We start from the raw sequence: 114631 nt of genomic DNA, 5'->3' as shown, positions 1-114631 counted from the left end.
GTTTGACACGACACGTCGTGCCCAGACAAAACTAAATGGCCAACACCCATGGCGTTTGTTTTGAATACTAAAATTATTAGGGTTTGTTCATAAAATGAGTTTTACCTTTGATAGATAGGGTTAAATTATAAAAAAAATTATAATATTATTTAGTAATACGACGGGTCGTATTGGATTGAATTTTTTTTAACCAATCCAAAATTTTGGGTTAATCGGGTTGGTGACCCGAACAATTCGAGTAAAGTTTACCATCCAGTCCAACCATCTATATTTGAGTTCGGTTCGGTTGTCTGGTCGAGTTATCCATAATACATGTTATGGTAAATATCAAACATTTACTCGTCACAACGTCGATTACAAATGTTAAATCTTCTCAATCTTTTTAAAATTAGGCAGGATTGAGTTGGACTGTAACCCTATTTTTGAGTTGGTTGGGTTGACGTGACAAAAAAAATGTCAACCCGCAAACTGAACAAAGTTACAACCGAATTTTTGAAAACCGAAATTTTTTAGCTCAGTTAAATTTTTGGAAAACCGAAATTTTGGGTCGTTAATATTTTTTTGGTCATATTAACTCAACTAACTCGAAAATAAGGTTACAACCCAACCCTATTTTTAAGATTATAAAATATTTGACGTTTGTAATAAATATTAACGACGCACGGTGATTTGTGAATATTTGATATTTGAGATTTATGAGATTTTAATTATTAAATGCAACCGTAGATAAATATGTTTTTTTTTAAATAATTAAAAAAACATCCCGACACCCAACGAATCTAAAAATTGAGGCTTAAAGCTGAATTGTAAACCCTGTTTCAGTAGAAAAAAAAATGATATTTTTTAATATTAAATTTAATTTTAAAAAAAAGGGATAAATTTTTATTTGATGGAATTATTTTAAAAATCAAAATTTGATTAATGACGTCATCCCGACACCCAACGAATCTAAAAATTGAGGCTTAAAGCTGAATTGTAAACCCTGTTTCAGTAGAAAAAAAAATGATATTTTTTAATATTAAATTTAATTTTAAAAAAAAGGGATAAATTTTTATTTGATGGAATTATTTTAAAAATCAAAATTTGATTAATGACGTCATCCCGACACCCAACGAATCTAAAAATTGAGGCTTAAAGCTGAATTGTAAACCCTGTTTCAGTAGAAAAAAAAATGATATTTTTTAATATTAAATTTAATTTTAAAAAAAAGGGATAAATTTTTATTTGATGGAATTATTTTAAAAATCAAAATTTGATTAATGACGTAGAGAAATGATGAAGGAGAATTTTGTAATTATCCATTTTATCAATAATACATGCCACGTGGATTGCTTTATTTATCCTGTTAAAATATAAAGTAGAAAGAGAAGGAATCCTAAATTTAGAAATATTCAACTTATTAATACTTTGGGTAAAAATTAAATATTAACACAATTTTGGAAAATAAACTAACTTTTCACTAATAATTCCTTACAGAATGTTTTTATTTCATCCCTTATTTGAAAAAAATAATAATAATAATTAATATTTTACTCAAAATTAATTTATATAAATACATATAATATAATATTTTTACTGCTGCTTCCACTAATATTAACTCAACGTTAAATTTCAATAAAATGCAGTTGTGCGCAAAAATAAGTTCTTCCAACACCTACCCCTTGAACAAAGTATGTCTCCCCTTAATCGAGGCTCGACTTCTTTTTCTTTTGGAATCCTTTGATACCATGTTAGATGAACACGACTCTCCACAATGATATGATATTGTCCACTTTGAGCATAAACTCTCATCGCTTTGCTTTGAGCTTCCTCGAAGGCCTCACACCAATACAGATAGTATTGTTTGATTATAAATCCATGATTATTCTCTAAATTAGCAGATGTGGGACTTTCATTCAACAATAATATTCACCGTGTCAAATAATTTCTTAAATTTAAATAATATTGAATTCAAAAACATTAAAAAATTTAACTTAGTTTTTATTTTAATATTTAGAAATTTATTAAATAAAAAATCTAAAACTTTTCACTATTTTATATTTTGAGACTAAAAAAAAGAAAAAAAAATGTTTAGAATTATTAAATAATAATAATAATAATAATAATAATAATAATAATAAATTGCAGTTAGGTCCCTAATAAAGTATTAATTACATATAGCCGCTTCCCTTCTCTCCTCCCCTATCCCCATCATCACCTTCTTCGTCTCTCTCTCTCTCTGTACAGTACACGTTCACTTCTCTCTCCTCCTTTCTCTCTCTTCTTTTTCTGCAACTGTTTCGCTAATGGACCTTCTCCACCGCCCACACGGTCACCGCCGGCCTCTGTAACTGAAACTCCGCCCTCAAACTTCCATAATTTTGAACTCAGCGCCGGCCGGATTGAATGGCCGTCGAATACGAATGCTGCACCCCTAATTTCTTCATCCATATACTCATCATCGTCCTCTTGGTCATCTTTGCCGGCTTAATGTCTGGCCTTACCCTCGGCCTCATGTCCATGAGCCTCGTCGATCTCGAAGTACTTGCTAGGTCCGGTACCCCTAAGGATCGCAAGCACGCTGGTAACTTCCTTTTTCTTTTACTCTTTGATTGTTCTTTGCTCTGCTTTGATTGTTGTTCGATTCTTTTCTCCATTTATTGTGTGGGGCTGATTGCTGTACCTTTTTCAATTTGCTTTTGTTTACTCTCTTTTTCTTGGCGACTACTTTAGAGTTACTAATTCTTATGTTGATCTTGTTATTCCCCTTTCCCCTCTTTTTAATTGAGTATGTTGTGTTGTTTAACTTGAATCCATTTGAGATTTCCCCTGTTTTACTTAGTCGACCTTCGGATTCTTCGCCGATGGAATCATTTGAATCTGTTTTGGGTTATTGTAACGGCTAGCAAATATTGTTATCTTTGGACTTTTTCTTTCCGGCTCCCCTTCAAGGGTGTTTCGAACCGATGTGGAAGACACTCGTTTCCTTCTCCAATGGATGTGTGACCCTAAATCCACCCCTTCCAGGTCCAGGGTTTGCACATCGCCCAATGTCGAGTTCTGATATACTTGCCCAAGCCCACCGTTAGCCAATATTGTCCTCCTTGGGTTTCCCCCCTCTCGGGCTTCTCCTCAAAGTTTTTAAAACGCGAATGCCAGGGAGAGTTTCGATTTTCAAGTGCTAGCTTGAAGCAGCGGAGAGTTGCCATGAGGAACCTGATAGTTTTATTGTTCTGTTCTGTGTCTTCATTTCTATCTCCATTACTGGCTTGGGTCAAAGAAAGGGTTAGTATGACATCTTTTCAATGTGCTTTCTATAAGTTCCCTGTCCTATTGGTATAAATCGACAAAATGTAACAGTGTCAAACTGTAGCTGGTAAGTTACGTACTGGTTTGGGATGTTCATGACTTTTTAAGATCTTAGACCCTAACGTGCAAGGGACTTTCTTCTTTTTGTTTCAGAAAGTCTTTGTATTGTTCTATCTGGCTAAGGTTATTGGTATATTGAGTTTTGTTTTGTTCTTTCCCTTGACAATAATACTTTACAAATGAGGGTAATGGTGGGGGGATTCGAACCTCCAATCTTTAAGGAACGGTACTAAATGAGGGAACAATTAAAATTTTCTTTCACATTTGAGACGTGAATTAATTTACCACTAAAATGACCAATCCTCCAAGTTACTGTAGGATTGTGTTACCATAAAAAGGACATTGACATTTAAGTGTGTGAACTTATGATAAGAGATCTCAGCCTATGATCTTTAGAAATGGTTTGTTTCTTCAACTTATATTGACCAAATCTTATTTGAGCAATATAGTTGTCGTTGACGAGCTTCAAAAGTCTATACAAAAACAATGCTGGTTGCCCATTCAAGAGCTCAATCTATATGTGAGATCCCACGTTAGTTGGAGAGGGGAACGAAGCATTCCTTATAAGGGTGTGGAAACCTCTCCCTAACATACGCGTTTTAAAATCGTGAGGCTGATGGTGATACGTAACGGGCTAAAGCGGACGATATCTGCTAGCGGTGGGCTTGGACTGTTACAATATAAAGCATCAGTTACCATTCTAAATGTTGATGGTTCAGAGAAACGTGCCTTTTACTTTTCTGTACTTCTGAATTCTGATGACCCTCTTATCTCTTTGTAATGCTTTTGTCTTTAAACTTCAATGTAAGTCTGTGGTATTGTGATTAAAACATCTCCTTACTAATTCAATTGGTTTTGTACAGCAAAGATATTGCCAGTAGTAAAAAACCAGCATTTATTGCTCTGCACCTTACTGATATGCAATGCGGCAGCCATGGAGGTACATTTTATTGAGATATAGTGGATAAGTATGAAGATGATTGACCAGAAACAGTAAATTCAGGGGAAAAATTGTTCAATATTTGATATAATTGTTCGTGCAGGCACTTCCTATATTCCTTGACAGTCTGGTTACAGCTTGGGGTGCTATCCTAATCTCGGTGACCTTGATTCTTCTATTTGGCGAGGTTAGAGCAATTATCTGGGAAATGGTTTTTTCTTTTCCAAGTTCCGATTTGTTCATCTTTTATATCGATAATTATTTGTAAGCTCACTCGAGGATTGGCCTGTGATTATGGATTTCAATGGTGTCGTTGATTCGTACTGTAGACAATAACCAGAGTTCACATGTTTCAGCTGGTACCAAATTTAAGGGGTAAATTTTATGATTAGCAATCTATTTACTTGATGTACAGATTATACCACAATCCGTTTGCTCTCGGTATGGTTTGGCGATTGGATCAACGGTTGCTCCTTTTGTCCGTGTTCTTGTCTGGATTTGCTTCCCTGTTGCATATCCAATCAGTAAGGTAGACATTTGAGGACTTGGGTTACATAAATTTACTACATTATTGTTCAAAATGGTTCCTTAGTTATGTTAAATGTGATTTCCAGCTACTAGACGTTCTACTGGGTCATGGGCGTGTGGCTCTTTTCCGAAGAGCTGAGCTGAAAACACTCGTCGATTTGCACGGTAATGAGGTATATACAAGGGTTTAACGCCTATCTAAATTTGTTTTTTGTTTAATTGTTTCTTTTGAAGCTTATGTGTACTTCTTTGCTTCTCTTTTCTGCTCTAATGTCTGAAGTTACCCTGTAATAGGCTGGAAAGGGTGGAGAATTGACACACGATGAAACCACTATTATTGCTGGAGCACTTGAACTGAGTGAGAAGACAGCTAGTGATGCCATGACTCCTATATCTGAAACTTTTGCTATTGATATTAATGCAAAGCTCGATAGGTAATATGCATGTTGAAAATAAGACAACAAATAACTCATCTTCCTAATAATAGGGTACTTCTAATTTGTAGTTTCTGAAGTACTTGTTATATTGCGCAGGACTTTGATGAATCAAATTCTGGAGAAAGGGCATAGCAGGGTGCCAGTCTATTATGAAGAAGAAACCAACATTATTGGTCTTATCCTGGTAAACTTGTTAATCATCTCACCATCAAATTATGATCTCAATATATCCCATGACCTTAATTCTAGTACTTATGAAAATACCCAAGCCCACCGCTAGTAGATATTGTCTTTTTTAGGTTTCTCCTCAAGGTTTTTAAAACGCTTATGCTAGGAGAGGTTTTTAAAACGCTTATGCTAGGAGAGGTTTTCACACCCTTATAAATAATACTTCGTTCTACTCCCCAACCGATGTGAGATCTCACAATCCATCCCCATTCGGGGCCTAGCATCCTCGCTGGCACTCGTTCCCTTCTCCAATCGATATGGGACCCCCCAATCAACCCCCTTCGAGGCTCAACGTCCTTGTTGGCACAATGCCTCTTGTCCACTCCCTTCGGGGCTCAACCTCCTTGCTGCACATCGCTCGGTGTCTGGCTTTGATACCATTTGTCCTCTTTGGACTTTCCCTCAAGATTTTTAAAACTCGTCTGCTAGGGAGAGGTTTACACGCCCAAGAATGATTTGTTCTCCTTCCTAACTAAGGTGGGATCTCACAACTTATGAGTAATTAGTATCCGATTCAAGGATCAAAAGTGAAAATTCTGGAATAATATTTTGTTTTTATGTTCGGTCAAAATACATCAGTAGAACAGTATAATTTACTTTCGTATATACAGTGACAACTTCAAGCTTTTGTCGAACAAATTTGTGATTGGTTTCGGCCTCTGCAAAACTTATGTAGATTTTATGAATATCCATTTTACCTATTCACTTTGATGCTAAGCTGGAGGCTTTACTCCCATTTTTATCTACCAACAAGCACACTCTTTGGCAAATTTCAATTAACATCCCAACCATATCGTATCCTTTAGTCTCCACCTTTTCCCTAATGCAGCTATCCTCCCTAGCAAAAGGTCATTTTCCCTTTCTTTTAATACTTTTGTTTTCATGTATTAGGTTAAAAATTTGCTTACAATCCACCCAGACGATGAAGTTCCAGTAAAGAGTGTGACCATTCGAAGGATTCCTCGGTAAGTCAGTGGCAGAAAAAACATTCTTGTTTCAGATTCAACCATTCAAATTCTAGTGTCACTCTGATCTTAGATAATTCTGTTACAGGGTTCCTGAAACTATGCCATTATATGACATTTTGAATGAGTTCCAGAAAGGTCATAGCCACATGGCCATTGTTGTTAAACAGTGCAACAAAATGAACGGGAAAGCCAATGACAAACCGGGCGACGGTACGTGCCTCTGTGTTCGTTATTCACGGATTAGGCTGTTCGGGTTTCAGAATCTGGTTTTGATGGTATTATATTAATTGAAATGCTATCTCAAATAGATTCCCAGAGAGATGTTAAAATTGATGTGGATGGTGAAAAGCCCCCACAAGAAAATTTTTTGAAGAACAAGAGACCACTTCAGAAGTGGAAAAGCTTTCCCACCACAAATAATTCATTCAGGAGTGGCTCTAGAAGCAAGAAATGGACAAAGGATATGTACTCTGATATCCTGCAGATAGATGGAAGCCCTCTTCCTAAGCTCGCCGAGGAAGAAGAAGCTGTCGGTGTCATAACGATGGAAGATGTCATCGAAGAACTTTTGCAGGTATTAACTGCTCATTTTGCACGTAAAGTAATCGTTTGTTAGTTTTCGACATGGGACGGTTTTTTCATATTGACATTTATTTTCACAGGAGGAGATCTTCGACGAGACTGATCATCATTATGAGGACTCTTGATAGTGGTTAATCGAGGAATAGTTCGTTATTTTATGCACACATAGGTAATCATGAAAATATTTGTTAAATTTGTTGATGTTCTTAATAGATTTCGGAACCCATAAAACTCGAATCGAAGCTTTTGAGGGTTAAGAAGTAGAGAAGTTTGTGTTGCAGTAGTACCACCAGAGAATGAGTTTGTTAGATGCTTAAGAGCTGAAAGATAGTCTCAAAGTAGGAAGAAGGGGAAACACAAATTTTCAGATTGTATAGCCAACTTTGAAGGATTTTTGTTGGATGTGCTACTCAACTATGGTTAAGTTCCCATTTGTGCTCGGTTTAACTTCGTTCTAATCTAGCTCCTTTACTTATACAAGTTTTATCATAGTAGCATTGGTTAAATATCTTCGAAGGAGAATGTTAACCTAATCGAAACTTAACCAGTTAAGACATATTCTCTCGGCTAATAGGTTCGAATCTACTTCCTTCGCTTTTTGTTGAAGTAGCAAAAATTGTTTTGGGAGAGTTAAACGTATCATTGAAAAGTTAAAATCTTATATCATGGGACAAAATTTAAATAGGGATCAGTATGGTAAATTCGTAACTTATAATCGACGTTAAGATGTTGTGCATAGCGTCTCAACACTACCACAAGACTCCTCAACGTCGAGCGATGATTCTGATGTTATTCCAGAGGGTTTCTTAGTAAATTGTTGTGACGAGGGACAAATTTTTGGCCTGTTTTGAGGGTTACTTTCTTTGTGTAAACCAAGCAACCATTATTGTCGTGCGCTTAGAAGTAGCCATAGTTGTGATTTCTTGAAGGTGATTTGGAGTGTGAAATGAGGATATTTGTAATCTCCACATTATAATAGAACTTGCAGTTGCAGAAGACAGGACATTTGAAACAAAAAAACAGTTTTTAATTGGGGCATTCGATTATAATAGAACCTACAGTTGTAGTAGACGAGACATTCGAAACAAAAACACACTGGCTTCTAACTGGGACATTCGATTATAATAGAACCTATAGTTGCAAAAGATGGGACGTTCAAGACAAAAACACATTGCCCTCTACCCGGGACATTCGATTATAATAGAACCTATAGTTGTAGGAGACAGGACATACGATTGTAATAGAGCCTACAATTGCAGAAGACAAGACATTTGAAACAAAAACACACTGGCTTCTAACCTTTACATTCGATTATAATAACCTACAATTGCAGAAGACGGAACTCGAAACAAAAACACACCGGCTTCTAATCGGGACATTCAATTATGATAGAACCTATAGTGGCAGAAGACGGGACATTCGAAACAAGAACACACGGGCTTCTAACTTTATTTCCCTCAAATATGTACCATAGCAGTAGGGGTAACAGCTTGTTAAAGAATTCTCTAAACAAAAACTAAGTTTGAAGGAAATTTTGTTCCCAAACAGAGACAGAACGAGAGAAGAGTGGACAAAAAAAATCATATAGTTTTAAGTTTTAAGGGATAAATTCTACATTTCATTTCATTTTCCTATCAGTAGCGTTTCCCCATTCAATTCTTTGTGCTTTGAGAAACATACTACTAAGTACCATAATCGTATGTTGAGTTACCTTTTCCTTTGCTTTCACTGCATAGGAGGGGCTCTGTAGTATGCAGGCATTGTTGCAGGAAAGAACATTTGTCTCACTCCTTCAGCCTTGATTATGGGAAAAATTATGCCTGCTGCTCCCTGTGGTGTTGAAAGTCGAGATATAATCGACAAACGAGTTAGAAAATGCTCATGGAGAATGTAAGTTGATATGCAGATGACGAGAAATGTGTACCGTAATCAATCGAACTCCGATCCATATACGCTTAGGCGAAGGGAATGGGATTAGCAACCGAGTGACACCGTATATGGCCACGGCAAAGAAGTGACAGAACAGGCTTAATGGGCGCGGGTTGAGACCAGAGAGAAGAGACACTGGTCCAGAGGAAAATACACCTCCTAGACTCAAATAATCGAAACAAGCTTCGCGCATTTCCTTCCTGGCCGGGTCGGGCGATGCACAAAAGACCTGGTATAAGGCACCTGCCAATGTGTTTATTGTAGATGCCACTGGCTGGAAAGGATGAATAAGAGGGGCATCATTAGTGTAAGAAAGCTCGAGTGTATATTGAGGTAACTCTATTAGAATGTCGACGATACCTTTCGCAATGTGTAGAAGGATTCGAGATAGTTGCACAAGGCATCGGCATCGTTCAAATTTGAAAGGGGTCGAAGAAGGTCTCGTAGCACGACGATATCGGCGAGAGCAACGGTCATACCTCCACCGGTTAAAGGATGTCGCATGTTGAATGCATCACCCAAGAGAAGTGCTCCTGGTGTGGGATGTGGGGCTGCTGGCATGCTTCTGTTTGTTGTGCTTTTTATGTTCCCCTTATCAACTGAAGCTATGAAGGCGGTCTGCAACTCGGGCGGTAGCTGGAATACAAAGTTCTTGTAATCAACAAGCAAGCCAAAAGAGCAATTCTTGCAATTCTAGGTGCTAAAAAGAAAAACAAAATCTGGGCGTAACCACCCAAGCCCGCCGCTCGATTGCCCTCTTTGGGTTTTCCCTCAAAGTTTTTAAAACGCGTCTTCTAGGGAGAGGTTTGCACACCCTTATAAACAATGTTTCGTTCTCCTTCCCAACTAAACTGATGTGGGATCTTACAATCCACCCCTTTTAGGGCCCAGCATCCTTGCTGGCACTCGTTCCATTCTCCAATCGATGTGGGACCCCCCAATCCACCTCCCTTAAGGACCCAGTGTCCTTGCTGGCACACCGCCTCGTGTCTACCCCCTTCAGGGCTCAGCCTCTCCTTGCTGACACATCGCCCGGCGTCTGTCTCTGATACCATTTGTATCAACCCAAGCCCACCGCTAGCAAATATTGTCCTCTTTGGGCTTTTCCTTTCGGGCTTCCTCTCAAGGTTTCTAAAACGCATCTTCTAGGGAGAGGGTTGNTTTGGGCTTTTCCTTTCGGGCTTCCTCTCAAGGTTTCTAAAACGCATCTTCTTGGGAGAGGGTTGCACACCCTTATAAAGAATGCTTCGTTCTCCTCCCCAACTGATGTGGGATCTCACAATCCACCCCCTTCAGAGCCCAAAGTCCTCGCTAGCACTCGTTCCCTTCTCCAATCGATGTGAGACCCCTCAATCCACCCCCCTTCAGGGCCCAGCGTCCTTACTAGCACACCGCCTCGTGTCCACCCCCTTTTGGGCTTAGCCTCCTTGCTAACACATCGCCTGATGTCTGACTATGATACCATTTGTAATAGCCCAAGCCCACCGCTAGCAAATATTGCCCTCTTTAGGCTTTCCCTTGAGGTTTCTAAAACGCATCTTCTTGGGAGAGGTTTGCACATTCTTATAAAGAATGTTTCGTTCTCCTCCCCAACCGATGCGGGATCTCACAAAATCAAATAGAACTAGGTTGAGAAACTAGCAAGAGAAATCAATGTGTAAAGGTACCTGAGGAGCCACAGCGGTTTTCAAGTAGTGTGCCATGTCGCCGTTAGCCACAGAAGGCACTTTTTGGCCGGGGATATCGACTAAGCAGCGTATCTCCGTGCTGCTAATCCGGTATAACAAGATAGGCGATGGGTCAGCAAGCACAACATGTCCATGATTTTCAAGGGGCAGCTTACAGTTCTCCAGGACCAAACCAACAAAGCATGAGGGAATATCAATCTACAGAAAGGGTCATAACAACGTTTTCAGTGAACATCAACAACAATGGGGAACTTGTTTACTTCACCGATACATTCCAAACTAATTACCTGAGGTTTGCAGAGGTTGCGACGCAAATTCGAAAAGCCGCCATCACAAACAATGGTGAGGGGAGCATAAGATGTCAACTCTTGTCCATTCTTGGTTTTATATTGCACACCTTTTACAGTCCCATCTTCTTCAACTATGGAAGTTACAGTCCCTTGTTCCAGTTTTACACTGAGACAATATCAAAATAAAAACAGATTGATGAACCAAACTGTGCATATATTATAGGTGGCAAAATGAAAACAAGGAGCAAAATTGATAAGGATAATAGTGTTCCAAATGTTTCAACTGGACTTATTACACGATCCAAAGCTAAGAAGATTCAACAAGCATTCATTCTTCATCTATAAAATTAGATAGACTCGGTTCAACCATTATTTCATGTGTTACAAGCTGATTCGATTGAGGAAGGATCATTTGAAGCTTCGAAAGTAAATATTTGCACGGTTGAACTAGCGGATGAAATTGCTATAAATTGCACTTAATTGATAAGTTGTTAGAGAACTTAATCTATTATTTTTAATTTCATAATTTCTTGTAGTGGGCTAAAAGGTGGAAAGTCACTAAAGTGACTTCGTGGAGATTTAGAGGGAGTGAGAGTAAATTATGTCTACTAACTTCCTTATCGGCATTTGAAAAGTTGAAAGTTTCTTTTGTGGAGAGACTATAAATACCCACAAATTATTGATGAATGAAATTTAGCTCTCAAATGGAGACTCCCTCTACAAATTTGAGCATCATCTTTACCATTTCTAAGTGTCAAGCAATTCTTGTTTGTGAGATTGCATTTGAGTCATTCAATGGCTCATGCAATCTATCACCAGAATTGTTTGAAACTTAGAACAAAGTTTTCGATTGTGGAGTGACTCAATTTAGAATCAAGTTCTAAATCTTGATCGAGGTAATCTAATTCTAGCCTTATCTCTTGGAGGATCCGAATTTTTTGTATAAGGAAATGTTAATTTCTTCAATTCAAGGGTTCTTGCTTCAACAAAAGCTTGATCAATCCTTTCTTAAGAGCCCCGGCAGTTCAAAATATCAAGAACCAAAAACAGAACAGATTTATGAACCAAATTATGTCAGAAACCAGAATCTTAACACCCTGGAAACAAGATATGGGGCTATATAGCAAGAAGAACGTTAAAGAAAAGGGGTGATTGAGTAGGTTACTTGGAAAGAGCAGCAGCCTTTTGCCTCAACCTCTGAATGAATCGGCCATTGTGGAAGCTTCTCCCAGAAATATTGGAATCAAATTTGTCCAAAGGATAAGCCAATCTGGTGTGGTTTCCGTCTTTGAAGAGCGCATAACCAAACACCTGCTGAGCATCGATCCCCTTCAGACTGTCTGTGGCCACACACACACAATACAACTAATTATAAGAACGAGAAAATGAGAAATGTGCTTAAATCGGGAAATTAGGGTTACCTTCAAGCCCTAACTCGATGAGCTTCAAATAGCCGCCGGGTTGAAGCAATTCTCCGACGATTCTCTCCGGCTCCGACAAGTCTCTTTCAATTACATGCACTTTTCGTCCATCCTGCAACGAACCGATGCCATCTGAATTAGTATGATCCTCCCCTTTTCTTAAATTTATTTTTATCAATTCATTAACAACCCTAACCCTATGTGAGTAAGATTAAAAATGCTTCCAAATGTCATACATGGTAGGTATGATGTCAGCTCTTCACTACCCCTTAACTATACGGCTTAAGGAGCTAGCTGACACACCGTTTAAGTAATATTAAAAATACCTAAAAAACTTACGACATAGGAGGTATGGTGTTAACTCTCCACTACTCCTAGGTTGTGTGGCCTAAGCGAGCTAGCCTATGAAAGTCTATTCGAGTAATATTAAAAATGCCTCAAAATTTACGACATAAGAGGCATAGTGTCAACTCTCCACTATCTCTAGACTGTGTGGCCTAAGCGAGCTAGCCTGTGATACATGTGTGTCATCGAAGGCGAGCATTCCAAGACGAATGTCTCGGGCGACTTTCTTTGAAATGGGTTTTTCCAGGACAATACCGAGATGACATGGGTGTGCAAGTATTGCGCCTCAGCCCATATGTAGGAGATTGAATTAGATCCAAGCTCAAATCTTATCATTAAATAAAATACGGAACAAAATATAAAAAATATATATATAGCAATTACTACGGAATTATGTTAAGTTTAGCACACAAGTCTTCGAATGTGTGCATGTGTGTATGTATGTATATATATAGGTGTTTAGGTATATATATACTCATGTGGTAATTTATTTTATAAGTGTTTAGTCGTCAACCCGAGTATAATTCAATATATAATTAATAAATAATCATATTCAAAATTACTGATTCATTTTATTAAACTAAAAAAAAATATTATTATTATTTCTTAAACCAAACTAAATTGTTTGAATGAGCAATTAAACTATATAATTTAGAAAACATACAAAAATAAATAAATAATAAATAATAATCAAACCTACCAACCCCCTCCTTCCAATCACCAACATAACTTCTAATTATTTTAATAAATCAAAGAAAAAGTCAATTTCTAAATTCATTAAATAATTAATTTATTTAATTAAACTTGCCAATTACTCCCTATATAATAACCCATACATAAATATGATAATAATTAATATACTAAAAAATACAGCTAAATATATATTATTTTTCAAATTTTATTTATTTAAAAAAGACACACCGCTTCCCATTTTCCTGTCTGAATAGCCAAAATATATACGCAATGAATAATAATATTATACCAATAAAACATAATATTGAAAATTTTATTTTATTAATAAAATTTGCAAATAAATGTATTTTTATTTTTTAATTGATGTGATGTTTCATTATTTTAAATATTATAAATACCAGAAATTGGTTGTTAGCTGGCTAGTAGTGGAACTTATTAATTATTATTATTATTATTATTATTTGTAAAATAATAATTATTTAGTTTTTAATTAAAATTCTCAATACATTCTTCCAAAAATTAAAAATAAAAAAGAATTTCATTAGATTCAACGGATCATAATTTCGTCCTTTAAATTTTATTAAATTAAATTTTCTTTTAATTTTTTAAGTTGAAAATCATAAATTCTCATATTATCTAATTAAAAAAATATAAAAAATTGTGGAAACCTTATAAGTTAAGTATTTTGTTTTATTCTTAAATCCAAAGTAAAATAGTTTACAATTAAAAAAATTAAATAAAAAACTGAATATTATATATATATATATATATATATATATATATATATAAATTCGAGAATAAAATTTAATTGTTATCCAAATTTTCATTCATCTATATTATATATCTAATATTAATCAACGAATTTTTTTTTTTTTTTTAAAAAGATAAACGGTTTATTTATTAATTTAAATATTTTTTTATGTATTTTTTATATTAAAGTCTTTCGAAAAAATTGAACTAACATTCATCGATATGTCAAATATTTCCGTTTAAATTATTTGATTAAACCAATATTATTTTTTGTTTTATTTAAATTTTTAAAAAACAAAAAATATATATTTAAAATTGAGAAAATACAAAATCATGATTAAAAANAAAATCAAGACAAAAACAAAAGCCTGGAAAATATAAATTTAATTCAAAAGAAAAAGAAAAAGCCAGCACAGCATAAGAGTCTAAAATAAACAGCTAAATTCAGATTCAATTAAAATTAAAAAAATCCACAAAAACAAATTATTCGAAATTCAAAATCTCCGAAGGGGGAAAAATTAGAGAGAGATTCAGATGAACTGACCTTGGCGAGAGTATAAGCAAGGGCGGCGCCGGCAACTCCAGCGCCGACGATGATAACGTCAAAATCATCGGAGGATTCGGCGCGACGGACGTCATTTCCCGACGGAATCTTTGAATCGATTACGGCGGTGGTGTTGTTGTCGCCGTCGTGTTTGATTCCGTCTCTGAAAGAGAAGAAGAAAAAGAGAGGAAGGATGGAGGCCAATAGAAGGCCGAGAAGAGCCGCGGATAGGAACTCCATTGTTGCAGAGAAGGAGAGAGAAACGAAGGAAAGAAGAGAGAGAAAGGGCGGAAGAGAACGAACATGTGAGAGAGAAAAAGGGGATTTAGGGATTTATAGAGGAAAGGCCTTTGCCTTTGGCAACATTTTTGTGATCCCTTGCGTGAAATATACAAATTATTATTTTTTTTTTTTTTTTTTTTAAGTTTTAATTATTTGATTAATTTAAAATTGTAATTATTTGACGAGACTCCAACCATACTTCGGTCATGATTTCTCGAGAAAAATATTAAAAACAAAGTAAATAGTTTCGGGTCTTCTGATTGAGACTCGTGACTTTATTTTTTAACTCGTTATAGTTAAAATCACTTTAAGTTTTGTTTGGCTATTTCGTGTATGAAGTCGTTTTCACTTGTATTGTCTCGTAATACAACCCGATTTAAATTCTAAGGAAAATTCAAATTAAAATCAGAGAAATCAGCAATATTAGCCACAACGCTCACACAGAGCTAGTAACATTGAATAGTCTTGACCTATGACTATTCAACACTCGAGGTTTAAGAATCTTAGTTATGCTCTCGATTGATCATTTCACCTAGTGTAAATCATATCATGATAATGTGAGGAGTGACGTTTATGCCTGCTGATATCATGTGGGCTCTTGTCATTATATTAGATATTAATTTCAACCATTTTATATATATAACAGTCCAAGTCTCGAAATTATCACTTAAGAAAATTATTATAACAGTCCAAGTCTACCTCTAGCAAATATTGTCCATTTTGACTCGTTACATATTGTCGTTCAAGCCCACTGTTAGTAGATATTGTCCGCTTTTTGTCATGTTATGTATTGTCGCCAGCCTCACAGTTTTAAAACACATCTACTACAGAGAGGTTCCACTCCAGCTGATGTGGGATCTCCATAGTCCACCCCCTTGTGGCCCAATGTCCTCAATGGCACACCACTTAATGTCAAACTCTAATACCATTTGTAACAGCCTAAGCTCACCGCTAGCAGACATTATCCACTTTGGCAAACCTCACAATTTTAAAACGTGTCTAGTAAAGAATGCTTCGTTCCCCTCGAACCAAGGTGGGAACTGACCGAAGGTGTTTGAAAAAGTAAAAATGAAGGGTGTTGGAATAAAGCTTTGATAACAAACATGAATATTGACTTTGAGGATTTGATTTGTGTTTAGGCTATTTTGGCTTGGTCAACAAATGTTATGTTTTAAGTTTATTTTATTTTATCGTAAATTCAGAAATCTTGAGAGTCGTAGGTGGCACCAGATTTGATGCATTACAATAATTAAATTCTATTTTTTTTTTTATGTTTATTTTATATATTCAAGTTGGCAATATTGAGTTTCTTCAAGCTTATGGCACCCAATAATTATTTTTTTTTTCTCTCCTTCAATTTTAGTTAAATTAATAAAAATACTCAAAATTTTTAATAATATTCTTACATTTAAGAAAAAANATTTTATATATTCAAGTTGGCAATATTGAGTTTCTTCAAGCTTATGGCACCCAATAATTATTTTTTTTTTCTCTCCTTCAATTTTAGTTAAATTAATAAAAATACTCAAAATTTTTAATAATATTCTTACATTTAAGAAAAAAAAAATTAAAAATATTCTTAAACTTAAAAAAAAAAAAAAAAAATAAATAAAAGATAAAAGTCCCACATCGGTTAATTTAGGGAATGATCATCGGTTTATAATCAAGGAATACTCTCTTCATTAGTATGAGGTCTTTTGAGAGTAAAATGCTTATACTCAAAGTGAACAATATTATACCATTTTGGAGAGTCGTGTTTGTCTAACTGGTTAGTTTTTGGTATTATTTTTTTGGATTTTTTTTTTAAATTTAAAGTTGTTATTAAAATTTTTGAAAGTTTATAAATATTTTAGGTATTTTTGAAATAAAATACTAACGGATCCAAAATTAATTATAAATATATTTTTTGCATTTTTTAATTTAAAGTTGTTATTAAAAATTTATAAATATTTTGAGTATTTTTAAAATAAAATACTATTCGATCCGAAATTAATTATAAATATATTTTTTTGGATTTTTTTTTTTTAAATTTAAAGTTGTTATTAAAAATTTTGAAAGTTTATAAATATCTTTTTCAACCACTGTTAAAATATTTTTATTAATTTAACCTATAATATTTTAATGGGAGTTTTTAATTTGATGTTAATTCTATAAACTATTTTTAATACATAACAATTAACTAATAGTACTATATTATATTTAAAAATAGAGCGTTTTTAATCTTATTTTAGTTCGAAATTTAATCAATTTATTAAATTAATATTCAAAAATATACTTAATAGATGAGACACTAATTATCTCGTTAAAATACATTTTGTTTATTATACAACTAAAAAATTCATTCAAGTATTATTATAATTATTTTTTTAAAAAATGATTTGAACGAGGTGTTTATTATTTAATTTTTTTTCATACTTATAAAAATGAATTATTAATTAAGTTCATGTTGTTTTCAATGCCTAAAGCAATAAACTATAATACTTAGATATGAAGTTATTTTAGAAAAATAATATTAATCAAATTTAATTTAATTTTGACTATCTTATTATGGTTTGAATTTAATTAATTTGCATGTGAAGGGTGTGGCTACCACATAATAATTAAATAATATGATTAATTTTTTAACAAATTACATAAAATAAATGATTTTTATCACATACTTAGTTGAAATTCAGATTTTATATTATTTTAGTTTTTGTTGTCCCGATTATTTATTTAAATTTTTATTATTAATAAAAGAAAAATATTAGTCCGTAAAATATTTATTTATTTCTTCTCCAAAATTTAATTAAGATTTTTGTAATTTAATGTCAAAAAAAAATTCTAAAATAGTTAAAAAAAAAAATTATTTGTTAGAGTGGTCGGAGATAAATAATAAAAAAAATAATTATGATATTAAATAATATATATATATATATAGTAAAAATGTGTTTAGTAAAATTAATAATAAATTCAAGTTGGTTTGGTTGAATCCAATATAATTTTAAGTGAATTCATTAACTAACTTGTTTTTGTGGAAATTCAAGTCAGTAGGATTATTTTGAGAAATATGCGAAAGTCAGTAGTGGACCGTTTGCTATTGAGACAACCAGCTCCATCGGCTCTGAAAAGAAGGTGGTCAACGGTCCTAGAGTGATGGTTTACAGGTCAAGGCCAAGAGAACTCTTAAGGGTTTTGGATCGAGGCAGTCCTTTTGGAGCGGATGTTTCATTTATTTGAACCCAATCCAACTTAAATAGTACATGTTCGGTTAGATTGGTCAAATTTTTCGAGTATCTGCATAAATGTAATTTTGACTTTGGTTTTTTTTTTTTTTTTTGTATTGAATAAATATTTGTAGTATTTTATTATAATAAAAAATAAATGAGAAGAAAAGACTTCTACTTTGTTATATTGTAATTAGTTACCTACCTTGATGTGACATTATAAAATTAATTTTCATATTTTTACGTCATTAATTTTGATTGCATTCATGTTGAATATTTTACAAGATAAATATTTATTTATTTTAATAAAAAAATCATTTTAGTTATTTTGAATTTTTTTTTTATTTGTTAATTAAATAAATAAATATTTTTTAAGTATCTAAAACTATGTTGAAGAACGTTATATTATATTTTTTTAATTAAATATTTTTAGATTTATTATAATATTTTATAATCTTTAATAGAAATTATATTAAAAAATAAAAAATTCTTTGAAAGGAATATTTTTTAAATAAATATATAAACACATGGAAAAAGACTTTCACACCTCATTTCTAAAAAAAAAATAATAATAATAATCGAGGAATTTTGGAGAAAATTGAATTAGGAGGCGACATGAGCGGAACATGAGGAAAGGCTTCCCGTCCCACACTGACATCTCTATAAACTGTCATAACTTTGCTTGTGAAAGCATTCAAAAGACTTATCGTGAATCTCTTCGTCTGCCAATCGGAATCGATGCAAGACTTTCTTTAGGTTCATATCAATTTTCCGTTAGAACGAATTGCCAGCTCGAGCTTCCACTCTCAACCATGAGAACTTGCTTTTCATCAGAAGGACTGGACTACTCACATAAGATCGCCTCGAGACATCTAAAAGAGGTACGGACTCCTACTATCTTAGATATGATGCAGTTGAAAAGCGTAAACCTACGCTCCTATTTACAAAAGATTACTTCTCAAACAAATCATTAACGAAAGACTAACGAAAGCGGAATCAACCTCCCACCTAAAAAAAACCAGCACGAAAACTAACATATACTGCCACCAAGTTCACCGCTCTGAAGCAAGGAAGGACAAAAACTAAAACTTCGATATCCTAAAGTGTAATATGAGTGAGTTGCTCTTACTCGAGACTTAGTCCAATAACTACGTCAAAAGTATAATAAATTAGCCACCGAAAAACTTATTTCATTTATTAGATTTATCAACGACCAAGGTAAAATAAAATTTAAAAAATAATTATAGACAAAAATTTAATCATATTAATTTATTTATTTTTATAAATAATATTATTTGTGATATCATCAAAACGTGTATAGTTATCTTATTTAATTAAATGCCATTAATTTGAGACGTTCCACCTAACCCTAAAATTAATTAAAATTTAAATAATAATAAAAAATAAAAATTTATTAAATAAATAAAAAAGTGCGAATTGCGTGGTAAGCAAAATTATTCCATTTATTCGCTCCCACGGTTTTGTGTTGAGGGGCTGCCAACAGTCAAATCCAGCTACCATTTCCTTAATAATATATATATATATATATATATATATTTTTTTTTTTGTTCGTTTCGATTAAGGATGTTCGTGGAAAAGACGGAGATTCTCAGTGAAGCCGAGGATCGATTGTCAAGTTCAAATATAGTCTCGGTTAATTTATGTACACTTAACCGTCACATGTCTATCAGCTTCTTCCTTCGTTCATCTGCGAACCACAACCTACTGATAGAGGTTTCATTGTAGTACTAGCTATAACGATATTTAAACGACGGTCATTTAATCACTAATAAAATCTCGAACTCCAAGATATTTCGAATAATGGGCAAAAATATTTCATTCACTATTTCCATTTCTGAAACCGAAACAAAAACAAAAACAGTTCATCGATAATTGATGGTTCCTTTCTTCTTCACGTTGCCTNTACCTTGATGTGACATTATAAAATTAATTTTCATATTTTTACGTCATTAATTTTGATTGCATTCATGTTGAATATTTTACAAGATAAATATTTATTTATTTTAATAAAAAAATCATTTTAGTTATTTTGAATTTTTTTTTTATTTGTTAATTAAATAAATAAATATTTTTTAAGTATCTAAAACTATGTTGAAGAACGTTATATTATATTTTTTTAATTAAATATTTTTAGATTTATTATAATATTTTATAATCTTTAATAGAAATTATATTAAAAAATAAAAAATTCTTTGAAAGGAATATTTTTTAAATAAATATATAAACACATGGAAAAAGACTTTCACACCTCATTTCTAAAAAAAAAATAATAATAATAATCGAGGAATTTTGGAGAAAATTGAATTAGGAGGCGACATGAGCGGAACATGAGGAAAGGCTTCCCGTCCCACACTGACATCTCTATAAACTGTCATAACTTTGCTTGTGAAAGCATTCAAAAGACTTATCGTGAATCTCTTCGTCTGCCAATCGGAATCGATGCAAGACTTTCTTTAGGTTCATATCAATTTTCCGTTAGAACGAATTGCCAGCTCGAGCTTCCACTCTCAACCATGAGAACTTGCTTTTCATCAGAAGGACTGGACTACTCACATAAGATCGCCTCGAGACATCTAAAAGAGGTACGGACTCCTACTATCTTAGATATGATGCAGTTGAAAAGCGTAAACCTACGCTCCTATTTACAAAAGATTACTTCTCAAACAAATCATTAACGAAAGACTAACGAAAGCGGAATCAACCTCCCACCTAAAAAAAACCAGCACGAAAACTAACATATACTGCCACCAAGTTCACCGCTCTGAAGCAAGGAAGGACAAAAACTAAAACTTCGATATCCTAAAGTGTAATATGAGTGAGTTGCTCTTACTCGAGACTTAGTCCAATAACTACGTCAAAAGTATAATAAATTAGCCACCGAAAAACTTATTTCATTTATTAGATTTATCAACGACCAAGGTAAAATAAAATTTAAAAAATAATTATAGACAAAAATTTAATCATATTAATTTATTTATTTTTATAAATAATATTATTTGTGATATCATCAAAACGTGTATAGTTATCTTATTTAATTAAATGCCATTAATTTGAGACGTTCCACCTAACCCTAAAATTAATTAAAATTTAAATAATAATAAAAAATAAAAATTTATTAAATAAATAAAAAAGTGCGAATTGCGTGGTAAGCAAAATTATTCCATTTATTCGCTCCCACGGTTTTGTGTTGAGGGGCTGCCAACAGTCAAATCCAGCTACCATTTCCTTAATAATATATATATATATATATATATATATTCGTTGTCCCGAATCTCTACCCTAATAAAAATACAGATTTCCTGTCTTACTCGAGACCGGTCCTTTTAGATAAAGGTGACACTTTAATAACAGAACATGAACATGTCACTTGGCTCCTTTCTTCTTCACGTTGTGTCTTACTCGAGACCGGTCCTTTTAAATAAAGGTGACACTTTAATAACCGAACATGAACATGTCACTTGGCTCCTTTCTTCTTCACGTTGTCCCGAATCTCTACCCTAATAAAAATACAGATTTCCCGTCTTACTAGAGACTGGTCCTTTTAGNAAAAAATAAAAAATTCTTTGAAAGGAATATTTTTTAAATAAATATATAAACACATGGAAAAAGACTTTCACACCTCATTTCTAAAAAAAAAATAATAATAATAATCGAGGAATTTTGGAGAAAATTGAATTAGGAGGCGACATGAGCGGAACATGAGGAAAGGCTTCCCGTCCCACACTGACATCTCTATAAACTGTCATAACTTTGCTTGTGAAAGCATTCAAAAGACTTATCGTGAATCTCTTCGTCTGCCAATCGGAATCGATGCAAGACTTTCTTTAGGTTCATATCAATTTTCCGTTAGAACGAATTGCCAGCTCGAGCTTCCACTCTCAACCATGAGAACTTGCTTTTCATCAGAAGGACTGGACTACTCACATAAGATCGCCTCGAGACATCTAAAAGAGGTACGGACTCCTACTATCTTAGATATGATGCAGTTGAAAAGCGTAAACCTACGCTCCTATTTACAAAAGATTACTTCTCAAACAAATCATTAACGAAAGACTAACGAAAGCGGAATCAACCTCCCACCTAAAAAAAACCAGCACGAAAACTAACATATACTGCCACCAAGTTCACCGCTCTGAAGCAAGGAAGGACAAAAACTAAAACTTCGATATCCTAAAGTGTAATATGAGTGAGTTGCTCTTACTCGAGACTTAGTCCAATAACTACGTCAAAAGTATAATAAATTAGCCACCGAAAAACTTATTTCATTTATTAGATTTATCAACGACCAAGGTAAAATAAAATTTAAAAAATAATTATAGACAAAAATTTAATCATATTAATTTATTTATTTTTATAAATAATATTATTTGTGATATCATCAAAACGTGTATAGTTATCTTATTTAATTAAATGCCATTAATTTGAGACGTTCCACCTAACCCTAAAATTAATTAAAATTTAAATAATAATAAAAAATAAAAATTTATTAAATAAATAAAAAAGTGCGAATTGCGTGGTAAGCAAAATTATTCCATTTATTCGCTCCCACGGTTTTGTGTTGAGGGGCTGCCAACAGTCAAATCCAGCTACCATTTCCTTAATAATATATATATATATATATATATATATTTTTTTTTTTGTTCGTTTCGATTAAGGATGTTCGTGGAAAAGACGGAGATTCTCAGTGAAGCCGAGGATCGATTGTCAAGTTCAAATATAGTCTCGGTTAATTTATGTACACTTAACCGTCACATGTCTATCAGCTTCTTCCTTCGTTCATCTGCGAACCACAACCTACTGATAGAGGTTTCATTGTAGTACTAGCTATAACGATATTTAAACGACGGTCATTTAATCACTAATAAAATCTCGAACTCCAAGATATTTCGAATAATGGGCAAAAATATTTCATTCACTATTTCCATTTCTGAAACCGAAACAAAAACAAAAACAGTTCATCGATAATTGATGGTTCCTTTCTTCTTCACGTTGCCTCGAATCTCTACCCTAATAAAAATACAGATTTCCCGTCTTACTCGAGACCGGTCCTTTTAAATAAAGGTGACACTTTAATAACCGAACATGAACATGTCACTTGGCTCCTTTCTTCTTCACGTTGTCCCGAATCTCTACCCTAATAAAAATACAGATTTTCCGTCTTACTCGAGACCGGTCCTTTTAAATAAAGGTGACACTTTAATAACCGAACATGAACATGTCACTTGGCTCCTTTCTTCTTCACGTTGTCCCGAATCTCTACCCTAATAAAAATACAGATTTTCCGTCTTACTCGAGACCGGTCCTTTTAAATAAAGGTGACACTTTAATAACCGAACATGAACATGTCACTTGGCTCCTTTCTTCTTCACGTTGTCCCGAATCTCTACCCTAATAAAAATACAGATTTTCCGTCTTACTCGAGACCGGTCCTTTTAAATAAAGGTGACACTTTAATAACCGAACATGAACATGTCACTTGGCTCCTTTCTTCTTCACGTTGTCCCGAATCTCTACCCTAATAAAAATACAGATTTTCCGTCTTACTCGAGACCGGTCCTTTTAAATAAAGGTGACACTTTAATAACCGAACATGAACATGTCACTTGGCTCCTTTCTTCTTCACGTTGTCCCGAATCTCTACCCTAATAAAAATACAGATTTTCCGTCTTACTCGAGACCGGTCCTTTTAAATAAAGGTGACACTTTAATAACCGAACATGAACATGTCACTTGGCTCCTTTCTTCTTCACGTTGTCCCGAATCTCTACCCTAATAAAAATACAGATTTTCCGTCTTACTCGAGACCGGTCCTTTTAAATAAAGGTGACACTTTAATAACCGAACATGAACATGTCACTTGGCTCCTTTCTTCTTCGCGTTGTCCCGAATCTCTACCCTAATAAAAATACAGATTTCCCGTCTTACTCGAGACCGGTCCTTTTAAATAAAGGTGACACTTTAATAACCGAACATGAACATGTCACTTGGCTCCTTTCTTCTTCGCGTTGTCCCCAATCTCTACCCTAATAAAAATACAGATTTCCCGTCTTACTCGAGACTGGTCCTTTTAAATAAAGGTGACACTTTAATAACCGAACATGAACATGTCACTTGGCTCCTTTCTTCTTCGCGTTGTCCCGAATCTCTACCCTAATAAAAATACAGATTTCCCGTCTTACTCGAGACTGGTCCTTTTAGATAAAGGTGACACTTTAATAACCGAACATGGACATGTCACTTAGGTTCGTAACGTCTATTGACAACCCTATCGGATTTATGATGAAACAAAGTCTTGTCTAAGTTGTTGGGGGCAAATTTGGCATTAAATCCTCTTTGATTATTGTGCTTTAAAGATATATTATTCTTTTAGAAAAATTATTTTATATTAAAAAAAATGGACCACTACTAAATATTATTATATGAATTATAAGAATTTAATTAAATTATTATAAAATATGTAAAAGTTTGAGATTTCATTAATAAAACATGGATCACATAACTTTTATTAAATTATATTCTTTAATATATTAAAATATTGTATACGACTCTAATTTATTATAGCTTCATAGCCTCGAGCTCTGGTATGCCATAGCCACGAACCATACAAGAATAGCACGTTTGTCTCTTCAAAATTCCCGAAATCTCCCGATCATGCCCTATTCTGCGGTGGGGCATGGATTTTCCAGCGACGATGGTGCAACTTTCTTACTGTGATTACCTCCACGAAAGCTCGATATTCAGAAAGTTTCCAACGACATCTTTCGATGGTTTCTAACCCAACTCGTACGATCTTCGTATGGATTATGAACTTATTTGGATTGGGTTGGATTTAAATAAATGAAATATTATGGATTGGGTTCGTTCACGGTCTCCCCTAAAATTAGATTGTGTTAAATAGAATGGATTCAAATTTATTATTAATATTAAAATAAAATTTAATTATTTGAAAATAATTTTTTAAAATATAGGTTTATAGTGAGTTACACATTTTAATTAAATATTTAAAAATAGATAAATAAATAATGAGAAAATTGGGTCATTACTTGACCGGCATAGGTTCAAATGTTATAACTACCGGTTCAGAAAGGTGCCGAGCCCAAATATTTGGGCCGAGTCGTGAGACGGTTTTTTTTTTTTTGTCTGAAAAAATACATTGGTCCGGGTCCATTGGATTCGGGTTCGGACCAAAAAGGTATACAAAATCCCGAAAATGCCCCCTTCCATCAGCCCTGTCCTGTCCGAATCCGAGACCTTTCTCCAACGGCTACATCTAGAAACGCGCCGATTTAAAACGTACTCCTCTGTTTCGTTGCCATCTCTACATCTTCATTTCTCTCCGATCGTTAAACTCTCTCTCTCTCTCTCTCTCTCTCTCTCTCTCTCTCAGTTACTGTGACCACCATGGAGGAGACTCAAGCTGTGCTGTCCACCAGTGACGATTCAGGCGAAGATTTCTACGAGATGATTGAAGCGCCTAAGTTCGTTGACTTCACCGTTCCTGATCCCTACATTCCCGATGATCACTACTGGTTCTGCTCACGAGTCGGTTTGTTTCTTCTCATTTTTCTTTCTTTTTTCTCTTCTTCTGTTGCTTAGGGTTTGATGTTTTTTATTCTTCAGTCTGTTGGAATTGTACTATTGGACGATCGCTGACCTGAACTTTATTTTGGTTATCTTTTGAATTCCGTTACTGTTTTCTGGTTTTTTTTTCTCCGATTTTGTGTGAGTTTCCGGATTTTTCCTTGGGAACTAGGTCTGCTGCAAAAGGAGGAAAAGAAGAAGAGTTGCTGTGTTTGAATTTTGTTGAACTATTTTGAATTGGAGTAGCTGAGAGATGAAGTTCTTTAAATCATCTTGGATTGTTGTTCATTCTGATAATTATTTTATTTCCATATATAATGTCTATTCTTATCCATTCAAAGTCAAGATTGTATTTCTTTCATTTCTTACACGAACAGAATAATTTTCTTCGTTTTGCACTTTCGAATTTTATTTTTCGTTAAAATTGTAGGGTGTGAAGAGAAGCATCCAGAAGAAATGGACTCTGATGTCGTTTACAAAAACTTTGTTATGCGGGTATGTTGTTGATTGAGTTCCTCTGCAAGCGGGTTCTTTACTTTCTTATTTGTTTTTCATGTAAGAAAGTGTTCAATCAAACAGGTAATGGCAGCGAGGAGTCCGAATGTACGGCTTCAGAGAGGTCGAAGGTTAGGATCAAAATTTCTCTTCTTCTTACATTTTTCTTACCTTTCTTCTGCACATGAATGATAAGATTTAGCATCATTTTGTGTAACTACTAGGAACCTGAAATGCCCACTTACAGCCCCTCCAAAGTCTTCGAGGCCTAGAGCGGCAAGGCTAGCTCTGATATCTTCCATTTCCAAAAGGATTGTGGACGCTAGAGTGAAATCTAGACCGCCTACTACCAAGCCTAATACGACACAAGCTCATGCCAAGGCAATGACTACTCCAAGGAACAGGAAGCTTAACTCCAATACCAATTCTTTTCGGAGTGTTAAAAATTCCAAGACAACATCAGCTGAAGAGCCAAAGACTACAACGGTAGCTAAGGCTTTGGTCTTTCAATCTCCAAAGAGAGATAGGAAAAAGAAAAGTTCAAAAGAAATGAATACCCCTGTGAAAACTTTGTGTGCAGCAATGAAGAAACTTGAGATTACCAGTGGAAAGAAGAATGTATTAGGAGATGGACAGTCATTGCCCCAGGATGTTGTGAGGAAGAAGTTCAGAGGACGCGAGGTAAAGAGCCGGGTTCTTGATTCATTGGGAACTCACGGTTGCAAACGCCAGGATGCCAAATCTGCAAGAGTTTTGAAGAGAAGCAAAGAAAAGAACCTAAAGCCGCCTCTTCCTGATCGTGTTGCCAAAGAAATTGTTGATGATGATGATGCCAGTAACATGGATATTGATGAGAAATCAAGGCATGTTTCAATACAAGGGTGCTCTATGTCAACTTCTGCTAAGAGTAATGAAGGAAGTCAAGATGAACTTTCAAGATCTGAAGATTCAGATGGCTTTTACGAAGACTCTAATGAAACTTCAATATCGAATTTCGAAGAGAGAATTTCGGAACAAAGTGACCTTGAGGTTGTTCTATGTGAAGTGGAGGATGATAAGAACCAAGAATACCATCATGAAGAGACAGTCAAAACAGGTGCATTGGAGATGAATATTTCAGAACTTCTGGAGTGTGATGATAAAGAAAATGTAGCTGAAATGAATGAAGGTGATCGGGATGAAACGGTTTTGCAAATTGCAGAGATTCTAAACGAGAATACAGATAAAGTGTCCAAAAAATCTATAGATGATGATCCAGATGAGAAAATTTCAGAAGCAAATGATCTCAAATCAATTCTGTGCAAAGTGGAGCATGAGAGGAATCAAGAATGCAATCATATAGAGCATGAAAGTGAAACCACCACAGATGAAAATGTCGCACCCAATGATAACAGGTAATAAACAGCTCTAATTTTGCATATAAGTTGAATATGTTCTTCTGATTATTGATTCGTTTAAATGAAAATCTTGCAGGGAAAACAGTTCTAACGGCCGGTCTGAAAGAGTGGCATTTGGCAATCATGAGAAATTTAAAAATACAGCAAAGGTCTCTGCTTTTACCTGGTCCTGTTACTATGGTGTTTTTACTCCATTCATTTCGGTCTCTGCTTGCTGTAATGATAGATAAAAACGGTGCAGGTGGTCAAGGGAGTATCAAAGAACACTGTGAAAGAGAAATCTACCCCTGCCGTAGTTGGTTCTCATGGGCTGAAACCCAGCAGACCAAAGTCCACGAATCCCAAGCCATTCAGGCTCAGAACTGATGTATGTGATCCCTCTCATCTACCGTTATTAGATTATCTTACGTGAGATCCCATGTTGGTTGGAGAGGAGAACGAAACATTCCTTATATAAGGGTGTGGAAACCTCTCCCTAGCAGACTCGTTTTAAAAACCTTGAGGGGAAGCCCGAAAGAGGACAATATCTGTTAGCGGTGGGGGCTGTTACAAATGGTATCAGTGCCAGATTCCTGGCGGTGTACCAGCGAGGATGCTGATTTCGTTAGGTGCTTTAGGAAAGAGGGGTGCTAAGGGAAAGCCCAAAAAAGAGTGTGAAAACCTTGGTTGGAGAGGAGAACAAAGTATTCCTTATAAGGGTGTGGAAACCTCCCCCTAGCAGCAGACGGGTTTTAAAACCTGAGGGGGAAGCGGAAAGGGAAGCCCAAAAAAGACAATATCGGTTAGCAGTGGACTTAGACTATTACATCTTTATCTCTTCAAAATGTTAATCTGATTTCGTTAGGTGCTTTAGGAAAGAGTGGTGCTAAGGGAAGCAAACTTGGGGAAGAAGCCTAATTGTCCCTTGAAAGACATCACTACATCTCGTAGGTTCCATGGGGACGACAAGTTGCAGAGAAAAAATAAATACACGAACCAAGTGAGTTTTCTTCAATCAGAAGTTTTTCAGATCCCTCCTCCTCCGTGGATAGAGAGAAATATAATTACTTTTTCTTTTTGTTAGAATTCTGAATGTGAAAATAATGTTGAAGAAGAATATGAACAAAGGATATTAGAGAGCAAATTCCCAGATGATCCACGAGTAAGTTGATATTCAAGAGAGAATTAGTTTAGTTGTTTTTTCGAAGATCTGCCAATCTAAAGGCATTTAACATCTGTGATGCTTTCAGGGAGGAACAATACCAGATTCCTGCAACTACAAAATTGTAGATTCTGAACACAAGTTATGTACAATGGATTCACAAAGTTGTGTGGCTTTAAAACGCGAGAAACAGAGCCGTTGTCGTCAGCTCGAACCAGGCAAAGAGAGAGCAACCAAGAAAACAGAGGAGAATTTGAAAAGGACTAAATTAGAAAAGATACAGCCAAGAGTTAGGAAGCCTAGAAGGTAGGTAAAATTTTAAATTTTGAACCCTCATAACATGTGATGTTCTGACACAAGGAACTCTTCTCTTAAGGGTTGTATCAACTAAAGGAGAAATAACTTCTCTGGTACCATCTCGCCAACACAGTGCAAGGAAGGAAACCCCTCTAAAGATATTGAGTCACAAAGATGCTAAAAAACCATTAGACGCAATATCTCGAACAAGAAGGCCTTCTCCAAAGGAGCCAAATCTTCATAACAGTCATTTACCAACGAGAGTTGCTCAGGAAAATTGGCGTAGGTGATCATGATCAATTATTTTTCGGTCTGTTCAACTAAATCATTGAATTGTATGTATGCAACTTACATTTAGATCATACATAGTTGTGTCTCTAAGCATGAGTGTGTGAGAGTTGTGTGAATTTGAAGCATAGCATGCCATTTATGTACCCTACCCATGTTTAAATATATATTATAATCAATCAATTATTGTGCATAAAATGAATTTTTGAGTACTTTTATTTTGTTCTATGACCTTACTTTGAACTGGATCTGTTATATAGGTTGTACAACTAAGTCCTTGTGTTCTAGAGTTATATAGGTTGTACAACTATGTCCTTGTGTTCTAGAGAATACTCTTACTTTGTGTTAGTATCGCACAACAACCCACACTCGATCTCTCGATCTATATAAACACAAAAAATAGGAGAGAGAAAATGCAATGAGAAATATTGGCTAGAGGTTTATAGTGATGAACACACAGAATAGGAGAGAGAAAATGCAAGGAGAAATATTAGCTAAAAGTTTATATTGTGATGGCTTTTGTACACCAAGAATAGGAGAGAGAAAATGTGAGGAATATTGGCTGAAGGTTTTAATGATGAACACAAGAGAGAGAGAAAATGCAAGGAGAAATATTAGATGACTTTTGTATACCACTAAAGGATAAACGGAATATAGTACATCTTCAAGTATATATATATGGTTTAAAATATAACCACTTACTATATATAAATATCTAGTTTATATATCTCTGTAGCTTTTTACTATAAATAGTCGAGACAGACTCTGTACAGCTTTTTACTATAAATAGTCGAATAGCACTTTGTTCTCATCTTTCTGTCAAGTTTGGATAAGTAGAGCATACCGTTTAAAAAGAAGGTAGAACTTCTTTGTAGCTAAAGTAGGTATAGTGTTTAGCAGGAAAAAAGGTGGTGGCTAATCTGTAATTCTTCATAGCCAATAAATAGTAATTAATACTTTTGTTGTGCAATGATTGCTTTCTACAAACTTTATGATTATTCAACTGGAATTTAATTGATTGACATGTTTGTTACAGATGCTTCCTACTAATGAAGCAAAAAGGCAGGAAAACAGGAAAAAGGAGAGGGCAAAACCTTTTTTTCCCCGCCAACAGGGATCTAACCTCTAGTTGCTAGCTTCTTGAGAAAGGCTTGAAATCCTATTAGGACTAAACACGAGTTTTGGGTTTACTTTGCACATTCTTTCTTGACAACAATGTCAATAAAGTTACAAGGTTCAGCTTCTTCAAGCATATGAACTACCATTCTCATGGAGGGCCTTGTAGACGGAGTCTTAGCCGTGCAGCGAAGTGCGATTCGTAACACTTTGATTGCATCTTCCACTTGAACCTCTGAGATGCTAGGATCTACCATATCTTTCAGATTGCCTTTTAGGTCTCTCATTCTGCTGTGTGCCCATTGTACAATGTCTTTGTTCTCCCCAAACTCTGGCTCATTGGGCTTCCTTCCTGTTACTAGTTCCATTAGGACCACTCCGAAGCTGTAAACGTCGCTCTTCTCGTTTATCTTGCACGTGTATGCATATTCTGTGACATCAAAGTAAAGTCAGAGGTAATTAAATTCGCCTTTTTCTCTTTTAAGTATTTTTGTTTTTCTTTGTGAATTCAATTTGACTAACCTGGGGCTATGTAGCCGAGTGTTCCTGCTATGACATGAGAAGAATCTCCACCCCCACAGGCATCTTGCAGAATCTTGGCTAACCCGAAATCTGCTATCCTAGGTTTCCAATCACTGTCTAATAAAATATTGCTCGACTTCACATCACGGTGAATCACGGGTCGGTCGCACCCATGATGCAAATATTCGAGTCCTCTTGCTGCTCCAACTGCAACCTCGTACCTTATCTGCCATCCCATCTCAATCTTTCGGCTAGTATGCAGCTGATCCCATAAACTTCCATTCGGTAAGTACTCATAAACCAACAGGTTACTATCCTCGCTCGAAATGCTACAGTATAATTTCACTACATTGACATGTCTCACTGAACTCAATGTAGCTACTTCTGCGTCATATTCAGATGACCTGATCTTCCTTTTGGTTAAGATGGTTGCACTGGTTTGACAATTTGTTTGGTCGATGGAGCTCGACTGCCATATATGTTTCACGGCGAGCTCTTTTCCATTACTTAATACAACTTTGTACACATTTCCAGATCCTCCTCTGCCTATCAAGTTGTGAGAATTGATTGAATCAATGATTTCCTTTTCCGTGAAGCAAACTATGTGGAATGGCTTCATATCCCACGATCGGGATTTCAGTAAATGCTTAGCATTGTTACGTTTCGATTTAACAAACAACAAGCACAAGAAGGACATGAGCAGCAACACTAGAATTCCAGCAATGGTACATGACAGCAACGACCTGATGTGGCTGGATGATCTAGAGGTTGATGAACATGAACTCAAGTGTCTAATAGACTCACTGCACAAGCCTGGATTTCTCATGAAACTTTCTTCAAAGGCTTGGATTGCTAGTGATTCAGGTACTTGGCCACTTAACCTGTTATTAGACAGGTCGAAACTGCTTAGCTTCAGCTGCGAAAAACTAGTTGGAATTTCGCCTGAAAGTTCGTTGTTCGACAGATTCAAGGAGTTTAGAATTGGCAGATATCCAAGATTCTCTGGAATATGCCCGGAGAACGAATTCATAGACAGATCTATGGTAGAAAGAGAACTGCAAGAGCCTAATGAGCTAGGTATGTTGTCAGAAAACTTGTTGTTGTTCAAAGAAAGGCTGTCTAAGACCTTCAACTTGCCAAGTGATTCTGGTATTGGACCAACAAATTGGTTCAAATCGATCTGGATCGAGACTAAGGACGATACTTCGCCAAGCTCGGCTGGTAGTTTTCCAGAAAACCGGTTGTTCGATAAGAATAACTGGGCAAGAGCTTTTGCTTTACCGATATCGGAAGTCACCAGACCGTCGAACTGATTCATTGAAAGATCAACGATGCTAAGATTCGGCAGACTCCAAATCCCAGCAGGAACGACACCCGAAAGAGAGTTATTGTTTACACGAAAACGCTGCAAAGATTTACAGTTCATGTAGCTTTCTGGGATTCCACCACTGAAATTGTTTTGCAGCATCAGGAGATCAGTCATACTGCCCTGCTTGCACATGTCTGGAGGTATAGGTCCAGATAAGAAATTCTCTGAAACATCAATGAAAAGGAAGGCTGCCCAAGATCCAATTCTTTGAGGCAGGCTACCAGTGAGCTTGTTCTGGTAAAGAGATAGTTCAACAAGCTCCTTGAAGTCCCCGAACTCCTCCGGAATCGTACCGGAAAATCGATTTTGAAAGAGCTGCAAGGACTCCAGATTGGTCAAGAACCTCAACTCCATAAGATCACCTTCAAGATTATTAGTAGAGGCATCAAATTTCCTCAGTCCAGTGAGGTTACCGAACCCAGTCGGAAGCTTCCCGGTTAAGGAATTCTCGTGTAACTCCAGCTGCCATAGACTCTTGAGATTCACAATCTGAGAAGGAATTTCACCTGTAAGTTCATTTTGTGAGAGCTCAAGATTCTCAAGCAGAGAGAGGTTCCCAATCCCAGGTGGGATTTCTCCATGAATGCTGCAGTTAGAGAGGTAAAGCCAATAAAGCTTGTTAAGCTCAATAATCTCTGATGGGAATGAAGTTGTTGGGTTAAATGAATTATCTCCAAGGCTCAAGAACTCCAAATCAGTAAGATTCAGAAGAGATTTCCAAGGAAAATCTCCAGAAAAACCACTGTTATTCAAATTCAAAAACCTTAATCTCTCCAAAGAAGACAAATCAGGCACTTCACCAGTAAAGAAATTCTGTCCCAAATCCAAATACTTCAACATGGAACAGTTCCTCAAGGCATTACTGACTGTCCCATACAAAAAATTACCCCCAAAAGAGAGCTTCTCAAGAGACTGCAAAGAACAAATGGAATGAAAAGGAAGAATCCCAGATAAGTTATGAGCAGAGAGATTGATTTCCACAACAAAGCCATTGGAATCACAGACAATGCCATGGAAGCTGCTGCAAACATCTTTCCCTCTCACCCAAGAACTAAGAACCATGGAGGTTGAGTTGTTGTGGAGGGCGGACTTGAGGTCCAAAAGTGGCTGAAGTTCATCGCCATGGGAGAGAGAAAGTGAACAGAGGAGGAGGAGAAGGAGGAGGAGGAAGTGGCGGAGACCCACCAGAGAAGGGGGGCGGCCGGAGTGTTTGCCGGCGGGAAGTGGTGGAGGGTTGAGTGAATTAGACATGGGAGAGTAAGAGGAAGGCGGAAAATGGGAGAGAGAAGAAATTGAAGAGAAAAGGCCGTGGAAAATTGAGGATCATGTTCACAGAAAGGAAGCCGGTGGAGAAAGAGAATTGGGAGACGCAAACTGTGAAGAAGCTTCCTTGAACGTATTGGGAACAATTTTGTTGAAGGGAACACAAAAACAGAGAGTGGATTTGAGGTACGTTTTCCCATATCATTCTTCCAAAATTCAATATAAAATTTATTAGAATATAGTCAAGATTCAAGCACTTTATTAAATTAGTTTGTACATTACTGACCCATTTGAGTATATATTACCAAAATACTTGGTAATATCACCAATGATGATAAGTTAAATTATAAAAACATATATAAATATTTGACTCATGCAAAGATGTTAATGCTCATATGTAGTCTAACTTATGGGCGATTCTAAAATTTAGAGAATTGACATTGAAATTGATGTCATGGTTCATATAGGTTGACTTGGATACAAAGAATAAAATCGAACTTTCTTCAGGATAAATTGGTGACACTAACCGAAGTTAATCAGGTGAGTGACGTTATTGTCGACATGATTATATTTGATGTTGACAAGTACTCCGTAGTTATGAACATGTCATATATATTGATATATGTGAATTGTTTATGGATCAATATGCTTATGACATAATATTTATATGTTAATAGGTGAATTATATGATAAAACGGTGTGCGAACTGACGGGTGAGTTCATGCTCACACGTATGGGATGTGTGTAGAGTATATGACACATCCAAGTTACCTGTTAAGATAGTACCGTAGGAAAATAGACTGTTATGATAGGTCCCCTCATTGCATTCGCATGTTCTTGCATTTAACCCCAATAGTCAGGTCACTTACGGAGTATTTCTTTAAATACTCAAGCCACGTGTTACTTCTATTTCAGGTTAAGACAAGACATTCATGTACGGCTAACAACGACATCACAACTTAAGACCATTACTTCGAGTCAATACATTAAATATCTATTTGTAATCCTGTAAGACAAAATCCTTGAAATGATTAAACCCTACGAGTTAATATTAACAAATACAACAAAAGTTTTAGGGACAGGTGGACCCATTGTAATCCCTGACTTTTAGCATTTGCAGATAGAAATGTCAATTTAATAGGGAGAAAGCGATTGAGAGATTTTTCTCTAAAATCGAGTTGGGTCATTGGGGGCAAAGATTGTATTCCACGTCTCACTTTAAATATATTTTTAAGAGTTATTAACTATATTCTAATATTGAAATTTGAATTATTAAAAACTACGTTAGTGTAACATTATATTATATATTTTTTCTAATGAAACGTTATTGAATTTATTAAATTTTTTAAATATTTTTTTAATATAACTTCTCTATAAATAACTTGATCGTATGAAAATAAAGGAAAAAATTTAGCGCTGATCCCGGGATAGGGAAGGCTCCTTCTTTCTCGCCCAATGTCTTTATAAGCGATAGAACTCTAAAAGTTCGGGATATTAACGTAAAATTTATAATATATATTTTTTAAAAAAAAAATTTGAGGAATATTATAGCTCCAAATTATTAAAATGGGTAACACTGACAAGCAAAGACTATTGGTATGAATAAAAGAAAATGTGAGAAGACTATTGGTATGAATAAAAGAAAATGTGAGAAGGGATGTGGCTTCTCAAGTGGTACTTGGAATTCAATCACTCGCCTCTTTTCGACTCATAAAATGGAATTTTATAGCCACCTTTCTTGACATTTTTTTTGATATTTTATTAATTAAAATATCGTTCTATTTTAATTTTAGTCCCTCAAAATTATTTATTATCGAGTGATATGTAAATCACTGCAACAGTAAGATTCATATTACTTTGTTGATCGAATATCTCAAGACAAGAACACTTGTTTGAGATTCGAATCACTTCACAATCAAGATCGATTATATCAAGCTTGAATGATTCTAGTTGTAACCTAAACTACGTAGAATGTAAAAATTTTAGTCGTTTGGGACAGGAAAGGACAAATGTTCATTTTACTACATTTTCTATGTCTAGTTACGAATGCAACATACATGGCTTTAAATAATGTCAAAATGAAACTTTTGACCTTACGTCAGAGAAATGTAATAACTCTAAATTATAATCAACCAAAAATTTATAACAATGAAGTTTCATTCTTCTTCAAGGTGGCATGAATTGAAATATCTTTTGATAATTTCAACAGCATTTTCTTCACATCTTCATTGAAGTATTTTGTATGATTGATGTCTATTGCTTCATATCATCGAGATTGGTTAAATAATAATACTTTTCAATTAAGAAAATACATTATATGAATATGTTTTCAAAATTTACAAAGGAGATGCTAAATATTTTTTTGCAAAATTTAGGGATAAATAACGATTGGGTTAGATTGGATTGGAATGGGAAAAATCGTTTTGACCAACTCGAGATTTTAGGTTTGTTGAGTTGATAACTTGAATAACTCGAATAGAGTTCACGAATCACGACCTGACCCGATCCAACCCTATATGTTTCAGGTTTGGTTGAGCTGCTGAGTTTTTTTTTTTTAAAATTATTTTTAAAAATTCTACTTGAGTTGGATTGTAACCTTATATATATGTAATTTTTTTTTAATCTTATTCGTTCCGACAGGAATTTTGATAGAAATTCGAGATCACTAAGTTATATTCATGTTGGCAGAGATTTCATTAATTAACTTTAAAATAAACTATTGTGTTGAATGATTCATCCGCTATATATATGTATAATATAAATGTAAGATCTCATGTCAGGGGACGAAACATTTCTTATCAGAGTGTGGAAACTTTCCCTAGCAAATGTGTTTTAAAACCATGAGACTGATAGCAATACGTAACCGATCAAAACAGACAATATCTACTAGCAACGAGCTTAAGTTATTAGAATAAAAATGGACAGTATAAAAATTGATAATTGATACCGCTTAGATTTAATTATGTAAAGATTAAAAATTTTAATCACAGTAACCTTCTAAAGTATCAAAATCTAAGGAACTTTCATCTGTTCGCTTTAAACACATCTATAGATTAAAAATTTTCTCGTTAGGAATATATATTTTTAAAAAAATTATAAATTAGGGTAAAATTTAAGCAATAAAATTTATAATTTATTCCTAAATAGATTTTAAAAAAAAAAACGAAAAGGCAAATTTCAAAATTAAAATTATTAATAAATAATCTAAATAAATAAATAAAAGGTCAAATATTTTTGGACAAAGGTGGGCCATGGCCCAACAACCTCTTTGACTTAATTCAAACTATATTGACTTTTTTGCTTTTTCATTAAATTTTGTGACTCTTTATTTTTAAAATATTTTAGTAATAATATACCAATTAATTATTTTCCTTCAAAATCATGAATTTATGAAAAAGAAATAAATAAATAACTTATTTTAAAATTAATTTATCAAATAAAATTAATTTTTTTCGACCGCACCTATTCATAACATGAAATGCATTGCACACAAATTATCGCTAAATTTTTTATTTCGAATAATTATGACTAAAAATCATCTCATTGTACAGAAATAATAAATAAATAAACATGAGTGTTTCTTATTTTATAAATTTAAAAAAAAAAAAAACTAGCAATAAAAGTATTTCTTAATTTAAAAATATTATTGAAATTTTTTAAAATTAAAAAATATTTTTAAAATAAAATACCACGTTTAAAATTAAAATTTTTAAAACAAAAATTGATTATTATTATTATTATTATTATTTGGGATTCGGCACCGACAATCCAAGTGTCAGTGAGAGTGTTAAGGTTTGTTTTTTCTTAAAGAACAAGATTCTGTTTACATCAGTCAACTTCATGCTCTGATTTTAGTCAAAGGTGTCAGAAAAAAAAAAAAAGTAATTATTTCATCAATTCACATTTTTATAATACAATTCATCTATTTTTCATACCCCATGATGTTTGTTTATTCGAGTCGGGTTTCGAGGCGTATAAAAATTAAAATTATCGATGACACGTGGTTTTGATCGAGCGTTCTACTCGTTATTTACCTGAATGAACTTGTAGGACAGAATCTCGTACCTGTATAGTGTTTTGCTCGTACCAAGTTGAAGTTGGAGTCATGTTGACCTGGACACAATAGGACTGTGTACCTTATTTACTCAAATCATCTCTGACACGTGTTGGATCGATATGAAAACCCTAGAAAAGTGAGTCCTAATTAGTATAAAGTTAGCTCAAATAACTTTGAAAATGAGTCGTACATGTATAGTGTTTTGCCCAATACGCTCTGATGTTTAAGTTTGTACCAAGTCGAAGTCATGTCGATCTGGATATAATAGAACTGTGTACCTTACTCAAATCTTCTCTGACACGTGTTGGATCAATATGAAAACCCTAGAGGAGTGAATCGTAATTAGTATAAGATTAGCTCAAATAACTTTGAAAATGAGCGTTATGAAGAGATCTAACTTTCAACCTAAGCAATCATCTTTTATGATATAGTCGTGTATAAATTGAGTTATATGGTTGATAAAGTTGGTGGTATGGTCATAGTTTCAACAATTATTAGAGTTGGATAGTTGCTATAACTAGATGAGACCTAACCATCCTTGTCTTTATTGGATCATTCCTAATTAGTATAAGGTTAGCTCAAATAGGACAATGTGGTGGATGTCCTCGCCACGTCAGCTAAATGGTGTTGATTGATCCGAGGGGCTGAGTTATCTTGAAATGTAAGATCTCACATCGGTGTGATGGTATGTCAAACATGTTCATGCTCTTCGTTTCTTAAGAATGAAGACTACCCCTACAGACCAACACGAGTTCTTCTAAAATGTTTTGTCTTCACTCACATGCATCAGTCCCAAGAAATGCATAGGTCACCCAAACATGGAATTACTCTAAATAAAGCACGTTTATAAAGTTCCTATGATTGAGCTACCGAAAAAGAAAGTACACCTTGTTGATATAGGTAGTAGCTTTCATTCATTTCCTTTAAATCTTTCTTAGTCATCATATTCTTAGGATCGCTCGAATTCGAACGTGATTTCAGTTCATTCACGTATCCCTTCTTGACTTGGGTGTCACAACTTGGATTGAATTATGAATTTATTTAGGTTGGCTTCCGTTCCGTTCACATAATAATTACCAAGTGAATTTATATAGGTTGCATTGTTTCATGAATATAATAATTACCAAATGATCTCAAATTATTAGTATTCCTTGTTAAAAAGTGTTTTTTAAAAATAGATTTTCTAGAAAAAAATTTCAAATGATTTTGTATTTTTTTAATTGAAATCTGAAACAAAAATTATAAATAAATAAAATAGAGAAATAAAAATTGGCGTCGCCCGGACTCGAACCGGAGACCTTCAGTGTGTTAGACTGACGTGATAACCAACTACACCACGACACCGTTGGTGAAAATTGCATTTCTTTTAAGTTTAAAAATAAAATTACATATGAATAAAATAAATTAAAATGGCGTCGCCCGNGATAACCAACTACACCACGACACCAATTTGTTGAAAATCTTATATTTTATTTTAATTAACTATTAAATATAAATTTGAAACAAAATTTATATTAAATTTTAAAAAATGGCGTCGCCCGGACTCGAACCGGAGACCTTCAGTGTGTTAGACTAACGTGATAACCAACTACACCACGACACCGTTGGTGAAAATTGCATTTCTTTTAAGTTTAAAAATAAAATTACATATGAATAAAATAAATTAAAATGGCGTCGCCCGGACTTGAACCGGAGACCTTCAGTGTGTTAGACTGACGTGATAACCAACTACACCACGACACCGTTTTAGTAGTCGCATATTTAGTATTGCAAAAAGATAATATTTATTTTATAACAAAATATTCCCAACTAATTGTAAGAAAATATTAATGAAAATAGTTTAAATTAGTGACTGAAATTCATTCTATAAAATTAATTTATTTGTTAGCAAATCTTATGTTCTGAGTTACTTGAAATAAGTTTGTAAGATATTTAAAAAGACAAATGTTCGTGGATGAATAAAGATGACGTGAACGTCTTAGATACTAAGAAACATACCAACGCTCTTTATATATTAAAAAAAAAAAAAAATCTTACATATGACTGTATAATTGTGAAGCAATCTCAATGTCATATTCAAACTTATTGAAAATAATAATAAATCAAATATAAATAAATATTTGACGTCGAATGGAACTTTATTTTAATTGTATTTAATAGAATCGTAAATTTTTAATCAAAAAGTCTCATAGTAGTAGGAAAATTAAGGTGATTTTGTTTCAAAAATATTTTTAAATTTTTAAAAGTTTTTTAAAAAATACTTAGAAACTTTCGGAAAAAAAATTAAAATTCAGAAATATTTTTATTGTTGGTATATAGACGAAACGCTAGTCTTGCATTTAAAAAATATTCATGACTTTCACATAGATTATTTTGTTTTTCGATTTTCTCGTTCTCCTATGCTTGAACCTATGACTCGCTAATTCCTTATTTCTTATAATAATAAAGATATTTAAAAGAAAATGGTAAAAATTTTAGAGATTAAATAAAAAGACGCATACTTTCCATTCATATATGNAATTTTTTTTTTTTTTTTTTTTTTTAATAATGAGAGTATTAAGTTAATTTTAAAAATTTATGAGTATTTTATATCGGACCTATCTCCCCGCTAGTAAATATGTGATCTTGTTTAATATTCCAATCATGAACAATTTTGAACTTTNTTTTTTTTTTTTTTTTTTTTTTTTTTTTTTTTTTTTTTTTTTTTTTTTTTTTTTTTTGTAGAAATATCTAATTGAGATATTTTACAGAATTTATCTGTTTAAAGGTTTAAACCCAAAAATTATAAATGAAAAAAAAAAGATAACTAAACAGGTTGTCGCCCGGATTCGAAACGAAGCCGAGTATATCGGCTTGTGTGGTTACCAACGAAACGACATCGTTTGAATGTCAAACTATGGAAAAACAAAATGGCGTCGCCCGGATTCGAACCGGAGACCTTCAGTGTGTTAGACTGACGTGATAACCAACTACACCACGACACCAATTTGTTGAAAATCTTATATTTTATTTTAATTAACTATTAAATATAAATTTGAAACAAAATTTATATTAAATTTTAAAAAATGGCGTCGCCCGGACTCGAACCGGAGACCTTCAGTGTGTTAGACTAACGTGATAACCAACTACACCACGACACCGCTTTGATGTTTTTATATTTATCAAAATATCTATTTAAAAAGTATGTAATTTTTATTTCTCAAAATATTTCCAAATAATTTTAATAAGATATTAATGAAATACATCAACTCAAGATAATTGAATTTTTTTTTATTACATTAGGGTATAATTCAATATTTTAAAGGTTAAAACGTCAAAATGATAACGACCTATCGATTCTACCATAATTGCTAGTAAGTAGTTAAATGTTATTCAAAGTTCTCTACGACAACTAATCACCCTCAAGTGTGAGTGTCACAACATGTGCTTCTCCATACAGTGATGATGTTCGAGCTTTAGATCAATTGTGTCTTTACACCCGTACCACCTCCTATTATCTAATATACTTCTGTGTCTATTTGATCCCTCCACTTACCATTTCAAGATGACCTACTAAATGAAGTGCAACATCCCACCTCAATCGAAGAGAGGAACAAAACATTCTTTATAAGAGTATGAAAACCTCTCCCTAGAAGACATGTTAAAAACTGTGAGGCTGACGGTCATACCTAACGGGCTAAAGTGGACAATATTTACTAATAGTGGGCTTGAATTATTACATGGACGAAGGACGATAGAGAGAAAGGGAAGGAAGACAAACTCTCGTGCATCATTAGAAGGAGACAATGCATAGAGCAATAAGACCTAGAACTTCATAACAAAGTTCGATGGATTTGTCCCTTAATAAAAGTACAAGTTTGTTCTTTATTTCGTTCTTTCCCGTGGTTTCTAGGATTAAAATTCTTCTTATACCATCGCTCGTAGGACAGATTCACAAAGGACCGGTGAATCCCTTCGATCGTTCAGAGACTAAATTTGTAACAAAAAAGCGAAGTTTTTAACTATTTCATCACTTCCAAACAAACCAAAGTCACTGACTTAAACAAAGGCCTGTTCTGACCACCAAACTTAAAAAACCAATGGGAAAAAACCCTCCAAACAAGCTGTGAGATGAACACTTCTAATGAACACAGGTAGGTGACTGACAGAACATGATTTCTCATGCAAAAACCAAACACAAAACAAAAAACCAACCTCAAATGTGAATCTCCCAACTGGTCTCCTTCAAGGTTATTGGTCCAAATTTGATGCAACGTCACAGCCCTGTAAGCATAACACCTTAAGAAAGAAACAGCCGGTTCGTTCTCATTCGAACGAGCGCAAAGTCGACTGCAACTTTTTCACGAGGTCCTTTAACGTCAAACAGAACTCGTTATCCATCTGCAAAAAGGTGAACCGTTTCAAGAAACAGCCCCGTGCTTGCACGTAGACAGATCAAAATATCGATATCAAGATATCGACATAGTTGGTCGGGGTAGTTTTTTACCTGAGCGATAATGGTTATGTCGAGAGCAAGACTCCCAAATGACATTACACTGCTGTTCACTATTGTAAGGTGCAACTTTTCAATTTCAGCAACTGTGGACGTTTTTGTCGCATAATCTTGCTTCGATCTCGGGAAGTGGGTCGTCGTCCTCGTTTGATGTGTTGATGAATACCACGGATTCGATGTCTTTCCTGCGGGTTTGTTCCTCCAGTATCTTCACTCTCTCTTGGAGCTGTTTCAGGTACTTAATGGCATCTCCAAGAACTGAAGCCTTGTCCATCTATCAGCAGCAAAGGAAAAAACCGAGTTCAAAAGTTTCTTTTCATTTAACGGATCAACTTTCGATGCAAAAAACTCGAAAACTAAAAGAACAGTAACGGAAAGAAATAAGAATCGTTACCTTCTTTAGATCGGGAACTATAGCAGACAAAGCGATAAACCGCTGGTTAAGCTTCTCTCGACGTTTCCGCTCTGCAAGAATATGATCTTGAGCCTGTGGGATTCTACTGTTTGTAGAGGTACTTTTCGTTCCATGGCTCGTGTGGCGTAATGTGTCCTGAGAAACCAACATATCAGAAGGGAGGTTGCTAATACTCCGAGGACACACGACCTCCTCTTTTGGCCTCGTGAAGTCCATTTGGTTCGTGTAGTTGGAAGCCGAAACAGACGCGGTCGGATACGAAACGACTGGTGAGTTTGACGAATGATTATTCGTTTGATACGAACTCCATCCATCACTCTTGAGCTGTTTCACATACCCGAGTATGGCGTTGTGAGAACGGTTTAAAGAAGCCTTCTGATCGATGTTTGACTGAGCATAAGAATGCTGCAAATCCTCCCCAAAAGCTGCTGCTAATGGGACGCCAAGCTCATCTATTGAGCTCTTCTGCCACTGATTGACAAAGCCATTGTCCTCCATTCCCTAAAATGGATATAGACTTCATCAATGTCTCATTTCCTTTCCTAATCAAACGTTTTCAAGAACAACACTATCGAAAAATTCGAGTTGGTTTAAGGTATGCACGTCCTTAACACGTCCCTAATTAGTACAAGATTCGAACATAGGAACAAGACATAACCAGATTCGAACATAGGACATAGGAACAAGACAACAAGATTCGAAGATAGGAACCAGACATAACCAGATTCGACCATAGGACATAGGAACAAGACATAACCAGATTCGAACATAGGAATTCTTACTCAAGCCTCCAAAGGACATAGGAACAAGACATAATCAGATTCGAACATAGGAATTCTTACTCAAGCCTCCAAGCCCACCGCTATCAGATATAATCCTCTTTGGGCTTTTCATTTCGGGCTTCCCCTTGAGGTCTTTAAAACACGCCTGCTAGGGAGAAGTTTCCACACCCTTAGAGAATGTTTTGTTCTCCTCCCCAACCGATGTGGGATCTCACAATCCACCCCCCTTAGGGACTCAACGTCCTTGCTGGCACATCGCTCGGTGTTTGGTTCTGATACCATTTGTAATATCTCAAGCCCACCGCTTACAAATATTGTCCTCTATGGGCTTCCCCTCAAGGTTTTTAAAACGCGTCTGTTAGGGAGATGTTTCCACACTCTTATCAAAAATGTTTTGTTCTCCTTCCGATGTGGGATCTCACAATCCACTCCCCTTGGAGACTCAACGTCCTCGCTGGCTCTAATAGCATTTGTAATAGCCCAAGCCCACCGTTTACAGATATTGTCCTCTTTGGACTTCCCCTCAAGGTCTTTAAAACGCGTGTGTTAGGGAGATGTTTCCACGTCCTTGTAAGGAATACTTTGTTCCTCTCTCCAACCAATGTGAGATCTCACAATCCACCCTCCTTCGGGGCCCAGCGTCCTCACTAGCACATTGCTCGGTGTTTGGCTCTGATACCATTTGTAACAGCCCAAGCCCACCATTAACCGATATTGTCCTCTTTGGACTTTCCCCTTCAGGGTTCTTCTCAAAGTCTTTAAAACTCATTTGCTAGGGAGATATTTCCACACCCTCGTAAGAAATGCTCTATTTTTCTCTCCAACCGATGTGGGATCTCACAATCCACCCCCTAGGGGCCAGCGTCCTCACTGGCACATCACTCGGTGCCTGACTATGATACCATTCGTACCAGCTCAAGCCCACCGCTAGCAAATATTGTCCTCTTTGCCCTTTTCCTTTCGAGCTTCCTCTCAAAGTCTTTAAAACACGTCTCGTAGGGAGATAACACCCTTATAATGAATGTTTTGTTCCCCGCTCCAACAGACTTGCAATCTCACATATTCTTAAACAGATTTTACATAACCACACACAAACAAGTTCCAAAGTAGCATTCAGTTCATCAAATCCTCTTACCATCTCAGAAAAAACCACCATAGATGATCTCTCCATTCAACAAGCTCCTTCTTCTCCAAAACTAAGCTTCTCTGAACTGCAAAAACAAGCACAAACAGGGTCAATTCACGAACCCTAATTTTCTCCACAACCCATCAAAAGCAATAACAAAAGAACAGTCCCACAACAATGGAGAATCAACAAGAACCCATTTTCAGAAAAAGGGGAAAGAACCTTAATAATGTCGAAAACCTTGAATCCGTCGAAACCCAGAAAGGAAATCGACATGGAGAGCCTTTTTCAACCTTTATTGTTAAAAAAAACGGGAGAACAAGTAATGGGTCACTCTTGGATGACAAAATGATAGCTGATTTGCGATTCTTTTTGTTGTTTTGTGGACTTTGTGAGCTCAACTTCACCGACTAGCTTTTGAAATTTTGGTTAATGTGTTGATGATTCATTAAAATAAGTTCCCAATTCTTTTGAGAATATAATATTGCTGCAATTATGGGTAAGGATTCACACTTCAAAGATTAATAAACAAGTTATGGATGTAGCTATGGCAACCTTCTCGTCTAAGTTTGACATGTCACCGGATCGGGGTTGACTATCTCAATCTTCATCTTCCCAAAACAGGGTCGGGATGAAGAATATTATAACAGCCTAAGCTTAGAGCTAACAAATATTGTCTCCGCTTTCACCCATTACGTATCGTCGTCAGCTTCTCGATTTTAAAACGCATCTGCTACCGAGGGATTTAATTGTTTGTTTAAGCCTGTTTAGCCAATGGACAAGACTCTCCTCTTTCTTTCTCCCAAAATTTCTACCGGGTTCGAGGCAAATCTCCGCCAAGTTAAATAGTTATCTTTAATCTAAGTTAGTTAACTTTATCATATCTCGATTAATTAGAATATTATAATCAATTATATACGCATAAATATACCTATAAATTTAATTCACGTTCGAATTTATATTCAAACCACAATACTTTTGTTGATACATTCATATTTCATCGATATTTATATATTAACTTATATAACTAATGTTAATTCTATTTAAAGAATGGCGTTGAATTTTTCTTGAATTATTATTTATTAAAATATTGATGAAAATGTTGACACGATGAATATTAAGGATATTTAATTGATTAAGCGTGTGGCACATAAATGATTTATTTATTTATTTCCAATATATTTCTATTAATTCCTCTTTCATTATATTTATCTTAAAGATTTGGACTTAATAGAATCAATATATTATTTATATAAACAAAGTTGAATTAAATTATTAAAGATTTAAAATAATTTTTTTTTTAATTTAATAAAAATATCGACGTTGATGGATATTTGGGGAATTTTTTTAAAAAGTAATGATTAAAATCATTACTTTTTAGTTATGTCATGACGTTCTTTCCACGCCAATTCAAGTTTAGGCAAGTTATGTCTAGTCCTCCCCTGAGGAATTTATATTCTTCTTGTTTCGAAGAAACCTTAGTGATTCCTTCTCTAGGCACTAACCTCAACCGATCTCCGATCGCTCAACTCCGACTCCTGAATGATGGCTTAAGGAAGTGAATAATTACAATTATCTAGTGGTTCATAGCTAGAGTTTTGGGAGACTTTACCTCTAACTGATCTGAATTGACGTTTAGTCAATCAAGTCGAGTCTCATCTGTGATAGTTTCTCGTGATAATATATAAGTGATTACCACTATACTTGTCATGATATTAAATGATAGTCGATTGGAGAGGGAGATGAGATGGGAGTGACGAGACTTATACAGATTTAGTTCAACCAATTGAGTATAAGAAAAACCTATGAACCAAATGCGAACCAAAAGCGAACTAAAAGCGAGATCGCTGGCAAATTGAAACCCTAATAATGATCAAACTAAACCTAAAACCATGGGGAATTCTATTGGATTGGCACTTCAAATCTACAAATGGGACAATAATGGCTATTCTTCAACCAATCTTCAATGCAATTCCCATGAAACACATGTAAACAAGGCATTTGTAAAGTAAATCTTCCATTCTTCTTCTTCTTGTTCTTCAATTCATCCAAACAGATCACACAAATTCCATCCACTTCATCTTCCCTCTTCAATCTCCTCAACATCTTCGCAACCGCGCCGCCGCAAGCCGGCACCATTCCGCAGCCGTCTCCACCGCTACCGACGCCGATTTCATACCTAGCCACAATGTGCCATATCGTCAAATTCACCGTCATCGGAAACACTCTGTCCGAGCTTCTCGAATTCGCTTCGTCCCTAATTTCAATCCAACGCTCAATTAGGGCATCGGCTACCGGTTCCGCGTCGATTTCTGGTTTGAAGTTCTGGAAACTGCAAGAGAGGCTGTGGAACAGAGAATCGTCGTCTCGATTGAAGATTTCGGCGCGGAATTGATTGTCGCAGAGTGGAATTTTTAGGGTTTCTCGCTGCTGGATTAGTCGTCGTTCGCCGTTCTCCGATACCTCGAAGTGGCTGCGACGGCGACGTAGGGTGAAGATTAGGCCGATGTGTTCGATTCGCGACGGATGTTTTGGAATTCGTGACGGCGTCGGAAGATCTGTAAGTACTTCCACCACCAGGCTTTCGTATCGAGAGATTTGATGTTCCATTGAAGAGATCTGGAAAGCTTCTGCGCGGAATTTGAATCAAAACTTTGTGAAATAAATATATAAATCTATGGGTTTCCAAATTCCGTTGTTTCTTTTATTTCCTTTTCTTAATTTATTTTTAAAATATTTTATTCATCCTCCTCCTTTTAAATCTTCTATATAATATATATATATATATATATATATATATATAATATTTTTTCTATTTTTTTTCTCAATCAAAAAAATATTTTTAAATTTTCTATATATATATAAAATATTTTTTCTTTTTTTTTGCTCAATCAAAAAAATATNTGAATTTAAAAAATATGAAAACAGTTTATTGATTATAATAAATTTTTATATTTCAATGAGTACTTTTTATTATTATTATTAATTTCAATTTTAATTAATTTTTTAACTAGATTTTTATGGGCTAGTGTTATGTCAAGTCAAATTACCATGTTTAGCGAAATTAGTATAAGTTGTCAACATTTTAATAAAGACGTTGACATAATTAGAATTAAAAATTAAGTAAGTTTCGAATTTAATTTATAAATAATATATTTTTACCATTTTTGAATTTTTTAAATATATATATATATATATATATATATATATATATATATATATATATATATATATATATTTATTTATAGTTACTATTAATAATTTTTTAGAATAATATAAAAAGTTTAGAAGATAATCTATAAATACATGATAAATAGTTTTCATCTAGGTAAGATTTTTAATTTTTTTTTTTATAAAAATAAAGAATATTAATTCTCATTTTTTTTTTAAAAAATATAATACAAAATATTTTCGAATTTTTTTAAAAAGTTGGAGGGTATTTTTGAAATGATTCAAAAATATTTTTTAAATAAAATATTAGTGATTTTTTAAGTTGGATGATGAGAGTTACACGTCTGCTCGTTTAGTGAATAATCATAGATTTATAATTAAGGAATATTCTCTCCATTGGTGTGAGGTTTCTGGAGAAACCCAAAACAAAGCCATGAGAATTTATACTCAAAATGGACATTATCATACCATTTTGGAGAGTCGTGTTCGTTAACATGGTATTAGTTGTGCTAATAGATCCTCAAATATCGAACAAATGAGTCGTTTGAGGGGTGAGGGGAGGTGTTGGATGATGAAAGTCCCACATCGACTAATTTAAGGAATGGTTATGGCAAAGCCATGAGATTTTATGTTCAAAGTGGACAATATCATACCATTGCGTGGAGTCGTGTTCTCAAACATTAAATAATGCCGTTTGAAAAATATAAAAAAAAAAAAAGAATAAAATTAAAATTCGATTTAGTAAATGTCTAAAATGCCCTTTTGAAAACGAATTTGTTTAATTGTCCTAGCGGCTACAGCAGTGCCTCATCTGCGACCCGATCCCTCAACTTGGCGTTTATCTTCCAAAATCGGAATCCCCTTTGTCACTTCCTTTCCTGGGAAGATCGTACTCTGTTCCCAATTCTGAGAGCTTCATCGGAATCAATGGCGGCTTCTTATCCCAAGCTCCAGCTTCGGAAGCTGGGAAACACCGGCCTCAAAACCAGCAGTGTCGGCTTTGGTGCCTCGCCTCTCGGCAGCGTCTTCGGCCCTGTTTCTGAGGAGGATGCCGTCGCCTCCGTTCGTGAAGCCTTTCGTCTTGGCATCAACTTCTTCGACACCTCTCCGTATGGAATTCGTAACTGTTGTTTTCCTATTCACTTAGTGAGAGAGGCTTTCTTATGAAATTGACGAGTTTCTACATCAAACAATAGAGATAGAGTTTTGAGAATTTGTTCAATGCTTGGTCTTGCATGTTCATTTATTTGGACTTGACTTTGTGCCTGCTTGATTTTCGTCGAAATTTGTTGGCTCGATTTGGCTCTAGCAAGTTTTGTGTTGCTTTTTTGTTGAGATTTGTTTAGGTAAATGTAAGTTGTAACAAAGATTTGAAATATTGCTACGTGTATCCAGGTTTGATGTCCGATTTGATGTTATTGAAAGTTTAGATATGGAAGAGCCAATGGCTTTCGGAAAATATAAATCATTCCATTTTTTATATGTTTAGTTCATCGGTAAGGATATGTAAGGGCTAGTTTGGTTATCTTCTATATGATTTCTGGCTCTAGCACTGAATTTGGGTTTGCCTCTTCGACGACATGCGTGAAGGTACTATGGAGGGACCTTATCAGAAAAGATGCTTGGTAAGGGACTAAAAGCTCTAGATGTTCCAAGGAGTGAATATATAGTGTCAACAAAGTGTGGGAGATATGCTGAGGGTTTTGATTTCAGTGCTGAGAGGGTAACAAGGAGCATTGATGAGAGTTTGGCTAGGCTACAACTAGATTATGTCGATATACTGCATTGCCATGATATCGAATTTGGATCTCTTGATCAGGTTTGTTACTTTTCTTAAGAACTCATTGACCATTGAATTTTAGTTATTAACATGGTCATGTGACCTTGCATGTACAGGATTTGTTTTATAGGTTGTACAACTTTGTCCTTGAGTTCTAAAAAGCTATGAACATGGTTATTGGCATTATAATATCAAGTAAAAAGTGGATCTTCAGCCGCTAAAATTTATTTCAGGTTGTGAACGAAACGATTCCTGCACTTCAAAAGCTGAGGGAAGCTGGGAAGATTCGTTTCATTGGTATTACGGGACTTCCATTGGAAATTTTTACGTATGTGCTTGATCGAGTGCCACCTGGCTCCATTGATGTGATTCTTTCATATTGTCACTACAGTATTAACGATTCAACATTGTTAGATTTGCTACCTTACTTAAAGAGTAAGGAGATTGGAATAATCAGTGCGTCTCCTCTAGCAATGGGACTTCTAACTGATTATGGTCCCCCAGAATGGCACCCAGCTTCACCAGAATTGAAGGTACAGTTTCTCACCCCCCCCTTTCTTTCATTAGCTCCATAGTTGAATTGTGAAACTTAAAAGCTTATGCAGGGAAAGCACTTTCAGTTGACTGATGTCACGCAAAGGAAACACATTTGTTTGGGGGAGTACATTTCTCGTTCTTTACTCTTATGGCGTTTAGGTCCCATCGTGGAAACTTTATCTCTTGAAATGAAAATAATTTCTAGGTGTTGATTATAGTATGCAGTAATGACTAGTTCATTCAACCATACAAACTAACCCAAAACCATTTGTCCTAGTGCTGTGATTTTATCTTTTATTTTTTCGAACTGTGTTTTGTTTGAGCTTTGGCTTTACATTGGATTCTGATATTGTTCTCTAATTTAAATGGCTTCAGTCTGCATGCCAAGCTGCAGCTGCTCTTTGTAAAAAGAAAGGAAAACATATTTCAAAGTTAGCCCTCCAATACAGTCTGTCAAACAAAGATATTTCAACGGTTCTGGTTGGCATGAACTCTGTCAGACAGGTATCTTTCAATAATCACATTTATAGTATTCTTTGTCGATATTTCTTTCAATATCTTTCGAGTCCAATCTCCTTTTTCGAAGATCATGGCATGCCCCTATGCCATGGTGTATATACTCATTCTGTATCAATTAGTTGGTAATTTCCTGGTCCATGCTTGTACATGCCTACTTCGATGTTGAAAAAACTTGCCTCGACACCAGTGAGGAGGAAGTCCTTGTTTTCCGACATTGTTTATCTTTCATGGATAAAAAAAGTCAACCAGATTACTTTTTTATTCAACGAAAATATACCGATACAAGCAGACCACACAAGGTGGAGGGATAGGCAAAAAGATAACTTTTGTATGGAAGGAATTGGGACAGCAGAGAGCAAGTTAAATGAACTTCTTTTTGATGGATGGATAGTTCCTAAAAGATCATGAGGCTTTTTGAATTGACTTTGGATTTATGATCCTTTTTGGTTGGATATAAAATTTAATTAGAAAGAATAGTTTAAGAGGGATCGTCCCGCACCAAGACGTCAAAGGAGATTTTATGATGACAGTCCGTATCCTCTCTTATTGGCTTTGATCAAGATTATAGCAGAATTGCATAAATGGTTAGCAAGAGAGGACCAAGGAGAAAAAATGTTGGAGTTTCATGTTGCTAGTTTGAATACTAATAGTACGAGAAGCTAGTTTTTCGAAGTATAATTTTCATCCTATATTGCTACCTAGAATGTTAAAATCCTATGACCAATTGTTGAGGATTAATTGAGGATTATTGGGAGTGAGTCCCATGTTGGTTAATGTAGTGGAGGATCATGGGTTTATAAGTGAGGAATATTATCTCCATTGGTATGAGGCCTTTTGGGGAAGCCCAAAGCAAAGCCATGAGAGCTTATGCTCAAAGTGGACAATATCATACCATTGTGGAGAGTCGTGATTCCTAACATGGTATCAGAGCCATACCCTAAACTTAGCTATGACAATAGAATCCTCAAATATCGAACAAAGATTGTGAGTCTCGAAAGTGAAGTAAAAAAATGATTGAAGTGTCAAACAAAAGGTGTACTTTGTTCGAGGGCTCCAGAGAAAAGGAGTCGAGCCTCGATTAAGGGGAGGCTGTTCGAGAGCTCCATAAGCCTCAGAGAGGCTTATAGTGTACTTTGTTCGAGGGGAGGATTGTTGAGGATTATTGGGAGTGAGTCCCACATTGGTTAATTTAGTGGAGGATCATAGGTTTATAGGTTTATAAGTGAGGAATATTATCTCCATTGGTACGAGGCCTTTTGGGGAAGCCCAAAGCAAATCCACGAGAGCTTATACTCAAAGTGGATAATATCATACCATTGTGGAGAGTCGTGAATATTTATTCTCATACAATGTTAGTGTCCAAACGAGCTCCTGATTGGGCTCGTTGGATTTAAGCCCTAAAAATCAATCTCAATGAGCTGACATATAGTGTTTGTTCATAGTTTCTTCGTGACCATGCAAACTTCTTCAAAGATTGCATCATAGAATCTTAACCAAGTTGTAAAAATTTTGAAACAGGTGGAGGAAAACGTAGCTGCAGCTGAAGAACTTGCCACATTTGGGAGGGATGAGGAAACTCTATCTGAGGTTGAAGCTATCCTTCACCCTGTCAAGAATCAGACATGGCCAAGTGGAATCCAACAGAGCTGACTGCTGGTATGTCTAATTTCTTTTTAATGCTGAATGTTGAATAAAAATGAAAGAACATGCGAACAACTATCATGTATAACATGTTATGGATGTAAGGCTATCGATGCTCCAACTTTTAAATGTTCTATCAACATGTTCTTATGAATGTATATCAACTGCTATCTTTAACCTGATTCCCATTCTCTTCTGTAGCATTTTTGATAAGACTGTAGTCGTTTTACGACTGGGATGCAGTTGTCCTTTGATCCTATCTCTCCCGAATTGGAGTTTTGTTTTATGTTTTAACTGAATAAATGATTTATGAACTAATTCTCGGCCTCGCTATCATGTTATCACGTGATATGAAATCAAACCATGGGAAGATTCTGATATCAAATGATATGGAAATCACTACAAGGGAAGTAAGTTGTTAATCGAATATTTCAAGACAAGAACACTTGTTTGAGATTTGAATCAATCCACAAGCAAGATCGATCATGTTTAGCTTGAATGATTCTTGTTGATCAAATATTTCAAGGCAAGAACACTTGTTTGAGTTTTGAATTACTCCACAAGCAAGATTTGATTATGTTCAGCTTGAATAATTCTACATCAAATTATTAAAAGCATTCCAAGAAAGCACAATTGCGTAATGGTACTCTAATTTTATGATTATTAAAAACATTCCAAGAGAGCACAATTGCGTAATCAAATTATGAAAGGTACTCTAATTTTATAGATCATAATTATGCACTCTAATTTTATGATCTATGTAAAATGATCATGAAATGATCATGATCTATGTAAATGTAACTGCAGTTAATTCTAAATTTCTAAATTTCTAAATTGTAATTCATCTAAAAGAAACTTCATTCTTTTGTATCATTTTCAGTCCGGACAAAAAGTGTTTATTCGTGGAAACTGTTGAATTTGTTTTGATCTAACGAGAGTCTGAAAGTTAGTCGAGTTTGACTAAATCACTGCAAAATTAGTGTCAATTTCTCTATCCATCTCTAATTTTATTTCATTTTCCCTTCGATAATTTGAGGTAATTTTGAGGTAACGAGCTTATGAGGTTCCTCCATCAAACGATAAAAATGGAATTCTAACTTTTAACTTTTAAAAGTCTAGAAACTAAATACCTCCGACTTAAATTTGTAACTTAATTTAAAAAAAAAAAAAAACATACGTAGCAGGAAAAATGGATGAGAAATAGTTTGAGTTGAGATGGTCACAAATGGCATATGAAAGACATTTAATGCAACTGCAACAACCCAATTCATAGATCTTCAGTAATATCTTGTCCATGAAATTATCATTTCCTATGAACAAAGAGCTTTGAAGTTTCAAGCTCAGCAAGTGATAGTTTGTGTAATGACTTCTATGGCAGATCTCTAAGCAGCTATAGGGTCAAAACAAAGGTATTTGAGTATACAAAAACAAACAGTATGAACCTGTGGCATGCACAAAAATGGAAGGTTGGACTTGTTGCTTGTAACAATGGAGGCTGTGTGGCCGAGTCTCGAGTCCTGCAACACCGACACAACCAAGAAGATGGCTACTGAAATTAGTCTATACGCGATACAATCTTCGATGTACCAAGTTAAAACTGAAACTAATACTATACACACGGAATGCATGAGTCTAGTGGTTTTAACTTCAAAACTTCGTAAGTATTAGTGGATCGATCAGGTCTTGCATGCATGAAACAAAAGGAAGTTGTGAAAGTTAAGAACGAGAACGACCCCATTCGATAACTATTTGACTTTTTCTTCTTAAAAATTATACTGATTTTCTTTCCATTTTCTTAATGTAATACCAAAAAAAACAAAAATAAGTTTTTTAAAGCTAGAAAACTACTTTTAGCTTTAAAAACTTGACTTGGTTTTTCTAAGACATGGTTAAAAGTAGAAATAAAACAAAAACATTTATTCGTCAAAGTAGTATGCATAACCTAGACAAGGTGGCTAAGTGTCACGGTTGTGCCCCAAGTCGTCGAAGACGATGACTAGTAAGTGGGGGAGAATGTCACAACCTAACCGTGGCTATGCCCCAAGTAAGTCATCGAAGACGATGACTAGTTTAAGTGGGGGAGAATGTCACAACCTAACAGTGGTTCTGCCCCAAGTAAGTCACCGAGGATGATGACTAGTTTAAGTGAAGGAGAATGTCACAACCTAACAGTGGTTTTGTCCCAAGTAAGTCATCGAGGATGATGACTAGTTTAAGTGGGGGAGAATGTCACAACCTAACAGCGGTTGAGCCCCAAGTAAGTCATCGAGGACGATGACTAGTTTAAGTGGGGGAGAATGTCACAACCTATCAGCAGTTGTGCCCCAAGTAAGTCATCGAGGACGATGACTAGTTCAAGTGAGGGAGAATGTCACAAACTAACTATCTCAAAAGAAGACGGTAAGTTGTGACCCTCACATTACGACAAGAGAAACAGCGACCCTCACATGCTTACTGTTTTCACTAAAATGAGACATTCAGTAACAGCTACTAGGTCGAGTGTAAAAAGGAAAGCACGAAAGCTCAAAAGATTAAAATCAAAACAATGGGTCAAAAAGATGAGAAATGCAGGTCTAGAAACGTACTCTGATAACTCATTCATCTGTTAGTGTTGCTGTTGTTTCTCCAAAAAGAGAGCCGAGGAAATTGTGAAATTAGAGACTCCACAACTCTTGCAGGGCCTGTTTTATGTGTTGATTCTTTTCCATCAACTTGAAGATCAGCATCCTTCCAAAACTTTATCACATGAAGACTCTCTTCTTCAGTTGATCTCTGCACAACGATTCTACTAGCATAGCCCTTTTCTCTCATTTGAAGGCATATCTGAGAAGGATTATTGGCTGTAAGGGTAACCATGTACAACCAGCCTTTGTCAGACAGAAGAACATCTGCAACTGGCAATATCCTATCAATGACACTGCGGCCGTTCTCCCCTCCCGCCCAAGCCGAGGCGATTCCATCACGACCCACTTCGTCCTCTGGCGTCGGAACATAGGGCGGATTCACAACCAATACATCAACCGATCCAGCCAGTCGCTTCTCCAAACCAGATGCAATGTCAGTGGATACCAACTCTGCATGAACCCCATGTGCTTCAAGAGTCTCCTGGGTGACTCTAATGGCATGAGGGTTGATGTCTGTAGCAATATAGTGAGCCCCAGAAGCTTCCTTTCCCAGCATAAGAGCAAGAGATGTTATAACATAGCCACTACCACAGCCAACTTCTAAGCACAATGTTGGATGATGATTTAACAAGTTAACTCTCTCAGCTAAAAGTGCATCAACCAAAGCAAACGAATCATCACAGGGTTCATAAACCTCACGATGAGAACTCACTAGGTGGATTTGTGCAGTTCTGAAAGAGGACATGTGCTGGACCTGTCATGGAAATATGAATAATAAGAGATGAGCGATTGTCAAAATATATGTGTGTGTTCATAAGAAACAATTGTATCCAAAAGAAAAGGCCACCAAAAAAAGTGAGTGGCAGGAAGTGAAACCAAATCCAAGCAAGGGAGATAGCTGAGTGCACTCTCTCAATAACAAGGAAAGTAGCTAAGAGTGAGTACGTGTGGTGGAAACCCAAAACAAGATGAACAAAAAAAAAAAGCCCTCTCCATATCATTCTCTGCATGGAATCGATGTAATAATGGAGAAGGATGGGGGAGGGGAATCAATGATCAAGAGGAATCCCACTGCTTAATTGGAAATGTTGTGCCGTAATGCCACAACCTTCAATGCTCTAATACCACTTGTTATGCTGTAACGCCACAACCTTCAATACTCTGATACCACTTGTTGTGTCGTAATGCCACAACCTTCGATGCTTTGATACCAATTATTGTACTCTAAATGCCACAACCAAAATGTTATGGTACCCAATTGTTGTCGCGGAAGCGGAAGCAAGATCGATCGTACTCACACACCCACAAACAGAAATTAAACAAAAAGACACAAAGATTTACGTGATTCGAAGAGAAAAACTTCTCCTACACCTACGAATGGTAGTCAAACTAGTATATCTCTAAGAGTAGGGTGGGGGAATGAACAATCTTTTATATAAGAACCATTACAATTTTTTATTGAGAAAACCGATCACAACTTCCGAATGTACGAATCTCAATAGTTCTTTCCTCAGATGGTTCCCGGACAATCTCCGAGCAATTGCCGGAAATTTATGGTATACTAACGTGTTCCTACAGGTCAATATCAGAACCGTCACTTCAATCAGCAACTGAACACCGATTTCTCATTTTCATAAGAACACAAGAAAAAGACAGATAAAATAAGTCGAGAAGTAAAATGGAAGCAAAATCGATTCAATTTTCTCGGAAACCATCCAGAAAATCGAACTACTCGATTTGGATTCCAGCAAATGAGCAAAAAGCAACAAACAGATAAATTTTATACAAACACATTTCAAACAAATTAGTGGAGTTCAGCGAGCGATTAAGCACAAAATCAATCAGACTGGAAAAAGTGCAATTGAAATCAAAAGAAAGATAGAGAATAGATACAATACCAGGAAAGGAGAACGGAGGTGCGAGGAAACGTGAAACAAACTGGAAGGCTGAAGAGAGGGATTAATGGTGGCGGACAGAAAGTGAACAGTGGGATTGAGGAAGATTGAATGCTGGGCCCTCAACGAGAAGTTGCAGAAGAATGCAGTGAGTCATACGGCGGAGGTAAAAGAGGAGCGGTGAGGCAGTGAAGTTGCAGTACCGACGAGTGGACGCGGCGGCGGGAAAAAGGGTGCCGGCGGGGAGTTGGTGGAGATCGGAAGAAGAAGGAAAATGTGTGCGCGGCTGGGGAAACGGAGGGGAAAGCAAAATGGGTTTAGGTTTTTACAATTATTTTATTTAACGTTAAATTACAATTTTATTACTTAAAAAAAGAATATTGAAACAAATTTTAAAAATTATGCATTTTTTTTATTTCGCGTCCCATAAATTAAAAAAAAAATCATTTTTTAAAATTTAATTGATTTCTTAAACACCAATCAAATTCATTAATTCAATTTATAATTTAAACCTTAGAATATTGTATTTTTTAAATCTATAAATAAATAAATAAATTAGAGTTCTCGGGATTCAAGCGTTATAAACTTTAAATAATGAGTAATTATAAAGGTAAGCTTTTTAATATAATTTTACTAAAAATGACGTGCGAAGGCTAAATTATTTATAATACACATGGACTATGATATTAGTTTTAATTATGTCACAATGACTTAGAGACGTTCTATGTATTAATCAACTGAATAGTGCTCAAATTGGTAGTTTTGCATCTACCCTTTACCTTAAAATTTGATTCAAATATATCGACACAATTATTTTATCGTCAAAACAACGTAATTGCTAAGTTGCAACGAAATAGTGATGAACACGACTTTTGAGAAAAAGAATAAAAGGATTGGAACCTGTAGATACACAAGTTATTAGGCCGGTATAACAAATATCTGATTCTCTCCCAACGAACTTGATTTTGTAGGTAACATATTATACCTTTAGTGTAGAAAATATATTTTTTTAATAAGAGAATCTTATCGATGATTGAAATTTACAAAAGGAATGTAATATTCAAGATGTTTACAAAAGACATACGATATAACTTAGTAAACAACATTGTCGAAGAGTTTTTGCATCGACCCAAGCCCACCGCTTGCAAATATTGTCCTCCTCGTACTTTTCATTTGGAGCTTTCCCTCATAATTTTTAAAACGTGTCTACTCGGAAGAGATTTTCACACCCTTATAAAGAATGTTTCGTTCTCCCCAACCGACGTGGGATCTCATAATTTTACGTAAAACGGGAAAAGGGAGGGAGAACTCTCAAGCCAAGCTAAAGAAAGTAACATAAAAAGCTTCAAAATCAGCACATAGAACAGGAGAGCTTACACCGAAATAGAGAAACAAGCAGCTAAGATCTTCAATCCTCAGGTGTGAAAATTAGAGTTTCCAAGTTACATCAGAACTATACCAAATGAATTTTACAGTCAGTTGTAGCATTCACTGTTTGGTAATGCAACTAATAACATTATCTATCTGTGACCTTTCATTTCTATCCTATTTCCTGGCTTACAATATCGGTTAGACAGCACGGACACTCTAATTCGTTCGTAGGTTAAGAATCATAAAGACGACAACAGTACGATATCGGGCAACGACGTTGACCAATACTCAGCTCTAAAGGGTTTTGAGATGCCAAGAGTCCAGGAATATGACTAATTTACATAAACCTGTGCAATCGCAATCAATCTAACTGGCAGCACGCTGTAGTGGAGGCCAAGCGATCTCGTCGTCTATATAGCCATGAATGAGGAAATCAGAGCAATTCTTTCGACATCCATGGTTATATGGATTCCGAAATTTCCCATCTGGACCACGAAGATATCCATAGCGAATGGCATTTGACACTTCGTTAGTGGTGATATTTCGTGCTATCTGCATCAACGAAGATCGTTCATCATTCTATCAACAATAATATACTAGTTCGGAAACGAGGTATTCCCATGATTATGTTCGGTATATAGTACATTTCAATCTTTAAAAACACTCAGAAAACACACAAACCACATAATATGGATAAACCTACACTGTTCTATTGAGAGTTCTAACTTAGAGACCCTAAAAATAGGCTACAAACCAGACTACGAACAAATAAACTATGATAAAACAGTTGACCACAAGCAACTAAAAAATGATCTCATAAGCGCTAATTGCCAACAATTAAAGGTTACTGCACAGTAACACAGTAAATGAAATAAAGGGGCTTTAAAGAACATGGCCAAGAAGAAATTAAGGAACTAAGCTCAAACCAAACTATACCCAAAGCCAGGTCGAAACCATCAGGAGCGTGACAGGTGGCAAGATCTGACACATTAAAAGTGGAATGGATCTTGAAGTGTGGAGGAAGATCAACCTTATAGGCACTAGGACCAAAGTGTTCCAGAGAATAGGAAAAGGGCTAACTTGCTTTGGAAAAAGTTCGCCGTGAACTCCGGTAGGCAGCCGTGAGTTCCTTAGAACCATGACTAGGTCTCCAACTACAGAAGACTTGGGGCAGCGGTGTAAATAATCAGCCTAACCTCCAAATGGTCGTGAACCTCTTTGTGAAGTTCGGCAATACGTTCACCAATCTCCTTGGCTTCCGTTTGCACATTCAAAGAAGATGGTACTGTAGCCAGGTCCTAGGTAAAACTAGGAAGTTTAGTATTGCCAAACTCTTCGAGATGGTAGTGCACATCTCAAATGGTGACATTCCTGTTGATTGATTCCTCATATATAAGCAAACTCCGCTTGAGGAAGAGCAAGGTCTCATTGGCGCGGCTTATCCCCACAAAGGAAACGAATCTTTGCCAAGAGTTCGCTTAGTTATTTTGGTTTGTCTATCGATTTTAGGTGACTTGAGGAACTGGGTAACGAATGCTTTCTACTAAGTGCATTAGCCACTTTGTTAGTTTTTTTCGAACCTTGTGTTTAATTAGGAAATCAAACTTTTGAATAAATGTGATCCATTTAGAACGCATCCTTCTTATAGCCTTTTTTTGTGTGAAGAAATTCATGAAAATAGTGATCTGTTAAGAGTATAAGCTCCTTTCATAACAAGTAATGCTCCCATTGTTTATGGGCTCTAACTAGGGAATAATGTTCTTGCTAGTCGGTGCTCCATTTTTGCCTAGAATTTAAGTTTTTCACTGAAATATTCTATGAAGGACATTAGCCTACAAAGATGAAGTTCACTGACGGGTTTTTTGGTGACAGGTTGAAAAGACAGTATGGAAAAGACAGTATACAAAAGACACTGACGGGTTTTTTGGTGACAGGTTGAGAAACTAGTCTACAGGTTCCTCCAAATTCAATCCAGTAGGTTGAGATCAACCAAATGTGTAATGTTATTAAGAACGTTAAGAGTAAGAAGTTATCGTTGTCCAATCCTATCACGAAAACCAGAGGTTCAATATGTCCTCAGATGTATATGGTTCCAGAAGATGCGACTAAAAATACTATATCTTGTTATGGAAAATTGAGCTACAGTGTTGGTTTTGACAATTACCTGAGATGCCTGAGCCACGGTCAAAGTTGTGGCAGCCAAAAATATGATACCGTCCAGAAAAAGAAATATAACGACTCCGGGATAATGAACTACCACATGAAGAAACCAAGTTTCTCCGGTTTGCAATGCTGAAGGCACTTCATAGATTCCTGCAATAGAAGAGAAAGCTCATACCAATTTCAAAAGAAGAAAAGTGATGTCTTAAACAAACTTGTATCATTCACTTGTCTCAAATGACATACTTTTTATGGCAATACAGCCAGCAAGGAGTGATGTCAAAGTTCCCAAACAGACGAAGACAAAAAAATCCCGTTTATTCCGCTGCAAAGTATCATAAAAAATTAACGGAATAAAGTTGTCAGATAATCAGAGTGACATGAAGCTATATAGTCCAAATGTGTCTCTTATATCATCTATTTGTATGCAATAACTGCAATAGTTCGCACAGAATTATCCCTTAATTCATCTAGTTGTCTATATAATTTAAAGAATAAGATCCACAAATGAATAACACATCCAAGATCAAAATTAAAAACAAGCAGATCTTCCCACCTTCCCCACACAATTAGATATCCACGGGCAGTGGTGGTCAAACTGTTCCACACATCGATTACAAGTAGGACAGTGCTTCGAACGAACGGGTCTAATTATCTGAAAGCAACGTGATAGTGTCAACTTAGATCACCAGAGAAAATACGTTCATCAATTATACCACAAGATTATGTCCCTTTAAAGATCAATTTTTATCAAAAGGTTTCTGAAATAAACCTTGCAAGTGGGGCATAGTTGAGACCAATTCCCCATCCATACTGAAGAATTGTTGAGATCAATGCTCAACAAAGGATCCTGAAAAAATGCAAGAAATTCAATTATGTAATAAAATATAATAGTAAACTACAAGTAATAAACGAATGAACAGGTTTTCCATTAAAAATCAAAACACTGAAATTCCTCAAACAGAGACTCATATACCTCTGTATTGGCAGGATTGCCCAACTCCCCGGGTCTTTTTATGTAGCCTGGATCCTTGCTGCACATAATAGTAAAAACTACCATTATTTTTTTTTTTTAAATGAGGAACAATTCCATTATTCAAGATTCAAGATTACAAAAAAGAAGGATACAGTATTGTATCCTCACTAGGAACCGATATCATTGCTGTTGATCCAAAAATCGTTATGGCAGTTGGCATGGTAACATATAAAGGGAACCTACTTGTAGGCTCTTGTTATCATTACGATGTTCATAAGTCTTGTAATTGCAATCAATTTCTATAAGCTTTTGGATTGACATGATTTATAACCGAGTCATTCGGGGGAGAAATTATAAGAATCACTCATATAAATAATAAGGCGTCAAGAGAACTGATCAGACAAGTTACAAAGATAGAGAATGAGCATGTGCCAGGTAGGTTAGGGAATTACCTACTACACGTATAAAACATTATCATAGCAACAAATGTCAAACAGAGGGCCGCCCATGCCCAAAGTCCAACAACAGCAGTAACCTTCGCAAGATTAGAGCCTACAGTCAATAATAAGTCAGACATATTCTCCAAGTAAAATAGACATTTTCAATGAGAAGATAACTTGCCTCCAAGAACTGAGTTGATGAAGAGGATCACGAGAATGATGATGATACATAGTAAAATAGGGGCATAACCAAAATTTTTAATCTTCCTAGTACAAAATTTTGCTCCAAAGTGGCTGTGATGTGTCGGTTGTGCTTTAGACTATAAAATATCAGAACACCCAATATCATATCAGCTTGAAAATGATCTAAACAAGTCAATAAAACCTTCATTATTAAAAAGCAAGCCACATTTTTGTTCGGAAACATACAAGGAAATTAGCAATTTGCCGATGACCTTTATCAGATGCAAGCTGGAAAGGAGTATAACCGGCATTGTCTTTGATCAACAATTCTTGCTTTGTTCCGGCATGCACAAGAACAGTACATGCCTCCACATTTCCACTTAATGCAGCCCAATGCACAGGGGTACAACCTAATAAAAAGCATAGAAGAACTTATGAAACCTAAGGCAGAATAATTAGATGAATCAAGATATAGGCAATTAACTATTTAAATAATTAGCGTGTCCCCTGCCATAAACTGAACAACCTGGTGGGGTGATTAGATTATCGCTATAAGTGCAATAAGTAATTGTTATCCTGTGCAAAACCAACCACTTAGAGGCCTTAGTTTTCTTTCTCAAACAATTTAACTCATTTCAAGCCCTTATTCAAGAACTGGAAAATTGTATCACATCTTTGAAGCTGTCATACTGAAAGATATGACTGGCAAATTTACCATTATGAAGAAATCAATTAAAAAAAAGAAAAGTGTACATGGGGGAAGCCCTAAAAATGAAGTACATAGCATATGGGGACACGGGAAAATACACACGATGGCTTTTCTTCCCCTTTTTTTGGATGTGTCAACGTTAGATGTACAAAAGATAGCCAAAACTATCACGAGACTTTCCAGAGCTTAAAATTTGAAAGGGCATATTTCTTCTCTATCTAACCCAGGAAGATGATCACACTCGAACGACACTAGTAAAAACTTAAAAAAAATAGAAACCAAAGAATAACACTGGTCTCAATTCAGAAATGCATGTGTAGTATACCTTCTTTATCTTGTCTTCCTTGGCTTGCATCTCTGAATAAAAGAAGTCTAATTGTATCTGCAAATCCTTTGTATGCAGCCCTGATTGAAACCATGAGATGAACTTTCGTTCTGAAGCGTCTAGATATATTTTAAATGAAGAGACCGAAAAACAAAAGAAACCATATAATATTGATAAAGAGAAGACATTTGTACGCCCACCCTCTACCTTTGGTTCATCAATCAGTTTAGGTGAACAAGAGAATAAATAACTTTTTACACAATTTGAATGGCCAGAAAATAAAGTCCAATATTGAATGTGAAACAATCAATCATTTGAAATAGCCGAGAGTTTGACATCTTAATACAACCAAGTCAACAATCCCTTTTAGGAGAGAGAATTCAATAGATATTAATATTTGAGAGCTCGAGAAACCACATACGATGTTGACCTTATAAAAAATCCTTTCTGACTTCATTATAAAGATAAATCTTCCTCAGTTCAGTTTCCAGAGGTTTGCATTGAATTATATCCCTTACTAACAAATGATGGACTTTATAGGCCTAGATTAATCTTTGCCAGATCAAAATTGACCAAAACTCAGTAGGAGGTTGAAAATATGCTAAATAGAAATATTATAATACAGTAGGGGGATATACCAAGCTTTCCATTTAGAGATGTATGCATGTATGCATCATAACACAGTTGCTACAATTACCAAGTATACCTTCAGATAAGACTTATTTCAACCATCCCAATTTTGAATACTACAGATGTCAGCAGCTAAGATAAACCAAAAAAGAAGTGGGAAAGGGATGTTATCGATCTCTACATTTAATTGTCTTGGTTCAAATGCTTAAAACGATAGACAGAGTATTTATTGTATATATCCAAAGGCTTGGGGCATACCAATGAAGAGGACTCCTCCCTTCATTATCTGGAACGTCAAAGTCAGCGTGGAATTTGGCAACAATGTGATTCAAGAATGCAGTCTGTCCATATTGAGCAGCAACATGAACTGCCTGCATTTCATGCCGAAATGCACAAATTTGAGTCAAACGGAGCGCAGAAAATTAATGAATAATAATGATGAATAAAAATCAAATCAATTGAACAGTAAATGACGACGAATGAAGTGAACAGCCCATCATGAGGATGAATGAAGGAAACAGTCTATAAACAGAATGGGTTTTTAATACGATAAATCAAAATAAATTAAGATGCTGAAAATGGACAATACTATCTTTCGGTGAGTGTATATTATGAGAAACCAAACGTTCATCGCTTAATATCATGGCAACCATAAATTTTCTTTGCAAATGCATTCTGAATACTATTCTACAGTTTTAAATATGAAATTCACAATATATCAGATATCCCCTCATTAGTAATATCATTAATTCATACTCCACTAGATTTGAGACTGGAAATCCTCTCCATTAAAATTTAAAATATAATATCACGAACAAAAATACATGAGCTCATCTCTATGTAAAAAGCATCTGAGGTTCATAATTAACCACAACTTTCAGAAGAAATATCATATATGTGAAAACTGTCCTCGTATCGTCAATATCTAACCAAATCAAAAGTTGCTAAATATTCAAAGTTACCCGATACCCATTTATATCAGCTGCCTCCACTCGAGCTCCATTCAGCAGGAGTACATCCGCAGCCATAATTGAACCTCGAACTGCTGCCCAGTGAAGCGCTGTCTGCTGCAATTTGTCACAGGAATTGACATCCGCTCCATGCTGACGAAAACAATCATCAAAAACTTTGGTAGGGAACTGACATAAACCTCAAAAGACCATCAATTTAAACTTCTTGAGCAACATAAAAAATGCCCTAATGCTATGAAATTCATCAATACAAAAATCCAACACATGCACTTCCTTCACATCCAATAAACTTTATTCTTGTTCCTCTATCTGGAACGACACATAAATCATGCTACGCCAGCTTTACATTCCATAAAACAAGTCAACTGACTGAACTCAAAACATGCAATGTAACAGGGACGATTAATCTACATCCAACAATCTAGACAGACAGAATATCATTAAAATCAAGTAGGCAAAAAGGTCATAAAAAAAAAAACCTCAATGATGTACTGGACGATATCAGGGAAGTTGTTTAAAGCAGCCCATTGCAAAGCATAGTACCCGTTGGAATCAGGAACCAAAACAGAAGCTCCATGCTCTTCAACGAAACTCCTCACTTTCTGGAAGTCGCCATAAGCAGAAGCAGAGTAAACGTCTACAATGGCAACTTCAGGGTTTGTCTGAGATTTCGAGTTGGGTGATGCTACAACCTCAATCTCAGACGAAGCCATGTGAGGTAAAACTTGAAAAGGAACCAGGGAGATAGCTGATTGCACTCTAAAGTACCAAGGAAAATAGCTAAGAGTGAAATTTTGTGTACAAAAATATAAACGACAAAACAAAACCTTCTCTGCACCGTATCGATGCAAAGATGGAGAAGAATTAATAATCAACAGAGTACAATTATCATGGGTCTCATTCAACCATAGAAGCTATCAGTTTGGGCAGAACATAACAGAACGATTCCACTGTTTGATAGAAAAAAAGGACAATAAAGAATCGAACAATCATTGATATAAGAACCATTTAAACAAAAATTCTTGAAAACGCCAATCATATAGTTATGCAAACGGTTCCCAAGCAATATTTCAAAAAATTCCCAGTAGAGATTTAGTAGTCTTCGGTGAAATAAGCGCATATTCTTAAAAGCTCCATCAAAACCATCACTAACCTATATTTCACTTTAATCAGATCAAACTAGTCAATAAGAGCAAGTCACAACAAAATACTCCTCAATTCGATTTGAGACGAACCCGTCAACACAAACAAACAACTCAATTCGACAGCCACATAAATTTGACACACCAGTTTCATTTCGAATTCTGGATACTCGAAACAAATTACCATAATTCAGCGAAGTTCCCAAAAATCAATCATAAGGGAAAGCAAACAATTGCAGTTAAACAAACAAAAAAAAGATAGAGAAATGTTTTCAATACCAGGGAAAGAACGGGGGGGTCGAGACAACTACTGCGAGGAGATGGAGAAAATTAGAGAAGTTCTATGGAATCTTCGAAGGCGGGCGTGAAGTGAAGACTGAAGAAGAAGGATCGACGAGAATTAAGCAGTGGGATTTGACGGAATGTCTCTGAAAGAGATTGAAAAAACGGATATACACTCCAAAAAACTCTCCTTTTTTTTCCTTTCTTGCCAAATAGGTCCATGAACCTCGTTTTGCAATTTTTTTTGTATGTATATATATATATATATATATACACATATAAATTATAAAATTGGTTGGTTAGGGTTTGTAAACGAAGATATAAGAGATACTTACACGGGATTGAGAGATTTGAAAATGAACGTCGAGTGCTATAGAGAAGCGTTGAACGCCCTAAGTATAAACGGACAGTGGTTGATCTGACACCAAGGTTAAGTCTTGGAGAGGTTTGTAAGTGCTAAATATGAATGGAGCGAGAGATCGTAGCGGAACCTGAAAGAAGTTAGGGGTCGTGAGAACTCGATCGTGTTTGGACGAGCGTGTTGGTGTTTGAGATTAGAGGATGGGGGGCGTATACCATGAGTATCATGCATGATGTAGTTGTGTTATGAATGTGATATATGTGTGTTAGCTTGTATACGAGAAGCATGATCTTTTGTGATACGTGCATGTGGTATGTTGGTTGGTTAGGGTTTGTAAAAGAAGATATAAGAGGTACTTACACGGGGTCGAGAGATTTGAAAATGAACGTCGAGTGCTATTGAAAAGCGTTGGAACGCCCTAAGTATAAACGGGTAGTGGTCGATCTAACACAAAAGTTAAGTTTTTGAGAGGTTGGTAAGTGCTGAACAGGAATGGAATAAGAGATCGCACAAAACGTGAATATATGTTAATGGGTCAAGAGGGTTACCGTGAGGACTTGGTCGTGTTTGGATGAGCTTGTTAGAGTCTGAGATTAGAGGTGGGTGAGTATACCACGAGCATCATGCACAATGTAGCTGTGTGTATGAACGTGATATATATGTTTAGCTTGTATACGAGAAGCATGATGCTTGTGATATGTGCACGTGGTTTAATGGCTCCTCAGCCGAGACTTTAGTTACTAACCCACCACTAGATTTTGTCAATGATGACGGCTCAATGAGCTTGTTGACGAGTAAGAGAAGGCTCGATTAAAAAAAAAAACCATGGCTCGTGCTTTACTTTTATGCAGTTTAGTTAGTTTTAGAGTATTGTTACTCGATCATTTTGTATTTACTTTGTTTATATATTCAAATTCTCACCTCACATATTAAACGAACAAAATCGAATATTTGATATTTTAAGTAATGTATTTTACGCGTTCCGTTAGATTAGTTGTGGTTTTGTTGACGAAAAATTTAAAATTTTAAACTAAATTAATAAAAATACGTCTACGTTTTATACTTGATTTAAAAAAATATATTTAAAATTTTAAAATTTTCAATAATACATTTTATAAGAAATCAACCAAGGAAAGATCTGGTATCAAATGATAAAGAAATCACTGCAACAAGAATAAGATTCAGATTATTTTGTTGATCGAATATCTCAAGGGCAAGAACACTAGTTTGAGATTCGAATTACTCCACGAGCAAGATCGATCATGTCTAGCTTGAATGATTCTTGTTGATCAAATATCTTAGGGCAAGAACACTCGTCTAAGATTTAAATCACTCCACAAGCAAGATCGATCATGTCGAGCTTGATTCTATATGCAACTTAAATTACATAGAATTGCAAATAAACTTAGTCATTGACGAAAGTAAAGCACAAATACTCATTTTACTATATTTTCCAGGTCTACTTACAAATAGAACAAACATAATTATCATACTTCATTATCATAATTATCCACTATGTAAATAAGTCTTAAAATAAATTAAAAAAAGATCCGCCCAAAATTTATAACAATGAAACTTCATTCTTCTTCAATGTGGTATGAATCGAAATATCTTTTGATAATTTCAACAACATTTTTTCTTCACATCTTCATTGAAGTATATTGTATGATGAATCTCTCAGGGTTCATATCAACGTTTAAACTTAAAAAAATAACCGTACAGTAAAATATTCTTAAATTTTAAAAAATTTATAAAATATAATTTTAAAATTTNTTAAAATTAAAATTATATCATAAAATAATTTTTTTAGCTAAATTATTAAAACTTTTGAAAATTAGAAAGTGGTTCGAGAATATTTTTAATAATTTAGCTAAAAAAATTATTTTATGATATAATTTTAATTTTAATTAATTTATTTTTGAGAAGGTATAAATGTAATTTGACGAATCAAACGGCCACATACATTCTCTCTCTCTCTCCTCCAGTCCATGGTGTCCATTTGTTTTGTGGTTAACTCTCAAAATTCCCCATAAAAAGCCTCACTTCACTCTGCTCCAGAGGCCTCTCCCTAATCCTGCAGAGCCATGGCCGCCGCAAGAGTCTTAGCCAATGCCACCACCACCACCACCACCGCCGCCGCCGCCGCCTCCTGTTTTCTCTCCAAGACCTCTTTTCTCCCCAAGCATACCCTCCCATTCAACTCCAATTTCATTTGCCTCTCCAGAACATTCCCTTCCTCCAGAAAATCATTCTCCTGCAAAGCTTTGTACATCCCTGAGGTCAAGACTAAGGAGGAAGGTCAGCCTGAAACCCTTGACTATCGCGTCTTCTTCACTGATCAGTCCGGCAAAAAGGTGCGCTCCCTGTTTTTTTTTTTGTTTTTTTAATGTTCTTTTTCCGTTTCTGTATCGGCATGTTACTTGATGGATTTGAATCTCTATTTGTCGTTTTGAGAATTGTTTGTGTTTTGGTAATGAATTTGATGAATTGTTTGGGTTGTAAGGCGAATGGGTTTGATTGCAATTAACGAATTGGATTGCCATTTCGAATTTTGGTTTGGATGGATCTTTAGAATTTTATGAACTGTGATTGATTGCGAGGATGCAGATCTTGGATTACGGACCCTGTTTTTCTGTGTGTATTGGTGTATATCCCTTATGCAAGCGGATACCTTATGTTCTCCAACAATTTATTTGAAGGACTGCGAATAAGAGACTCGTGATTTGGGATTGATTTTTTCTTTGCAACTCTGAAGTGTCAGATATTAATCATGTTAGCGTTCTGTTAGATTCAGATATGATGTTTTTGTTTTCCTAGGCTTATAAGATTGAAAATTTGTTTACTGATCAAACAAGTGTTCTTGCTTTAAGATATTCGATCAACAAGATAATTTGAATTTTACTTCTCTTATCGCTGTCTAAAAAGTTAATTTGAACGAACTTTTTTCATGTCTTATGAGTGAATGTATTCTACGTTCTCATATGAACTAACAAGAATGCTGCACTCTTTTACATTTTATTTCATCATGTCATAAAGGAAGTGCCATTTATGGTGTAGGTCTCCCCTTGGCATGATATACCACTGCATTTGGGGGATGGTGTTTTCAACTTCATTGTTGAAATTCCTAAAGAAACCAGTGCAAAAATGGAGGTTGCAACAGACGAGCTGTTCACTCCTATAAAGCAAGATACCAAAAAGGGAAAGCTTCGATACTACCCGTAAGAAACGATGTGTTTGTTGCTTAGCTTTGCTACATATTATTGCTGGACCTCTATGGGGTATTGAAGTTTGTTAGACTTAGACATGATATAATAAGAGTTAGCTGTTGGCCAAGTGCGTACTCGTATAAATGGATGGTTGTGGAAAGCACAACCCAGTGGCCGTATCCTGTTTTTCTCATCGAAAATGTTAGTGTTCGTCCATCGTAGTGTAGCAACATTTTTCATTTGGTTTTCAGATACTTATTTTTGAGAGAACATCGTGTAAAAGATTTTTGTACTTCAGTTCTAGTTGTTGTCAAAATATCCATTTCAGCCTCCACTAATAGATTTTTCAAATTCTCGGAGAGTTGGACTATCTTAATGTAGTAGCCCAAGACCACCGCTAGTAGATATTATCCTCTTTGGGAGATATTATCCTCTTTGGGCTTTTCCTCAAGGTTTTTAAAACACATCCGCTAGGGAGAGATTTTCACACTCTTATAAGGGGTGTTTTGTTCTCCTCCCCAACTAATGTGAGATCTCACAATACACTCCTCTTCGGGGCCCAGCGTCCTTGCTGGCACGCGTTCCTTCTTCAATCGACGTGGGACTCCCCAATCCACCCCCTTCGAGGCCCAACGTCATTGCTGGCGCACCGCCTTGTGTCCATCCCCTTCGGAGCTCAGGCTCCTCGCTGGCACATCGCCCGGTGTCTGGCTCTGATACCATTTGTAACAGCCCAAGCCCACCGCTAACAGATATTGTTCTCTTTGGGCTTTCCGTTTCGGGCTTCCCCTCAAGGTTTTTAAAACGCGTCTGCTAGGGAGAGGTCCACACCCTTATAAAGAGTGTTTCGTTCTCCTCCCCAACCGATGTGGGATCTCACAATCCACTTCTCTTCGGGGCCAGCGTCCTCGCTGGCACTCATTCCCTTCTCAATCGATGTAGGACCCCCCAATCCACTCCCCTTTGGGGCTCAACGTCATTGCTGGCTCACCGCCTCGTGTCCATCCCCTTTGGTGCTCACGTTCCTCGTTGGCACATCCCCCGAAGTCTGGTTCTAATACCATTTGTAACAGCCCAAGCCCACTGGAAGTAGATATTGTCCTCTTTGGGCTTTCCCTTTTAGGCTTCCCCTCAAAGTTTTTAAAACGTGTCTGCTAGGGAGAGGTTTCCCACCCTTATAAAGGTGTTTCGTTCTCCTCCCCACTGAAAGTAGATATTGTCCTCTTTGGGCTTTCCCTTTTAGGCTTCCCCTCAAAGTTTTTAAAACGTGTCTGCTAGGGAGAGGTTTCCCACCCTTATAAAGGTGTTTCGTTCTCCTCCCCACTGAAAGTAGATATTGTCCTCTTTGGGCTTTCCCTTTTAGGCTTCCCCTCAAAGTTTTTAAAACGTGTCTGCTAGGGAGAGGTTTCCCACCCTTATAAAGGTGTTTCGTTCTCCTCCCCACTGAAAGTAGATATTGTCCTCTTTGGGCTTTCCCTTTTAGGCTTCCCCTCAAAGTTTTTAAAACGTGTCTGCTAGGGAGAGGTTTCCCACCCTTATAAAGGTGTTTCGTTCTCCTCCCCAACTGATGTGGGATCTCACACTTATGTAGTTGTAACCATAAGTACTATCTTTCCACCTCTAGTTGTTTCTTGAATATTGATATGCATAGTTTTTATTTGTCGTTTTTTAAATGATTAGTTTGAGACTCTTGCATATGACATTTGATTCTCGAATACCGTCTCTTTTAATACTTAACCACTTGATTGCTGTGTCTCACAGTTACAATATCAACTGGAATTACGGATTACTTCCACAAACATGGGAAGATCCATCCTTAGCTAACTCTGAAGTTGAAGGTGCATTTGGAGACAATGATCCCGGTATGCACCACAGGCTGTTTTCCTTGAACTTTCTTTTCAGCTTTTGTAACTTCCTTAACCCAAATGAATAAAATGTCACAAATTATAAACCCAATGATTTTGTTTTATTTCGTAGTTGATGTTGTTGAAATTGGTCAAAGTGATCGGAAGATAGGTGAGATTCTGAAAGTGAAACCACTGGCTGCTTTAGCCATGATTGATGAAGGGGAACTTGACTGGAAAATAGTTGCAATTTCACTAGATGATCCTAAAGCTTCACTAGTGAACGATATAGACGACGTCGAGAAACATTTCCCGGTATTCATCATCTTTACCAGAATATGTATGTACTAATGGAGTGAAAGATTTTACCTACCTAATCCAAGAGTTACCTGCAGGGAACTTTAACTGCTATAAGGGACTGGTTTAGAGACTACAAGATCCCTGATGGGAAACCTGCTAACAAGTTTGGTCTGGGAAACAAGCCTGCAAACAAGGTACGTATACAAACTCCATCCCTAAATCTCAATTCTTTGAGCCTTTCGCAATTTTTTGTTTATAGCTCAAAGGGATCATATTTTTAATTCACCAATACAGCATAAGAGCTTGCCTGCGAATACAAGATGGTTGCTATAGTGTAACATACCTGATATATATATACATACATATATGTATTACAATTGGGGTGTTGGGAATCCCACGTGACCCATCTTTCCATACTTCCTTTTCTTTTTACTAGCAGCAGTAAATTCTTATTGCGTTCACTTTATTTAAGCAATCTTTGGATCTAGCCTTTTTCTGCCCAAATTTGATCTCCCCTAGCTGTCCCCAACCCCGAGTGAATAAAAAAAAAGTGACATTGTAACTAATTTTGTTCGATTTATATCTTCTTTTAGCTTAAGTTGTAACATGGCATACTTGGTGCAGGATTATGCCCTTAAAGTTATTGAAGAGACCAACAAATCTTGGGCCAATCTCGTTAAGAGATCAATTCCTTCTGGTGAGCTATCTCTTGTATAGAGTTCATTGATTGTAGGAAGCTGCAGGTTCTATTTATGTTAGTGCTCAAAGTGAAAGCGGATTTGTGAATTCTGGCTTTCTGATTTATATGTTTATAATGACATGGAACCCATTTTCCCATTGTTGAGACAGAATAATATATGCCCAGTTGGTGATTTTGTTTTTATATCGGAAAACTCACAGTAATTCTATAGATGATAATGATAAAGTAAGAGAATTCTTGATTTAGTTCCCTACCTTAATGACAAAGAAAGGATTGTCAAAGGAAAGATTGTTGTAACCGTAAAAAATACAATAAGAGAAGAGAACATCAATGTAACAGCTCAAACTCATCGCTAGTAGATATTTTTTTAGGCTGTTACAAATAGTATCCAGGCACCGAGCGGTGTGCCAATATCCAGGCACCGAGCGGTGTGCCAACGACAATGCTAACCTCTAAGGGGTGAATTGTGAGATCTCACATCGGTTGGAGAAGGAATGAAGCATTCTTTAAAATAAGGGTTTGGAAACCTCTATCTAGTAGACACACTTTAAAACCGAGGAAATGCCTGAAAAGGTAATCTCGAAGAGGACAATATCTGCTAGCAGTATGCTCGAGCTCTTACAAGGAAAGAATCTACCGAGGAATTCTCACCACCAACTTAGAGAGAACACGCCAATTTTAGTGAAACTCTTCATTTGTTTTGTTTTGTTTTTTTGTCTTTTGTTTTGGGTTTGTTGGGTGAAAAGACAAGTCTAATGGGGAATGGATAGCATAGGGTTCTGTATGGTATCTGCTCTTCCCTTGAAAGGACCAATGGTGTTGTCCACTTTATCGAAGCCATGTGATCACTCGGGATTGGGAATCTGATTGAATTCAACGTCTGCTCTGTTCTGTGTCACATTCGTACTCTTGATGACAGCGGATTTGTGATTGTACGGTGCTCACTTTTTACGTTGCCTACAGTCACATTCGTACTCTGTATGGTATCTGCTCTTCCCTTGAAAGGACCAATTTGTTTTTACGTTGCCTACGGCCAAACGATGTATGCTCGAACCTCTGGCCTCGGTTTAAGAGAAGGTTTTAGAAAACGGGGGTAGAAAGAGATTTTTGAAAGAGAGATTTTGAAAGAGACATTATATATGCAAGCAAGAGAGTAACAACAACGACTCACAGTATATAACTCTTGGTAGGGAGAAGTTGACAACTAATCATATCCTCAGTACATAACTATTGGTACAACTAATCATATCCTCAGTACATAACTATTGGTAGGGATCATATCCAACTAATCATATCCAACCTACATAACTATTGGAAGGGAGGGGTTGAAACCTACATAACTATTGGAAGGGTAACTATTGGAAGGGAGGGGTTGACAACTAATGGAAGGGAGGGGTTGAAACCTACATTACTATTGGAAGGGAGGGGTTGACAACTAATCATATCCTCAGGGGTTGACAACTAATCATATCCTCAGGGGTTGACAACTAATCATATCCACAACTAATCATATCCTCAGGGGTTGACAACTAATCATATCCTCCTTACATAACTATTGGTAAGGAGGTAGTATTGGTAGGGAGGAGTTGACAACTAATCATATCCTCCCTACATAACTATTGGTAAGGAGGAGTTGACAACTAATCATATCCTCCTACATAACTATTGGTAGGGAGAAGTTGACAACTAATCATATCCTCCATAGTACATTCTGAGGCATTTCATGTCTGGTAAAGTTGACAACTAATCATATCCTCCATAGTACATTCTGAGCCATTTCATGTCTGGTAGGCCTAGGCATGATTTTTCTAAAACTTCATACTTCTTAGAAATGTTCTAAAACTAGAACATGAAAATTTTCTGAAACGTAATACAAAAGTAAAACACTAGAACATGAAAATTTTCTGAAACGTAATACAAAAGTAAAACACTAGAACATGAAAATTTTCTGAAACGTAATACAAAAGTAAAACACTAGAACATGAAAATTTTCTGAAACGTAATACAAAAGTAAAACACTAGAACATGAAAATTTTCTGAAACGTAATACAAAAGTAAAACACTAGAACATGAAAATTTTCTGAAACGTAATACAAAAGTAAAACACTAGAACATGAAAATTTTCTGAAACGTAATACAAAAGTAAAACACTAGAACATGAAAATTTTCTGAAACGTAATACAAAAGTAAAACACTAGAACATGAAAATTTTCTGAAACGTAATACAAAAGTAAAACACTAGAACATGAAAAGTTGACAACTAGTCATATCCCCCATAGTACATTCTGAGGCATTTCATGTCTGGCAGATCTAGACATGATTTTTTTGAAACGTCTGGCAGATCTAGACATGATTTTTTCGAAACGTCATGCTCCCTAGAAATACAAAAGTAAAATACTAGAACATAGAAAGTTGACAACGAGTCATATCCTATAACTATTCATATCCTCTATAGTACATTCTGAGTGGAAAGTTGACAACTAGTCATATCCTCGTTGACAACTAGTCATATCCTCGTTGACAACTATTCATATCCTCTATAGTACATTCTGAGACATTTCATGTAAAACACTAGAACATGGAAAGTTGACAACTAGTCATATCCCCTATAGTACATTCCATTATGAGGCATTTCATGTAAAACACTAGAACATGAAGGTTGACAACTAGTCATATCCCCTATAGTACATCCTGAGGCATTTCATGTCTGGCCGGCCTAGACATGATTTTCTGAAACGTCATACTCCATATAAATAGAAAAGTAAAACACTAAAACATGGAAAGACATAAAGGGTTTGACTTGTCATGGACAATGCAGCCATGGACAACACGCCTTGGATGAGCATGACCGTGACACTCTGATCATAGCTTGGTGTTATATCATTGGCATCCAACTTTCTGAGATCAAATCATTGTGTTCTCAGATCTCATTTGATAATAAATTCATTTGTTTAAAAATAATAATAAGATTGTTCACGATGGTTGTTTAATTTTCTGAGATAAAATCTTATTATTTTTTGTTTTGAAAATAACTAATATTAATGAACAAACTATACTGTCATTCCATACAGATAAGGGATATTAATGAACAAACTATACTGTCATTCCATACAGATAAGGGAGTGATAGGAGATGTTTTTGGGAATAGTAAGGGTCTGTCATTCCATACAGATAAGGGAGTGATAGGAGATGTTTTTGGGAATAGTAAGGGTATAATGGTTATTAGATAGGTGGTTTGGTTACAAATAAGAGTTAAAAGGCATCATGATGGTCTCATGGCCCTACCTTCAATTGCAATGACTAAGTTGCTAAACTAAACATAATTTAACTAGTATAAACCGCGTGTCTTTGACCAAGAGGTTGATCTCATATTCGTACGGTGAGATCCCGCATTAATTGGAGAGAGGAACGAATGCCACCGAGGACGCTGGGCATGAAGGATGTTGGAGAGGGAAACGAAACATTCTTTAAAAAAATGTGGAAAATCTCCTTAACAATCGCGTTTTAAAAACCTTGAGGGGAAACATCTCCTTAACAATCGCGTTTTAAAAACTGAGGGAAAGCTTGAAAGGGAAAGCCTAAAAAAGGTGCGTTTTAAAAACTTTAAGAAAAAGTCTGAAAGAAAAACTAAAAGAGTGCCGACAATAAAATCTTGAAAGAAAAACTCAAAGAGTGCCGACAATATGTACTAGGAGTGGAAAAGCTCAAAGAAGTCTGAAAGAAAAACTCAAAGAGTGCCGACAATAAAATCTGGAAAGAAAAACTCAAAGAGTGCCGACAATATGTACTAGGAGTGGAAAAGCTCAAAGAAACAATATCTAGAACAATATCTAGAGTGCAGACGACCAGAAAAACTCAAAGAATGCTGACAATATGTACTAGGAGTGAAAAAGCTCAAAGAGGACAACATCTAGAGTGCCGACAATATCTACTAGGAGTGAAAAAGCTCAAAGAGGACAATATCTAGAGTGCAGACAATATCTACTAGGAATGGAAAAGCTCAAAGAGAACAATATCTACTAGCAGAAATTGAGCTGAAAAGTGAAAAGTCTAAAAAGGGACAATATCTACCGACACTATCAATCACAATACTTTAAATGTCAAACCGAGCCTAGTTCAACTAGTATAGAACATGAGAACCAAGAACTGAGTTCCCCCATTACAATTACTATTGAACTCGAACTCAAAAGAAAACTACGACGCTTCGCCATTGCCATTGCCATTGATGCCGTAAATTCGATTTTCTTACAAGGTCAACAGCCAGTAGAAAACAAGAATTATACAGAGATTACTGCATAGTCTTCGACAACAAACATTACACTACACAACTCACTCAGATACAAATCTCCTAAGAGGCAACTCATCTACAGACCACACCATAATGCTACAAGAAAACTGAAACCAATAATGAATCTAAACTAAATTTGCTTGAAAACCTTCTCAGCTGCAGCTATAGTATGTTGAATATCTTCAGAAGTATGCGCCAAGCTGGTAAACCCTGCCTCAAACTGTGAAGGCGCAAGGTATACACCTTGCTCCAACATTCCCCTGTGAAACCTCCCAAACTTGGCAGTGTCACTCTTTTTAGCATCTTCAAAGTTATGAACAGGACCATCGGTGAAGAAAAACCCGAACATCCCGTTTATGTACCCTCCACATATTGCATGCCCCGCCTTCTTCCCAGCACTCACCAAGCCTTCAACAAGTTCGCTCGTGATCTTGTCTAGATATTCATAGGTTCCTGGTTCTTTCAATCGCTTTAGTGTGTGTATCCCTGCAGTCATTGCTAATGGATTCCCACTTAAGGTACCTGCCTGGTACATTGGTCCTGCTGGTGCTACCATTTCCATAATCTCTCTTCGTCCTCCATATGCACCGACGGGTAGACCACCACCAATGATCTTTCCGAGCGTTGTTAAGTCGGGTGTTATTCCGAAATACTCCTGAGCTCCACCGTAAGACAAGCGGAATCCTGTCATGACCTCATCGAAGATGAGGAGAGCGTTGTTTTCCTTGGTGAGTTTGCGTATGGCATTTAGAAAATCTGGTTTTGGAGGAATGAAACCAGAATTTCCAACAACAGGCTCAAGGATAATTGCAGCAATCTCTCCTTTATTGGCATTGAAAATGGCTTCTACAGCTGCTATGTCATTGAACGGGGCAGTAAGAGTTTCCGAGGTAGCTGCTTTCGGGACGCCAGGAGAATCGGGAAGGCCCAACGTTGCCACTCCACTACCAGCCTTGACAAGAAATGGATCAGCATGGCCATGGTAGCATCCCTCAAATTTTATGAGTTTCTCCTTGCCAGTAAAAGCACGGGCAAGCCGAAGCACGCCCATGCATGCTTCGGTACCGGAGTTAACAAACCGAACCATTTCTATGCTTGGAACAGCAGATATCACCATCTCAGCTAAAACATTTTCCAAAAGGCATGGAGCACCAAAGCTAGTTCCTTTCTTCATTGTTTCAGCTAGAGCTGCAAGTACCTATGAGAATATTATTGTGATGAATATCTATGAACATGTCCTTTAAAAAAAGTTAGGACAAACAAAATTATACATTCATCAACTTCTAAAAAGTTTACGTTCGTATCTCTTAGAGTTCGGATATGGTGAATCATAATTTATATGATATCTAGAGATTTAAACCTGTAAATTTTTAGAAGATACAATATGCTCCACACATTGTTCGTACTCGTTTTCGGAGCAAAGTTCAACTGATATCTTTGTGGCTTTCTCTGCCATTTAGATCAAATATATAGTTCCATAGTATCCAGCTACTTTTTTCCATGTAATTCCTCCTGTTCTTTTCTATTATAGAGATAGCATGTTCATGCATATGCCTCTAAAACAAATATGAATCATGTTCATGCCATATGCCTCTAAAACCGACACTTTGCTCCAAGCCTCCAAATGAAGTCTATTCCTTAGATGAATATATAATAGAAAGAAGAACACTGTGCTTTATCATTGAAGGTTAGAGAGGTCGTTATTGCATTTCCCATAGAATAGATATGAAGTAAAAATAGGAATCAAATGGCCAGCTGATCATCACTATTCACTATTAGGGGTCTCCCCAAGGAGGTTTCAGCTAAGAAAAATTCCAGACTAGCGATATAAAGGGTAAGCCTAAAGAGGCCAATATCGGCTAGCGGTGGGCTTGGGCTGTTACAAATGGTATTAGAGCCAGACACCGGGGCAATGTGCTATCGAGGAGGTTAAGCCCCGAAGGGGGGCGACGTGTTTTAAAAACCTGGAGGGTAAGCCCGAAAGGGAAAGGCCAAAGAGGACAATATTGGCAAGCGGTGGGCTTGAGTTGTTACAAATGGTATTAGAGCCAGACACCAAGCGATGTGCCATTGAGGAGGCTAAGCCCCGAAGGAGGGTAGACATGAGGCGATGATGTGCCAGCAAGGACGCTAGGCCCTGGAGGGGGTGGATTTGGTGGGGGTCCCACATCGATTGGAGAAAGGAACGAGTGCCAGCGAGGACGCTGGGCCTCGGAGGGGGTGAATTATGAGATCCACGAAACACTCTTTATAAGGGTGTAGAAACCTCTCCCTAGCAGACGCGTTTTAAAAACGTTAAGCTTGAAAGGGAAAGTCCAAAGAAGTCAATGTTTGCTAGTGGTGAACTTGGGCCGTTACATTAAGGACGAAGAACTTTAGATTGAGAAGCAAGGCAGAAGACTCCAAGTAACAGAAACTACAACACAAGTAGAAACAAATTGAAGTATATAAACTGGTGGAATTGTACCTCATCATCAGCATGACCAATAATCGCCGGTCCCCAAGAACCCACATAATCAACATATTCATTACCGTCAATATCCCACATGTGGGAACCCTTTACAGAATCGATTATTATCGGTTGTCCACCAACAGATTTGAAGGCACGAACAGGGGAATTCACTCCACCAGGCATTAGCTCCTGCATACAATTTTCAAAAGCGTTCAAAACTATTTTCACCATCAGGACGTCGAACNCGATTGGAGAAAGGAACGAGTGCCAGCGAGGACGCTGGGCCTCGGAGGGGGTGAATTATGAGATCCACGAAACACTCTTTATAAGGGTGTAGAAACCTCTCCCTAGCAGACGCGTTTTAAAAACGTTAAGCTTGAAAGGGAAAGTCCAAAGAAGTCAATGTTTGCTAGTGGTGAACTTGGGCCGTTACATTAAGGACGAAGAACTTTAGATTGAGAAGCAAGGCAGAAGACTCCAAGTAACAGAAACTACAACACAAGTAGAAACAAATTGAAGTATATAAACTGGTGGAATTGTACCTCATCATCAGCATGACCAATAATCGCCGGTCCCCAAGAACCCACATAATCAACATATTCATTACCGTCAATATCCCACATGTGGGAACCCTTTACAGAATCGATTATTATCGGTTGTCCACCAACAGATTTGAAGGCACGAACAGGGGAATTCACTCCACCAGGCATTAGCTCCTGCATACAATTTTCAAAAGCGTTCAAAACTATTTTCACCATCAGGACGTCGAACGTCGAACAAATCACAACAAAACCACAAAATGCGCGTTACAATAAAACTCTGATCGCACTCCTAGGTCATTAAAATCGCCACTAGAAATCAGAATCACAGACCATGGAATTCAAATCGAATTCTCATCCTCAATCAAACATATCTAAACACAGACTCAAAACCTAATGCGAACAGAGAAAAACAGGGGAATTCACTCCACCAGGCATTAGCTCCTGCATACAATTTCCAAAAGCGTTCAAAACTATTTTCACCATCAGGACGTCGAAAGTCGAACAAATCACAACAAAACCACAAAATGCGCGTTACAATAAAACTCTGATCGCACTCCTAGGTCATTAAAATCGCCACTAGGAATCAGAATCACAGACCATGGAATTCAAATCGAATTCTCATCCTCAATCAAACATATCTAAACACAGACTCAAAACCTAATGCGAACAGAGAAAAAGCCAACGATTACAAAAAGAGGAGTTTCACCAAACAATCCGAAAGATTCCATGGACGTGGAAGGATAAAAGTGAATGAAAACAAGAAATGTACCTTGGCAGCATTGAAAGCCTCTTCAGATTTGTTGAGAGTGAAATTCTTCTTCTCATCGAGAGTGACGGCCATTTTGACACGGCCAAAACGAGCGGACCGTGAAGAGGTACGAGATAACTTAGTGGCGCATGGAAGGCCGATTCTGACGAAGCCAGCAAGAGTGACCGCCATTTTCTCCCTGGAAACTGTGTTAAAAGATGGAAGAAGATAAGAGAATGTATATATAGGCACCACGTCAGCCACCCTTATAATTTTATTTGAATTAAATTTTAAAATATTATATTTTTTCCCCTTCAATTTNTATAAGGGTGTAGAAACCTCTCCCTAGCAGACGCGTTTTAAAAACGTTAAGCTTGAAAGGGAAAGTCCAAAGAAGTCAATGTTTGCTAGTGGTGAACTTGGGCCGTTACATTAAGGACGAAGAACTTTAGATTGAGAAGCAAGGCAGAAGACTCCAAGTAACAGAAACTACAACACAAGTAGAAACAAATTGAAGTATATAAACTGGTGGAATTGTACCTCATCATCAGCATGACCAATAATCGCCGGTCCCCAAGAACCCACATAATCAACATATTCATTACCGTCAATATCCCACATGTGGGAACCCTTTACAGAATCGATTATTATCNTTTAAATGGAATTTAAAATATTATATTTTTTCTCCTTAAATTTTAAATGGAGTTTTGAGTACTTTTTTCTCTTAATTTTTTTTTTATTATTATCCACCTTTGATTAATTTCTAATTAATTAATTAAAAATAATTTGATGCGAGAATTTTTAATTAATTATAATAAGTGATAAAAAATTAATAAAAATTAATTTAATTATAATCCATTTTATCTAATATTTTTTTTATTAATATCCGTTTTGATTAATTTCTACTTAATTTNTTTAGGTTTTTTAGTTCTTTACTCTTTTCTTTATTTTTTTTATTTATATTTTTGAGTTCCTAACATATTTCTAAATATTTTTCTACTTCATTTCAAAATTTGGTCTTTAAGATTCTCAATCAAATCTAGGGAGTTCAATATAAGACGAAAACTTTTCCGTTGAAGTTCGGGTGTTACAAATTATAATCAATTTTATCTAATATTTCTCAATTGAAACGACATATAATTATTTTATGGACTGTAGTTGAAATTTTAGTGTTTGAATTTGATAGAAAGATTTGGCTAAATTATCATTAACAACAACCTTTGTTTTCTTAATTCTTACCTATGTTAATATCATTTTAAAATTTAGAATATTTTCCTTTTAAATTTTTTTGTTTTTATATTGTTGTTTTTCTTAATTCTTACCCAACTATTAATATCATTTTAAAATAAATTTTATTTTTTAAAATTTAGAAATTTTCCTTTTAAAATTTTTGTTTTTATATTGAGATTACCTAAAATTTGATTATAGATAAAAATGAATTAAAAGAGTATTTATTTTTATTAAGATTTTTGTATAAAAATGATTTTTTTAGAAGTACCATAATCAAAATAATTTTGAGTGATATAAAATATTTAAATAAATAAAATGAGTTTTTGTGTCTTTAATTTTTTTAAAAAATATTATATTTTATCTCTTAATTTTAAAGATATAAATATATTTTATCAAGTAGTTTTTATAGTGTTCTTGTATTTCACTTCTCCCCTCAATTTTTATTAATATCTGAATAATTTTTAATTAATTAATTAAAAATAATTTGATGTGAGAATTTTTAATTAATTATAATAGTGATGAAAAATTAATGAAAATTAATTTAATCAATTTTATTTAATATTTCGATATATTATTTTATGGATTCTTGATTATAATTTTATGGATTAATTTGAAAAAAGATTTTGGTAAATTATCAAATTTTAGTTAACAAAAATGTTTTTTTAATGGTTAAAAAAAATGTTAATGTCATTTTAAAATAAATTTGATTTTTTTAAAATTTAGATATTGATTTACATATTTTCTTTTTAAAATTTTTGTTTTTATATTTCTTCTCATAAATATTAAGATTTCCTATTTTTTGATTTATATAAAAATTTAAAATATTTGTTTTTATATTTCTTTTAAAAAATATTTCATAAGATTTTCTATTTTCTTTTATATATAAAAATGAATTAAAAGAATATTTATTTTTGTTAAATTTTTTTGTATATAAGAATAAAAATAATTTTTTTGGAGTATAATAATCAAAATAATTTTGACTGACATAACATACTCAAATATACTCAAATAAATAAAAAAATCGTTTAAATAATTTTATATTTTATTCTGGAATTTAATTTTTTCTTTTTTATATTAATACCTTCTTTTAAATTTTGAGTGTTTTTTTTGTGTTAAATTTTAAAAAATACATTTTAATTTTTTTTTTTTTCATCTTAAAATTTTAAAATATTATATTTTTTCCCTACAATTTTAAATGTAATTTTTAGATAGGTAGTGTATTTCAATATTTTATACTTTTGCCCTTAATTTTTATTAATACTCATTATTAACTTCTAATTAATTAATTAGAAATAATTTGATGTGAGAATTTTTAATTAGTTATAATAAGTGATTAAAAATTAATGAAAATTAATTTAATTATAATTCATTTTACCTAATATTTTATTATTAATATTTATTCTGGATTAATTTCTAATTAATTAATTAAAAATAATTTGATGCGAGAAATTTTTTAGTTAATTATAATAGTGATGAAAAATTAATGAAAATTAATTTAGTTACAACAAATTTTATTTAATATTTTTCAATTGAAACCAAATATAATTATTTTATGGATTTTTAGTTTAAATTTTAAGGTTGGAATTTGATAAAAAAAAAAAAAAAAAACTGTATAAATGTTATATTTGAACTTAATTTTAAATTTTGAGTTTTTGTTGTGGTTAAATTTTAAAAAATTACCTTTTAAATAATTACCTTATATTTGAACCTAATTTTAAATTTTGAGTTTTTTAAATTTTAAAAAATTACCTTTTAAATAATTACCTTTTAATTTTTTTTTATTCCGTTTAAATTTTAAAATATTATATTCTCTCCCTTAAATTTTAAATAGAGTTTTTAGTAATTCTTTGTTTCAATATTTTACCTCTTAATATTTTTTTTGTTATTATTATTCACCTTTGATTAATTTCTAATTAATTAATTAAAAATTAATGAAAATTAATTTCATTATAACCAATTTTATCTAATATTTTTCAATTTTTAAAACGAAATATAATTATTTTATGGATTCTGAAATTTTTGTGTTTAAATTGATTAAAAAGATTTTACTAAATTATCTCTAATATTTTCTTTTGAAGGGATGGAGACATTTTAATTTTACATAATACCTTACTCTCTCATCACAATTTCAACTCGGTTAACTTAGTTCTTTGTATGCATACCAACATTCTCGAATAATTTTCGATGCCAAANATTTTTTTTTTTTTCATCTTAAAATTTTAAAATATTATATTTTTTCCCTACAATTTTAAATGTAATTTTTAGATAGGTAGTGTATTTCAATATTTTATACTTTTGCCCTTAATTTTTATTAATACTCATTATTAACTTCTAATTAATTAATTAGAAATAATTTGATGTGAGAATTTTTAATTAGTTATAATAAGTGATTAAAAATTAATGAAAATTAATTTAATTATAATTCATTTTACCTAATATTTTATTATTAATATTTATTCTGGATTAATTTCTAATTAATTAATTAAAAATAATTTGATGCGAGAAATTTTTTAGTTAATTATAATAGTGATGAAAAATTAATGAAAATTAATTTAGTTACAACAAATTTTATTTAATATTTTTCAATTGAAACCAAATATAATTATTTTATGGATTTTTAGTTTAAATTTTAAGGTTGGAATTTGATAAAAAAAAAAAAAAAAAACTGTATAAATGTTATATTTGAACTTAATTTTAAATTTTGAGTTTTTGTTGTGGTTAAATTTTAAAAAATTACCTTTTAAATAATTACCTTATATTTGAACCTAATTTTAAATTTTGAGTTTTTTAAATTTTAAAAAATTACCTTTTAAATAATTACCTTTTAATTTTTTTTTATTCCGTTTAAATTTTAAAATATTATATTCTCTCCCTTAAATTTTAAATAGAGTTTTTAGTAATTCTTTGTTTCAATATTTTACCTCTTAATATTTTTTTTGTTATTATTATTCACCTTTGATTAATTTCTAATTAATTAATTAAAAATAATTTGATGCGAGAATTATTAACTAATTATAATAAGAAATGAAAAATTAATGAAAAATAATTTAATTATAATCAATTTTATCTAATATTTTTATCAATACTCAGTTTTGATTAATTTCTAATTAATTAATTAAAAATTAATGAAAATTAATTTCATTATAACCAATTTTATCTAATATTTTTCCATTTTTAAAACGAAATATAATTATTTTATGGATTCTGAAATTTTAGTGTTTAAATTGATTAAAAAGATTTTACTAAATTATCTCTAATATTTTCTTTTGAAGGGATGGAGACATTTTAATTTTACATAATACCTTACTCTCTCATCACAATTTCAACTCGGTTAACTTAGTTCTTCATATGCATACCAACATTTTCGAATAATTTTCGATGCCAAATCTAGAAAATAACACTCCAATCGATCTCGAACTTAGACTCTCTCTCCGTCTCCCGTCACCACGCCCTCTCTCCATCTACCGTCGCCACCCCCCAATTACGTCCACAGTCGCCGTTGCCACCGCCCCAATTTACAATGACACCAGCAACAGTCTCACAACAACAATCAAGTATCGACCCAATACCATCGACATCACCCCAACAGGTCGTAATCCCACATCACTCCCCTCAAGTTCCACAATCCAATCAAAGATGCCAAAGAAGTAGACCAAACAACACGCGGATCGACACCACCATATCCATGGTCCACAACCTGTCGAGCCGTAGTCCACGAACTCGCTTACCTCCAAGCAAACCGCATCCTCACAATCACGGTCGACGTCAAATGCAACCAATGCAAAGAAAGTTACAACATGGGGTATGATTTGGTGGAGAAATTCAACGAGATAGCGAGTTTTATTGAGAGAAATAGAGATACTCTACGTAGTAGAGCTCTCCAATCGTGGACAAAACCTACGTTAGCGAATTGCATGTTGTGCATGCATGCAAAGTGCGTAGAGCCGGTGATAATCGAGGATGAGAACGAACGAATAAATTAGTTGTTTTTACTTTTGGGACGATTAATTGGACTTTAGAAACTTAAATATCTCAAATATTTCTGCACCCATACTAATATTCATCAAACCGGGGCTAAGGATCGCCTCGTTTTTCTCACGTATCTTGCTTTGTGTAAGCAACTTCAACAACACTTCTATTACTCCTTTGATTGGAATTTTGGATTAGGTTTTTGATTACTGAGGAAAGATTTATTTATCTCTTTTTTTATTTATTATTATTTGACATAAATATAAAATTATAAAAGTTTCTGCACCTATACTAATATTGTGGACTTGTGCTTTAGCTTCAAGAATTTACTTTGGTTGTTTTAAGTGGCTGGTTTTAAATGTTTTACTGGATGGTCCTGAAAATATTTTGAAATTTATGAATAGTCGTCGGAGTGCATTGTCGATGATGTCAGTTAGTAACGGGTAGATACAAAAAATGACCTACAAACCATCTATAGTTATTGGAGTTCAAAAAACCTAAAAGAAATTGAATTTACTGGAGTTCAAAAAACCTAAAAGAGATTGAATTGTCAATATACTGTAGAAACCTTTTCTCAGAAAGCGAGTAGGGAAAAAAAGTAAAATATTGTTATTCATTACCAATAACACCTACCTTCCATGAATAATTATCGAAACGAAGTTTTAATTTTTTTTTGAAGAACACCCATATATTATTTTGATGAAATATGAAATGAACTTTATGAGCGGTGCACATTACCATAAATGGATGGTGCACCAACACTTACTCACCTACCCCAACAATTATATGGATGGTAAAAAAAAAATATAAAAAGTGTAAAAAAAAGATATAAAAAAGGAAAAATATAAAATTTTATTGCAATGTATAGACTAAAGTTAAATGAAAAACCACCTAAAACAGTCCAAACATATAATTCCACCTATAAAGTCGAACAAATTATACTCGAGTCATTGCATAAGCATTCGATAGTTAATTAGATTATCTCTCGATAGTCATGTAAATATTCGACAAGCTACAGAAGTACAATCATGAGAGAATAGATTTTCATCTTCAAAATTGCTTAACTTAAATTGACGATAGACATAATAATCATAAAAACAATTGTATTTCAAAATCAAATGTAAATGTATATTTGTGAATCCCGTTCACACTATTGGTCATAGAGCCCCACTATCCATGTAATTAAAGAGATGAATAACACAACACTAATCTGTAAAGGTCACGTTGTTCACACGACCACGGTAATCAAACCGTCAAACATTACTATCATAATTACAAACCAAAATATGAGAAAAAATAAAAGTAATAGGATCTCAACTAACAAAACATATTTCAACCCAAAAACAAATAAAATATGGTTGGTGAAAAACTAACAAGATTTGGAGGGGATAACAAGAGTAGGACTTTTATTCCTATTTTCTTTATAATTTTAAATATTTTTTTCATATTAAAAAAAATAATTTTTTTTTATTGTTTTCATATGTAATTTTAAATATTTTGTTTATTCATTTAATAGTAAAAATAATTTTTTTTTTTAATTCATTGTAATATTAAATATTTTATTTTTATAATTTCAAATATTTTGTTAATAATAAAAAATAGTAAAAATTTAATTTTTTTCGTATGTAATTTTAAATATTTTTTATTCTATTTTTAATTTTATTTTTTTAATATTGAATATTTTGTTTTTTATAATTTCAAATCTTGATTCTACCAATTTTGCTAGATATAAAATGAGAGGGGTGATAGGAACATTCTGCACCGTCCCGACCCGTGGACATTTCGAACTTTATATACTTTCGATTTCCTTTTTATCCGAATAAATACTAATCTAAAACATTATAGGTAAATAAAAGGAGACTTTATATATTTTCGATTTCCTTTTTATCCTAATAAATACCGATCTAAAACATTATAGGTAAATAAGAGGAGACTAGTTAGACAATTCAAAAAATAATGAGGAGACCATACATGTTTTTTGAAGCAAAAGCACCAAACAAAATATTTCTAGACCAAATGTGCCTACATTATTTCAAATATAATATACCTAATTCTTTCTCATTAGATATTTTAGTGAAGCGATACAAAGAGTAGCTACTGCTGTCGATTTCACACACAATTGCAATCTCTCTAAAGATTGTGTTGAGATTTTTCAAGTCAAAATATTTTAAAATGTAATGTGACGACCCTAAATTTCCACATATCTAGAGTCGTCACTAACGTCTCTTGCTTATCTATAAAGCGGAAATATAACTCTTACATGAACATCATTTATAACGTAAACTTCAAAAACATTTAAAACAACTTTTCTCTCGAAAACACAGTCATGGTCTTACGTGTTTAAATACAAAATACTAAAATTTATAGAAAATAAAAATAAATACAAAATAATTTAAAACAATAGAATGCAAAACAACCTATTCTAACTTAAAACTAAGAATTTAAATATGAATCTATCTTATGCACGTGCTACAGTCTCTGCTCGCGATGCTGCCGTCCTCCGTACAAGTGCGCCTTGCCCTTTACCTGAAAAATGATGTGGCACACGGCTTGAATATTTCAAAGAATACTCAGTAAGTGGCCCCACTATAGGGGCCATGCAAATGCAAACACATGCAGTCATGATTTAGGGACCTATCTTTAATCATCTTAGGGGTGGCCTCCAGTCTCGGACAAATTGGATGTGTACTTCTTCCCTACACACGACTCACACGTGCGAGTGTGAATCCCCAGGGCGCTCGCACACCCCCTGGACCCTCTGGTCAAGCTAATCTGTAGCGACGTCCGGAGGTCAGCGGAACCCCATAGTGTCATGCACCTCATGAACACCCTCATCTGTGTGCTTTCGCACCTGTGCGCATACGCGCTCATCATACGGTGCGCGTCCGCACTCATCATCTCTAGGGGAAGTAGCCCTATGCTTATGAACATACAATATGCATGAGGTCCCTCTAAATCCATCATAATGTCTCTTCTGACACAACCCTCTAGTCTCATCTCTTTGTTACTCTAGGTAACACATACTCGTGGATATTTATATTAATATCATTTTCACGCTCTTAGGGTTGTGTCCTATGTCGATCTAACGACATGATGCAATATGACAATTATCATCATATAGCATGTTCAATATGGAAAACATCATCATATTAAGGTAAACGTCACGCAATCATCATACTCATCATATTTCCACAAAGTGCATCAAACATATCAAGTACGACATTCATCAAAATATATATATACTGAGCACATCATCAAGTATCGTAACCCACACATCATCATAACTCATATACCGCATCGTACGACATAGTTCATACATCATCCTAACTCATACAATTTTTAGCCTATCCTATAGTAAGGCCACTTACCTGGTTAGCTAATACGGGTGTCACCAATTTATCTCAAAGTTCGATTTTTCCCTTTGTATCCAAGCCAACCTATATGAATCCATGGCATCAATTTCATGTTCAATTCTCTAACTCTTACCATGGTTCATGTGCTAAACTTCATGCGAACAATAAAAACTTTGCATGGATAAAGTCTTGGAACGTTATAATATACATTTAAATATATATATATATATATTATATATTTTATTTATATTAAGATTTCATTTTCTATTTTTTATGTTGAGTGAGTACTTTCTTTGTCTTCTAATATTCTCTTATACTCTGCTTTTTCTCTCAATTTTTGTTCAAGTCATATTCTTCACCAATTTTTAATCGATTCGATCGATTCTTACTCCCAACTCTTTAATCATATTATTGGTCAATACGATCGATTCTTACTCCCAACTCTTCCCTTTTATTTTTCTCTTGTCTGTGCTTGAGTAATATTAGAGATTTGAAATCAATTGAACTATCACGTAGGGAGTAATACATTTAATACCCTAATGAATACTCATCAAAATCGGTGACCTGACATCCTGGCCCATTGTCATCGACCTTTTTATCAAAATCGGTGACCTGACATCCTGCCCCATTGACATTGACCTTTTTACCGATCCTTTTTACCCTAATGAATATTCATCAAAATCGGTGACCTGACATCCCGCCCCATTGACATCGGCCTTTTTACCGATCCTTTTTACCCTAATGAATATTCATTGGCCCTAATGAATATTCATCTAAAATCGGTAACCTAACACGTCAGGTCAACTAGCAGATACTCTGTATTCATCCGCACGATAACTTTTCTGAATCCAGTTCACGCCACCCTAATGAATATTCATCTAAAATTGGTAACCTAACACGTCAGGTCAACTGGCAGATACTCTGTAATCATCCGCACGACAACTTTTCTGAATCCAGTTCACGCCATTGCTCGCAACTGGCAGATACTCTGTAACATTACATAATAATCAATAAAAACAATGTGCATATATCATCCGCACGACAACTTTTCTAAATCCAGTTCACGCCATTGCTCGCAACGGCAACAATGGCCCCTCTATCCATGTAATTGACCCAACACAATGGTGCTAGATACTCTCATACTCCCACATATTGTTTAATTAGAGTCGAACAAAAACGTGATGAAGACGTCCTGCACGGTCCCGCCCCATTGACATCTCAGCCTTTATATACTTTGGTCAATCCCCTTCTTACCCTAATGAATACTCATCAAAATCGGTGACATGACATCTCGACCCATTGACATCTCGGCCTTTATATTCAATCCCTTTTTACCGATGCTCATTTTACCCTAATGAGTCCTGACGTCCCGCCCCATTGACATCGGCCTTTTTACCCATCCTTTTTATCCTAATGAATATTCATCTAAAATCGGTAACCTAACACGTTAGGTCAACTGGCAGATACTCTGTAACATTACATAATAATCAATAAAAACAATGTGCATGTATCATCAGCACGAGAACTTTTCTGAATCCAGTTCACGCCATTGCTCGCAACGGCAACAATGGCCTCTCTATCCATGTAATTGATCAAATGAATGAACCAATAGATATTCTTGAAAAATTACATAATAATCAATAAAAATCATCTTTAACAATCTTAGTGTATTCTAGAAACAAATGTGCATGTATTCACAGACTTTCTGAATCTCTTTCATTGCCATTAGTTGGAATGACGATCTATCATGTAATTGATCACAAGAAAAATAGTCTATAAATTCATAAATAAACAGAGATTTAAATTCACACGATCCTCAAACAACTAATAATTGTGTTTATTCTATTTTTTAAAGAATTAATATATTTTTTTTGTAATATTAAATATTTTTTTTTTTATAATTTCAAATATTTTATTCGTACTTAATTTTTTTAAATATTTTGTTTATTCTATTTTTTAAACGGTAAAAATTAAAATTTTTATTCATATTTTATCTTCTAATATTAAATATTTTGTCTTTTATAATTTCAAATATTTTGTGAAATAGGTGACAGTGACTGCACAGTCCGGCCCGGTGACATCTCAACTTTTATATATTTTAGATGGTTCTCTTTTTTATCCGGATGACTATTTATCTAATCGAGTCTCTTATTGACGTGTAATAATCAATAAAAGTAGGTTATAAACTTGCATATCTAACTAATTAAAAAAGAATCTACATACACTTAATCAAGATGCACCAAACCAAAATGCTTCTCCAATAAATATAATATACATAATTCTTTCATTTGATCGGAGATGGTAGTGAAGAAATTATATTCACCATTTTGACGGGAATGAGAGTGAATACCATCCACATTCCCTCTCAATTACTAATTACCAGTCATGCCGGTTCATGATTTCTCCATCTATTTTTTTTAATTATGATATTTAATATATAAATGTTTCTCTTATTTCTTTTAATTTTTAATTAGATATTTAATTTAAGTGTTTCTTTTACCTTTTTTAATTTTTAATTATGATATTTAATTTAAGTGTTTTTCTTATTTTTTTTTTAATTTTTAATTATGATATTTAATTTAAGTGTTTTTCTTATTTTTTTTTAATTAGATTCACAATTACAGTATAATATTTAATTTGAAAGGACAGAAAAAATCTAAAAATTTATTTATTTATTTATTATTTTACTTGATTAGTTGAAGATTTAACTAATTTTATTTATTTATTTTTATTTTAATGATTAGAAGATTTAAAATATTTATTATTTTAGTTAAGTTTATATAATTTTATTTATTATTTTAATTGAGTTTATATGATTAAAAAAAATATAATTATTTTTAGTTATTCAAACTAATAAATTTAACTTATTTTGCTAACTTAAATTATTTATTTATTTAACATATAATAATACTTATTAATGATTGAAAATTTATAAATTTTATTGAAAATTTTAAACCGAAAAAATACTAATATCAAACTAAATAAAATAAATTTATAATAAATTTATAACAAAATAGTAACCTAATTCTAAACTCTTTATTCTACCTACAATTTGAAAAAAAAAAAAAAAGCTAGTAGAAGATTTTAAACTTGTGTCGAAACTTCATTTGCTCTCGATTCATTAACTGTGCCTTGTTGCACATCCTCTACATTTAGATCATCAAAAAATACTCCTGTCATTGAAAAGAAAAGACGTGTCAATATAATAATTAAAATTTATTCTTTTCTAACATAAGACATAGATACTCAAACATAGTATTGATATCAACATGGACATGCACTAACATTACAATCTAGTTATGACATGTTTTTAAAGATAAAAAAAAAAAACTCATCAATATCCATAAAAAACGAAAGTAATGCCTACTGGAGCTAATGCATCTCTTGCCGTCGTTGAACTCAAAGAAAAAAAAAAAAACAGATTAAACGGTAACGAAACACACTTAAAGAATCAACAGTATTCTCATTCGATGTTTAATGATCGGTACCGTCCCTAATGTGACATACTTTTAAAAATTACGTGTTCGTGTTGTCATATTCGTGTCATATGTCTATGTGTTCTAACGTTTACCTATAAACCATATAATAGCAGCGGGGAAAAAAATGGTTGTGAGGATGAGAGTAGTCTTCCTCCAATTGTTAAGATGGTCCTACAAAATTGAGTAAACCATTGTTAAAACTTTGATTGTTAAAACATTTAACTCAAAACGTATCAAATAGACCTAACTTCTAAAGAATAAACCTCGAGAACTCCAACAAGAGGTGAAGATGGCACATCTCCGAAAATGTGAATTGCAACGGTAGACATAGCCATGGAAAGCGGCCTTAGACTAGGCGTCACACAATGTAGACATACGAAGTTTACCGGACCCTGCGATGTAGAAATAATTACGTAGATAATCGATACAAAAATATTAAATATAAACTAATATTAGTCGGTTTGATGGAGAGTAGACCTTAGAGAGTTCCTAAACTAACTCATACGAAATTACGTTCTAATAAACTTTCTTAATTTGACTCTCCATTGAAATTTACAATTAGATCGGTCTTTATATACTCGAGAAAGTCGATCCCCTTATGAATATCGGTGGTCATATCCTTACTAATGTCAAGTCAACTAGGAGATACTCATAGCATAGAACATTATGTTTTTGAAGAATATACCTGTGTGGCAAACAACAGCAACTCGCCAACCGAGAAAAAAACTAGGAAAGCGTACATGTTTTTGAAGCAAAATGCACCAAAGCAAAACGCTGCTCCAATAAACGTTGTACTAGACAGAAGCTACAATTGAAATATAAGATTACGACGACGGTATAAACATAATTCAAGAAATAAATTCCTTCACCTAACAAATAAAATTACCTTAAAAGCATTGGAAATAGTGGTGCCAAGGTAATCTAAGGCGTAACCTCCTGATATTGTTCCAATAATTCCACAAACTACAGTGATCCCTCCAAAAATCATATCTGCATTTTTCTGTTAAAAAAATGTTCCAAATTGTCAAAATTTTCCTTTCAATTATTCATCATTTTTAACCTTTTTCGAGTTTATATCTTAAGCATGGTTCGTCTTTAAAAAAAAATTATTAAGATAAATAGTTTACCATTTGATAAATACTGTAGCCTGCTTTGGGGCCCCAATATGAGTATGCACCGATCACAAACGTATACACCACAAAACCTGAACAAAATATAATTGAAAATACTTATATCCAAAATTGAGATATTATATGATCATGATAATATGATAAAACATACCTAAAACATTGACGACAAAAACCTTATCGACCAGAAGCGCTTTCAAATCTTTCAGGAATGAAGGTGTAGAGCTATCATAAGTTATAAAAAAAAAAAAGATTAAATCATATTCTAGCAAGATACAAATGCAACGTTCTTAGAATCTAATTTGAAAATGACATTGATAAGATCTACCACGAGGTACTTACTTGGAGGAACTCTCCACTGCGTTCTGTGCTAAATCCTTATGAGATGTACCATCTTTAATTTTCAAATCTAATTCCATATACAAACCAAAAATATTATTACGACTCATAAACATGCCAACATGCACAAGAAAAGCAAGAGACGGAAGTAGAAGATAAGTACCTTTAACTAAGGAGGTAGCTGTATCGACAGGTAATGGTGCGTTAACTGTCTCCCGAGAAGGAGACCCTACATCCACAAATAGTTTAGTTAGTGGTGGCACAAAAATTGTTGTATGATATAAGTTCGATCCTTACCCTTGTATTGCAAAGGCTTGACAACAAAACCAAAAATTGCAAACGGAAACATTAATATTGCCTCGCCCCAAAATGCATAGCGCCAACCTAGACGTTCACCAACCTATCAATTAAAAGTTAAAAGTTAACTACACAGATATCTAATTAGGAGTATGATGTAAACAAGTTATCCAAATAAATAAGAACTTACAAATCCACCGTAAAGATAGCCAATTGCATAACCCGTAGGCATGCACATATACAATATTGCTATCCAACCAGTCCTCTGTAGCAAATAAGAAAATATTTTCAACTAGATAGACGATATGCTAAAACATTATTAGTATATTATTGTGATGAATATGAAATGAACCTTATGAGCGGGTGCATTATCATAAATAAATGGCGCCGCAAGACTTATAAACGATGCCTCACCAACACCGACAATCCTTTGAAGAAAAAGCATTGCATTCATGAGAGTCGTAAAAATTATAAGAAAAGGATTGAAAAGGAAAAAAAATATAAGATCTTTACTCACATACGACACACAACAATCGACCAGAAATTAAATGAAAAACCACAACCAATCACCGCCAAAGTCCAAACAGATAATCCAACACCTATGAGTCGAAATGGATTTACCCTGCAAAATTTAAATTATATGACAAGTCGAACAAATTATACTCAAATCATATTGACAATATGATCAATAGTTATTTAGAGGTCAATAGTTATTTAGATTACCTCTTCGACAATGATGCAAATATTGGACAAGCTAGAAGAAGTCCAACCATAAAAGCAGAAGATAAAATTCCGTCTTGAAAATTGTTTAACCTAAATTGTCCCCTAATCATAATAATTCATAAAACATCTTTAAAAAAATCAGATAACAATAAAATATTATCAAATACACTTCAAATAAATCTTACTGAATTCCAGAACCAGATGTGCACGTGCCATCAGCACCACACGTTTTTGGGATTCCATTCACACCATTGCTTGAAATAACTCCTCTATCCATATAATTAAGTAAATGGATGACACAAAACAGAACAAGTAGTCTGCAAATTCAAAAAGAAATAAACAGAGATTTGAAGTTAAAAAAAATAGAAATAAGTTGAAGTCTAACGAGATTAATCAAAGATGACTAATGATGGAAGCTTCAAATATTGCTATCATATTAAAAAAACCAAAATACGAGAAAAGTAAGGATAGTACCGCAATGGCGTGAACCAAGATTGGTTGGAACTAACGTCGGAGGAAACAGAAGTAGCCATTAGTTCAAAACACAAAACAAAAGTTTGATATCCGAAGACTATGAAGGGTTTGTGAGTTCATAATAGTGCAAAAAGAGCTAATTGACAGTGTACGATGTACGATTTGAAGATGAGAGAGCAGACTAATTACAAGAATAAATAGGAGAGGTATGATTTGATTTCGGCCCGTTCTAAATCTTTCATTCATATTTTATCTATTGTAATTTTAAATTTAGTATTTTAAATCTTTTATTCATATTTTATATTTCATAATTTTGATTATGTAATTTTAACCGTTTAGATTTTGATTTCGACCCATTTTAAATCTTTACTTTATATTTTATCTTTTTGTAATTTTGTAATCAGAATATTTATAAATTTTTTATTTATATTTTATGTTTTGTAATTTTAGATTAGTTGTAAATTTTTTATTCATATTTTATTTATGTTTAGATTTTGATTTTAATTTTTCTAATTTTGAAACTTTATATTCTAATTCTAGGTGAGCTTTTAAATTTTTTATTCATATTTTATTTTTTCTAATTTTAAAATTTGTTTATTTTTTATTTTTAATTTCATTGAAAAAATATTAAAAAATATATATGTGGTAAATTTAAATATATTTACGAACCAGTTAAAAACAGAAGTATTAATTTAGTTGTTAGAAGTCAAAGTTAGAAATTATATCTTTCATACCAATTCAACGTCAAAAATGAAAATCAGTAAAAAGACATCGGTTGTCATTTTCGAGTAGCTTGTGCTTGATTTTAACAATCAAATTGGTCTCTTTTTTCTTTCGTATGAGATAGGGGTATACATTCGAACCCGACAATCTGAACCGACCTAACTAAGAGGTTGGGTTGGGTTAGTATTTCAAATTGGATTAGGTTAATTTTCTTAAACATAAAAGATTTCGGTGGTTTTAAATAATGATAAATTTTGTTGATGCATTTTTTTAATTACAAACTTTAATCCTTTTTAATTTTTCTAAACCTAATTTATTTCCCACAAAATTTAAAAATTAGGTTCCATTAAATATTACATTTAATAATATTTTTAAATTACATTTTGTATCGTAAGAATTTATTGATAAAAAAAATTAAATTAAAAAATTAGAATTTCTTTATATATAAAATTTAATTGAATATGAAGTAATTAATTTTTTTAAAATTTAATTTTCTTAAGGATTTATCACACTCAAAAATTAAATAAATAAAATAGGAAAGAAAGAAAATTAGGAAGTTGTTTATTTATTTATTTATTCTTGTTTTTTTATTTAATAAAATAGGAAAGAAAGAAAATTAGGAAGTTGTTTATTTATTTATTTATTCTTGTTTTTTTATTTAATAAAATAGGAAAGAAAGAAAATTAGGAAGTTGTTTATTTATTTATTTATTCTTGTTTTTTTATTCGATTGGTTTTTTTTCAAGACTTTTTTATTCATTCAGAAAGTGTATTATTTTTATTTATGCTTATTTATTTAATTATTATTTTATTTGTGCTTATATGATTAATAGAAAAAAATAGGCTAATTTATAAAACAAGCAATCAATTTAATTTAAAATAGATTTTGCTCAATTTAATTTAAAATAGATTTTGCTCAATTTAATTTAAAATAGATTTGGCACTTAAATTATTAATTTATTTATCGTATAATAATAATGGTTCTAATAATTGAAATTTATGAATTTTATTGAAAATTTTAAATTTAAGAAATATCAATATTAATAAAATAAATTTATAATGAAATATTATTTTTATATTCTCTAGTATATAAATGAATTAAATTATAAATAGGTTTTACATTGGTTAGAAGGGTGCAAAATTGTTTATTTACGACCATTATATTGAAAATGAACTAGTGTAAGATTCTTAACTTTTGCGAACCTCGATTTGTTTGTGATAATTTCTTTGTTTTCAAATGAAGGTTTTGCACTCGATCTTTTGTTGCAGATCCTCTTTCTCTACATCGTCAAAAAAAATACTCTTGGGAAAAAACGTGTCATAATAATTATTGACCTTTTTCTCTTTTAATTAAGGATAGATACTCAAACATAATATTGATTTCAACATGGATTTGCATGAACAAATCTAGTTGACATGTTTTAAAAAATGGAAAGAAAACAACACATCGATATCCATAAAAAGCGAAGCTAATGCCCACCGGAGCATAGGTCAACTAATTAATTTAATGCAAAGAATGAACAGTATTCTCATTCGATGTTTAACCTTAGATACCGTCTCTGACATGTTGTGGCCTACTTTTTAGAAATTATGTGTCCGTGTTGTCATATGTCAATGTGTCCTAACGTTTACCTATTGACCATATGATAGCAACGGGTAAAAATTAGAAAAGTGTTCCTGATTAAGATGGTCGTACAAAATCATTAATATGAGTTAATAAAACATTGTTAAAACTTTTAACTAAAAATATATAGAATAGACTTAACTTCTAAACAACTAACCTCGACAACTCCAACCAGAGGCGAAGATGGCACATCTCCAAAAATTTGAATTGCAATTGTCGACATAGACATAGAAAGCGGCCTTAGACTAGGCGTCACGCAATGTAGACACACGAAGTTTACCGGGAGATGTGAATTGCAACTGTGGACATAGCGATAGAAAGCGGCCTTAGACTAGGCGTCACGCAATGTAGGCACACGAAGTTTATCGGGAGATGTGAATTGCGACTGTGAACATAGCTATAGAAAGCGGCCTTAGACTAGTCATCATGCAATGTAGGCACACGAAGTTTATCGGACCCTCTGCAACAAGAGAAGTAATTAGCTAAAGAATAGATACAAAAATATTAAATATAGACTAACACATTAGCTTAGGCTTTTGGGTTTGGTCAATCCTTACACTATGCATACAAAATTACATGACATTCTAACTTTCTTAATTTGACTCCGTAGTGAAGTTTATAATTGGCTGGTCTTTATACTCCGGAAGGTCGATCTCCTTTTTATCCTGAGATGAATATGGATCACTATGTCTTTACTAATGTCATGTCAGATAGAAGTAGGCTATAACTTCATATAAAAGAATAATATACGTGTGTGTCAAACAGTAGCAGCTCGCCAAATGAGAAAATAACTAGGAAGTCGTACATGTTTTTAGAGCAAAATGCACCAAATCAAAACGCTGCTCAAATAAATATTGTACCAAAAAAGAGCTGAAATATAAGAAATAATTACGTTATTCAAATATATCAAACTTCGTCCCAATAATAAATAAAATTACCTTGAAAGCAAATAGTGGTGCTAGGTAAATCCAATTGTTACAATAATTCCACAGTTAATCCTCCAAAAAATCATATCAGCATTTATGTAAAAAAAAAAATGTTCTAAGTCAAAAAATTACTCAATAAATAATTTAAATAAAAGTTAAAAATTTTAATTTTTTTTAGAAAGATTAAAAAGGCCAAAAAATAAGGACGTCCTCCATGTTCGTGCCCCATTAACATATCAGTCTTTACATACTTTCGCTCAATCCCCTTCTTACGCTAATAAATACTCATCTAAAATCGGTGACCTGACGTCCTGCCCCATTGACAGCTCGGCCTTTATATACCTTCAGTCAATTCCCTTCTTACCCTAATGAATACTTATCTAAAATCGAATGTATACTCATCTAACATCGTGGCATAACACGTCAGGTCAGCTAGCAGATACTTTTGTAACATTACATAATAATCAATAAAAATAATCTTACTTTATTCCGGAACCAAATGTGCATGTATCATCAACACGACAACTTTTCTGAATCCAGTTCACGCTCGCAATGGCAGCAATGACCTCTCTATCCATGTAATTGATCCAACGTAGTGACGTTAGATACTCTCGTAACATTAGAAAATAATCAATAAAAACAATCTTATTGTATTCCAGAACCAAATGTGCATCTATTATCACCACAACAAGTTTTCTAAATGTCGTTCACGCCATTACTAACAGTGTTCTAATATAATAATTGATTAGATGAATGACCCAAAACAATTGAATGTTTTTTTTATTAATTTTTAATTATGATATTTAATTTACTTTCTTCTCATTTTTTTTAATTATATTCAAATTATGAAATTTAATTTATAAGTTTCTCCTATTTTTTATATTTAATTTCTCGATTTAAAATCTAACCTTGATTTGGATGGATTAGGCTATTAAAGATTTATTTATTTATTTTATTATTTTACTATTTATATGATTGGTAGAAATTTAACCAATTTTATTTATTTATTTTTTATTATTTTACTTCTTTATATGATCAGAAGATTTAGCTTATTTATTTATTTATTATTTTAATTAAGTTTATATAATTTTATTTATTATTTTAATTGAATTCATATATAATTCGAAAAAGATTAAACTATTATAAATTTCGTTATTCGAACCAATAAATTTAATTTAAAATAGATTTTGTTAACTTAAATTATTTATTTATTTAACATATAATAGTTATTATAAAGTATAAGAATTTTATTGAAAATTTTAAACGAATGAAATACAAATATCAAACTAAATAAAATAAATTTATAACAAAATAGTCAATTTAATCCCGAAAAACTAACCATAAATAAATAAATAAAATAAAATAAAATCTAATGTTTCTCCTTTATTCTTTTATAATTGAAAAAATAAATATTTACAACAAAATATTGAATGATACTGAAATATGAACTAGTAAAAGATCTTAAACTATTGCACAACTTTAAATTTTCAACTCTTTATTCGATACCGTCCTAATGTGGCCTACTTTTACAAATTACGTGTTCGTGTTGTCATATTCGTGCCATATGTTTACGTGTTCTAACGTTTACCTATAAACCATATAATAGCAGCTGATAAAAAAATGGTTGTGAGGATAAGAGTAGTCTTTCTCCAATTGTTAAGATGGTCCTAGATTGAATAAACCATTGTTAAAACTTTCATTGTTAAAACTTTTATTGTTAAAACGTATCAAATAGACCTAACTTCTAAAGAACAAACCTCGAGAACTCCAACAAGAGGTGAAGATGGCACATCTCCAAAAATGTGAATTGCAACGGTAGACATAGCCATAGAAAGCGGCCTTAGACTAGGCGTCACACAATGTAGGCATACGAAGTTTACCGGACCCTGCGATGTAAAAGTAATTAGCTAAATAATCGATACATAAATATTAAATATAAACTAACATATGAGTGAGTTTGATGGAGAGTGGACCTTAGAGAGTTCTTAAACTAACGCATACGAAATTCCGTTCTAATAAACTTTCTTAATTTTAACTCTCCATTCAAGTTTACAATTGGCTCGGTCTTTATATACTCCAGAAAGTCATCCCCTTATGAATATAGATGGTCATATCCTTACATTGCAGATAGTCATAAGAAGTTAAAAGGAAATAATTGAAAAGGAGAAAAAATATAAGATGTTTACTTACCACACAACAATCGACCAAAAATTAAAAGAAAAACCACAACCAATTAGTGACAAAGTCCAAACATATAATCCAACACATATGTCGAAATCGATTTACCCTTCAAAATTTAAATTATATTATAAGTCAAACACATTATATTTGAATCATAGTCGACAATATGTTCAACAGTTATTTAGATTACCTCTTCAACAATGATTCAAATATTGGACAAGCTAGAAGAAGTCCAACCATAAATGGGGAAGATAAAATGCGGTCCTCAAAATTGTTTAACTTAAATTGTACCATCATAATAATCCATAAAAACATCCTTAGAAACCTCAACAAATGACAATAAAATATTACTTAGATGCACTTCAAATAAATTTTACTGGATCCCGGAACGAGACGTGCACGTTCCATCAGCACCACATTGGATTCCATTTACACCATTGCTTGAAATAGCTCCTCTATCCATATAATTAATTAAATGGATGATACAATAAAGAACGAGCCGACTGCAAATTCAGAAATAAACAAAGATTTAAAGTTTAAAAAAATATAAATGAGTTAAAGTCTAACGAGATTAATTAAACATAGATGGGTGAATGATTGAAGCTTCAAATACTGCTATCATATTTAAAAATCAAAATATGAGAAAAGTAAAAAGAGTACCGCAATGTCCTGAACCAAGATCGGTTGGAACTAACTTCGGAAGCAACAGAAGTAGCTATTAGTTCAAAACACCAAACAAAAAAAGTTTGATATCCGAAAACTATGAAAGGTTTGTGAATTCAAAATAGTGCGTAAAGAGCTCACGACAGTGCACGATTTGAAGATGAGAGAGCAAAGAAATTACAAGAATAAATAAGAGAAAGTAATTGATTCCGGCCAGTTCTAAATCTATGATTCATATTTTATCTTTTGTAATTTTAAATTTAGTATTTAAATTCATATTTTATTTTTCATATTTTTATTATGTTATGTAATTTGAACCCATTTTTATTTAACTCTTATCTTAAATCTTTCTCATATTTTTTCTTTTTAATTTTCTAATCAGAATATTATAAATTTTTTATTTATATTTTATGTTTTGTAATTTTAATTGAGTTGTAAATTTTTTTATTCATATTTTATTTAGGTTTAAATTTTGATTAACTGCTTTTTAATTTTTTTTTATTTATATTTTATTTTTTCTAATTTTTTATTTTAGACTGAATTTTCAATATTTTATTCTTATTTTATCTTTTTCTAATTTTAAAATAGTTGATTCATATTGTTTTTTTTTTTTATTTTAAATGAGTTTCTACATTTTTTTTATTTATGTTTTATTTATGTTTAAATTTTGATTTTAACTGTTTTTTAATTTTTTTTATTTATATTTTATTTTTTCTAATTTTTTATTCAAATTTTAGACTAAATTTTCAATATTTAATTCTTATTTTATAATTTCTAATTTTGAAACTTAGATAATTTAGATCGAGTTTGATTTTTTTTTTTTTTTTAATTTTAATTGAGCTCCTAAATTTTTTTCCATATTTTATTTCGATTTAATTTTGATTTTGAGTGTTTTTTAATTTTTTTAATTTATATTTTATTTTTTCTAATTTTTTATTAGACTTAATTTTTAATATTTTATTATTATTTTTTTTTTAATTTTGAAACCTTCTAATTTTGAAACTTGATATTCTGATTTAGATTGAGTTTTGATTTATATTTTATCTTTTTTTACTTTTTTTTATTCGTATTTTATTTTTTTAATTTAAAAAATTGTTTTTTTTTAATTGGGATCAAAATACAATTAAAAAAAATACTAAATTTAAATATATTTACCGAAAAAAATTAACTTATAGCATATAGTAAATAAACTATTAATTGAGTGGTTAAAGTAAAAAGTTGAAATTATAGCTTTATACAAATTGAACTTAAAAAGCATGCTTTTGTAGTTTAATGCAACGCTAAATTTCTTGAACGTCCTTTTGTGATTCTCAAATAGTTGTACTTGATTTTAGCAATCAAATTGATCTTTTGTAGCCAGACACCGGGTATATGTTGAACCCGACAACCTGAACCGACCTAACTAAAATTATATGGGATGGTTGGATTGAGTTAGTATTTTTAGTTGGATTGAGTTAATTTTTTTAAACCAAAAAAATAAAATAAAATTGTAATGTTATTTATTTCAAAAATGCCATTTTGAATTAATGTAGTTATAAAATAATTTGAATTTAAGTTAAAACCTTCATACTTATATAATTTCTACTATTATATTAAGGTAAAAAAATAATTTGGATGTAAACAAATAATTTAAGTTTATGCATTTTTTAAATTACAAATTTAATTATTTTTAATTTTTATAAGTTTATTTCACACCAAATTTAAAAATGAGGTTTACATTAATAATATTTTTAAATTAATTGCATTTTTTTAATTACACGAATTTATTAGATAAAAAAAATTAAAAATTAAAGTTTTATTAAATATAAAATTTAATTTTATATTGAATAAAATATTAATTTTTTAAAATTTTAATTTTGTTTAAGATTAATCAACCACATTTAAAAACTTATTAAATACTTTTTCATTAAATTACAAAACTCTTAATTTTCAAAACTTATTAAGTACTTTACTTTTTTATTGAATTACAAAACTCTTGAATTAATATTTTTTTATTTAATTACAAAACTCTTAATTTTCAAAATTACAAATTTGAATTTACAAAATTCTTAATTTTTAAAATTACAAATTTGAATTCTTAATTACAAATTTGAATTTACAAAACTCTTAATTTTTAAAATTACAAATTTGAATTCTTAATTATTAGTCTTTTACCTTCCGAAATTATAAATTTAATCCAAAAATTACAAATTATCCAAAAATTATAAATTTGGGTTCTCTTAATTTTTAATTTAATTTTCAAAATTACATATCTCATTTCTCTTAATTTTTAATTTTCAAAATTACACATTTCTAATTTTTTAATTTTTTAATTTTTAATAAATACAAAATTAAAGTTATTAGATATAAAATTTAAATTCAAAATTTAAATACTAAACATATAATTAATTTAAAAACAGAAACTAAATAAACATAATTTTCAAAATTATTTTCAAAATTATATATTTCTAATCTCATTTCTGATCTCTTAATTTTTAATAAATGCAAAATCAATTTAATAAATGCAAAATCAAAGTTATTAGATATAAAATTTAAATTCAAAAGAAACTTATAATTAATTTAAAAACTCATAAACTAAATAGAACCCTAAACCTATAATTAATATTCGTATTTTAGAAAACTTAAACCAAATCTAAAAATGCTATTTTTAACATTTATTCAAACATCTTCGAAGCATTTAACACCAACGACGCCGAATACCTAAATATAACGACAAATAACCAAATAGCTATAAAAAACGAAGCACGCTATGGTACTCAGATGTTGAAAACAAAACAAAAAAAAACAAAACAAAACTTTTGGAGGATAAAATGAATGTTTCAACATGATTCAGTTTTCTAAACCTATCTGTCATCAAAGCGGTTGTTGTCTGTATCAAGTTCACAGTACAGAACTCCCTTTCCGTCTAGATCTTCATCTTGCTTCATTTGATCCACCTCTTTTCCGTTTAAGATCCGAGTATTATCTTCCCGGTTCAGCCTCGACAGTTCGTTCTCTGGGGACTCGATCGAGTCCTTGACGCGTATCTAATCAACCGAATCAGTAGCATTGTCTTTTTTTAGTGATTACAGACAAAGATAGCCTTACAAGTCTATGACAAATCAATGCAGAAAATTTGGAATCATGCACATTAAGCCATCATTGTGTGCTCACTAAGTTCTTGGAAAATGAAGCCATAACTCAAATATATTATCTACCAAGTTCGAAAAAAGAAACAGCGGGAAAGTTAAAATTATCTGATGAGAGATCTATTGCAACAGTCTAAGCTCCATTTTGGCCCATTATGGATCGCTGTCAGCCTCACGGTTTTAGAATGCATCTGTTAGGGAGAGATTTCCACACCTTCATAAGGGGTGCTTCATTCCCCTCTCAAACCGATGTGGGATCTCACAATCCACCCCCCCTTGGGGATCCAGTGTTCTCATTGGCACATCGCCCAGTGTCTGGCTCTGATACCATTTGTAAGAGTCCAAGCCCACCGCTAACAGATATTGTCTGTTTTGACCCGTTACGTATCACCATCAGCCTCACAGCCTCACAGTTTTAAAACGTGTCTGTTAGGGAGAGGTTTCCACATCCTTACAAGGGATGCTTCGTTCCCCTCTCCAACCGATGTGGAATCTCACAATCTACCCCCTTAGGGGAGCTAGCTCCTTACTGACACACAACCCGGTGTCTGGCTTTAATACCATTTGTAACAATCCAAGCCTACCGCTAACAGATATTATCCACTTTGACCCATTACATATCGCCGTCAGCCTCACGATTTTAAGACGAGTCTATTAGGGAGAGGTTTCCACATACCCTTGTAAGGGGTGCTTCGTTCCCCTCTCCAACCGATGCGAGATCTCACAATCCACCCCCTTGTGGGTCCAACGTCCTTGCTAGCACACCACCCCGTGTCTAGTTCTAATACCATTTGTAACTACCCAAGCCCATCACTAGCAAATATTGTCCGCTTTGGCCCATAACGTATCGCAATCAGCCTCAGGATTTTAAAACGAGTCTGTTAGGGAGAGGTTTCCACACACCCTTGTAAGGGGTGCTTCGTTCCTCTCTCAACCGATGCGAGATCTCACAATCCACCCCTTTTGTGGGTCCAACGTCCTCGCTAGCACACCACCCCGTGTCTAGTTCTAATACCATTTGTAACTACCCAAGCCCATCACTAGCAAATATTGTCCGCTTTGGCCCATAACGTATCGCAATCAGCCTCAGGATTTTAAAACGAGTCTGTTAGGGAGAGGTTTCCACACACCCTTGTAAGGGGTGCTTCGTTCCTCTCTCAACCGATGCGAGATCTCACAATCCACCCCTTTTGTGGGTCCAACGTCCTCGCTAGCACACCACCCCGTGTCTAGTTCTAATACCATTTGTAACTGCCCAAGCCCATCACTAGCAAATATTGTCCGCTTTGGCTCATAACGTAAAGCTGTCAGCCTCACGATTTTAAAACGAGTCTGTTAGGGAGAGGTTTCTACACCCTTATAAGGAGTGCTTCGTCCTTTCCTTTCCTTTTTCTTGTTAACCAAAAACATGACTTTCATTTCATTCAAATATACAAACCTGCAGCGGTTTCATAATCTCCAACTCTTGCTCATTGGATTTGTCAAGTGCATCTTGAGCTTGTATTTCCATGGAGTTCAGAACCATCCGACTGAGAAAAGACACTTGATCAGACATGACGCCGAGCCCTTTCAAAAGCTTTGACCCGAGTTGTAAACTAGTCTGCACAAACAAATTGCAGAATTATATGTTGAAGGTATCCAGAAGTGTCTACACGAACAATAACTAAGCTTCATGTCCTGATCACTCGACACCGATACCTCAGCGTCTTCCAAAATAGCATCCGTCGCACCTGCGTTCTTTAAGTCTAATAGATGCACCACGTCTTTTGCTCGGGCGTAAATTGGGATCTGTGGTCATAGAAGCTTTGTTATGTTCAAAATCAGACCGAAAATAAAGAGAGTGTGTGTTCGTACAGCTGGGAAAGCAAGCCGAAGCTTTTGAACAGCCTCGATTGTCGCCTTCTTCTCTGTGAACATAACCATGACAGCTTTTGGAGAAGAGATTCCAGCTGATTGCAAAACTGCTGGTCGTGATCCGTCTCCATAGAGAACAGGAAAACCGAGCTTTCTAGACGTCTGAGGATGAAAAAAAACCATAGAAGTGTAAAAGAAGGAGCTATTTCATGAGAGAACACAATGCCATTGCACATATGGGAAGTACAAGAATTTAAATCACTAGACCATTGTGAAAAAATGAAAATCTAACCGACCGACCTTCACGACGGAAAGATCAATGTCGAATGCGACATATGGCCATCCGGGAGTATTGCGATCTGCCCCGGATACCAAAGGTGTAGATAAGAAATTAGCTAGGACCTACGTAAAAAAGACGAGATTCAAAAGAGAAAAAACTTTTGGTTTGTATCCTTGCTAGATAATGATTCTTAATATAAAACAAGAAAACATAAATACAGGCGGATACATACCTGACCCATTTGGCCGAATCCAACAATGACGATGGGTTCGGTAGCGTCAAAATTCACCGTATCTGCAGCTTTCTGTGAAAATTTCACATTTCAAAATATGCCGAGAAATTATTTATGTAACAGCTGTAACGGCCCAAACTCATCGCTAGCAGATATTGTCCTCTTTGAGATTTTTCTTTTAGGCTTTCCCTCAAGGTTTTTAAAACGCGTCTGCTAGGGAGAGGTTTCCACACCTTTATAAGGGATGTTTCGTTCTCCTCCTCAACCGATGTGGGATCTCACAATCCACCCCCTTTCGGAGCCCAGCGTCCTCGCTGGCACTCGTTTCCTTCTCCAATCGATGTGGGACCCCCCAATCCTAGCACACCGCCTTTGGGGCCCAGCGTCCTTCCTAGCACACCACCTCGTATCACCCCCCTTCGAGGCTTAGCCTTCTCGCAGGCACATCACCTGGTGTCTAGCTCTGATACCATTTATAACAGCCCAAGAACACCGCTAGCAAATTTTGTCATCTTTGGGTTTTCCCTTTTGGGGTTCCCCTCAAGGTTTTTAAAACGTGTCTGCTAAGAAGAGGTTTCTACAATTTACTTCAAAGTATCTTTCCTGTCTTCGTAGTTGGAATCTCGTGTCCTTACCAAGTAAAGATACGAATATCTTCAAAATACAATTTATTGCTAGTAACAAATGCAAACTTAATTTAGAACATACATCCTCTGTCTTGTAGTTTTCACTGATGAATTCAGATGCTTTTCGTCCAGCTTCATTAAGCAAGGGAGTTAAAGCCATTGACAACACAACAATAATGATGAGCAGCTTGTTTAACTCGAGTGGTAGCACTCCAAGCCTGCTACCATGAAGAGTAAACGATAAGCAAACATGAAGCAAGGATTCATGGTGGAGAATAAACAGGCACCATCTAGGTTAAGACTTGCCTGTTTGCCAGAGAAAACACTACAAATCCGAACTCGCCTCCTTGAGATAGAAGAAAGCCTATTCTTACGCTTTCTTGAGTACTGAGGCCGACACGGGGACCTATTGCTGTTATTATAAGGGTCTTGATTGCTATTAAACCTGCCAAAAGTGCAAGAACATTTGGCCATTCTCGGAACAGGAGCTGCATAGAAATGAAATCGCTCATTAAACAAGATGCAGAGGAATCCTGAAGTCGTCATAGTACGTCTTATACAGGATGTCGGAACGGGGACCTATTGATGTTATGATTGAAGCAGGCTTGAAGTCGTCAAGTCGTCATAACATGCATAACTACATGAACCAATAAAGTAATCTTAAACCCATACATGGCAAACAGAAGATGTTGCACCTGGATATCGATCGAGGTCCCTGTGGTAACGAAGAATAACCCAAGGAGCAAGCCCCGGAATGGCCGAATATCTGCTTCAATCTGTGTCCGGAAGTTTGTTTCTGCTAATATTGCCCCAGCCAAAAATGCTCCCAGCTGTACTGTACATCAAGTCTAATTAAGAGTTTATAAATATGAAAAAGCTATTCACATCAGCTGTTCCCAAGCATGAAAAATGAGACAAACCGTATCACTAAAGCCCAATTTCTGAGTGATTAGCGAAGTGCCAGCAACAGTCAGTAGGCAAAGGGCCACAAAAGCCTCTGAGCTTCTTGCTTCCGCGACAACCTGAATGTCGAACGCTCTTGGTTAAGATCCTATAACAAACTCGGAGCGACCCTTACTAGTACTGCCAAAATAAGCACGATGCAAACCTCAAAAACTCGCCTAAGAATCAACTTTCCTCCAAGGGACAGCAGACCCAGGCCACCTAAAGCCTTCAAACTTTCTTGTGCAAGCATCGGCCAGATACTTTCCGTGCCCAAATTCTAGGACGGAGACGTAATACACAAAGTCAAACCATTTGATAAACATGATGGGGGGGAAAGAGTAAAGTGTACAAAAGCAATCACAGGGAACATTTTAGATGAGCAGCAGAAAGAACATATAATTCCCGGAAAATCGCTTTAATTATAGATGTATCTCTAAACGATGTTAAGCTTTCATGTACCTGGCTCTCGAGGACGGGAAGTATGACCAGGAGAGGGACAACAGCAATATCCTGCATCAAACAGTAAGCATTGAAGAAAAGTTACAGTCATAATTCTGATAGAACTTTGAAGAAAGTATATAATATACGAAAAGAGAACGAATTTGAATCAAGTCCTGAGAATAAATTTGAAGGGGACAAAACCTGAAGAAGAAGTATCCCTAGAGTTGCCGAGCCAAATCTTGTCGCGAGCTCTCCTTTCTCTGCAAGAAGCTATCAATGATAGGTAAGGTCAACTATCCTAAAGGTTTGCCATTAGCATATTCTAACATTGTAAAATGCAATAAACTATAAACATTGTTCTTCTGACTAAATTTAATGAAATTAGTAATAATAAGATCTAGAATCTTGTCGTTGGATTGAAGTGAAAGAGGATTTGGATGATGAGATATTAAATCAATTTATACATGATTAACGATAACTACGGCGTTATAAGATATTATCTCTAGACAATAAGCTTATTCCTATGAACATTGGATTGGTTTACGTCTTCTTTTTGCCCTATTTCCCCGTGCCAATGCTACAAATGTTCCTGTTCTGTCTCTTAATGTAACAGCTCAAGCCCAGAAATTGTCCTCTTTGGACTTTCCCTTTCGGGCTTCCCCTCAAGGTTTTTAAAACGCATATGCTAGGGAGAGGTTTCCACACCCTTATAAAGAATGTTTCGTTCTCCTCCCCAACCGATGTGGGATCTCACAATCCACCTCCCTTGGGGTCCTACGTCCTTGCTGGTACACCGCCTTGTATCCACCCCCTTTCGGGCTCAACCTCCTTGCTGGCACATCGCCCGGTGTCTCGCTCTGATTCCATTTGTAACAGCCCAAGCTCACTGCTAGCATATATTGTCCTATTTGGGCTTTCCCTTCGAGCTTCCCCTCAAGGTTTTTAAAACAGGTCTACTAGGGAAAGGTTTCTACACCCTTATAAACAATGTTTCATTCTCCTCCCTAACCGATGTGGGATATTTTATTCACAGGGCTCTCTGATCCGAAAATCAAATACAGAAGGATTTAGGTTTGCAATCTTCAGGAGTTTATACTTGCCACTCCATTTGGTAGTCTTGTCCTGCATCTTTTCATGAAATTACACAAAATGGAGACCCTAATAAAACAAAAGGACTTTTGCTTCATTACAGGCTCGGTAGAATTAACACCGAGACACGACCAGACTGTACGTATGTTCTATTGTTCTCAATATTAAAAAAAAAAGTACATAATTTATTCCTTCAAAATCATGTCTGAAATGGTGTACAGAAAATTAGACAGATGTACAAGTTTGATCATGAGAGTACTTGATTAATGTACCTGTAAAACAAAAGCTGAAGAAGATAGAGAAAGAGCTGCACCAATCACAACAGCTTCATCAATGCTTCTGATGTTAACCTACAATTCAGATAATCATATCTCAAGTTGGTGAGTAAATGCAACATTGTCATCATAACATACAAGGTAGAAATGAAGACAAGACTTCCAAGCCAAGACTGCAGTCATAACACAAAAGGGCAGATTTTATTGTTTGAAAGTTGTAAGATCCCACGTCGGTTGGAGAGAGGAACAAAGCATTCGCGGAAATCTCTTCCTAACAGACGCGTTTTAAAACTTTGAGAAGAAACCCAGAAGGGAAAGCCTAAAGAGGACAATATATGCTAGCAGTGGGTTTGGTCTGTTACAAATGGTATCAGAGTCAAACACCGGGTGGTGTGCCAGCGAGGACGCTGGGTCCCTTGTGAGATCCCACCTTGGTTGAAGAGGGAAACGAAGCTTTCCTAATAAGGGTGTGAAAATCTCTCCCTAACATATGCATTTTAAAACCTTGAGGGAAGCCCAGAAAGGAGAGCCCAAAGAGGACAGTATCTGCTAGCGGTAGGTTTGGGCTGTTATAGAAGTTCTTACAAAATTGAGCAGCAAAACTACAAATGTTTATACACGTGGAGACGACTCTAGAAAAGGAAATGAAAAAATTTTAAGAGATTTTACACAAAATATAATGAGAAAAAAGAAAAAATATTTTTGTCAGAAAGATCTTTTATTCACTGATATTCCCTCCAATCTCAACTCATGAAGTCAGACAGCCAAAATAAATTGGGATTCAGAATTTCCATCAATGTAATGCATATTAAGGATATCGACCGAAACAGAGTGCTTACCAAGTCGGGTCTGGCGTGAAAAAGGAACACCAAAATTTTTGTACCAATAGCCCCATTAGGAGGAAGTTCAAATGCAGTGAAAGCGATAGTAGATAATATGACCTTCAAACGAAAAGGTAGGAGTGCGCGAGTTAATAAGTTAAAAGACTTGATACTAAAAGCGACAATCGATATATTTGAATCAAGCATCGGTTTTTTTTAGAACTATACCTGTGTCAAACCCATGCCAAAAGCAAACCGCGCAAGAGCCTTTAGACGTGCAAATGAAAGCTCCAAACCCATCTCAAACAGCTAAAAAGGAATAATGTTAGCACAATGTATAATTAAACAAACACACTCATAAGCCATGCATGCCCGTGCGAGAATACGTCACAAAATTATAACCATAATTTGGGAAGGTAAGAAGCAACGTAATATGAAGCCAGATTAGGACGGTCGAACCTCTAATACTTCACATCACCTTTCTTCCACATTCAAGAATTTATTTCATTCACTTAATCTTAATGTATGTTCATTGTCATTCAATGATAAGATGACAACGTAGCATGGTACCGACAAACTTCGTAACTGAAGCAAGAGATGACGTGGCTTACCAGGAAAAGTATTCCCCATTCGGACAAAACTTTAACATCTACAATATTTCTAATCACGCCAAGTTGATTAAGTACAATCCCAGCGAAGAAGAAACCGAGTATCTGAAAACAGCCAACATATGGTTAGATTTTGAATCAAACATGAAGAAAAATGCACATTAATTCATATTATTTATGTAGTATAATGTAACTCCACCAAGCTTAAACATGATAATACACAGCTCATTTTGAAATGAACGTCGTATTTACAGCTCGATTTCTTGATGATTAATCGTTATATTCACACGTTCAATAAAGATAACTCGCTTTCAAAAGATCTGAATAAAATACGAAAAGTAAGCGGAGAAGAAGAAAGAGAATATCACTCTTACAGGGCTAGCCTTAATTCTCCTAAATAGAGGAACAACTACGACAGTCACAGCTAGGAATGTCAATGTATCCAATCCTAAATCATTGATGACATCTACAGCAGCTGCAACATCAAGCGCTGCACGCGTTCTTAATCTTTCCCTCCATTTAGGCCTATGATTAAACCAACTGTATCCATTCGGTCCAACTACTTTGAACGTTACCGTAGCAGTACTGCTGTGGACTAAAGAATAACCATTCCTCCAGCAATTTATGGTGCATGATGGAACGGCGACTTTCGAGTGTGGATAATGTAAGTTGAAGGAAGAGCCACAATGTTGATGAACAGTATGAGAGTAGGCCATGAAAGAATTCTTCTGTTTAACTGCACTATAAATCTGCATAGTAATAAACAAGTGAAACAACTGAGAAACCCAGAGGAGACTAAGTCCATATTCAACAATTCATTGTCCAAATCTCTTTACACGCTTTGAAATCAATTGAAATCAAAGATCACCAAGATGTTTCAAACAGCATGGTGGAGAGTTCTAAGATATACTCATCAGTTTCCCAGAAACTTACTAAATTGTTTTATATTTCAAATCAATCATTTCATAAGAGAAACTAAACATTGTAAATCATGAAGATATGCAATTTCCAAGCCAAGTTACATAACCAATCATGAACATATTAAGAGATGATCTTGGGAAGTTCATCAGGCATCCATTTACCCAGCCCCATCAAGATGCCTGAAAAACGTGATTTCATAGGATCAATTTAAATGTCAAAACCCCATATAGAATATGTTATCAACCAAGAAATCAAAGTGTGAGATCCCACATCGGTTGGGGAGGAGAACGAAACACCCTTTATAAGGGTGTGGAAACCTCTCCCTAGTAGACGCGTTTTAAAAACCTTGAGAGAAAACCCAAAAGGGAAAGCCCAAAGAGAAAAATATCTAGCTAGCGGTGAGCCTGGGCTGTTACAAATGGTATTAGAACCAGACACCGAGCGATCTGTCAGCGAGAAGGCTGAGCCCCGAAGGGGGTGGACACGAGGCGGTGTGCCAGCAAGGACGCTAAGCCTCGAGGGGGTGGATTGTGAGATCCCACATCGGTTGGGGAGGAGAACGAAACATTCTTTATAAGGGTGTGGAAACCTCTCCCTAGCAGACGGGTTTTAAAAACCTTGAGGGAAAGTCCAAAGAGGACAATATCTGCTACCGATGAGCTTGGGCTGTTACAAATGCTATCAAAGCCAGACACCAGGCGATGTGCCAGCGAGGAGGCTGAGCCCCAAACGGGGGTGGACACGAGGTGGTGTGCCCAACAAGGACGCTGAGCCTCGATGGGGTGAATTGTGAGATCCCACATCGGTTGGGGAGGAGAACGAAACACCCTTTATAAGGGTGTGGAAACCTCTCCCTAGCAGACGGGTTTTAAAAACCTTGAGGGAAAGTCCAAAGAGGACAATATCTGCTACCGATGAGCTTGGGCTGTTACAAATGCTATCAAAGCCAGACACCAGGCGATGTGCCAGCGAGGAGGCTGAGCCCCAAACGGGGGTGGACACGAGGTGGTGTGCCCAACAAGGACGCTGAGCCTCGATGGGGTGAATTGTGAGATCCCACATCGGTTGGGGAGGAGAACGAAATACCCTTTATAAGGGTGTGGAAACCTCTCTCAAGCAGATGCATCTTAAAAACCTTTAGGGAAAGCTCAAAGAGGACAATATCTGCTAGCGGTGGACTTGAGCTGTTACACAAAGGTTCACATCTCAAGCCTTTTATCGTTGAACTTCACAAAAATTACCACATTATCATCATCCCTAACAAATTCCAATCTAATGAGTTTGTGATCATTTTTTGAGAATGGTTCTTTTTAAGAAAATCAACTTTCAGAAGAACAAGTATTTTTAGAATTGTTAAAATCACTCTTGATTACATAACCAAACACTCAAAATATTTCAAAACAGGAAAGATTGTATCAAACCACTTTTGACACATCAAAACTCAAACTCACAAGTCAAATAAATAGAATCATACAAAATCCAAGAACTCACATCAATACAGTAAAGATTATGAAACATCATAGCATGAAAAAATGATTAACAAAATCTAGTAAAACAAGAAGCTACCTGGGAGTGGGAGCTCTGGCAGCAACTAATCGGCTCCAACATATTGCCTAAACTCGTAACTCCAACACACCCAATTTGAGAAACATTTGCTAGTTTAAAGACAAATTAAACCCAAAATTAGAAGATTAGAACACAAATATTTAGATGAAAATCAAAACTAAAATGTGGCTCAATATCTGAGGCCAAGAAATGCCCACGATCCAAAGTGATTTGTAAGTAGCTATTGTAGAAATGCGCTTACATTGCCGGAATTTGTCATGCAGCGAGAGAAATTGGGAAGATAGAATGGGAGTGTGAGTTGAAAATTGGAATGAGCGGACACCCCATGAAGGGTAGCAATGTTTTTACGTGTCAGTTTTTGCGGCCATTGCAATTCCTGCGATCGGGCATGCAATCCAGT

The 114631-nt window shown here is 34.5% G+C and overlaps 12 protein-coding genes, 1 long non-coding RNA gene, 5 other non-coding genes and 1 pseudogene across 24 annotated transcripts; 5 read left to right on the top strand and 14 right to left on the bottom strand.

Moving 5' to 3' along the window:
• The first annotated feature begins 2165 nt into the window (after positions 1-2165).
• Positions 2166-7506, top strand: LOC111811376 (DUF21 domain-containing protein At2g14520-like). The gene is made up of 11 exons (XM_023698187.1): positions 2166-2563; positions 4212-4288; positions 4392-4475; positions 4704-4817; positions 4903-4989; positions 5111-5250; positions 5350-5437; positions 6373-6446; positions 6535-6659; positions 6758-7023; positions 7112-7506. The coding sequence occupies exons 1-11, from the start codon at positions 2386-2388 to the stop codon at positions 7154-7156; spliced, it is 1278 nt and encodes a 425-aa protein (XP_023553955.1). The 5' UTR covers positions 2166-2385; the 3' UTR covers positions 7157-7506.
• Positions 7507-8449: 943 nt separating this feature from the next.
• LOC111811375 (squalene monooxygenase-like) lies at positions 8450-15038 on the bottom strand. 2 transcript variants are annotated; one of them, XM_023698185.1, is made up of 8 exons: positions 14692-15038; positions 12360-12471; positions 12104-12278; positions 10936-11104; positions 10628-10846; positions 9321-9596; positions 8956-9234; positions 8450-8861 (listed from the first exon to the last, which is right to left on the bottom strand). In XM_023698185.1, exons 1-8 carry the CDS (start codon positions 14929-14931, stop codon positions 8757-8759), a joined length of 1575 nt encoding a protein of 524 aa, XP_023553953.1. In that variant the 5' UTR covers positions 14932-15038; the 3' UTR covers positions 8450-8756. The 2 variants fall into 2 exon arrangements, with proteins under 2 accessions (XP_023553953.1, XP_023553954.1); XM_023698186.1 differs by lacking the exon at positions 14692-15038 and adding an exon at positions 12841-13021.
• Positions 15039-25428: 10390 nt separating this feature from the next.
• Positions 25429-30568, top strand: LOC111811577. Of its 2 annotated transcripts, XM_023698498.1 has the most exons (12): positions 25429-25493; positions 25588-25746; positions 26212-26276; positions 26361-26407; positions 26501-27670; positions 27750-27822; positions 27915-28040; positions 28527-28652; positions 28737-28814; positions 28903-29120; positions 29191-29393; positions 30436-30568. In XM_023698498.1, the coding sequence occupies exons 2-12, from the start codon at positions 25602-25604 to the stop codon at positions 30447-30449; spliced, it is 2265 nt and encodes a 754-aa protein (XP_023554266.1). In that variant the 5' UTR covers positions 25429-25493; positions 25588-25601; the 3' UTR covers positions 30450-30568. The 2 variants fall into 2 exon arrangements, with proteins under 2 accessions (XP_023554266.1, XP_023554265.1); XM_023698497.1 differs by lacking the exon at positions 25429-25493 and having other exon boundaries at positions 25536-25746.
• On the bottom strand, positions 30377-33830 carry LOC111811576 (receptor-like protein kinase HAIKU2). Its single transcript, XM_023698496.1, has 2 exons — positions 31038-33830; positions 30377-30945 (listed from the first exon to the last, which is right to left on the bottom strand). The coding sequence occupies exons 1-2, from the start codon at positions 33655-33657 to the stop codon at positions 30587-30589; spliced, it is 2979 nt and encodes a 992-aa protein (XP_023554264.1). The 5' UTR covers positions 33658-33830; the 3' UTR covers positions 30377-30586.
• On the top strand, positions 33765-34916 carry LOC111811578. The gene is made up of 3 exons (XR_002817569.1): positions 33765-33855; positions 34137-34209; positions 34585-34916. It is a non-coding gene; the product is annotated as an uncharacterized LOC111811578 (long non-coding RNA).
• Positions 34917-38996: 4080 nt separating this feature from the next.
• On the bottom strand, positions 38997-39070 carry TRNAV-AAC. Its single transcript has one exon. It is a non-coding gene; the product is annotated as a tRNA-Val (tRNA).
• Positions 39071-39255: 185 nt separating this feature from the next.
• TRNAV-AAC lies at positions 39256-39329 on the bottom strand. The gene has a single exon. It is a non-coding gene; the product is annotated as a tRNA-Val (tRNA).
• Positions 39330-39395: 66 nt separating this feature from the next.
• On the bottom strand, positions 39396-39469 carry TRNAV-AAC. The gene has a single exon. It is a non-coding gene; the product is annotated as a tRNA-Val (tRNA).
• A 1167-nt stretch (positions 39470-40636) lies between these two features.
• On the bottom strand, positions 40637-40710 carry TRNAV-AAC. The gene has a single exon. It is a non-coding gene; the product is annotated as a tRNA-Val (tRNA).
• An 82-nt stretch (positions 40711-40792) lies between these two features.
• On the bottom strand, positions 40793-40866 carry TRNAV-AAC. Its single transcript has one exon. It is a non-coding gene; the product is annotated as a tRNA-Val (tRNA).
• An 873-nt stretch (positions 40867-41739) lies between these two features.
• On the bottom strand, positions 41740-44904 carry LOC111811894 (annotated as a pseudogene).
• Positions 44905-46335: 1431 nt separating this feature from the next.
• LOC111776306 (ERAD-associated E3 ubiquitin-protein ligase HRD1-like) lies at positions 46336-47187 on the bottom strand. The gene has a single exon (XM_023655729.1). It carries the CDS (start codon positions 47149-47151, stop codon positions 46444-46446), a length of 708 nt encoding a protein of 235 aa, XP_023511497.1. The 5' UTR covers positions 47152-47187; the 3' UTR covers positions 46336-46443.
• A 1328-nt stretch (positions 47188-48515) lies between these two features.
• Positions 48516-52383, top strand: LOC111776398 (L-galactose dehydrogenase). 2 transcript variants are annotated; one of them, XM_023655836.1, is made up of 5 exons: positions 48516-48821; positions 49303-49531; positions 49726-50025; positions 50405-50533; positions 52067-52383. In XM_023655836.1, the coding sequence occupies exons 1-5, from the start codon at positions 48640-48642 to the stop codon at positions 52196-52198; spliced, it is 972 nt and encodes a 323-aa protein (XP_023511604.1). In that variant the 5' UTR covers positions 48516-48639; the 3' UTR covers positions 52199-52383. The 2 variants fall into 2 exon arrangements, with proteins under 2 accessions (XP_023511604.1, XP_023511605.1); XM_023655837.1 differs by lacking the exons at positions 50405-50533; positions 52067-52383 and adding an exon at positions 50098-50398.
• A 1048-nt stretch (positions 52384-53431) lies between these two features.
• LOC111811161 (hemK methyltransferase family member 2-like) lies at positions 53432-57024 on the bottom strand. The gene is made up of 3 exons (XM_023697911.1): positions 56712-57024; positions 54775-55567; positions 53432-53706 (listed from the first exon to the last, which is right to left on the bottom strand). The coding sequence occupies exon 2, from the start codon at positions 55556-55558 to the stop codon at positions 54788-54790; it is 771 nt and encodes a 256-aa protein (XP_023553679.1). The 5' UTR covers positions 55559-55567; positions 56712-57024; the 3' UTR covers positions 53432-53706; positions 54775-54787.
• Positions 57025-58092: 1068 nt separating this feature from the next.
• On the bottom strand, positions 58093-66113 carry LOC111776240 (probable protein S-acyltransferase 23). The gene is made up of 14 exons (XM_023655639.1): positions 65895-66113; positions 64953-65232; positions 64465-64605; positions 63761-63873; positions 62873-62952; positions 62085-62248; positions 61837-61975; positions 61668-61767; positions 61216-61273; positions 61012-61089; positions 60796-60894; positions 60486-60564; positions 60244-60392; positions 58093-58631 (listed from the first exon to the last, which is right to left on the bottom strand). Exons 2-14 carry the CDS (start codon positions 65184-65186, stop codon positions 58446-58448), a joined length of 1620 nt encoding a protein of 539 aa, XP_023511407.1. The 5' UTR covers positions 65187-65232; positions 65895-66113; the 3' UTR covers positions 58093-58445.
• Positions 66114-68245: 2132 nt separating this feature from the next.
• On the top strand, positions 68246-72491 carry LOC111811105 (soluble inorganic pyrophosphatase 6, chloroplastic-like). Its single transcript, XM_023697834.1, has 6 exons — positions 68246-68612; positions 69316-69476; positions 71226-71326; positions 71442-71623; positions 71704-71802; positions 72233-72491. Exons 1-6 carry the CDS (start codon positions 68343-68345, stop codon positions 72323-72325), a joined length of 906 nt encoding a protein of 301 aa, XP_023553602.1. The 5' UTR covers positions 68246-68342; the 3' UTR covers positions 72326-72491.
• Positions 72492-76491: 4000 nt separating this feature from the next.
• LOC111776239 (glutamate-1-semialdehyde 2,1-aminomutase 2, chloroplastic) lies at positions 76492-80984 on the bottom strand. 3 transcript variants are annotated; one of them, XM_023655638.1, is made up of 3 exons: positions 80360-80560; positions 79591-79764; positions 76492-77794 (listed from the first exon to the last, which is right to left on the bottom strand). In XM_023655638.1, exons 1-3 carry the CDS (start codon positions 80528-80530, stop codon positions 76727-76729), a joined length of 1413 nt encoding a protein of 470 aa, XP_023511406.1. In that variant the 5' UTR covers positions 80531-80560; the 3' UTR covers positions 76492-76726. The 3 variants fall into 3 exon arrangements, with proteins under 3 accessions (XP_023511406.1, XP_023511405.1, XP_023511404.1); XM_023655637.1 differs by lacking the exons at positions 79591-79764; positions 80360-80560 and adding an exon at positions 80879-80984; XM_023655636.1 differs by lacking the exons at positions 79591-79764; positions 80360-80560 and adding an exon at positions 79064-79262.
• Positions 80985-89795: 8811 nt separating this feature from the next.
• On the bottom strand, positions 89796-95388 carry LOC111776396 (probable sphingolipid transporter spinster homolog 2). Its single transcript, XM_023655834.1, has 16 exons — positions 95330-95388; positions 95041-95172; positions 94856-94957; positions 94650-94754; positions 94485-94560; positions 94323-94397; positions 94133-94235; positions 93999-94064; positions 93839-93905; positions 93651-93721; positions 93497-93573; positions 93256-93369; positions 93055-93174; positions 92633-92761; positions 92462-92540; positions 89796-89878 (listed from the first exon to the last, which is right to left on the bottom strand). Exons 1-16 carry the CDS (start codon positions 95386-95388, stop codon positions 89796-89798), a joined length of 1458 nt encoding a protein of 485 aa, XP_023511602.1.
• An 8733-nt stretch (positions 95389-104121) lies between these two features.
• On the bottom strand, positions 104122-114319 carry LOC111776515 (K(+) efflux antiporter 3, chloroplastic-like). Of its 2 annotated transcripts, XM_023655981.1 has the most exons (20): positions 114232-114319; positions 112772-112844; positions 112119-112493; positions 111748-111849; positions 111365-111445; positions 111155-111256; positions 110313-110390; positions 109153-109221; positions 108970-109020; positions 108674-108787; positions 108486-108587; positions 108261-108395; positions 107872-108053; positions 107648-107783; positions 106940-107011; positions 106728-106829; positions 106428-106589; positions 106272-106361; positions 106012-106173; positions 104122-104471 (listed from the first exon to the last, which is right to left on the bottom strand). In XM_023655981.1, the coding sequence occupies exons 3-20, from the start codon at positions 112458-112460 to the stop codon at positions 104289-104291; spliced, it is 2265 nt and encodes a 754-aa protein (XP_023511749.1). In that variant the 5' UTR covers positions 112461-112493; positions 112772-112844; positions 114232-114319; the 3' UTR covers positions 104122-104288. The 2 variants fall into 2 exon arrangements, with proteins under 2 accessions (XP_023511749.1, XP_023511748.1); XM_023655980.1 differs by lacking the exons at positions 112772-112844; positions 114232-114319 and having other exon boundaries at positions 112119-112499.
• Between the last annotated feature and the right edge of the window lie 312 nt (positions 114320-114631).

Source organism: Cucurbita pepo, chromosome LG15 (assembly GCF_002806865.2).
Source record: "Cucurbita pepo subsp. pepo cultivar mu-cu-16 chromosome LG15, ASM280686v2, whole genome shotgun sequence".
NCBI lineage: Eukaryota > Viridiplantae > Streptophyta > Magnoliopsida > Cucurbitales > Cucurbitaceae > Cucurbita > Cucurbita pepo.
The sequence above is the reverse complement of the archived record's forward strand: the minus strand, read 5'-3'. Positions and strand labels throughout refer to the sequence as shown.

What these genes read in the sequence shown, in the direction of transcription:
- LOC111776239 (XM_023655638.1), bottom strand. Translation starts at nt 80,530, where the DNA reads ATGGCGGTCACTCTTGCTGGCTTCGTCAGAATCGGCCTTCCATGCGCC. An exon ending in AGGCTTTCAATGCTGCCAAG is followed by an intron (nt 79,765 to 80,359) that starts GTACATTTCTTG and finishes AATTGTATGCAG; the next exon opens with GAGCTAATGCCTGGTGGAGT. An exon ending in TTGGTCATGCTGATGATGAG is followed by an intron (nt 77,795 to 79,590) that starts GTACAATTCCAC and finishes ATATTCTCATAG; the next exon opens with GTACTTGCAGCTCTAGCTGA.
- LOC111811161 (XM_023697911.1), bottom strand. Translation starts at nt 55,558, where the DNA reads ATGTCCTCTTTCAGAACTGCACAAATCCACCTAGTGAGTTCTCATCGT.
- LOC111811577 (XM_023698498.1), top strand. Translation starts at nt 25,602, where the DNA reads ATGGAGGAGACTCAAGCTGTGCTGTCCACCAGTGACGATTCAGGCGAA. An exon ending in CATTCAGGCTCAGAACTGAT is followed by an intron (nt 28,041 to 28,526) that starts GTATGTGATCCC and finishes TAGGTGCTTTAG; the next exon opens with GAAAGAGTGGTGCTAAGGGA. An exon ending in AGAGTTAGGAAGCCTAGAAG is followed by an intron (nt 29,121 to 29,190) that starts GTAGGTAAAATT and finishes TCTTCTCTTAAG; the next exon opens with GGTTGTATCAACTAAAGGAG.
- LOC111811376 (XM_023698187.1), top strand. Translation starts at nt 2,386, where the DNA reads ATGGCCGTCGAATACGAATGCTGCACCCCTAATTTCTTCATCCATATA. An exon ending in TCGATTTGCACGGTAATGAG is followed by an intron (nt 4,990 to 5,110) that starts GTATATACAAGG and finishes ACCCTGTAATAG; the next exon opens with GCTGGAAAGGGTGGAGAATT. An exon ending in ATTAATGCAAAGCTCGATAG is followed by an intron (nt 5,251 to 5,349) that starts GTAATATGCATG and finishes TATATTGCGCAG; the next exon opens with GACTTTGATGAATCAAATTC.
- LOC111776398 (XM_023655836.1), top strand. Translation starts at nt 48,640, where the DNA reads ATGGCGGCTTCTTATCCCAAGCTCCAGCTTCGGAAGCTGGGAAACACC. An exon ending in AATTTGGATCTCTTGATCAG is followed by an intron (nt 49,532 to 49,725) that starts GTTTGTTACTTT and finishes AATTTATTTCAG; the next exon opens with GTTGTGAACGAAACGATTCC. An exon ending in CAGCTTCACCAGAATTGAAG is followed by an intron (nt 50,026 to 50,404) that starts GTACAGTTTCTC and finishes AAATGGCTTCAG; the next exon opens with TCTGCATGCCAAGCTGCAGC.
- LOC111776306 (XM_023655729.1), bottom strand. Translation starts at nt 47,151, where the DNA reads ATGGAACATCAAATCTCTCGATACGAAAGCCTGGTGGTGGAAGTACTT.
- LOC111811576 (XM_023698496.1), bottom strand. Translation starts at nt 33,657, where the DNA reads ATGTCTAATTCACTCAACCCTCCACCACTTCCCGCCGGCAAACACTCC. An exon ending in ACTCGGCTACATAGCCCCAG is followed by an intron (nt 30,946 to 31,037) that starts GTTAGTCAAATT and finishes TTGATGTCACAG; the next exon opens with AATATGCATACACGTGCAAG.
- LOC111776396 (XM_023655834.1), bottom strand. Translation starts at nt 95,388, where the DNA reads ATGGCTACTTCTGTTTCCTCCGACGTTAGTTCCAACCAATCTTGGTTC. An exon ending in CAAGCCTTTGCAATACAAGG is followed by an intron (nt 94,065 to 94,132) that starts GTAAGGATCGAA and finishes TTGTGGATGTAG; the next exon opens with GGTCTCCTTCTCGGGAGACA. An exon ending in AGCTACCTCCTTAGTTAAAG is followed by an intron (nt 93,906 to 93,998) that starts GTACTTATCTTC and finishes ATATGGAATTAG; the next exon opens with ATTTGAAAATTAAAGATGGT.
- LOC111776515 (XM_023655980.1), bottom strand. Translation starts at nt 112,499, where the DNA reads ATGCAGATTTATAGTGCAGTTAAACAGAAGAATTCTTTCATGGCCTAC. An exon ending in TTCCCGTCCTCGAGAGCCAG is followed by an intron (nt 108,788 to 108,969) that starts GTACATGAAAGC and finishes TCTCCGTCCTAG; the next exon opens with AATTTGGGCACGGAAAGTAT. An exon ending in TTGATCTTTCCGTCGTGAAG is followed by an intron (nt 106,590 to 106,727) that starts GTCGGTCGGTTA and finishes TTTCATCCTCAG; the next exon opens with ACGTCTAGAAAGCTCGGTTT.
- LOC111811105 (XM_023697834.1), top strand. Translation starts at nt 68,343, where the DNA reads ATGGCCGCCGCAAGAGTCTTAGCCAATGCCACCACCACCACCACCACC. An exon ending in CTGATCAGTCCGGCAAAAAG is followed by an intron (nt 68,613 to 69,315) that starts GTGCGCTCCCTG and finishes TTTATGGTGTAG; the next exon opens with GTCTCCCCTTGGCATGATAT. An exon ending in GGAAAGCTTCGATACTACCC is followed by an intron (nt 69,477 to 71,225) that starts GTAAGAAACGAT and finishes TGTGTCTCACAG; the next exon opens with TTACAATATCAACTGGAATT.
- LOC111776240 (XM_023655639.1), bottom strand. Translation starts at nt 65,186, where the DNA reads ATGGCTTCGTCTGAGATTGAGGTTGTAGCATCACCCAACTCGAAATCT. An exon ending in TCGTCCAGTACATCATTGAG is followed by an intron (nt 64,606 to 64,952) that starts GTTTTTTTTTTT and finishes TGTTTTCGTCAG; the next exon opens with CATGGAGCGGATGTCAATTC. An exon ending in GGGAGGAGTCCTCTTCATTG is followed by an intron (nt 62,953 to 63,760) that starts GTATGCCCCAAG and finishes GGTTTCAATCAG; the next exon opens with GGCTGCATACAAAGGATTTG.
- LOC111811375 (XM_023698185.1), bottom strand. Translation starts at nt 14,931, where the DNA reads ATGGAGTTCCTATCCGCGGCTCTTCTCGGCCTTCTATTGGCCTCCATC. An exon ending in TTGCTTATACTCTCGCCAAG is followed by an intron (nt 12,472 to 14,691) that starts GTCAGTTCATCT and finishes GGTTCGTTGCAG; the next exon opens with GATGGACGAAAAGTGCATGT. An exon ending in AAGGCTGCTGCTCTTTCCAA is followed by an intron (nt 11,105 to 12,103) that starts GTAACCTACTCA and finishes ATATTGTCTCAG; the next exon opens with TGTAAAACTGGAACAAGGGA.